Consider the following 144,179-nt stretch of genomic DNA (forward strand, 5'->3'; position numbering starts at 1 on the left):
CATCATAGTAAGAGTATGCCTTCTCATCACAGTAGAAGTGATGTTTCTGTTAACCAAGCTGTTAGGATGCCTTCTGTTAGGGATGGGTCTCCTTCTGTTCAATCTCATCATACTTCTGTTTCTAGTCATGTCCCTCCCTCCCACCCTAATGACAGAGTGTTAGAAAGGGAGCTCAATAGATTGAGAGTGGAACAAACCAGACTGAAGCTCAAGAAGCAACAGCTGGATTTGGATAGACAGTCCTTAGAAGTGGAGAGAGAAAGACAGAAATTGAGTTTAGAAACCCATGGTGGCAGCAGCAGTATTCCCAATAGTCATCCTGCAAGAGAGCATGATTCTAGGAATCTGCATAAGATAGTTCCCCCTTATAAGGAGGGGGATGACATTAACAAGTGGTTTGCTGCACTTCAGAGGGCCTGTGTTGTACAGGATGTCCCTCAAAGGCTGCTATCCTATGGCTATCATTTAGTGGAAAGGGTAGGGATAGGCTCCTTACTGTGAAAGAAAGTGATGCCAATAATTTTACAGTTCTTAAGAATGCACTCCTAGATGGTTATGGCTTAACCACTGAACAGTACAGGATGAAGTTCAGAGAGACCAAAAAGGAGTCTTCACAAGACTGGGTAGACTTTGTTGACCATTCAGTGAAGGCCTTGGAGGGGTGGTTACATGGCAGTAAAGTTACTGATTATGAAAGCCTGTATAACTTGATCCTGAGAGAGCATATTCTTAATAATTGTGTGTCTGATTTGTTGCACCAGTACTTGGTGGACTCTGATCTGACCTCTCCCCAAGAATTGGGAAAGAAGGCAGACAAATGGGTCAGAACAAGGGTGAACAGAAAAGTTCAGACAGGGGGTGACAAAGATGGCAACAAAAAGAAGGATGGTAAGTCTTCTGACAAGGGTGGGGACAAATCTAAAAATGAGTCTTCATCAGGCCCACAAAAACACTCTGGTGGGGGTGGTGGGCCCAAATCCTCTTTTAATCAGAACAAGGAAAAGAAACCATGGCGCTATTTATGTAAAATAAAAGGCCATTGGACAACAGATCCCAGTTGTCCAAAGAAAGGCACCAAGCCTCCTACCACTACAACCCCTGCCGCTACACCTAGTGTCCCTACTAATAGCAGTGGTGGTGGGAACCAACCTACTAATAGCCAATCCAAGGGAGTAGCTGGGCTCACTATTGGTAACTTAGTTGGGGTTGGCCTTGTTAGGGAGGCCACAGAGGCTGTGTTAGTCTCTGAGGGGGCTATTGATTTAGCCACCTTAGTTGCTTGTCCCCTTAATATGGATAAGTACAAGCAGCTACCCCTAATAAATGGTGTTGAGGTTCAGGCCTACAGGGACACTGGTGCCAGTGTTACTATGGTCATAGAGAAACTGGTCCACCCTGAACAACACCTACTTGGTCACCAGTACCAAGTAACCGATGCTCACAACAACACACTTAGCCACCCCATGGCTGTTGTAAATCTCAACTGGGGGGCGGTTACTGGTCCAAAGAAAGTTGTGGTAGCTTCAGATTTACCTGTAGACTGTCTATTAGGGAATGATTTGGAGACATCAGCTTGGTCAGATGTGGAGTTGGAGGCCCATGCAGCAATGCTGGGCATCCCAGGGCATATTTTTGCTTTGACAAGGGCTCAGGCCAAAAAGCAAAAAGGACAGGGAAGCTTGGATCCTGGAACAATGGACCAAGTGTTCCCTAAAGCTAGGGCTAGTAGAAGCAAACCACTTCCTACTATCCCTCCCTCTACAGTGGATTCAACTTCTGAGGAAGAAGAATTCCCTCCCTGTGCAGAACCTACACCAGAGGAGCTGGAAGCAGACACTGCTGAGCTTTTGGGTGAAGGGGGGCCTGCCAGGGAGGAGCTGAGTGTGGCACAGCAAACCTGTCCCACATTAGAGGGTCTAAGACAGCAAGCTGTCAAACAGGCTAATGGGGATGTCAGTGACTCTCACAGAGTTTACTGGGAGGACAACCTCTTGTACACTGTGTAGGAGGCTGGACTGGCTTGTAGTGAGTACCAAGGGGTACTTGCACCTTGCACCAGGCCCAGTTATCCCTTATTAGTGTATAGGGTGTCTAGCAGCTTAGGCTGATAGATAATGGTAGCTTAGCAGAGCAGCTTAGGCTGAACTAGGAGACGTGTGAAGCTACTACAGTACCACCTAGTGTCATATGCACAATATCATAAGAAAACACAATACACAGTTATACTAAAAATAAAGGTACTTTATTTTTATGACAATATGCCAAAGTATCTTAGAGTGTACCCTCAGTGAGAGGATAGGAAATATACACAAGATATATATACACAATAGCAAAAATATGCAGTATAGTCTTAGAAAACAGTGCAAACAATGTATAGTTACAATAGGATGCAATGGGGAAACATAGGGATAGGGGCAACACAAACCATATACTCCAAAAGTGGAATGCGAACCACGAATGGACCCCAAACCTATGTGACCTTGTAGAGGGTCGCTGGGACTATTAGAAAATAGTGAGAGTTAGAAAAATAACCCTCCCCAAGACCCTGAAAAGTGAGTGCAAAGTGCACTAAAGTTCCCCTAGGGACAAAGAAGTCGTGTTAGAGGAATAATGCAGGAAAGACACAAACCAGCAATGCAACAACTGTGGATTTCCAATCTAGGGTACCTGTGGAACAAGAGGACCAAGTCCAAAAGTCACAAGCAAGTCGGAGATGGGCAGATGCCCAGGAAATGTCAGCTGCGGGTGCAAAGAAGCTTCTACTGGACAGAAGAAGCTGAGGTTTCTGCAGGAACGAAAAAGGCTAGAGACTTCCCCTTTGGTGGACGGATCCCTCTCACCATGGAGAGTCGTGCATAAGTGTTTTCCCACCGAAAGAACGCCAACAAGCCTTGCTAGCTGCAAATCGTGCAGTTAGCATTTGTGGACGCTGCTGAGGCCCAGGAGGGACCAGGAGGTCGCAAACTGGACCAGCAGAGAGATGGGATGTCGAGCAAGACAAGGAGCCCTCTATAAAGCAGGTAGCACCCGGAGAAGTGCCAGAAACAGGCACTACAAGGATATGTGAAATGGTGCTCACCGAAGTTGCACAAAGGAGTCCCACGTCGCCGGAGACCAACTTAGAAAGTCATGCAATGCAGGTTAGAGTGCCGTGGACCCAGGCTTGGCTGTGCACAAAGGATTTCCGCCGGAAGTGCACAGGAGCCGGAGTAGCTGCAAAGTCGCGGTTCCCAGCAATGCAGCCCAGCGAGGTGAGGCAAGGACTTACCTCCACCAAACTTGGACTGAAGAGTCACTGGACTGTGAGGGTCACTTGGACAGAGTCGCTGGATTCGAGGGACCTCGCTTGTCATGCTGAGAGGAGACCCAAGGGACCGGTAATGCAGCTTTTTGGTGCCTGCGGTTGCAGGGGGAAGATTCCGTCGACCCACGGGAGATTTCTTCAGAGCTTCTGGTGCAGAGAGGAGGCAGGCTACCCCCACAGCATGCACAAGCAGGAAAACAGTCGAGAAGGCGGCAGGATCAGCGTTACAGAGTTGCAGTAGTCGTCTTTGCTACTATGTTGCAGGTTTGTAGGCTTCCAGCGCGGTCAGCAGTCGATTCCTTATCAGAAGGTGAAGAGAGAGATGCAGAGGAACTCGGATGAGCTATTGCATTCGTTATCTAAAGTTTCCCCAGAGACAGAGACCCTAAATAGCCAGAAAAGAGGGTTTGGCTACCTAGGAGAGAGGATAGGCTAGCAACACCTGAAGGAGCCTATCACAAGGAGTCTCTGACGTCACCTGGTGGCACTGGCCACTCAGAGCAGTCCAGTGTGCCAGCAGCACCTCTGTTTCCAAGATGGCAGAGGTCTGGAGCACACTGGAGGAGCTCTGGACACCTCCCAGGGGAGGTGCAGGTCAGGGGAGTGGTCACTCCCCTTTCCTTTGTCCAGTTTTGCGCCAGAGCAGGGCTAAGGGGTCCCCTGAACCGGTGTAGACTGGCTTATGCAGAATTGGGCACATCTGTGCCCAAGAAAGCATTTCCAGAGGCTGGGGGAGGCTACTCCTCCCCTGCCTTCACACCATTTTCCAAAGGGAGAGGGTGTCACACCCTCTCTCAGAGGAAGTTCTTTGTTCTGCCATCCTGGGCCAGGCCTGGCTGGACCCCAGGAGGGCAGATGCCTGTCTGAGGGGTTGGCAGCAGCTGCAGTGAAACCCCAGGAAGGGCAGTTTGGCAGTACCAGGGTCTGTGCTACAGACTACTGGGATCATGGGATTGTGCCAACTATGCCAGGATGGCATAGAGGGGGCAATTCCATGATCATAGACATGTTACATGGCCATATTCGGAGTTACCATTGTGAAGCTACATATAGGTAGTGACCTATATGTAGTGCACGCGTGTAATGGTGTCCCCGTACTCACAAAGTTCAGGGAATTGGCTCTGAACAATGTGGGGGCACCTTGGCTAGTGCCAGGGTGCCCTCACACTAAGTAACTTTGCACCTAACCTTTACCAGGTAAAGGTTAGACATATTGGTGACTTATAAGTTACTTAAGTGCAGTGTAAAATGGCTGTGAAATAACGTGGACGTTATTTCACTCAGGCTGCAGTGGCAGGCCTGTGTAAGAATTGTCAGAGCTCCCTATGGGTGGCAAAAGAAATGCTGCAGCCCATAGGGATCTCCTGGAACCCCAATACCCTGGGTACCTCAGTACCATATACTAGGGAATTATAAGGGTGTTCCAGTAAGCCAATGTAAATTGGTAAAAATGGTCACTAGCCTGTTAGTGACAATTTGGAAAGAAATGAGAGAGCATAACCACTGAGGTTCTGATTAGCAGAGCCTCAGTGAGACAGTTAGTCACTACACAGGTAACACATTCAGGCACACTTATGAGCACTGGGGCCCTGGGTTACCAGGGTCCCAGTGACACATACAACTAAAACAACATATATACAGTGAAAAATGGGGGTAACATGCCAGGCAAGATGGTACTTTCCTACACAACCCCCCCCCCAAACGAAGGACAATAAGACTAGCCATGACCTGATGAGTCTTCATTGTCTAAGTGGAAATATCTGGAGAGTCCATCTGCATTGGAGTGGCTACTCCCAGGTCTATGTTCCACTGTATAGTCCATTCCCTGTAGGGATATGGACCACCTCAACAATTTAGGATTTTCACCTTTCATTTGTTTTAGCCAAAGTAGAGGTTTGTGGTCTGTCTGAACAATGAAGTGAGTGCCAAACAGGTATGGCCTCAACTTCTTCAGTGCCCAGACCACAGCAAAGGCCTCCCTCTCAATGGCAGACCAACGCTTTTCTCTAGGGGTCAACCTCCTACTAATAAAAGCAACAGGTTGATCCTGGCCCTCAGAATTAAGTTGTGATAGGACTGCCCCTACTCCTAATTCAGATGCATCAGTTTGGACATAGAATTTTTTAGAGTAACAAGGGCTTTTCAGGACAGGTGCAGAGCACATGGCCTGCTTCAGCTCCTCAAAAGCTTTCTGACAGTTGGCTGTCCATAATACCTTTTTAGGCATTTTCTTGGATGTGAGGTCATTAAGAGGGGCTGCAATGGAGCCATAGTTCTTAATGAACCTCCTGTAATACCCAGTGAGGCCTAGGAAGGCTCTCACCTGAGTCTGAGTGGTAGGGGGAACCCAATCAATAATAGTTTGGATTTTCCCCTGAAGTGGTGCAATCTGTTCCCCACCAACAAGGTGTCCCAGATAAACCACCTTACCCTGCCCTATCTGGCACTTTGAAGCCTTGATAGTGAGGCCTGCCTTTTGCAGGGCCTCCAAAACTTTCCATAGGTGGACCAGGTGATCATCCCAGCTGGAGCTAAAGACAGCTATATCGTCCAAATATGCTGCACTGAAAGCTTCCAGCCCTTGCAGGACTGTGTTCACCAACCTCTGAAAAGTGGCAGGTGCATTTTTCAAACCAAAAGGCATTACAGTAAACTGGTAATGTCCTCCAATGGTAGAAAATGCAGTCTTAGGTTTAGCATCTTCTGATAATTTGATCTGCCAATACCCTGCAGTCAAATCAAAAGTGCTTAGATACTTGGCAGATGCCAGTGTATCTATGAGCTCATCTGCCCTGGGTATAGGGTGAGCATCAGTTTTGGTTACCAAGTTGAGACCTCTATAGTCTACACAAAACCGCATTTCCTTCTTTCCATCTTTGGAATGGGGTTTTGGTACCAGTACCACAGGAGAAGCCCATGGACTGTCAGAGTGCTCAACTACTCCTAGTTCTAACATTTTCTGGACCTCTTGCTTTATGCAGTCCCTGACATGGTCAGGCTGCCTATAGATCTTACTTTTGACAGGTAAACTGTCTCCAGTATCTATAGTGTGCTCACACCAAGAAGTGGTACCTGGCACAGTAGAGAAGAGTTCAGAGAATTGATCTAGGAGATTTATGCAATTGTCTTTCTGCTCAGCAGTAAGACAATCAGCCAAAACTACACCTTCCACAAGAGCATCTTGTTCTGTGGAAGAGAAGAGATCAGGTAGAGGATCACTGTCTTCTTCCTGTCCCTCATCAGTTGCCATGAGCAGGGTGAGATCAGCCCTGTCATAGTAGGGTTTCAGGCGGTTGACATGGAGCACCCTAAGGGGACTCCTGGCAGTGCCTAAGTCAACTAAATAGGTGACTTCTCCCTTCTTTTCAACAATTGTGTGGGGACCACTCCATTTATCTTGGAGTGCTCTTGGGGCCACAGGCTCCAAGACCCACACTTTCTGCCCTGGTTGGTACTGAACCAAAACAGCCTTATGATCATGCCATTGCTTCTGGAGCTCTTGGCTGGCCTGAAGGTTTTTACTGGCCTTTTTCATGTACTCAGCCATCCTTGATCTGAGGCCAAGTACATAATCCACAATATCCTGCGTAGGAGCTTTTAAAGGTTGTTCCCAACCCTCCTTTACAAGTGTGAGTGGACCCCTAACAGGGTGTCCAAAAAGAAGTTCAAAGGGGCTGAAGCCCACTCCTTTCTGGGGTACCTCCCTGTAGGCAAAAAGGAGGCATGGTAGAAGGATATCCCATCTCCTGCTGAGTTTTTCAGGGAGTCCCATAATCATGCCTTTGAGAGTTTTATTAAATCTCTCCACCAGTCCATTTGTTTGTGGATGATAGGGTGTTGTGAACTTGTACGTTACACCACACTCCTTCCACATGGCCTTTAAGTATGCAGACATGAAATTGCTTCCCCTGTCTGATACTACTTCCTTTGGGAAGCCCACCCTGGAAAATATTCCCAGGAGGGACTTTGCCACTGCAGGTGCTGTAGTGGTCCTTAAAGGAATAGCTTCAGGATATCTTGTGGCATGGTCCACTACCACCAAGATAAATCTATTGCCTGAAGCAGAAGGAGGGTCAAGGGGGCCAACTATGTCAACCCCTACCCTTTCAAAGGGAACCCCAACCACAGGCAGTGGAATAAGCGGTGCCTTTGGGGTGCCACCTGTCTTGCCACTGACTTGACAGGTTTCACAGGACTTACAAAATTCCTTTGTGTCCTCAGACATCCTAGGCCAATGAAACAATGGAACCAGTCTGTCCCAAGTTTTCATTTGACCCAGGTGCCCAGCTAGGGGAATGTTATGTGCCAGTGTTAGGAGGAACTTTCTGTACTCCTGAGGAATCACTAATCTCCTGGCGGCTCCAGGTTTAGGATCCCTATGCTCAGTGTACAAGAGGTTGTCCTCCCAGTAAACTCTGTGAGAGTCACTGACATCCCCATTAGCCTGTTTGACAGCTTGCTGTCTGAGACCCTCTAATGTGGGACAGGTTTGCTGTGCCACACTCAGCTCCTCTCTGGCAGGCCCCCCTTCACCCAAAAGCTCAGCAGTGTCTGCTTCCAGCTCCTCTGGTGTAGGTTCTGCACAGGGAGGGAATTCTTCTTCCTCAGAAGTTGAATCCACTGTGGTGGGAGGGATAGTAGGAAGTGGTTTGCTTCTACTAGCCCTAGCTTTAGGGAGCACTTGGTCCATTGTTCCAGGATCCAAGCTTCCCTGTCCTTTTTGCTTTTTGGCCTGAGCCCTTGTCAAAGCAAAAATATGCCCTGGGATGCCCAGCATTGCTGCATGGGCTTCCAACTCCACATCTGACCAAGCTGATGTCTCCAAATCATTCCCTAATAGACAGTCTACAGGTAAATCTGAAGCTACCACAACTTTCTTTGGACCAGTAACCCCCCCCCAGTTGAGATTAACAACAGCCATGGGGTGGCTAAGTGTGTTGTTGTGAGCATCGGTTACTTGGTACTGGTGACCAAGTAGGTGTTGTTCAGGGTGGACCAGTTTCTCTATGACCATAGTCACACTGGCACCAGTGTCCCTGTAGGCCTGAACCTCAACACCATTTATTAGGGGTAGCTGCTTGTACTTATCCATATTAAGGGGACAAGCAACTATGGTGGCTAAATCAATAGCCCCCTCAGAGACTAACACAGCCTCTGTGGCCTCCCTAACAAGGCCAACCCCAACTAAGTTACCAATAGTGAGCCCAGCTATTCCCTTGGATTGGCTATTAGTAGGTTTGCTCCCACCACCACTGCTATTAGTAGGGACACTAGGTGTAGCAGTAGGGGTTGTAGTGGTAGGAGGCTTGGTGCCTTTCTTTGGACAACTGGGATCTGTTGTCCAATGGCCTTTTATTTTACATAAATAGCACCATGGTTTCTTTTCCTTGTTCTGATTAAAAGAGGATTTGGGCCCACCACCCCCACCAGAGTGTTTTTGTGGGCCTGATGAAGACTCATTTTTAGATTTGTCCCCACCCTTGTCAGAAGACTTACCATCCTTCTTTTTGTTGCCATCTTTGTCACCCCCTGTATGAACTTTTCTGTTCACCCTTGTTCTGACCCATTTGTCTGCCTTATTTCCCAATTCTTGGGGAGAGGTCAGATCAGAGTCCACCAAGTACTGGTGCAACAAATCAAACACACAATTATTAAGAATATGCTCTCTCAGGATCAGGTTATACAGGCTGTCATAATCAGTAACTTTACTGCCATGTAACCACCCGTCCAAGGCCTTCACTGAATGGTCAATGAAATCAACCCAGTCTTGTGAAGACTCCTTTTTGGTCTCTCTGAACTTTATCCTGTACTGTTCAGTGGTTAAGCCATAACCATCCAGGAGTGCATTCTTAAGAACTTGGAAATTATTAGCATCATTTTCTTTCACAGTAAGGAGCCTATCCCTACCTTTTCCACTAAATGATAGCCATAGGATAGCAGCCCACTGCCTTTGAGGGACATCCTGTACAACACAGGCCCTCTCAAGTGCAGCAAACCACTTGTTAATGTCATCCCCCTCCTTATAAGGGGGAACTATCTTGTGCAGATTCCTGGAATCATGCTCTTTTACAGGATGACTATGGGGAATACTGCTGCTGCCACCATTGGTTTCTAAACCCAGTTTCTGTCTCTCCTTCTCTACTTCTAAAGTCTGTCTATCCAAATCCAGCTGTTGCTTCTTGAGCTTCAGTCTGGTTTGTTCCACTCTCAATCTATTGAGCTCCCTTTCTAACAATCTGTCATCAGGGTGGGTGGGAGGGACATGCTTTGAAACAGAAGTATGGTGAGAATGGACAGAAGGAGACCTGTCCCTTACAGAAGCAACCCTAACAGCTTGGCTAACAGAAACATCACTATCAGTATGGTGAGAATAAATGCTTTTGCTATGATGTGAGACAACACTATTTATATGGTGTGGCTCATCATCATTACCAACTATGCTAGACTGTCTAGTAATGGGCAGGCTAGGAAGTTTCTTTCCTGAATCTTTTCCTGGGGGAGTCCCTAGATCTGATTGAGAACCATTAGCTACTTTTTCTACAGATTGGGCACTTATGGCCTTATCCTGTACTCTAAGCATGTTAATTAACAGTTCTAAGGAAGGATTCTTCCCTACACTCAAACCTCTCTCTATGCAGAGATTCCTTGCTCCTTTCCAGCTAAGGTGATCATATGCAAGTTTGGACAGATCAACATTTTGGCCTGTGCCAGACATTTTTAGAGAGAGTTAAAGTGATAGTAAAAGATAAAAAGTTTGTCAGAGCTTTTAGAAAGACAGAGAAAAAAACTTTTAAAACTTTTTAGAACTTTTTAGAAAGTTAGAAGTACTTTTCAGCACTTAGAAAAGAGTGAAAAGAGGAAATGCAAAACTTTTTGGCTATGTGTATATACACTGACCTTGTTTTGTATATTTTTCTCTTATGAAAAGTACAATGACAAGAGTGGTAAGTAGTCTCAAAGCACTTATCCCACCGCTGCACAACCAATGTAGGAGGCTGGACTGGCTTGTAGTGAGTACCAAGGGGTACTTGCACCTTGCACCAGGCCCAGTTATCCCTTATTAGTGTATAGGGTGTCTAGCAGCTTAGGCTGATAGATAATGGTAGCTTAGCAGAGCAGCTTAGGCTGAACTAGGAGACGTGTGAAGCTACTACAGTACCACCTAGTGTCATATGCACAATATCATAAGAAAACACAATACAGAGTTATACTAAAAATAAAGGTACTTTATTTTTATGACAATATGCCAAAGTATCTTAGAGTGTACCCTCAGTGAGAGGATAGGAAATATACACAAGATATATATACACAATAGCAAAAATATTCAGTATAGTCTTAGAAAACAGTGCAAACAATGTATAGTTACAATAGGATGCAATGGGGAAACATAGGGATAGGGGCAACACAAACCATATACTCCAAAAGTGGAATGCGAACCACGAATGGACCCCAAACCTATGTGACCTTGTAGAGGGTCGCTGGGACTATTAGAAAATAGGGAGAGTTAGAAAAATAACCCTCCCCAAGACCCTGAAAAGTGAGTGCAAAGTGCACTAAAGTTCCCCTAAGGACAAAGAAGTCGTGTTAGAGGAATAATGCAGGAAAGACACAAACCAGCAATGCAACAACTGTGGGTTTCCAATCTAGGGTACCTGTGGAACAAGGAGACCAAGTCCAAAAGTCACAAGCAAGTCGGAGATGGGCAGATGCCCAGGAAATGCCAGCTGCGGGTGCAAAGAAGCTTCTACTGGACAGAAGAAGCTGAGGTTTCTGCAGGAACGAAAAGGGCTAGAGACTTCCCCTTTGGTGGACCGATCCCTCTCGCCGTGGAGAGTCGTGCAAAAGTATTTTCCCGCCGAAAGAATGCCAACAAGCCTTGCTAGCTGTAAATCGTGCGGTTAGAGTTTTTGGACGCTGCTGAGGCCCAGAAGGGACCAGGAGGTCGCAAATTTGACCAGCACAGAGAGGGGACGTCGAGCAAGACAAGGAGCCCTCCCTGAAGCAGATAGCAACTGGAGAAGTGCCAGAAACAGGCACTACAAGGATGCATGAAACGGTGCTCACCGAAGTTGCACAAAGGAGTCCCACGTCGCTGGAGACCAACTTAGAAAGTCGTGCAATGCAGGTTAGAGTGCCGTGGACCAAGGCTTGGCTGTGCACAAAGGATTTCCGCCGGAAGTGCACAGGGGCCGGAATAGCTGCAAAGTCGCGGTTCCCAGCAATGCAGCCCAGCGAGGTGAGGCAAGGACTTACCTCCACCAAACGTGGACTGAAGAGTCACTGGACTGTGGGGGTCACTTGGACAGAGTCGCTGGATTCGAGGGACCTCGCTCGTCGTGCTGAGAGGAGACCCAAGGGACCGGTAATGCAGCTTTTTGGTGCCTGCGGTTGCAGGGGGAAGATTCCGTCGACCCACGGGAGATTTCTTCGGAGCTTCTGGTGCAGAGAGGAGGCAGGCTACCCCCACAGCATGCACAAGCAGGAAAACAGTCGAGAAGGCGGCAAGATCAGCGTTACAGAGTTGCAGTAGTCGTCTTTGCTACTATGTTGCAGGTTTGCAGGCTTCCAGCGCGGTCAGGAGTCGATTCCTTATCAGAAGGTGAAGAGAGAGATGCAGAGGAACTCGGATGAGCTATTGCATTCGTTATCTAAAGTTTCCTCAGAGACAGAGACCCTAAATAGCCAGAAAAGAGGGTTTGGCTACCTAGTAGAGAGGATAGGCTAGCAACACCTGAAGGAGCCTATCACAAGGAGTCTCTGACGTCACCTGGTGGCACTGGCCACTCAGAGCAGTCTAGTGTGCCAGCAGCACCTCTGTTTCCAAGATGGCAGAGGTCTGGAGCACACTGGAGGAGCTCTGGATACCTCTCAGGGGAGGTGCAGGTCAGGGGAGTGGTCACTCCCCTTTCCTTTGTCCAGTTTCGCGCCAGAGCAGGGCTAAGGGGTCCCCTGAACCGGTGTAGACTGGCTTATGCAGAATTGGGCACATCTGTGCCCAACAAAGCATTTCCAGAGGCTGGGAGAGGCTACTCCTCCCCTGCATTCACTCCATTTTCCAACGGGAGAGGGTGTCACACCCTCTCTCAGAGGAAGTTCTTTGTTCTGCCATCCTGGGCCAGGCCTGGCTGGACCCCAGGAGGGCAGATGCCTGTCTGAGGGGTTGGCAGCAGCAGCAGCTGCAGTGAAACCCCAGGAAGGGCAGTTTGGCAGTACCAGGGTCTGTGCTACAGACTACTGGGATCATGGGATTGTGCCAACTATGCCAGGATGGCATAGAGGGGGCAATTCCATGATCATAGACATGTTACATGGCCATATTCGGAGTTACCATTGTGAAGCTCATATAGGTAGTGACCTATATGTAGTGCACGCGTGTAATGGTGTCCCCGCACTCACAAAGTTCAGGGAATTGGCTCTGAACAATGTGGGGGCACCTTGGCTAGTGCCAGGGTGCCCTCACACTAAGTAACTTTGCACCTAACCTTTACCAGGTAAAGGTTAGACATATAGGTGACTTATAAGTTACTTAAGTGCAGTGTAAAATGGCTGTGAAATAACGTGGACGTTATTTCACTCAGGCTGCAGTGGCAGGCCTGTGTAAGAATTTTCAGAGCTCCCTATGGGTGGCAAAAGAAATGCTGCAGCCCATAGGGATCTCCTGGAACCCCAATACCCTGGGTACCTCAGTACCATATACTAGGGAATTATAAGGGTGTTCCAGTAAGCCAATGTAAATTGGTAAAAATGGTCACTAGCCTGTTAGTGACAATTTGGAAAGAAATGAGAGAGCATAACCACTGAGGTTCTGATTAGCAGAACCTCAGTGAGACAGTTAGTCACTACACAGGTAACACATTCAGGCACACTTATGAGCACTGGGGCCCTGGGTTACCAGGGTCCCAGTGACACATACAACTAAAACAACATATATACAGTGAAAAATGGGGGTAACATGCCAGGCAAGATGGTACTTTCCTACACACTGAGCATAGGGATCCTAAACCTGGAGCTGCCAGGAGATTAGTGATTCCTCAGGAGTACAGAAAGTTCCTCCTAACCCTGGCACATGACATTCCCCTAGCTGGGCACCTGGGTCAAATGAAAACTTGGGACAGACTAGTTCCATTGTTTCATTGGCCTAGGATGTCTGAGGACACAAAGGAATTTTGTAAGTCCTGTGAAACCTGTCAAGCCAGTGGCAAGACAGGTGGCACCCCAAAGGCACCCCTTATTCCACTGCCTGTGGTTGGGGTCCCCTTTGAAAGGGTAGGGGTTGACATAGTTGGCCCCCTTGACCCTCCTACTGCTTCAGGCAATAGATTCATCTTAGTGGTAGTGGACCATGCCACAAGATATCCTGAAGCTATTCCTTTAAGGACCACTACAGCTCCTGCAGTGGCAAAGGCCCTCCTGGGAATATTTTCCAGAGTGGGCTTCCCAAAGGAAGTAGTATCAGACAGGGGAAGCAATTTCATGTCTGCATACTTAAAGGCCATGTGGAAGGAGTATGGTGTAACTTACAAGTTCACAACACCCTATCATCCACAAACAAATGGACTGGTGGAGAGATTTAATAAAACTCTCAAAGGCATGATTATGGGTCTCCCTGAAAAACTCAGCAGGAGATGGGATATCCTTCTACTATGCCTCCTTTTTGCCTACAGGGAGGTACCCCAGAAAGGAGTGGGCTTCAGCCCCTTTAAACTTCTTTTTGGACACCCTGTTAGGGGTCCACTCACACTTGTAAAGGAGGGTTGGGAACAACCTTTAAAAGCTCCTAAGCAGGATATTGTGGATTATGTACTTGGCCTCAGATCAAGGATGGCTGAGTACATGAAAAAGGCCAGTAAAAACCTTCAGGCCAGCCAAGAGCTCCAGAAGCAATGGCATGATCAGAAGGCTGTTTTGGTTCAGTACCAACCAGGGCAGAAAGTGTGGGTCTTGGAGCCTGTGGCCCCAAGAGCACTCCAAGATAAATGGAGTGGTCCCCACACAATTGTTGAAAAGAAGGGAGAAGTCACCTATTTAGTTGACTTAGGCACTGCCAGGAATCCCCTTAGGGTGCTCCATGTCAACCGCCTGAAACCCTACTATGACAGGGCTGATCTCACCCTGCTCATGGCAACTGATGAGGGACAGGAAGAAGACAGTGATCCTCTACCTGATCTCTTCTCTTCCACAGAACAAGATGCTCTTGTGGAAGGTGTAGTTTTGGCTGATTGTCTTACTGCTGAGCAGAAAGATAATTGCATAAATCTCCTAGATCAATTCTCTGAACTCTTCTCTACTGTGCCAGGTACCACATCTTGGTGTGAGCACACTATAGATACTGGAGACAGTTTACCTGTCAAAAGTAAGATCTATAGGCAGCCTGACCATGTCAGGGACTGCATAAAGCAAGAGGTCCAGAAAATGTTAGAACTAGGAGTAGTTGAGCACTCTGACAGTCCATGGGCTTCTCCTGTGGTACTGGTACCAAAACCCCATTCCAAAGATGGAAAGAAGGAAATGCGGTTTTGTGTAGACTATAGAGGTCTCAACTTGGTAACCAAAACTGATGCTCACCCTATACCCAGGGCAGATGAGCTCATAGATACACTGGCATCTGCCAAGTATCTAAGCACTTTTGATTTGACTGCAGGGTATTGGCAGATCAAATTGTCAGAAGATGCTAAACCTAAGACTGCATTTTCTACCATTGGAGGCCATTACCAGTTTACTGTAATGCCTTTTGGTTTGAAAAATGCACCTGCCACTTTCCAAAGGTTGGTGAACACAGTCCTGCAAGGGCTGGAAGCTTTCAGTGCAGCATATTTGGACGATATAGCTGTCTGTAGCTCCAGCTGGGATGATCACCTGGTCCACCTATGGAAAGTTTTGGAGGCCCTGCAAAAGGCAGGCCTCACTATCAAGGCTTCAAAGTGCCAGATAGGGCAGGGTAAGGTGGTTTATCTGGGACACCTTGTTGGTGGGGAACAGATTGCACCACTTCAGGGGAAAATCCAAACAATTATTGATTGGGTTCCGCCTACCACTCAGACTCAGGTGAGAGCCTTCCTAGGCCTCACTGGGTATTACAGGAGGTTCATTAAGAACTATGGCTCCATTGCAGCCCCTCTTAATGACCTCACGTCCAAGAAAATGCCTAAAAAGGTATTATGGACAGCAAACTGTCAGAAAGCTTTTGAGGAGCTGAAGCAGGCCATGTGCTCTGCACCTGTCCTGAAAAGCCCTTGTTACTCTAAAAAATTCTATGTCCAAACTGACGCATCTGAATTAGGAGTGGGGCAGTCCTATCACAACTTGATTCTGAGGGCCAGGATCAACCTGTTGCTTTAATTAGTAGGAGGTTGACCCCTAGAGAAAAGCGTTGGTCTGCCATTGAGAGGGAGGCCTTTGCTGTGGTCTGGGCTCTGAAGAAGTTGAGGCCATACCTGTTTGGCACTCACTTCATTGTTCAGACAGACCACAAACCTCTACTTTGGCTAAAACAAATGAAAGGTGAAAATCCTAAATTGTTGAGGTGGTCCATATCCCTACAGGGAATGGACTATACAGTGGAACATAGACCTGGGAGTAGCCACTCCAATGCAGATGGACTCTCCACATATTTCCACTTAGACAATGAAGACTCATCAGGTCATGGCTAGTCTTATTGTCCTTCGTTTGGGGGGGTTGTGTAGGAAAGTACCATCTTGCCTGGCATGTTACCCCCATTTTTCACTGTATATATGTTGTTTTAGTTGTATGTGTCACTGGGACCCTGGTAACCCAGGGCCCCAGTGCTCATAAGTGTGCCTGAATGTGTTACCTGTTTAGTGACTAACTGTCTCACTGAGGCTCTGCTAATCAGAACCTCAGTGGTTATGCTCTCTCATTTCTTTCAAATTGTCACTAACAGGCTAGTGACCAATTTGACCAATTTACATTGGCTTACTTAAACACCCTTATAATTCCCTAGTATATGGTACTGAGGTACCCAGGGTATTGGGGTTCCAGGAGATCCCTATGGGCTGCAGCATTTCTTTTGCCACCCATAGGGAGCTCTGACAATTCTTACACAGGCCTGCCACTGCAGTCTGAGTGAAATAACGTCCACGTTATTTCACTGCTATTTTACACTGCACTTAAGTAACTTATAAGTCACCTATATGTCTAACCTTTACCTGGTAAAGGTTAGGTGCAAAGTTACTTAGTGTGTGGGCACCCTGGCACTAGCCAAGGTGCCCCCACATTGTTCAGGGCCAATTCCCCGGACTTTGTGAGTGCGGGGACACCATTACACGCGTGCACTACATATAGGTCACTACCTATATGTAGCTTCACAATGGTAACTCCGAATATGGCCATGTAACATGTCTATGATCATGGAATTGCCCCCTCTATACCATCCTGGCATAGTTGGCACAATCCCATGATCCCAGTGGTCTGTAGCACAGACCCTGGTACTGCCAAACTGCCCTTCCTGGGGTTTCACTGCAGCTGCTGCTGCTGCCAACCCCTCAGACAGGCATCTGCCCTCCTGGGGTCCAGCCAGGCCTGGGCCAGGACGGCAGAACAAAGGACTTCCTCTGAGAGAGGGTGTTACACCCTCTCCCTTTGGAAAATGGTGTGAAGGCAGGGGAGGAGTAGCCTCCCCCAGCCTCTGGAAATGCTTTCTTGGGCACAGATGTGCCCAATTCTGCATAAGCCAGTCTACACCGGTTCAGGGGACCCCTTAGCCCTGCTCTGGCGCGAAACTGGACAAAGGAAAGGGGAGTGACCACTCCCCTGACCTGCACCTCCCCTGGGAGGTGTACAGAGCTCCTCCAGTGTGCTCCAGACCTCTGCCATCTTGGAAACAGAGGTGCTGCTGGCACACTGGACTGCTCTGAGTGGCCAGTGCCACCAGGTGACGTCAGAGACTCCTTCTGATAGGCTCCTTCAGGAGTTGTTAGCCTATCCTCTCTCCTAAGTAGCCAAACCCTCTTTTCTGGCTATTTAGGGTCTCTGTCTCTGGGGAAACTTTAGATAACGAATGCAAGAGCTCAGCCGAGTTCCTCTGCATCTCTCTCTTCACCTTCTGCCAAGGAATCGACTGCTGACCGCGCTGGAAGCCTGCAAAACTGCAACATAGTAGCAAAGACGACTACTGCAACTCTGTAACGCTGATCCTGCCGCCTTCTCGACTGTTTTCCTGGTGGTGCATGCTGTGGGGGTAGTCTGCCTCCTCTCTGCACTAGAAGCTCCGAAGAAATCTCCCGTGGGTCGACGGAATCTTCCCACTGCAACCGCAGGCACCAAAAAGCTGCATTACCGGTCCCTTGGGTCTCCTCTCAGCACGACGAGCGAGGTCCCTCGAATCCAGCAACTCTGTCCAAGTGACCCCCACAGTCCAGTGACTCTTCAGTCCAAGTTTGGTGGAGGTAAGTCCTTGCCTCACCTCGCTAGACTGCATTGCTGGGAACCGCGACTTTAGCAGCTACTCCGGCCCCTGTGCACTTCCGGCGGAAATCCTTTGTGCACAGCCAAGCCTGGGTCCACGGCACTCTAACCTGCATTGCACGACTTTCTAAGTTGGTCTCCGGTGACGTGGGACTCCTTTGTGTAACTTCGGGTGAGCACCATTTCACGCATTTTTGTAGTGCCTGTTTCTGGTACTTCTCTGGGAGCTACCTGCTGCTAAGAGGGCTCCTTTTCTTACATGACGTCCCCTCTACCTCCTGGTCCAATTTGCGACCTCCTGATTCCTCCTGGGCCACAGCAGCATCCAAAAACGCTAACCGCATGATTTGCAGCTAGCAAGGCTTGTTGGCGTTCTTTCGGCGGGAAAACACATCTGCACGACTCTCCACGGCGAGAGGGATCCGTCCACCAAAGGGGAAGTCTCTAGCCCTTTTTGTTCATGCAGAAACCTCTGCTTCTTCTGTCCAGTATAAGCTTCTTTGCACCCACAGCTGGCATTTCCTGGGCATATGCCCATCTCCGACTTGCTTGTGACTTTTGGACTTGGTCCCCTTGTTCCACAGGTACCCTAGATTGGAAATCCATCGTTGTTGCATTGTTGGTTTGTGTCTTTCCTGCATTATTCCTCTAACACGACTTCTTTGTCCTTAGGGGAACTTTAGTGCACTTTGCACTCACTTTTCAGGGTCTTGGGGAGGGTTATTTTTCTAACTCTCACTATTTTCTAATAGTCCCAGCGACCCTCTACAAGGTCACATAGGTTTGGGGTCCATTCGTGGTTCGCATTCCACTTTTGGAGTATATGGTTTGTGTTGCCCCTATCCCTATGTTTCCCCATTGCATCCTATTGTAACTATACATTGTTTGCACTGTTTTCTAAGACTATACTGCATATTTTTGCTATTGTGTATATATATCTTGTGTATATTTCCTATCCTCTCACTGAGGGTACACTCTAAGATACTTTGGCATATTGTCATAAAAATAAAGTACCTTTATTTTTAGTATAACTGTGTATTGTGTTTTCTTATGATATTGTGCATATGACACTAGGTGGTACTGTAGTAGCTTCACACGTCTCCTAGTTCAGCCTAAGCTGCTCTGCTAAGCTACCATTATCTATCAGCCTAAGCTGCTAGACACCCTATACACTAATAAGGGATAACTGGGCCTGGTGCATGGTGCAAGTACCCCTTGGTACTCACTACAAGCCAGTCCAGCCTCCTACACTGACCGCGCTAGAAGCCTGCAAAACTGCAACAAAGTAGCAAAGATGACTACTGCGACCTTGTAACGCTGATCCTGCCGCCTTCTCAACTGTTTTCCTGGTGGTGCATGCTGTGGGGGTAGTCTGCCTCCTCTCTGCACTAGAAGCTCAGAAGAAATCTCCCGTGGGTCGACGGAATCTTCCCCCTGCAACCGCAGGCACCAAAGAACTGCATCACCGGTCCTCTGGGTCTCCTCTCAGCACAACGAGCGAGGTCCCTTGAACTCAGCAACTCTGTCCAAGTGACTCCCACAGTCCAGTGAATCTTCAGTCCAAGTTTGGTGGAGGTAAGTCCTTGCCTTCCCACACTAGACTGCATTGCTGGGAACCACGTGTTTTGCAGCTACTCCGGCTCCTGTGCACTCTTCCAGGATTTCCTTCGTGCACATCCAAGCCTGGGTCCCCGGCACTCTAACCTGCAGTGCACGACCTCCTGAGTTGTCCTCCGGGGTTGTGGGACCCTCCTTTGTGACTTCGGGTGAGCTCCAGTTCACTCCACTTCATAGTGCCTGTTCCGGCACTTCTGCGGGTGCTGCTTGCTTCTGAGTGGGCTCTTTGTCTTGCTGGATGCCCCTTCTGTCTCCTCACGCAATTGGCGACATCCTGGTCCCTCCTGGGCCACAGCAGCATCCTAAAACCTTAACCGCGACCCTTGCAGGTAGCAAGGCTTGTTTGCGGTCTTTCTGCACGAAAACACTTCTGCACGACTCTTCACGACGTGGGACATCCATCCTCCAAAGGGGAAGTTTCTAGCCCTTGTCGTTCTTGCAGAATCCATAGCTTCTACCATCAGGTAGCAGCTTCTTTGCACCCACAGCTGGCATTTCCTGTGCATCTGCCCACTCCCGACTTGATCGTGACTTTTGGACTTGGTCCCCTTGTTCCACAGGTACTCTCGTCTGGAAATCCATCGTTGTTGCATTGCTGGTGTTGGTCTTTCCTGCAGAATTCCCCTATCACGACTTCTGTGCTCTTTGGGGAACTTAGGTGCAATTTGCACCCACTTTTCAGGGTCTTGAGGTGAGCTATTTTTCTAACCCTCACTGTTTTCTTACAGTCCCAGCGACCCTCTACAAGGTTACAAATGTTTGGGGTCCATTCGTGGTTCGCTTTCCACTTATAGAGTATATGGTTTGTGTTGCCCCTATCCCTATGTGCCCCCATTGCATTCTATTGTGACTATACATTGTTTGCACTGTTTTATATTGCTATTACTGCATATTTTGGTATTGTGTACATATATCTTGTGTATATTTGCTATCCTCATACTGAGGGTACTCACTGAAATTCTTTTGGCATATTGTCATAAAAATAAAGTACCTTTATTTTTAGTATATCTGTGTACTGTGTTTTCTTATAATATTGTGCAAGTGACACTAGTGGTACTGTAGGAGCTTCACTCGTCTCCTAGTTCAGCCTAAGCTGCTCTGCTAAGCTACCTTTTCTATCAGCCTAAGCTGCTAGACACCCCTCTACACTAATAAGGGATACCTGGGCCTGGTGCAAGGTGTAAGTACCCCTTGGTACTCACTACAAGCCAGTCCAGCCTCCTACATTGGTTGTGCAGCGGTGGGATAAGTACTTTACAACTACTTACCACTTTGTCATATTGTACTTTTCATAAGAGAAAAATATACAAAACAAGTTCAGTGTATGTACACCTAACCAAAAAGTTTTGCTTTTCTCCTCTCACTTCTTTACTAAGTGCTGAAAAGTACCTCTAAAACTTTCAAAAAGTTCTTAAAAAGTTGTAAAAGTTTTTTTTTTCTGTCCTTTAAGAAGTTCTGAAAACTTTTTTTCTCACTCTTTCTGTCCCTTAAACACTTTCTATAATGTCTGGCACAGGTCAAACTGTTGATCTGTCCAAACTTGCTTATGATCACCTTAGCTGGAAAGGAGCAAGGATTCTCTGCATTGAAAGAGGTTTAGGGGTAGGGAAGAATCCCTCCAGAGAACTATTGGTTAATATTCTCATTGAACAAGATAAGACCTTAGTTGGCACTTCTGTTGAGAAATTAGCTGATGGTTCCCAATCTGACCCTGGGGCACCCCTAGCAAAAGATTTAGAAGGGAACCTTCCCAACCTGCTGTGGGAAAGTAGCCTCTTTCTAGCCTTGTTACCCCCACTTTTGGCCTGTTTGTGAGTGTATGTCAGGGTGTTTTCACTGTCTCACTGGAATCCTGCTAGCCAGGGCCCAGTGTTCATAGTGAAAACCCTATGTTTTCAGTATGTTTGTTATGTGTCACTGGGACCCTGCTAGTCAGGACCCCAGTGCTCATAAGTTTGTGGCCTATATGTATGTGTTCCCTGTGTGGTGCCTAACTGTCTCACTGAGGCTCTGCTAATCAGAACCTCAGTGGTTATGCTCTCTCATTTCTTTCAAATTGTCACTAACAGGCTAGTGACCAATTTGACCAATTTACATTGGCTTACTTAAACACCCTTATAATTCCCTAGTATATGGTACTGAGGTACCCAGGGTATTGGGGTTCCAGGAGATCCCTATGGGCTGCAGCATTTCTTTTGCCACCCATAGGGAGCTCTGACAATTCTTACACAGGCCTGCCACTGCAGCCTGAGTGAAATAACGTCCACGTTATTTCACTGCTATTTTACACTGCACTTAAGTAACTTATAAGTCACCTATATGTCTAACCTTTACCTGGTAAAGGTTAGGTGCAAAGTTACTTAGTGTGTGGGCACCCTGGCACTAGCCAAGGTGCCCCCACATTGTTCAGGGCCAATTCCCCGGACTTTGTGAGTGCGGGGACACCATTACACGCGTGCACTACATATAGGTCACTACCTATATGTAGCTTCACAATGGTAACTCCGAATATGGCCATGTAACATGTCTATGATCATGGAATTGCCCCCTCTATACCATCCTGGCATAGTTGGCACAATCCCATGATCCCAGTGGTCTGTAGCACAGACCCTGGTACTGCCAAACTGCCCTTCCTGGGGTTTCACTGCAGCTGCTGCTGCTGCCAACCCCTCAGACAGGCATCTGCCCTCCTGGGGTCCAGCCAGGCCTGGCCCAGGACGGCAGAACAAAGGACTTCCTCTGAGAGAGGGTGTTACACCCTCTCCCTTTGGAAAATGGTGTGAAGGCAGGGGAGGAGTAGCCTCCCCCAGCCTCTGGAAATGCTTTCTTGGGCACAGATGTGCCCAATTCTGCATAAGCCAGTCTACACCGGTTCAGGGGACCCCTTAGCCCTGCTCTGGCGCGAAACTGGACAAAGGAAAGGGGAGTGACCACTCCCCTGACCTGCACCTCCCCTGGGAGGTGTCCAGAGCTCCTCCAGTGTGCTCCAGACCTCTGCCATCTTGGAAACAGAGGTGCTGCTGGCACACTGGACTGCTCTGAGTGGCCAGTGCCACCAGGTGACGTCAGAGACTCCTTCTGATAGGCTCCTTCAGGAGTTGTTAGCCTATCCTCTCTCCTAAGTAGCCAAACCCTCTTTTCTGGCTATTTAGGGTCTCTGTCTCTGGGGAAACTTTAGATAACGAATGCAAGAGCTCAGCCGAGTTCCTCTGCATCTCTCTCTTCACCTTCTGCCAAGGAATCGACTGCTGACCGCGCTGGAAGCCTGCAAAACTGCAACATAGTAGCAAAGACGACTACTGCAACTCTGTAACGCTGATCCTGCCGCCTTCTCGACTGTTTTCCTGGTGGTGCATGCTGTGGGGGTAGTCTGCCTCCTCTCTGCACTAGAAGCTCCGAAGAAATCTCCCGTGGGTCGACGGAATCTTCCCACTGCAACCGCAGGCACCAAAAAGCTGCATTACCGGTCCCTTGGGTCTCCTCTCAGCACGACGAGTGAGGTCCCTCGAATCCAGCAACTCTGTCCAAGTGACCCCCACAGTCCAGTGACTCTTCAGTCCAAGTTTGGTGGAGGTAAGTCCTTGCCTCACCTCGCTAGACTGCATTGCTGGGAACCGCAACTTTAGCAGCTACTCCGGCCCCTGTGCACTTCCGGCGGAAATCCTTTGTGCACAGCCAAGCCTGGGTCCACGGCACTCTAACCTGCATTGCACGACTTTCTAAGTTGGTCTCCGGTGACGTGGGACTCCTTTGTGTAACTTCGGGTGAGCACCGTTTCACGCATTTTTGTAGTGCCTGTTTCTGGTACTTTTCTGGGAGCTACCTGCTGCTAAGAGGGCTTCTTTTCTTACATGACGTCCCCTCTACCTCCTGGTCCAATTTGCGACCTCCTGATCCCTCCTGGGCCACAGCAGCATCCAAAAACGCTAACCGCACGATTTGCAGCTAGCAAGGCTTGTTGGCGTTCTTTCGGCGGGAAAACACATCTGCACGACTCTCCACGGCGAGAGGGATCCGTCCACCAAAGGGGAAGTCTCTAGCCCTTTTTGTTCATGCAGAAACCTCTGCTTCTTCTGTCCAGTATAAGCTTCTTTGCACCCACAGCTGGCATTTCCTGGGCATATGCCCATCTCCGACTTGCTTGTGACTTTTGGACTTGGTCCCCTTGTTCCACAGGTACCCTAGATTGGAAATCCATCGTTGTTGCATTGTTGGTTTGTGTCTTTCCTGCATTATTCCTCTAACACGACTTCTTTGTCCTTAGGGGAACTTTAGTGCACTTTGCACTCACTTTTCAGGGTCTTGGGGAGGGTTATTTTTCTAACTCTCACTATTTTCTAATAGTCCCAGCGACCCTCTACAAGGTCACATAGGTTTGGGGTCCATTCGTGGTTCGCATTCCACTTTTGGAGTATATGGTTTGTGTTGCCCCTATCCCTATGTGTCCCCATTGCATCCTATTGTAACTATACATTGTTTGCACTGTTTTCTAAGACTATACTGCATATTTTTTGCTATTGTGTATATATATCTTGTGTATATTTCCTATCCTCTCACTGAGGGTACACTCTAAGATACTTTGGCATATTGTCATAAAAATAAAGTACCTTTATTTTTAGTATAACTGTGTATTGTGTTTTCTTATGATATTGTGCATATGACACTAAGTGGTACTGTAGTATCTTCACACATCTCCTAGTTCAGCCTAAGCTGCTCTGCTAAGCTACCATTATCTATCAGCCTAAGCTGCTAGACACCCTATACACTAATAAGGGATAACTGGGCCTGGTGCAAGGTGCAAGTACCCCTTGGTACTCACTACAAGCCAGTCCAGCCTCCAACATTGGTTGTGCAGCGGTGGGATAAGTGCTTTGAGACTACTTACCACTCTTGTCATTGTACTTTTCATAAGAGAAAAATATACAAAACAAGTTCAGTGTATATACACATAGCCAAAAAGTTTTGCATTTCCTCTTTTCACTCTTTTCTAAGTGCTGAAAAGTACTTCTAACTTTCTAAAAAGTTCTAAAAAGTTTCAAAAGTTTTCTTTTCTGTCTTTCTAAAAGTTCTGAAAACTTTGTTTATCCTTTTTCTATCACTTTAACTCTTTCTAAAAATGTCTGGCACAGGCCAAAATGTTGATCTGTCCAAACTTGCATATGACCACCTTAGCTGGAAAGGAGCAAGGAGTCTCTGTGTAGAAAGAGGTTTGAGTGTAGGGAAGAATCCTTCCTTGGAACTATTACTTAACTTGCTTAGAGTACAGGATAAGGCTAGAAGTGCCCCATCTGTAGAAAAAGTAGCTAATGGTTCCCAATCTGGTCCAGGGTCTCCCCCAGGAAAAGATTCAGGAAAGAAACTCCCTAGCCTGCCCATTACTAGACAGTCTAGCATAGTTGGTAATGATGGAGAGCCACACCATACAAATAGTGTTGTCTTACATCATAGCAAAAGCATTTATTCTCACCACAGTGGTACTGATGTTTCTGTTAGCCAAGCTGTTAGGGTGCCCTCTGTAAGGGACAGGTCTTCTTCTGTCCATTCTCACCATACTTCTGTTTCAAGACATGTCCCTCCCACCCACCCTGATGACAGATTGTTAGAAAGGGAGCTCAATAGATTGAGAGTGGAACAAACCAGACTGAAGCTCAAGAAGCAACAGCTGGATTTGGATAGACAGACCTTAGAAGTAGAGAAGGAGAGACAGAAACTGGGTTTAGAAACCAATGGTGGCAGCAGCAGTATTCCCCATAGTAATCCTGCAAAAGAGCATGATTCCAGGAATCTGCATAAGATAGTTCCCCCTTATAAGGAGGGGGATGACATTAACAAGTGGTTTGCTGCACTTGAGAGGGCCTGTGTTGTACAGGATGTCCCTCAAAGGCAGTGGGCTGCTATCCTATGGCTATCATTTAGTGGAAAAGGTAGGGATAGGCTCCTTACTGTGAAAGAAAGTGATGCCAATAATTGTACAGTTCTTAAAAATGCACTCCTGGATGGTTATGGCTTAACCACTGAACAATACAGGATAAAGTTCAGAGAGACCAAAAAGGAGTCTTCACAAGACTGGGTTGATTTCATTGACCATTCAGTGAAGGCCTTGGAGGGGTGGTTACATGGTAGTAAAGTGACTGATTATGACAGCCTGTATAACTTGATCCTGAGAGAGCATATTCTTAATAATTGTGTGTCTGATTTGTTGCACCAGTACTTGGTGGACTCAGATCTGACCTCTCCCCAAGAATTGGGAAAGAAGGCAGACAAATGGGTCAGAACAAGGGTGAAGAGAAAAGTTCATACAGGGGGTGACAAAGAGAACAACAAGAAGAAAGATGGTGAAAAATCTCAAGATAAGCATGGGGATAAGGGTAAAACCAAAGATCCCACTTCAAATCTTAAACACTCTTCAGGGGGTGGGGATAAAACTAATTCTTCCTCTTCTTCTCAACCTACACAATTTAAAAAGCCTTGGTGCTTTTTGTGTAAAAACACAGGGCATAGGCCAGGGGATAAGTCCTGTCCAGGTAAACCCCCTGAGCCTACCACCACTAATACATCAAGCTCTAGTGCCCCTAGCAGTAGTGGTACTAGTGGTGGGACTGCTGGCAACAGTCAAGTTAAGGGTGTAGTTGGGTTCACTTATGGGTCCATATTAGAAACTGGGGTAGTCAGTCCCAAGACAGTTTCTGTCACACCTAGTGGCATTGGCCTTGCCACACTGGCTGCTTGTCCCCTTACAATGGATAAGTACAGGCAGACAGTTTCAATAAATGGTGTTGAGGCCTTGGCCTACAGGGACACAGGTGCCAGTATCACTTTGGTGACTGAAAACCTAGTGCATCCTGAACAACACATCATTAGACAACAGTATAAGATTATTGATGTCCATAACTCCACTAAGTTTCTTCCCTTAGCTATAATTCAGTTTAGTTGGGGTGGAGTTACTGGCCCTAAGCAGGTGGTGGTATCACCTAGCTTACCTGTAGATTGTCTCTTAGGTAATGACCTAGAGGCCTCAGGTTGGGCTGATGTAGAGTTTTATGCCCATGCAGCCATGCTGGGCATCCCTGAGGAATTGTTCCCTCTCATTTCTACTGAACTGAAAAAGCAAAGGAGAGAAGGCCTGAAAACTCAGGATCCCTCTCCATCAACAGGTAAAAAGGGTATCACAGTATCCCCTAACCACCCTGCCATTCAGGATACCATTCCTGTGGTGGGAGAAACCTCTCCTAGGGTGGCACCTGTTCCAAGGGAAGCATCAGCTGGCAAAGCTATACTCCCTGAGGTAGAAGTACTTCTCTGTGGGATAACTAACATTGGTGAGAAAAAGAGCACCATTTTAGTTAACATGGAGCATCCCTCCAACCCTCCCAGAGAAACTTTAGTGCAGAAACTCTGCACTGCCTCACAACACTTAGGACAGCATCCCTGCCCTAGTGTGGAGCTCATAGGACAGCATCCCTGCCCTGCTCCAACTCAAGAGAAACAGCATCCCTATTCTCTCTTCCAGCCATATGGACAAAGTTTTTGCCCAGCTATGGCTTTACTGAGACAGCATCCCTGTCTGGCATTTCCATCATTACAAATAGGTTCAGTGGATAATTCCCACTGCTCTAAACTAAAACTTACTGATAGAAACTCTGAAAATACATCTTCACATTGTGGCTTAGCTAAAAAACTTCAAACAGGGTGGTTTACATCCCCACAGGGAAGTAACGATATAGTGGATGATAAAGGGAGTAACCAGTCTATTGCAGAGCTACTCTCTACTTATCACCACTTAGACAATAAAGTCTCAACTGGCCAAGGTTAGCCTTATTGTCCTTCGTTTGTGGGGGGGGGGGGGTTGTGTGAGAAAGTAGCCTCTTTCTAGCCTTGTTACCCCCACTTTTGGCCTGTTTGTGAGTGTATGTCAGGGTGTTTTCACTATCTTACTGGGATCCTGCTAGCCAGGGCCCAGTGCTCATAGTGAAAACCCTATGTTTTCAGTATGTTTGTTATGTGTCACTGGGACCCTGCTAGTCAGGACCCCAGTGCTCATAAGTTTGTGGCCTATATGTATGTGTTCCCTGTGTGGTGCCTAACTGTCTCACTGAGGCTCTGCTAATCAGAACCTCAGTGGTTATGCTCTCTCATTTCTTTCAAATTGTCACTAACAGGCTAGTGACCAATTTCACCAATGTACATTGGCTTACTGGAACACCCTTATAATTCCCTAGTATATGGTACTGAGGTACCCAGGGTATTGGGGTTCCAGGAGATCCCTATGGGCTGCAGCATTTCTTTTGCCACCCATAGGGAGCTCTGACAATTCTTACACAGGCCTGCCACTGCAGCCTGAGTGAAATAACGTCCACGTTATTTCACAGCCATTTTACACTGCACTTAAGTAACTTATAAGTCACCTATATGTCTAACCTTTACCTGGTAAAGGTTAGGTGCAAAGTTACTTAGTGTGAGGGCACCCTGGCACTAGCCAAGGTGCCCCCACATTGTTCAGGGCCAATTCCCCGGACTTTGTGAGTGCGGGGACACCATTACACGCGTGCACTACATATAGGTCACTACCTATATGTAGCTTCACAATGGTAACTCCGAATATGGCCATGTAACATGTCTATGATCATGGAATTGCCCCCTCTATACCATCCTGGCATAGTTGGCACAATCCCATGATCCCCGTGGTCTGTAGCACAGACCCTGGTACTGCCAAACTGCCCTTCCTGGGGTTTCACTGCAGCTGCTGCTGCTGCCAACCCCTCAGACAGGCATCTGCCCTCCTGGGGTCCAGCCAGGCCTGGCCCAGGATGGCAGAACAAAGGACTTCCTCTGAGAGAGGGTGTTACACCCTCTCCCTTTGGAAAATGGTGTGAAGGCAGGGGAGGAGTAGCCTCCCCCAGCCTCTGGAAATGCTTTCTTGGGCACAGATGTGCCCAATTCTGCATAAGCCAGTCTACACCTGTTCAGGGGACCCCTTAGCCCTGCTCTGGCGCGAAACTGGACAAAGGAAAGGGGAGTGACCACTCCCCTGACCTGCACCTCCCCTGGGAGGTGTCCAGAGCTCCTCCAGTGTGCTCCAGACCTCTGCCATCTTGGAAACAGAGGTGCTGCTGGCACACTGGACTGCTCTGAGTGGCCAGTGCCACCAGGTGACGTCAGAGACTCCTTCTGATAGGCTCCTTCAGGTGTTGCTAGCCTATCCTCTCTCCTAAGTAGCCAAACCCTCTTTTCTGGCTATTTAGGGTCTCTGTCTCTGGGGAAACTTAAGATAACGAATGCAAGAGCTCAGCCGAGTTCCTCTGCATCTCTCTCTTCACCTTCTGCCAAGGAATCGACTGCTGACCGCGCTGGAAGCCTGCAAAACTGCAACATAGTAGCAAAGACGACTACTGCAACTCTGTAACGCTGATTCTGCCGCCTTCTCGACTCTTTTCCTGGTGGTGCATGCTGTGGGGGTAGTCTGCCTCCTCTCTGCACTAGAAGCTCCGAAGAAATCTCCCGTGGGTCGACGGAATCTTCCCCCTGCAACCACAGGCACCAAAAAGCTGCATTACCGGTCCCTTGGGTCTCCTCTCAGCACGACGAGCGAGGTCCCTCGAATCCAGCAACTCTGTCCAAGTGACCCCCACAGTCCAGTGAATCTTCAGTCCAAGTTTGGTGGAGGTAAGTCCTTGCCTCACCTCGCTAGACTGCATTGCTGGGAACCGCGACTTTTGCAGCTACTCCGGCCCCTGTGCACTTCCGGCGGAAATCCTTTGTGCACAGCCAAGCCTGGGTCCACGGCACTCTAACCTGCATTGCACGACTTTCTAAGTTGGTCTCCGGCAACGTGGAACTCCTTTGTGTAACTTTGGGTGAGCACCGTTTCACGCATCCTCGTAGGGCCTGTTTCTGGCATTTCTCTGGGTGCTACCTGCTGGTAAGAGGGCTCCTTGTCTTGTCCGATGTCCCCTCTACCTCCTGGTCCAATTTGCGACCTTCTAGTCCCTCCTGGGCCACAGCAGCATCCAAAAACGCTAACTGTACGATTTGCAGCTAGCAAGGCTTGTTGGCGGTCTTTCGGCAGGAAAATACTTCAGCACGACTCTCCACGGCAAGAGGGATCCGTCCACCAAAGGGGATGTCTCTAGCCCTTTTCGTTCCTGCAGAAACCTCTGCTTCTTCTGTCCAGTAGAAGCTTCTTTGCACCCACAGCTGGCATTTCCTGGGCATATACCCATCTCCGACTTGCTTGTGACTTTTGGACTTGGTCCCCTTGTTCCACAGGTACCCTAGATTGGAAATCCATCGTTGTTGCATTGTTGGTTTGTGTCTTTCCTGCATTATTCCTCTAACACGACTTCTTTGTCCTTAGGGGAACTTTAGTGCACTTTGCACTCACTTTTCAGGGTCTTGGGGAGGGTTATTTTTCTAACTCTCACTATTTTCTAATAGTCCCAGCGACCCTCTACAAGGTCACATAGGTGTGGGGTCCATTCGTGGTTCGCATTCCACTTTTGGAGTATATGGTTTGTGTTGCCCCTATCCCTATGTTTCCCCATTGCATCCTATTGTAACTATACATTGTTTGCACTGTTTTCTAAGACTATACTGCATATTTTTGCTATTGTATATATATCTTGTGTATATTTCCTATCCTCTCACTGAGGGTACACTCTAAGATACTTTGGCATATTGTCATAAAAATAAAGTACCTTTATTTTTAGTATAACTGTGTATTGTGTTTTCTTATGATATTGTGCATATGACACTAGGTGGTACTGTAGTAGCTTCACACGTCTCCTAGTTCAGCCTGAGCTGCTCTGCTAAGCTACCATTATCTATCAGCCTAAGCTGCTAGACACCCTATACACTAATAAGGGATAACTGGGCCTGGTGCAAGGTGCAAGTACCCCTTGGTACTCACTACAAGCCAGTCCAGCCTCCAACACCTGCCCATTAGCAGGCCACCTAGCATAGCTGGTACTGATGTGAATTCACATCACAGTAAGAGTATTTCTTCTCATCACAGTAGGAGTGTTACTTCTGTAGGCCAGAATTTTAGAGTGCCATCTATTAGGGCCAGGTCTCCCTCTGTTCATTCTCACCATACTTCTGTTTCAAGGCATGCCCCACCCACCCACCCTGATGACAGAGTGTTAGAAAGGGAGCTCAATAGATTGAGAGTGGAAGAATCCAGGCTGAAGCTCAAGAAGCAACAGCTGGATTTAGATAGGCAGTCCTTTGATTTAGAAAGAGAAAGACAGAAATTGGGGTTAGGACCCCATTGTGGCAGCAGCAGTATTCCAAATAGTCATCCTGCAAAAGAGCATGATTCTAGGAATCTGCACTAGATAGTTTCCCCTTACAAGGAGGGGGATGACATTAACAAGTGGTTTGCTGCACTTGAGAGAGCCTGTATTGTACAGGAGGTCCCTCAAAGGCAGTGGGCTGCTATCCTATGGCTATCTTTCAGTGGAAAGGGTAGGGATAGGCTCCTTACTGTTCAAGAAAGTGATGCCAATAATTTTACAGTTCTTAAGAATGCACTCCTAGATGGTTATGGCTTAACCACTGAACAGTACAGGATGAAGTTCAGAGAAACCAAAAAGGAATCTTCACAAGACTGGGTAGACTTTGTTGACCATTCAGTGAAGGCCTTAGAGGGGTGGTTACATGGCAGTAAAGTTTCTGACTATGAAAGCCTGTATAACTTAACCCTGAGAGAGCATATTCTTAATAATTGTGTGTCTGATTTGTTACACCAGTACCTGGTAGACTCTGATCTGACCTCTCCCCAAGAATTGGGAAAGAAGGCAGACAAATGGGTCAGAACAAGGGTGAACAGAAAAGTTCATACAGGGGGTGACAAGGATGGCAAGAAGAAGGATGGTAAGTCTTCTGACAAGGGTGTGGACAAATCTAAAAATGAGTCTTCATCAGGCCCACAAAAACACTCTGGTGGGGGTGGTGGGCCCAAATCCTCTTCAAATCAAAACAAAGAAAAGAAACCATGGTGCTATTTATGTAAAATAAAAGGCCATTGGACAACAGATCCCAGTTGTCCAAAGAAAAGCACCAAACCTCCTACCACTACAACCCCTGCTGCTACACCTAGTGCCCCTAGTAATAGCAGTGGTGGTGGGAGCAAACCTACTAATAGCCAATCCAAGGGAGTAGCTGGGCTCACTTTTGGTAATTTAGTTGGGGTTGGTCTTGTTAGGGAGACCACAGAGGCTGTGTTAGTCTCTGAGGGGGCCATTGATTTGGCCACCTTGGTTGCTTATCCACTTAACATGGATAAGTACAAGCAACTTCCCCTAATAAATGGTGTTGAGGTTCAGGCCTACAGGGACACAGGTGCCAGTGTTACAATGGTAATAGAGAAGCTGGTCCACCCTGAACAACACCTACTTGATCACCAGTACCAAGTAACCGATGCTCATAACAACACTCTTAGCCACCCCATGGCTGTTGTGAATCTCAACTGGGGGGGTTTACTGGTCCAAAGAAAGTTGTGGTTGCCTCAGATTTACCTGTAGACTGTCTACTATGGAACAATTTAGAGACATCAGCTTGGGCAGAAGTGGAGTTGGAGGCTCATGCAGCAATGCTGGGTATTCCAGGGCATATTTTTGCTTTGACAAGGGCTCAATCCAAAAAGCAAAAAGGACAGGGTGACTTGGATCCTGGAAGAATGGACCAAGTGCTCCCTAAAGCTAGGGTTAGTAAAGGTAAAACACTAGCTACTATCCCTCCCTCTACAGTGGATTTTACTTCTGAGGAAGAAGAATTTCCACCCTGTGCAGAACCTACACCAGAGGAGCTGGAAGCAGACACTGCTGAGCTTTTGGGTGAAGGGGGGCCTGCCAGGGAGGAGCTGAGTGTGGCACAGCATACCTGTCCCACACTAGAAGGTCTAAGGCAGCAAGCTGTCAAACAAGCAAATGGGGATGTCAGTGACTCTCACAGAGTTTACTGGGAAGATAACCTTTTGTATACTGAAGCAAGGGATCCAAAACCTGGAGCTGCCAAGAGATTGGTGATTCCTCAGGAATACAGAAAGTTCATCCTAACTCTAGCCCACGACATTCCCTTAGCTGGACATTTGGGGCAAATTAAAACTTGGGACAGACTTGTCCCCTTGTTTCATTGGCCTAGAATGTCAGAGGACACAAAGGAACTTTGTAAGTCCTGTGAAACCTGTCAAGCCAGTGGCAAGACAAGTGGCACTCCAAAGGCACCCCTTATTCCACTGCCTGTGGTTGGGGTTCCCTTTGAAAGGGTAGGGGTTGACATAGTAGGCCCCCTTGACCCTCCTACTGCTTCAGGCAATAGGTTTATTTTGGTGGTAGTGGACCATGCCACCAGATGTCCTGAAGCAATTCCTCTAAGGACCACTACAGCTCCTACAGTGGCAAAGGCCCTCCTGGGAATCTTTTCCAGGGTGTGCTTCCCAAAAGAGGTGGTATCAGACAGGGGAAGCAATTTCATGTGTGCTTACTTAAAGGCCATGTGGAAGGAATGTGGTGTTACATACAAGTTCACCACACCCTATCATCCACAAACAAATGGACTGGTTGAGAGGTTTAATAAAACTCTCAAAGGAATGATAATGGGACTCCCTGACAAACTTCGCAGGAGATGGGATGTCCTATTACCTTGCCTCCTTTTTGCTTACAGGGAGGTACCCCAAAAAGGAGTGGGCTTCCCCCCCTTTGAACTCCTATTTGGGCACCCTGTAAGAGGTCCCCTAACACTTGTGAAGCAGGGTTGGGAACAAACTTTAAAAGCTCCAAAGCAAGACAAAGTGGACTATGTACTTGGCCTAAAATCTAGGATGGCTGAGTACATAAAAAAGGCCAGTAAAAACCTGCAGGCCAGCCAAGAGCAGAAAGTGTGGGTCTTGGAGCCTGTGGCCCCAAGAGCACTCCAAGTCAAATGGAGTGGACCCCACATTATTGTTGAGAAAAAGGGAGAAGTCACCTACTTGGTTGACTTGGGCACTGCCAGGAGTCCCCTTAGGGTGCTCCATGTCAATCGCCTAAAACCCTACTATGACAGGGCTGATCTCACCCTGCTCATGGCAACAGATGAAGGACAGGAAGAAGAGAGTGACCCTCTCCCTGATCTCTTCTCTTCCACAGAACAAGATGCTCTAGTGGAAGGTGTAGTTCTGGCAGATTGTCTTACTGCTGAGCAGAAAGATCACTGCATAAATCTCCTGGGTCAGTTTTCTGAACTCTTTTCTACTGTGCCAGGCACCACTTCTTGGTGTGAGCACACTATAGATACTGGAGACAGCATGCCTGTCAAAAGGAAGATCTATAGGCAGCCTGACCATGTCAGAGACTGCATAAAACAAGAGGTTCAGAAAATGCTTGAACTGGGAGTGGTAATGTAGGAGGCTGGCCTGGTTTGTAGTGGTACCAAGGGGTACTTACACTCTGCACCAGGTCCAGTTATCCCTTATTAGTGTAGAAGAGGTGTCTAGCAGCTTAGGCTGATAGAAAAGGGTAGCTTAGCAGAGCAGCTTAGGCTGAACTAGGAGACATGTAAAGCTCCTACTATACCACTGGTGTCAATTGCACAATATCAGAAGAAAACACAATACACAGATATACTAAAAATAAAGGTACTTTATTTTTATGACAATATGCCAAAAGTATCTCAGTGAGTACCCTCAGTATGAGGATAGCGAATATACACAAGATATATGTACACAATATCAAACATATGCAGTAATAGCAATAGAAAGCAATGCAAGCAATGTACAGTCACAATAGATTGCAATGAGAGCACATAGGTATAGGGGCAACACAAACCATATACTCTAGAAGTGGAATGCGAACCACGAATGGACCCCAAACCTATGTGAGCTTGTAGAGGGTCGCTGGGAGTGTAAGAAAAGAGTGAGGGTTAGAAAAATAGCCCACCCCAAGACCCTGAAAAGTAGGTGTAAAGTGCACCTAAGTTCCCCTGAGAGCACAGAAGTTGTGATAGGGAATTCTGCAAGGAAGACCAACACCAGCAATGCAACAACGATGGATTTCCAGACAAGTGTACCTGTGAAACAAGGGGACCAAGTCCAAGAGTCACACTCAAGTCGGGAGTGGGGAGATACCCAGGAAATGCCAGCTGTGGGTGCAAAGAAGCTGCCACTGGATGGTAGAAGCTGTGGATTCTGCAAGAACTAAGAGGACTAGGAACTTCCCCTTTGGAGGATGGATGTCCCTCGTCGTGAAGAAGCTTGCAGAGGTGTTTCCGTGTAGAAGGATCGCAAACAAGCCTTGCTAGCTTCAAGGATTGCGATTAGGGTTTTTGGATGCTGCTGTGGCCCAGGAGGGACCAGGATGTCGCCAATTGCGTGAGGAGACAGAGGGGGCGGCCAGCAAGACAAAGAGCCCACTCAGAAGCAAGCAGCACCCGCAGAAGTGCCGGAACAGGCACTACGAAGAAGAGTGAACTGGAGCTCACCCAAAGTCACAAAAGAAGGTCCCTCGATGCCGGAGGACAACTCAGGACGTCGTGCACTGCAGGTTAGAGTGTCGGGGACCCAGGCTTGGCTATGCATAAAGGAAATCCTGAAAGAGTGCACAGGAGCCGGAGCAGCTTCAAATCACGTGGTACCCAGCAATGCAGTCGAGCGTGGGGAGGCAAGGACTTACCTCCACCAAACGGACTGAAGAGTCACTGGACTGTGGGAGTCACTTGGACAGAGTTGCTGAGTTCCAGGGACCACGCTCGTCGTGCTGAGAGGGGACCCAGAGAACCGGTGATGCAGTCTTTTGGTGCCTGCGGTTGCAGGGGGAAGATTCTGTCGACCCACGGGAGATTTCTTCAGAGCTTCTAGTGCAGAGAGGAGGCAGACTACCCCCATAGCATGAACCACCATGAAAACAGTCGAGAAGGCGGCCGGATCAGCGATACAAGGTTGCAGTAGTCATCTTTGCTACTTTGTTGCAGTTTTGCAGGCGTCCAGAGCAGTCAGCGGTCGATTCCTTGGCAGAAGGTGAAGAGAGAGATGCAGAGGAACTCCGATGAGCTCTTGCATTCGTTATCTAAAGAATTCCCCAAAGCAGAGACCCTAAATAGCCAGAAAAGGAGGTTTGGCTACTTAGGAAGGAGGATGGCTAGCAACACAGGTAAGAGCCTATCAGAAGGAGTCTCTGACGTCACCTGCTGGCCCTGGCCACTCAGAGCAGTCCAGTGTGCCAGCAGCACCTCTGTTTCCAAGATGGCAGAGGTCTGGAGCACACTGGAGCAGCTCTGGGCATCTCCCAGGGGAGGTGCAGGTCAGGGGAGTGGTCACTCCCCTTTCCTTTGTCCAGTTTCGCGCCAGAGCAGGGCTGGGGGATCCCTGAACTGGTGTAGACTGGCTTATGCTGAGATGGGCACCATCTGTGCCCATCAAAGCATTTCCAGAGGTTGGGGGAGGCTACTCCTCCCCAGCCCTGACACCTTTTTCCAAAGGGAGAGGGTGTAACACCCTCTCTCTGAGGAAGTCCTTTGTTCTGCCTTCCTGGGCCAAGCCTGGCTGGACCCCAGGAGGGCAGAAACCTGTCTGAGGGGTTGGCAGCAGCTGCAGTGAAACCCTGGGAAAGGTAGTTTGGCAGTACCTGGGTCTGTGCTAGAGACTCGGGGGATCATGGAATTGTCTCCCCAATGCCAGAATGGTATTGGGGTGACAATTCCATGATCTTAGACATGTTACATGGCCACGTTCGGAGTTACCATTGTGACGCTATACATAGGTAGTGACCTATGTATAGTGCACGCGTGTAATGGTGTCCCCGCACTCACAAAGTCCGGGGAATTTGCCCTGAACAATGTGGGGGCACCTTGGCTAGTGCCAGGGTGCCCACACACTAAGTAACTTAGCACCCAACCTTTACCAGCTAAAGGTTAGACATATAGGTGACTTATAAGTTACCTAAGTGCAGTGGTAAATGGCTGTGAAATAACGTGGACGTTATTTCACTCAGGCTGCAGTGGCAGGCCTGTGTAAGAATTGTCAGAGCTCCCTATGGGTGGCTAAAGAAATGCTGCAGCCCATAGGGATCTCCTGGAACACCCTTACAATTCCCTAGTTTATGGTACTGAGGTACCCAGGGTATTGGGGTTCCAGGAGATCCCTATGGGCTGCAGCATTTCTTGTGCCATCCATAGGGAGATCTGACAATTCTTACACAGGCCTGCCAGTGCAGCCTGAGTGAAATAACGTCCACGTTATTTCACAGCCATTTACCACTGCACTTAAGTAACTTATAAGCCACCTATATGTCTAACCTTTACCTGGTAAAGGTTAGGTGCAAAGTTACTTAGTGTGTGGGCACCCTGGCACTAGCCAAGGTGCCCCCACATCGTTCAGGGCAAATTCCCCGGACTTTGTGAGTGCGGGGACACCATTACACGCGTGCACTACACATAGGTCACTACCTATGTGTAGCTTCACAATGGTAACTCCGAATATGGCCATGTAACATGTCTAAGATCATGGAATTGCCCCCTCTATGCCATCCTGGCATTGTTGGCACAATCCCATGATCCCACGGGTCTGTAGCACAGACCCTGGTACTGCCAAACTGCCTTTTCAGGGGCTTCACTGCAGCTGCTGCTGCTGCCAACCCCTCCGACAGGTTTCTGCCCTCCTGGGGTCCAGCCAGGCCTGGCCCAGGAAGGCAGAACAAAGGACTTCCTCAGAGAGAGGGTGTTACACCCTCTCCCTTTGGAAAAAGGTGTCAGGGCTGGGGAGGAGTAGCCTCCCCCAGCCTCTGGAAATGCTTTGATGGGCACAGATGGTGTCAATTGCACAATATCAGAAGAAAACACAATACACAGATATACTAAAAATAAAGGTACTTTATTTTTATGACAATATGCCAAAAGTATATCAGTGAGTACCCTCAGTATGAGGATAGCGAATATACACAAGATATATGTACACAATATCAAACATATGCAGTAATAGCAATAGAAAGCAATGCAAGCAATGTACAGTCACAATAGATTGCAATGAGAGCACATAGGTATAGGGGCAACACAAACCATATACTCTAGAAGTGGAATGCGAACCACGAATGGACCCCAAACCTATGTGGCCTTGTAGAGGGTCGCTGGGACTGTAAGAAAACAGTGAGGGTTAGAAAAATAGCCCACCCCAAGACCCTGAAAAGTAGGTGTAAAGTGCACCTAAGTTCCCCTGAGAGCACAGAAGTCGTGATAGGGAATTCTGCAAGGAAGACCAACACCAGCAATGCAACAACGATGGATTTCCAGACAAGAGTACCTGTGAAACAAGGGTACCAAGTCCAAGAGTCACACTCAAGTCGGGAGTGGGGAGATACCCAGGAAATGCCAGCTGTGGGTGCAAAGAAGCTGCCACTGGATGGTAGAAGCTGTGGATTCTGCAAGAACTAAGAGGACTAGGAACTTCCCCTTTGGAGGATGGATGTCCCTCGTCGTGAAGAAGCTTGCAGAGGTGTTTCCGTGTAGAAGGATCGCAAACAAGCCTTGCTAGCTTCAAGGATTGTGATTAGGGTTTTTGGATGCTGCTGTGGCCCAGGAGGGACCAGGATGTCGCCAATTGCGTGAGGAGACAGAGGGGGCGGCCAGCAAGACAAAGAGCCCACTCAGAAGCAAGCAGCACCCGCAGAAGTGCCGGAACAGGCACTACGAAGAAGAGTGAACTGGAGCTCACCCAAAGTCACAAAAGAAGGTCCCTCGATGCCGGAGGACAACTCAGGACGTCGTGCACTGCAGGTTAGAGTGTCGGGGACCCAGGCTTGGCTATGCATAAAGGAAATCCTGAAAGAGTGCACAGGAGCCGGAGCAGCTTCAAATCACGTGGTACCCAGCAATGCAGTCGAGCGTGGGGAGGCAAAGACTTACCTCCACCAAACGGACTGAAGAGTCACTGGACTGTGGGAGTCACTTGGCAGAGTTGCTGAGTTCCAGGGACCACGCTCGTCGTGCTGAGAGGGGACCCAGAGAACCGGTGATGCAGTCTTTTGGTGCCTGCGGTTGCAGGGGGAAGATTCTGTCGACCCACGGGAGATTTCTTCAGAGCTTCTAGTGCAGAGAGGAGGCAGACTACCCCCATAGCATGAACCACCATGAAAACAGTCGAGAAGGCGGCCGGATCAGCGATACAAGGTTGCAGTAGTCGTCTTTGCTACTTTGTTGCAGTTTTGCAGGCGTCCAGAGCAGTCAGCGGTCGATTCCTTGGCAGAAGGTGAAGAGAGAGATGCAGAGGAACTCCGATGAGCTCTTGCATTCGTTATCTAAAGAATTCCCCAAAGCAGAGACCCTAAATAGCCAGAAAAGGAGGTTTGGCTACTTAGGAAGGAGGATGGCTAGCAACACAGGTAATAGCCTATCAGAAGGAGTCTCTGACGTCACCTGCTGGCCCTGGCCACTCAGAGCAGTCCAGTGTGCCAGCAGCACCTCTGTTTCCAAGATGGCAGAGGTCTGGAGCACACTGGAGCAGCTCTGGGCATCTCCCAGGGGAGGTGCAGGTCAGGGGAGTGGTCACTCCCCTTTCCTTTGTCCAGTTTCGCGCCAGAGCAGGGCTGGGGGATCCCTGAACTGGTGTAGACTGGCTTATGCAGAGATGGGCACCATCTGTGCCCATCAAAGCATTTCCAGAGGTTGGGGGAGGCTACTCCTCCCCAGCCCTGACACCTTTTTCCAAAGGGAGAGGGTGTAACACCCTCTCTCTGAGGAAGTCCTTTGTTCTGCCTTCCTGGGCCAAGCCTGGCTGGACCCCAGGAGGGCAGAAACCTGTCTGAGGGGTTGGCAGCAGCTGCAGTGAAACCCTGGGAAAGGTAGTTTGGCACTACCTGGGTCTGTGCTAGAGACTCGGGGGATCATGGAATTGTCTCCCCAATGCCAGAATGGTATTGGGGTGACAATTCCATGATCTTAGACATGTTACATGGCCACGTTCGGAGTTACCATTGTGACGCTATACATAGGTAGTGACCTATGTATAGTGCACGCGTGTAATGGTGTCCCCGCACTCACAAAGTCCGGGGAATTTGCCCTGAACAATGTGGGGGCACCTTGGCTAGTGCCAGGGTGCCCACACACTAAGTAACTTACCACCCAACCTTTACCAGCTAAAGGTTAGACATCTAGGTGACTTATAAGTTACCTAAGTGCAGTGGTAAATGGCTGTGAAATAACGTGGACGTTATTTCACTCAGGCTGCAGTGGCAGGCCCGTGTAAGAATTGTCAGAGCTCCCTATGGGTGGCAAAAGAAATGCTGCAGCCCATAGGGATCTCCTGGAACCCCAATACCCTGGGTACCTCAGTACCATAAACTAGGGAATTGTAAGGGTGTTCCAGTATTGCAGTGTAAATTGGTGAAATTGGTCACTAGCCTGTTAGTGACAATTTGGAAAGAAATGAGAGAGCATAACCACTGAGGTTCTGGTTAGCAGAGCCTCAGTGAAACAGTTAGTCATCACACAGGTAACACATACAGGGCACACTTATGTGCACTGGGGCACTGGCTGGCAGGGTCCCAGTGACACATACAACTAAAACAACATATATACAGTGAAATATGGGGGTAACATGCCAGGCAAGATGGCACTTTCCTACACAACCCCCCCCAAACGAAGGACAATAAGACTAGCCATGACCTTATGAGTAATCATTGTCTAAGTGGAAATATCTGTAGAGTCCATCTGCATTGGAGTGGGTACTCCCAGGTCTATGTACCACTGTATAGTCCATTCCCTGTAGGGATATGGACCACCTCAACAATTTAGGGTTTTCACCTTTCATTTGTTTTAGCCAAAGTAGAGGTTTGTGGTCTGTCTGAACAATGAAGTGAGTGCCAAACAGGTATGGCCTCAACTTCTTCAGTGCCCAGACCACAGCAAAGGCATCCCTCTCTATGGCAGACCAACGCTTTTCTCTAGGGATCAACCTCCTGCTGATAAAAGCAACAGGTTTATCCTGGCCCTCAGAATTAAGTTGTGATAGGACTGCCCCTACCCCTAATTCAGATGCATCAGTTTGGATAATGAATTTTTTGGAGTAACAGGGGCTTTTCAGGACAGGTGCAGAGCACATGGCCTGCTTCAGCTCCTCAAAAGCTTTCTGACAGTTAGCTGTCCACAATACCTTTTAGGCATTTTCTTTGAAGTGAGGTCATTAAGAGGGGCTGCTATGGAGCCATAGTTCTTTATGAACCTCCTGTAGTACCCAGTGAGGCCTTAGAAGGCTCTCACTTGAGTCTGAGTTGTAGGGGGAACCCAATCTATGATAGTTTGGATTTCCCCCTGAAGTGGTGCAATCTATTCCCCCCCTACCAGGTGTCCCAGAAAAACCACTTTCCCCTGCTCTATCTGGCACTTTGAGGCCTTGATAGTGAGGCCTGCCTTTTGCAGGGCCTCCAAAACTTTCCACAGGTGGACCAGGTGATTATCCCAGGTGGAGCTAAAGACAGCTATATCATCTAGATATGCTGCACTAAAAGCCTCCAACCCTTGCAGGACTGTATTCACCAACCTCTTAAAAGTGGCAGGTGCATTTTTCAAACCAAAGGGCATTACTGTGAATTGGTAGTGCCCTCCAATAGTCGAAAATGCAGTTTTTGCTTTAGCATCCTCTGATAACTTGATCTGCCAATACCCTGCAGTCGAATCAAAGGTGCTTAGATACTTGTCAGATGCCAGTGTATCTATTAGCTCATCTGCCCTGGGTATAGGGTGCGCATCAGTTTTAGTTACCTGGTTGAGACCTCTGTAGTGTACACAAAATCTTATTTCCCTTTTCCTATCTTTGGAATGAGGCTTTGGTATAAGTAACACAGGAGAGGCCCATGGACTTTCAGAGTGCTCAACCACTCCCAGTTCAAGCATTTTCTGAACCTCTTGTTTTATGCAGTCTCTGACATGGTCAGGCTGCCTATAGATCTTACTTTTGACAGGCAAGCTGTCTCCAGTATCTATAGTGTGCTCACACCAAGAAGTGGTGCCTGGCACAGTAGAAAAGAGTTCAGAAAACTGACCCAGGAGATTTATGCAGTGGTCTTTCTGCTCAGCAGTAAGACAATCTGCTAGAACTACACCTTCCACTAGAGCATCTTCTTCTGTGGAAGAGAAGAGATCAGGGAGAGGGTCACTCTCTTCTTCCTGTCCTTCATCTGTTGCCATGAGCAGGGTGAGATCAGCCCTGTCATAGTAGGGTTTCAGGTGATTGACATGTAGCACCCTAAGGGGACTCCTGGCAGTGCCCAAGTCAACCAAGTAGGTGACTTCTCCCTTTTTCTCAACAATAATGTGGGGACCACTCCATTTGTCTTGGTGTGCTCTTGGGGCCACAGGCTCCAAGACCCACACTTTCTGCCCTGGTTGGTACTGAATCAGAACAGCCTTCTGGCCATGCCATTTCTTTTGGAGCTCTTGGCTCGCCTGATGGTTTTTACTGGCCTTTTTCATGTACTCAACCATTCTGGATCTTAGGCCAAGTACATAGTCCACTATGTCTTGCTTAGGATCTTTTAAAGGTTGTTTCCAACCCTCCTTCACAAGTGTTAGAGGACCACTTACAGGGTGTCCAAATAGGAGTTCAAAGGGGCTGAAGCCCACTCCTTTTTGGGGTACCTCCCTGTAAGCAAAAAGGAGGCAAGGTAACAGGACATCCCATCTCCTCCGGAGTTTTTCAGGGAGTCCCATTATCATTCCTTTGAGAGTTTTATTAAATCTCTCAACCAGTCCATTTGTTTGTGGATGATAGGGTGTGGCGAACTTGTATGTCACACCACATTCCTTCCACATGGCCTTTAAGTAAGCAGACATAAAGTTTCTACCCCTGTCTGATACCACCTCTTTTGGGAAGCCCACCCTGGAAAAGATTCCCAAGAGGGCTTTGCCACTGCAGGAGCTGTAGTGGTCCTGAGAGGAATTGCGTCAGGATATCTGGTGGCATGGTCCACTACCACCAAGATAAACCTATTGCCTGAAGCAGTAGGAGGGTCAAGGGGGCCAACTATGTCAACCCCTACCCTTTCAAAGGGAACCCCAACCACAGGCAGTGGAATAAGGGGAGCCTTTGGGGTGCCACCTGTTTTGCCACTGGCTTGACAGGTGACACAGGACTTACAAAATTCCTTTGTGTCCTCTGACATTCTAGGCCAATGAAACAAGGGAAAAAGTCTGTCCCAAGTTTTCATTTGTCCCAAATATCCAGCCAAGGGAATGTCGTGGGCTAGAGTTAGGAGGAACTCTCTTTATTGCAAGGGAATAACCAATCTCCTGGCAGCTCCAGGTTTTGGGTCCCTTGCCTCTGTATACAAGAGGTTGTCCTCCCAGTAAACTCTGTGAGAGTCACTGACATCCCCATTTTGCTGTTTGACAGCTTGCTGTCTTACACCCTCTAGTGTGGGACAGGTCTGCTGTGCCACATTCAGCTCCTCCCTGGCAGGCCCCCCTCCACCCAAAAGCTCAGCAGTGTCTGCTTCCAGCTCCTCTGGTGTAGGTTCTGCACAGGGTGGAAATTCTTCTTCCTCAGAAGTTGAATCCACTGTAGAGGGGGGAATAGTAGGTAGTGATTTACCTTTACGAACCCTAGCTTTAGGGAGCACTTGTTCCATTGTTCCAGGATCCAAGTCACCCTGTCCTTTTTGCTTTTTGGCTTGAGCCCTTGTCAAAGCAAAAATATGCCCAGGAATGCCCAGCATTGCTGCATGAGCCTCCAACTCCACTTCTGCCCAAGCTGATGTCTCTAAATCGCTCCCTAGTAGACAGTCTACAGGTAAATCTGTGGCAACCACAACTTTCTTTGGACCAGTAACCCCCCCCCCCAGTTGAGATTCACAACAGCCATGGGGTGGCTAAGAGTGTTGTTATGAGCATCAGTCACTTGGTACTGGTGATCAAGTAGGTGTTGTTCAGGGTGTACCAGTTTCTCTATTACCATGGTAACACTGGCACCTGTGTCCCAATAGGCCTGAACCTCAACACCATTTATTAGGGGGAGTTGCTTGTACTTATCCATATTAAGGGGACACGCAACCAACACCTTCAGAGACTAACACAGCCTCTGTGGTCTCCCTAACAAGACCAACCCCAACTAAATTACCAAAAGTGAGCCCAGCTACTCCCTTGGATTGGCTATTAGTAGGTTTGCTCCCACCACCACTGCTATTACTAGGGGCACTAGGTGTAGCAGTAGGGGTTGTGGTAGTGGGAGGCTTGGTGCTTTTCTTTGGACAACTGGGATCAGTTGTCCAATGGCCTTTTACTTTACATAAATAGCACCATGGTTTCTTTACTTGATTAGAAGAGGATTCCCCCCACCAGAGTGTTTTTGTGGGCCTGATGAAGACTCATTTTTAGATTTGTCCCCACCCTTATCTGAAGACTTACCATCCTTATTCTTGCCATCCTTGTCACCCCCTGTATGACCTTTTCTGTTCACTCTTGTTCTGACCCATTTGTCTGCCTTCTTTCCCAATTCTTGGGGAGAGGTCAGATCTGAGTCCACTAGATACTGGTGCAACACATCAGGTACACAATTATTAAGAATATCCTCTCTCAGGATTAAGTTATACAGGCTTTCATAGTCAAAAACTTTACTGCCATGTAACCACCCCTCCAAGGCCTTCACTGAATGGCCAACAAAGTCTACCCAGTCTTGTGAAGACTCCTTTTTGGTTTCTCTGAACTTGATTCTGTACTGTTCAGTGGTTAAGCCATAACCATCTAGGAGTGCATTCTTAAGAACTGTAAAATTATTGGCATCACTTTCCTTCACAGTAAGGAGCATATCCCTACCCTTTCCAATGAAAGATAGCCATAGGATAGAAGCCCACTGCCTTTGAGGGACCCCCTGTACAACACAGGCCCTCTCAAGTGCAGCAAACCACTTGTTAATGTCATCCCCCTCCTTGTAAGGGGGAACTATCTTGTGCAGATTCCTAGAATCATGCTCTTTTACAGGATTACTATCTGTAATACTGCTGCTGCCACCATGGGGTCCAAACCCCAACCTCTGTCTTTCTTTTTCTAAGTCAAATGCTTCCCTGTCTAGATCCAGCTGTTGCTTTTTCAGCTTCAGTCTGGACTCTTCCACTCTCAATCTATTGAGTTCCCTTTCTAACACTCTGTCATCAGGGTGGGTGTGTTGGGCATGCTTAGACACAGAAGAATGGTGTGAATGGACAGAGGGAGACCTGTCCCTTACAAATGGCACTCTAACAACCTGGCCTAAAGGAGTAATCTCCCTACTGTGATGAGAACTCACATTAGTACCAGCCGTGCTAGGTGGCCTGCTAAGGGGCAGGTTGGGAAGGTTCCCATCTAACACTTTTGCTGGGGCTACCCCAGAGTCAGAGTGTGAACCATCAGCTAATCTGTCACCTGGTGTGCCAGCTATGGCCTTATCATGTTCAATGAGCCTATTAACCAACAATTCTCTAGAGGGATTCTTCCCTACCCCTAAACCTCTATCAATGCAGAGACTCCTTGCACCTTTCCAGCTATTGTGGTCATAAGCAGTGCTGGTCAGATCCAGAGTTTGACCTGTACCAGACATGATAGAAAAAGGTTTAAGGGACAGAAAAAGAAAGACAAAGTTTCAGGACTTTTTAAGGAACAGAAAAAAAACATTTTCAACTTTTAAGAAACTTTTTGAAAGTTAAGAGGTATTTTTCAGCACTTAGCAAAAGAGTAAGAGAAGAAAAGCAAAATTTTTTGGTTAGGTGTTCATACACTGAACTTGTTTTGTATATTTTTGTCTTATGAAAAGTAACATATGACAAAGTGATAAGTAGTTGCAAGTACTTATCCCACCGCTGCACAACCAATGTAGGAGGCTGGACTGGCTTGTAGTGGGTACCAGAGGTACTTACACCTTGTGCCAGGTCCAGTTATCCCTTATTAGTGTCAAAGAGGTGTTTCTAGCAGCTTAGGCTGATAGAAGGTAGCTATAGCAGAGCAGCTTAGGCAGAACTAGGAGACATGCAAAGCTCCTACTATACCACTGGTGTCATATGCACAATATCATAAGAAAACACAATACACAGATATACTAAAAAATAAAGGTACTTTATTTTTATGACAATATGCCAAAAGTATCTCAGTGAGTACCCTCAGTATGAGGATGGCAAATATACACAAGATATATGTACACAATACCAAAATATGCAGTAATAGCAATAGAAAACAGTGCAAACAATACCAAAAACATGCAGTAATAGCAAAAGGAAATAATGCAAGCAGTGTAAAGTTACAATAGATTGCAATAGGAGCACATAGGTATGGGGGCAACACAAACCATATACTCCAAAAGTGGAATTCGAACCACGAATGGACCCCAAACCTATGTGAGCTTTTAGAGGGTCACTGGGACTGTAAGGAAACAGTGAGGGTTAGAAAAATAGCCCACCCCAAGACCCTGTAAGGCAGGTGTAAAGTGCACCTACAACCCCCAGAGAGCACAGAAGATGTGATAGGGGGATTCTGCAAGGAAAACCAACACCAGCAAAGCAACAACAGTGGATTTCCGGACCTGAGTACCTGTAAGACAAGAGGACCAAGTCCAAGAGTCGCGACAGTGTCGAGAGTGGGCAGGAGCCCAGGAAATGCCAGCTGAGGGTGCAAGGAAGCTGCCACCGGATGGAAGAAGCTTTGTGTTTTGCAAGAACGAAGAGGACTAGGAACTTCCCCTTTGGAGGATGGATGTCCCACGTCGTGAAGAAGCTTGCAGATGTGTTCCCACGCAGAAAGACCGCAAACAAGCCTTGCTAGCTGCAAGGGTTGCGGTTAGGGTTTTTGGATGCTGCTGTGGCCCAGGAGGGACCAGAATGTCGCCAATTGCGTGAGGAGACAGAGGGGGTGCCCAGCAAGATAGGGAGCCGGCACAGAAGTGCTGGAACAGGCACTACGAAGAGAAGTGAACTGGAGCTCAGCCGAAGTCACAAAAGGAGATCCCACGACGCCGGAGGACAACTCAGGAGGTTGTGCACTGCAGGTTAGAGTGTCGGGGACCCAGGCTTCGCTGTGCACAAAGGAAATCCTGGAAGAGTGCACAGGAGCCGGAGCAGCTGCAAATCACGCGGTACCAGCAATGCAGTCTAGCGTGGGGAGGCAAGGACTTACCTCCACCAAACTTGGACTGAAGAGTCACTGGACGGTGGGAGTCACTTGGACAGAGTTGCTGAGTTCCAGGGACCACGCTCGTTGTGCTGAGAGGGGACCCAGTGGACCGGTGATGCAGTCTTTTGTTGCCTGCGGTTGCAGGGGGACGATTCCGTCGTCCCACTGGAGATTTCTTCGGAGCTTCTAGTGCAGAGAGGAGGCAGACTACTCCCACAGCATGCACCACCAGGAAAACAGTTGAGAAGGCGGCAGGATCGGCGATACAAGGTTGCAGTAGTCGTCTTTGCTACTTTGTTGCGGTTTTGCAGGCATCCTGAGCAGTCAGCGGTCGATCCTTTGGAGGAGGTGAAGAGGGAGATGCAGAGGAACTCTGGTGAGCTCTTGCTTTCGGTATCTGAAGAATTCCCCAAAGCAGAGACCCTAAATAGCCAGAAAAGGAGGTTTGGCTACCTAGGAAGGAGGATAGGCTAGTAAGAAAGGTAAGAGCCTATCAGAAGGAGTTTCTGACGTCACCTGATGGCACTGGCCACTCAGAGCAGTCCAGTGTGGCAGCTACACCTCTGTTTCCAAGATGGCAGAGGACAGGGGCACACTGGAGGAGCTATGGGCACCTCCCCTGGGAGGTGCAGGTCAGGGGAGTGGTCACTCCCGTTTCCTTTGCCCAGTTTCGCGCCAGAGCTGGGGTGGGGGATCCCTAAACCGGTGTAGACTGGCTTATGCAGAGATGGGCAGCATCTGTGCTTATCAAAGCGTTTCCAGAGGCTGGGGGAGGCTACTCCTCCCCAGCCATCACACCAATTTCCAAAGGGAGAGGGTGTCACACCCTCTCTCAGAGGAAAACCTTTGTTCTGCCTTCCTGGGCCAGAGCTGCCTGGACCCCAGGAGGGCAGAAACCTGTCTGAGTGGTTGGCAGCAGCAGCAGCTGCAGTGAAAGCCCGGGAAAGGTAGTTTGGCAGTACCCGGGTTCTGTGCGAGAGACCCGGGGCATCATGGAATTGTCTCCCCAACGCCAGAATGGCATTGGGGTGACAATTCCATGATCTTAGACATGTTACATGGCCATGTTCGGAGTTACCATTGTGACGCTATACATAGGTAGTGACCTATGTATAGTGCACGCGTGAAATGGGGTCCCCGCACTCACAAAGTCCGGGGAATTTGCCCTGAACAATGTGGGGGCACCTTGGCTAGTGCCAGGGTGCCCACACATTAAGTAACTTTGCACCCAACCTTTACCAGGTGAAGGTTAGATATATAGGTGACTTATAAGTTACTTAAGTGCAGTGGTAAATGACTGTGAAATAACGTAGAAGTTATTTCACTCAGGCTGCACTGGCAGGCCTGTGTAAGAATAGTCAGATCTCCATATGGGTGGCAAAAGAAATGCTGCAGCCCATATGGATCTACTGGAATGCCAATACCCTGGGTACCTCAGTACCATATACTAGGGAATTATAAGGGTGTTCCAGTATGCCAATGTGAATTGGTGAAATTGGTCACTAGCCTGTTAGTGACAATTTGGAAAGCAGAGAGAGCATAACCACTGAGGTTCTGGTTAGCAGAGCCTCAGTGAGAGAGTTAGGCATCACACAGCGAACACATACATATAGGCCAAAAACCTATGAGCACTGGGGTCCTGGCTAGCAGGGTCCCAGTGACACATAACAAACATACTGACTATATAGGGTTTTCACTATGAGCACTGGGCCCTAGCTAGCAGGATCCCAGTGAGACAGTGAAAACACCCTGACATATACTCACAAACAGGCCAAAAGTGGGGTAACAAGGCTAGAAAGAGGCTACTTTCTCACACTTATCCATATTAAGGGGACAAGCAACCAAGGTGGCCAAATCAATGGCACCTTCAGAGACTAAAACAGCCTCTGTGGTCTCCCTAACAAGACCAATCCCAACTACATTGCCAATAGTGAGCCCAGCTACACCCTTGGATTGGCTAGTAGGTTTTCCATCACCACTGCTATTACTAGGGGCACTAGAATTTGCAGCAGGGGTTGTGCTGGTGGGAGGTTTGGTGTTTTTCTTTGGACAACTGGCATAAGTTGCCCAAGGGCCTTTGACTTTACACAAATAACACTGAGGCTTTTTAGGTTGATTATTGGATGAGGATTTGGACCCACCACCCCCACCAGAGGATTTTTGTGGGCCTGATGAAGACTCAGTATGTTTACTTTTGTCCCCACCCTTGTCAGAAGACTTACCATCCTTCTTCTTGCCATCCTTGTCACCCCTTGTATGAACTTTTCAGTTCACCCTTGTTCTGACCCACTTGTCTGCCTTCTTTCCCAATTCTTGGGGAGAGGGCAGATCTGAGTCCACTAGGCATTGGCGCAACAAGTCATACATACAGTTATTCAGAATATGCTCTCTCAGAATAAGATTATACAGGCTTTCATAGTCAGATACCTTACTGCCATGTAACCACCCTTCCAAGGCCTTCACTGAACAGTCCACAAAATCTGTCCAGTCTTGAGAAGACTCTTTTCTTGTGTCTCTGAACTTAATCCTGTATTGTTCAGTGGTAAAGCCAAATCCATCCAAGAGTGCATCCTTCAATACTGTGTAGTTGTTAGCTTCGCTTTCTATAACAGTAAGGAGCCTATCCCTACTCTTTCCAGTGAAAGATAGCCACAAAATAGCAGCCCACTGCCTTTGAGGGACCAACTGTACCATACAGGCCCTCTGAAGTGCAGCAAACCACTTGTTGATGTCATCCCCCTCCTTGTAAGGGGGGAGTATCTTGTGCAGATTCCTGAAATCATGTTCTCTAGCAGGATTACTATCAGGAATACTGCTGCTGCCACCATGGGGTCCTAACCCCAATCTCATTCTTTCCTTCTCAATGTCTAGGGATTCCCTATCTAAGGCCAGCTGTTGCTGTTTAAGCTTCAGTCTGGTCTCTTCAACCCTCAGCTTTTTGAGTTCCCTTTCTAATAAGTTATCCTCAGGGTGGGTGGGTTGGGAATGCTTTGACCCAGATGACAAATTGGAAACTTCAGAGGGGGACCTGTCCCTAACTGTCTGGACCCTGGTAAACCTGGCCTCTAGGAATAAAGGATGCCCTACTGTGATGGGAACCTCTATCACTACCAGCATTACTAGGTGCCCTGCTAGGGGGCAGACCCTTATCAGAACCCTCCCCAGCTTCCTCAATGGGTTCCTCTGAATCAGACTGGGAAGCTTCTATTAACCTCTCATTTGATGGGCCATACTGGTTCTGGTCATCCACCATAAACATGTTAAACAGAAACTCTTTTGTAGGTTTCTTTCCTATAACTAAACCTCTATCTAAGCAGAGACTCCTTAAGCTCTTGTAGTTCAAAATGTCATGAGTAGCATTGACAGTTTTTAGAGTAGAATCTACTACAGACATGATAGTAAAAGGTTTAGAGATAGGGAGAAGAGAGAAAAAGTTTTAGAACTTTTGAAAGTACAGAGAAGAAAAACTTTTTCTAACTTTTAGAAAGCTTTTCAGAACTTTGAAAAAAGTTTTAGTATAGAAAACCAAACTGTAGGAGGCTGGACTGGCTTGTAGTGAGTACCAAGGGGTACTTGCACCTTGCACCAGGCCCAGTTATCCCTTATTAGTGTATAGAGTGTCTAGCAGCTTAGGCTGATAGATAATGGTAGCTTAGCAGAGCAGCTTAGGCTGAACTAGGAGTCGTGTGAAGCTACTACAGTACCACCTAGTGTCATATGCACAATATCATAAGAAAACACAATACACAGTTATACTAAAAATAAAGGTACTTTATTTTTATGACAATATGCCAAAGTATCTTAGAGTGTACCCTCAGTGAGAGGATAGGAAATATACACAAGATATATATACACAATAGCAAAAATATGCAGTATAGTCTTAGAAAACAGTGCAAACAATGTATAGTTACAATAGGATGCAATGGGGAAACATAGGGATAGGGGCAACACAAACCATATACTCCAAAAGTGGAATGCGAACCACGAATGGACCCCAAACCTATGTGACCTTGTAGAGGGTCGCTGGGACTATTAGAAAATAGTGAGAGTTAGCAAAATAACCCTCCCCAAGACCCTGAAAAGTGAGTGCAAAGTGCACTAAAGTTCCCCTAAGGACAAAATAGTCGTGTTAGAGGAATAATGCAGGAAAGACACAAACCAGCAATGCAACAACTGTGGATTTCCAATCTAGGGTACCTGTGGAACAAGGGGACCAAGTCCAAAAGTCACAAGCAAGTCGGAGATGGGCAGATGCCCAGGAAATGCCAGCTGCGGGTGCAAAGAAGCTTCGACTGGACAGAAGAAGCTGAGGTTTCTGCAGGAACGAAAAGGGCTAGAGACTTCCCCTTTGGTGGACGGATTCCTCTCGCCTTGTAGAGTCGTGCAAAAGTGATTTCCCGCCGGAAGGACGCCAACATGCCTTGCTAGGTGCAAATCGTGTATTTGACGTTTTTGGACACTGCTGGGGCCCAGGAGGGACCAGGAGGTCGCAAATTGGAACTGAAGAGAGAGGTGACGTCGAGCAAGACAAAGAGTCCTCACTAAAGCAGGTAGCTCCCAGAGAAGTGCCAGAAACAGGCACTACGAGGATGTGTGAAACGGTACTCACCGAAGTTGCACAAAGGAGTCCCACGTCGCCGGAGACCAACTTAGAAAGTCGTGCAATGCAGGTTAGAGTGCCGTGGAACCAGGCTTGGATGTGCACGAAGGATTTCCGCCAGAAGTGCACAGGGGCCGGAGTAGCTGCAAAGTTGCGGTTCCCAGCAATGCAGCCCAGCGAGGTGAGGCAAGGACTTACCTCCACCAAACTTGGGCTGAAGAGTCACTGGACTGTGGGGGTAACTTGGACAGAGTCGCTGGATTCGAGGGACCTCGCTCGTTGTGCTGAGAGGAGACCCAAGGGACCGGTGATACAGCTTTTTGGTGCCTGCGGTTGCAGGGGGAAGATTCCGTCGACCCACGGGAGATTTCTTCGGAGCTTCTGGTGCAGAGAGGAGGCAGGCTACCCCCACAGCATGCACAAGCAGGAAAACAGTCGAGAAGGCGGCAGGATCAGCGTTACAGAGTTGCAGTAGTCGTCTTTGCTACTATGTTGCAGGTTTGCAGGCTTCCAGCGCGGTCAGCGGTCGTTTCCTTATCAGAAAGTGAAGAGAGAGATGCAGAGGAACTCGGATGAGCTCTTGCATTCGTTATCTGAAGTTTCCCCAGAGACAGAGACCCTAAATAGCCAGAAAAGAGGGTTTGGCTACCTAGGAGAGAGGATAGGCTACTAACACCTGAAGGAGCCTATCAGCAGGAGTCTCTGACGTCACCTGGTGGCACTGGCCACTCAGAGCAGTCCAGTGTGCCAGCAGCACCTCTGTTTCCAAGATGGCAGAGGTCTGGAGCACACTGGAGGAGCTCTGGACACCTCCCAGGGGAGGTGCAGGTCAGGGGAGTGGTCACTCCCCTTTCCTTTGTCCAGTTTCGCGCCAGAGCAGGGGCTAAGGGGTCCCTGAACCGGTGTAGACTGGCTTATGCAGAATTGGGCACATCTGTGCCCAAGAAAGCATTTCCAGAGGCTGGGGGAGGCTACTCCTCCCCTGCCTTCACACCATTTTCCAAAGGGAGAGGGTGTCACACCCTCTCTCAGAGGAAGTTCTTTGTTCTGCCATCCTGGGCCAGGCCTGGCTGAACCCCAGGAGGGCAGATGCCTGTCTGAGGGGTTGGCAGCAGCAGCAGCTGCAGTGAAACCCCAGGAAGGGCAGTTTGGCAGTACCAGGGTCTGTGCTACAGACCACTGGGATCATGGGATTGTGCCAACTATGCCAGGATGGCATAGAGGGGGCAATTCCATGATCATAGACATGTTACATGGCCATATTCGGAGTTACCATGGTGAAGCTACATATAGGTAGTGACCAATATGTAGTGCACGCGTGTAATGGTGTCCCCGCACTCACAAAGTTCAGGGAATTGGCTCTGAACAATGTGGGGGCACCTTGGCTAGTGCCAGGGTGCCCTCACACTAAGTAACTTTGCACCTAACCTTTACCAGGTAAAGGTTAGACATATAGGTGACTTATAAGTTACTTAAGTGCAGTGTAAAATGGCTGTGAAATAACGCGGACGTTATTTCACTCAGGCTGCAGTGGCAGGCCTGTGTAAGAATTGTCTGAGCTCCCTATGGGTGGCAAAAGAAATGCTGCAGCCCATAGGGATCTCCTGGAACCCCAATACCCTGGGTACCTCAGTACCATATACTAGGGAATTATAAGGGTGTTCCAGTAAGCCAATGTAAATTGGTAAAAATGGTCACTAGCCTGTCAGTGACAATTTGGAAAGAAATGAGAGAGCATAACCACTGAGGTTCTGATTAGCAGAGCCTCAGTGAGACAGTTAGTCACTACACAGGTAACACATTCAGGCACACTTATGAGCACTGGGGCCCTGGGTTACCAGGGTCCCAGTGACACATACAACTAAAACAACATATATACAGTGAAAAATGGGGGTAACATGCCAGGCAAGATGGTACTTTCCTACACAACCCCCCCCCCAAATGAAGGACAATAAGACTAGCCATGACCTGATGAGTCTTCATTGTCTAAGTGGAAATATCTGGAGAGTCCATCTGCATTGGAGTGGCTACTCCCAGGTCTATGTTCCACTGTATAGTCTATTCCCTGTAGGGATATGGACCACCTCAACAATTTAGGATTTTCACCTTTCATTTGTTTTAGCCAAAGTAGAATGTTTGTGGTCTGTCTGAACAATGAAGTGAGTGCCAAACAGGTATGGCCTCAACTTCTTCAGAGCCCAGACCACAGCAAAGGCCTCCCTCTCAATGGCAGACCAACGCTTTTCTCTAGGGGTCAACCTTCTACTAATAAAAGCAACAGGTTGATCCTGGCCCTCAGAATTAAGTTGTGATAGGACTGCCCCTACTCCTAATTCAGATGCATCAGTTTGGACATAGAATTTTTTAGAGTAACAAGGGCTTTTCAGGACAGGTGCAGAGCACATGGCCTGCTTCAGCTCCTCAAAAGCTTTCTGACAGTTTGCTGTCCATAATACCTTTTTAGGCATTTTCTTGGATGTGAGGTCATTAAGAGGGGCTGCAATGGAGCCATAGTTCTTAATGAACCTCCTGTAGTACCCAGTGAGGCCTAGGAAGGCTCTCACCTGAGTCTGAGTGGTAGGGGGAAGCCAATCAATAATTGTTTGGATTTTCCCCTGAAGTGGTGCAATCTGTTCCCCACCAACAAGGTGTCCCAGATAAACCACCTTACCCTGCCCTATCTGGCACTTTGAAGCCTTGATAGTGAGGCCTGCCTTTTGCAGGGCCTCCAAAACTTTCCATAGGTGGACCAGGTGATCATCCCAGCTGGAGCTAAAGACAGCTATATCGTCCAAATATGCTGCACTGAAAGCTTCCAGCCCTTGCAGGACTGTGTTCACCAACCTCTGAAAAGTGGCAGGTGCATTTTTCAAACCAAAAGCCATTACAGTAAACTGGTAATGTCCTCCAATGGTAGAAAATGCAGTCTTAGATTTAGCATCTTCTGATAATTTGATCTGCCAATACCCTGCAGTCAAATCAAAAGTGCTTAGATACTTGGCAGATGCCAGTGTATCTATAAGCTCATCTGCCCTGGGTATAGGGTGAGCATCAGTTTTGGTTACCAAGTTGAGACCTCTATAGTCTACACAAAACCGCATTTCCTTCTTTCCATCTTTAGAATTGGGTTTTGGTACCAGTACCACAGGGGAAGCCCATGGACTGTCAGAGTGCTCAACCACTCCTAGTTCCAACATTTTCTGAACTTCTTGCTTTATGCAGTCCCTGACATGGTCAGGCTGCCTATAGATCTTACTTTTGACAGGTAAACTGTCTCCAGTATCTATAGTGTGCTCACACCAAGAAGTGGTGCCTGGCACAGTAGAGAAGAGTTCTGAAAATTGTCCTAGGAGATTTATGCAATGGTCTTTCTGCTCAGCAGTAAGACAACAGCCAAAACTACACCTTCCACAAGAGCATCTTGTTCTGTGGAAGAGAAGGGATCAGGTAGAGGATCACTGTCTTCTTCCTGTCCCTCATCAGTTGCCATGAGCAGGGTGAGATCAGCCCTGTCATAGTAGTGTTTCAGGCGGTTGACATGGAGCACCCTAAGGGGACTCCTGGCAGTGCCTAAGTCAACCAAGTAGGTGACTTCACCCTTCTTTTCAACAATTGTGTGGGGTCCACTCCATTTATCTTGGAGTGCTCTTGGGGCCACAGGCTCCAAGACCCACACTTTCTGCCCTGGTTGGTACTGAACCAAAACAGCCTTCTGATCATGCCATTGCTTCTGGAGCTCTTGGCTGGCCTGAAGGTTTTTACTGGCCTTTTTCATGTACTCAGCCATCCTTGATCTGAGGCCAAGTACATAATCCACAATATCCTGCTTAGGAGCTTTTAAAGGTTGTTCCCAACCCTCCTTTACAAGTGTGAGTGGACCCCTAACAGGGTGTCCAAAAAGAAGTTCAAAGGGGCTGAAGCCCACTCCTTTCTGGGGTACCTCCCTGTAGGCAAAAAGGAGGCATGGTAGAAGGATATCCCATCTCCTGCGGAGTTTTTCAGGGAGTCCCATAATCATGCCTTTGAGAGTTTTATTAAATCTCTCCACCAGTCCATTTGTTTGTGGATGATAGGGTGTTGTGAACTTGTACGTTACACCACACTCCTTCCACATGGCCTTTAAGTATGCAGACATGAAATTGCTTCCTCTGTCTGATACTACTTCCTTTGGGAAGCCCACCCTGGAAAATATTCCCAGGAGGGCCTTTGCCACTGCAGGAGCTGTAGTGGTCCTTAAAGGAATTGCTTCAGGATATCTTGTGGCATGGTCCACTACCACCAAGATAAACCTATTGCCTGAAGTAGTAGGAGGGTCAAGGGGGCCAACTATGTCAACCCCTACCCTTTCAAAGGGAACCCCAACCACAGGCAGTGGGATAAGGGGTGCCTTTGGAGTGCCACCTGTCTTGCCACTGGCTTGACAGGTTTCACAGGACTTACAAAATTCCTTTGTGTTCTCAGACATCCTAGGCCAATGAAACAATGGAACCAATCTGTCCCAAGTTTTCATTTGACCCAGGTGCCCAGCTAGGGGAATGTCATGTGCCAGTGTTAGGAGGAACTTTCTGTAGTCCTGAGGAATCACTAATCTCCTGGCAGCTCCAGGTTTAGGATCCCTATGCTCAGTGTACAAGAGGTTGTCCTCCCAGTAAACTCTGTGAGAGTCACTGACATCCCCATTAGCCTGTTTGACAGCTTGCTGTCTGAGACCCTCTAATGTGGGACAGGTTTGCTGTGCCACACTCAGCTCCTCTCTGGCAGGCCCCCCTTCACCCAAAAGCTCAGCAGTGTCTGCTTCCAGCTCCTCTGGTGTAGGTTCTGCACAGGGAGGGAATTCTTCTTCCTCAGAATTAGAATCCACTGTAGAGGGAGGGATAGTAGGAAGTGGTTTGCTTCTACTAGCCCTAGCTTTAGGGAGCACTTGGTCCATTGTTCCAGGATCCAAGCTTCCCTGTCCTTTTTGCTTTTTGGCCTGAGCCCTTGTCAAAGCAAAAATATGCCCTGGGATGCCCAGCATTGCTGCATGGGCCTCCAACTCCACATCTGACCAAGCTGATGTCTCCAAATCATTCCCTAATAGACAGTCTACAGGTAAATCTGAAGCTACCACAACTTTCTTTGGACCAGTTACCCCCCCCCAGTTGAGATTTACAACAGCCATGGGGTGGCTTTGTGTTATGTTGTGAGCATCGGTTACTTGGTACTGGTGTCCAAGTATGTGTTGTTCAGGGTGCACCAGTTTCTCAATCACCATTGTGACACTGGCACCTGTGTCCCTGTAGGCCTGGACCTCAACACCATTTATTAGGGTTAGTTGCTTGTACTTCTCCAAGTTATGGGGGCAAGCAACCAAAGTGGCTAAATCAATAGCCCCTTCAGAGACTAAAGTAGCCTCTGTGGTCTCCCTAATTAGACCAACCCCAACTAAATTACCAAAAGTGAGCCCAGCTACTCCCTTGGATTGGCTATTAGCAGGTTTGCTCCCACCACTACTGCTATTAGTAGGGACACTAGGTGTAGCAGTAGGGGTTGTAGTGGTAGGAGCTGTGGTGCCTTTCTTTGGACAACTGGGATCTGTTGTCCAATGGCCTTTTATTTTACATAAATAGCACCATGGTTTCTTTTCCTTGTTCTGATTAAAGGAGGATTTAGACCCACCACCCCCACCAGAGTGTTTTTGTGGGCCTGATGAAGACTCATTTTTAGATTTGTCCCCACCCTTGTCAGAAGACTTACCATCCTTCTTTTTGTTGCCATCTTTGTCACCCCCTGTATGAACTTTTCTGTTCACTCTTGTTCTGACCCATTTGTCTGCCTTCTTTCCCAATTCTTGGGGAGAGGTCAGATCAGAGTCCACCAAGTACTGGTGCAACAAATCAGACACACAATTATTAAGAATATGCTCTCTCAGGATCAAGTTATACAGGCTGTCATAATCAGTAACTTTACTGCCATGTAACCACCCCTCCAAGGCCTTCACTGAATGGTCAATGAAATCAAGCCAGTCTTGTGAAGACTCCTTTTTGGTCTCTCTGAACTTTATCCTGTACTGTTCAGTGGTTAAGCCATAACCATCCAGGAGTGCATTCTTAAGAACTTGGAAATTATTAGCATAATTTTCTTTCACAGTAAGGAGCCTATCCCTACCTTTTCCACTAAATGATAGCCATAGGATAGCAGCCCACTGCCTTTGAGGGACATCCTGTACAACACAGGCCCTCTCAAGTGCAGCAAACCACTTGTTAATGTCATCCCCCTCCTTATAAGGGGGAACTATCTTGTGCAGATTCCTGGAATCATGCTCTTTTGCAGGATGACTATGGGGAATACTGCTGCTGCCACCATGGGTATCTAAACCCAACTTCTGTCTTTCCTTCTCTAATTCAAAAGACTGTCTATCCAAATCCAGCTGTTGCTTTTTAAGCTTCAGTCTGGTTTGTTCCACCCTCAACTTATTGAGTTCCCTCTCTAACATTCTATCATCAGGGTTGGTGGGAGGGACATTTCTAGAAACAGAGCTATGATGGGAATGAACAGAAGGAGACTTGTCCCTTACAGAAGCCAACCTAACAGCTTGGTTTACAGAAACATTACTACCAGTATGGTGAGAATAAATGCTTTTGCTATGATGTGAGACAACACTATTTCTTTGGTGTGGCTCATCATCATTACCATCTATGCTAGATTGTCTAGTAATGGGCAGGCTAGGAAGTTTCTTTCCTGAATCTTTTCCTGGGGGAGTCCCTGAATCAGATTGGGAACTATTAGGTACTTTTTCAACAGATGGGGCACCTATGGCCTTATCCTGTTCTCTAAGCATGTTTAGTAACAGTTCCAAGGAAGGATTCTTCCCTACACTCAAACCTCTCTCTATACAGAGACTCCTTGCTCTTTTCCAGCTAAGGTTGTCATATGCAAGTTTGGACAGATCAACACTTTGGCCTGTGCCAGACATTTTTTTGAGAGAGTTAAAGTGATAGAGAAAGAGAAAAAAGTTTTCAGAACTTTTTGGAAAGACAGCAAAAAACTTTTTAAACTTTTAAGAACTTTTTGAAAGTTTAGGAGTACTTTTCAGCACTTAGAAAAGAGTGAAAAGAGGAAATGCAAAACTTTTTGGCTATGTGTATATACACTGACCTTGTTTTGTATATTTTTCTCTTATGAAAAGTACAATGACAAGAGTGGTAAGTAGTCTCAAGCACTTATCCCACCACTGCACAACCAATGTAGGAGGCTGGACTGGCTTGTAGTGAGTACCAAGGGGTACTTGCACCTTGCACCAGGCCCAGTTATCCCTTATTAGTGTATAGGGTGTCTAGCAGCTTAGGCTGATAGATAATGGTAGCTTAGCAGAGCAGCTTAGGCTGAACTAGGAGACGTGTGAAGCTACTACAGTACCACCTAGTGTCATATGCACAATATCATAAGAAAACACAATACACAGTTATACTAAAAATAAAGGTACTTTATTTTTATGACAATATGCCAAAGTATCTTAGAGTGTACCCTCAGTGAGAGGATAGGAAATATACACAAGATATATATACACAATAGCAAAAATATGCAGTATAGTCTTAGAAAACAGTGCAAACAATGTATAGTTACAATAGGATGCAATGGGGAAACATAGGGATAGGGGCAACACAAACCATATACTCCAAAAGTGGAATGCGAACCACGAATGGACCCCAAACCTATGTGACCTTGTAGAGGGTCGCTGGGACTATTAGAAAATAGTGAGAGTTAGCAAAATAACCCTCCCCAAGACCCTGAAAAGTGAGTGCAAAGTGCACTAAAGTTCCCCTAAGGACAAAAGAGTCGTGTTAGAGGAATAATGCAGGAAAGACACAAACCAGCAATGCAACAACTGTGGATTTCCAATCTAGGGTACCTGTGGAACAAGGGGACCAAGTCCAAAAGTCACAAGCAAGTCGGAGATGTTCAGATGCCCAGGAAATGCCAGCTGCGGGTGCAAAGAAGCTTCGACTGGACAGAAGAAGCTGAGGTTTCTGCAGGAACGAAAAGGGCTAGAGACTTCCCCTTTGGGGAACGGTTCCGGCTCGCCTTGGAGAGTCGTGCAGAAGTGTTTTCCCGCCGGATGGACGCCAACAAGCCTTGCTACACGCAAATCGTGCGTTTGGCGTTTTTGGATGCTGCTGGGGCCCAGGAGGGACCAGAAGGTCGCAAATTGGACCTGCAGAGAGAGGGGACGTCGATCAAGACAAACAGCCCTCATTGAAACAGGTAGCACCCGGAGAAGTGCCAGAAACAGGCACTACGAGGATGCGTGAAACGGTGCTCACCGAAGTTGCACAAAGGAGTCCCACGTCGCCGGAGACCAACTTAGAAAGTCGTGCAATGCAGGTTAGAGTGCCGTGGACCCAGGCTTGGCTGTGCACAAAGGATTTCCGCCGGAAGTGCACAGGGGCCGGAGTAGCTGCAAAAGTCGCGGTTCCCAGCAATGCAGCCCAGCGAGGTGAGGCAAGGACTTACCTCCACCAAACTTGGGCTGAAGAGTCACTGGACTGTGGGGGTCACTTGGACAGAGTCGCTGGATTCGAGGGACCTCGCTCGTCGTGCTGAGAGGAGACCCAAGGGACCGGTGATGCAGCTTTTTGGTGCCTGCGGTTGCAGGGGGAAGATTCCGTTGACCCACGGGAGATTTCTTCGGAGCTTCTGGTGCAGAGAGGAGGCAGGCTACCCCCACAGCATGCACAAGCAGGAAAACAGTCGAGAAGGCGGCAGGATCAGCGTTACAGAGTTGCAGTAGTCGTCTTTGCTACTATGTTGCAGGTTTGCAGGCTTCCAGCGCGGTCAGCGGTCGTTTCCTTATCAGAAGGTGAAGAGAGAGATGCAGAGGAACTCGGATGAGCTCTTGCATTCGTTATCTGAAGTTTCCCCAGAGACAGAGACCCTAAATAGCCAGAAAAGAGGGTTTGGCTACCTAGGAGAGAGGATAGGCTACTAACACCTGAAGGAGCCTATCAGCAGGAGTCTCTGACGTCACCTGGTGGCACTGGCCACTCAGAGCAGTCCAGTGTGCCAGCAGCACCTCTGTTTCCAAGATGGCAGAGGTCTGGAGCACACTGGAGGAGCTCTGGACACCTCCCAGGGGAGGTGCAGGTCAGGGGAGTGGTCACTCCCCTTTCCTTTGTCCAGTTTCGCGCCAGAGCAGGGGCTAAGGGGTCCCTGAACCGGTGTAGACTGGCTTATGCAGAATTGGGCACATCTGTGCCCAACAAAGCATTTCCAGAGGCTGGGGGAGGCTACTCCTCCCCTGCCTTCACACCATTTTCCAAAGGGAGAGGGTGTCACACCCTCTCTCAGAGGAAGTTCTTTGTTCTGCCATCCTGGGCCAGGCCTGGCTGGACCCCAGGAGGGCAGCTGCCTGTCTGAGGGGTTGGCAGCAGCAGCAGCTGCAGTGAAACCCCAGGAAGGGCAGTCTGGCAGTACCACGGTCTGTGCTACAGACCACTGGGATCATGGAATTGTACCAACAATGCCAGGATGGCATAGAGGGGGCAATTCCATGATCATAGACATGTTACATGGCCATATTCGGAGTTACCATGGTGAAGCTACATATAGGTAGTGACCTATATGTAGTGCACGCGTGTAATGGTGTCCCCGCACTCACAAAGTTCAGTGAATTGGCTCTGAACAATGTGGGGGCACCTTGGCTAGTGAGAGGGTGCCCTCACACTAAGTAACTTTGCACCTAACCTTTACCAGGTAAAGGTTAGACATATAGGTGACTTATAAGTTACTTAAGTGCAGTGTAAAATGGCTGTGAAATAACGTGGACGTTATTTCACTCAGGCTGCAGTGGCAGGCCTGTGTAAGAATTGTCAGAGCTCCCTATGGGTGGCAAAAGAAATGCTGCAGCCCATAGGGATCTCCTGGAACCCCAATACCCTGGGTACCTCAGTACCATATACTAGGGAATTATAAGGGTGTTCCAGTAAGCCAATGTAAATTGGTAAAAATGGTCACTAGCCTGTCAGTGACAATTTGGAAAGAAATGAGAGAGCATAACCACTGAGGTTCTGATTAGCAGAGCCTCAGTGAGACAGTTAGTCACTACACAGGTAACACATTCAGGCACACTTATGAGCACTGGGGCCCTGGGTTACCAGGGTCCCAGTGACACATACAACTAAAACAACATATATACAGTGAAAAATGGGGGTAACATGCCAGGCAAGATGGTACTTTCCTACACAACCCCCCCCCAAATGAAGGACAATAAGACTAGCCATGACCTGATGAGTCTTCATTGTCTAAGTGGAAATATCTGGAGAGTCCATCTGCATTGGAGTGGCTACTCCCAGGTCTATGTTCCACTGTATAGTCTATTCCCTGTAGGGATATGGACCACCTCAACAATTTAGGATTTTCACCTTTCATTTGTTTTAGCCAAAGTAGAATGTTTGTGGTCTGTCTGAACAATGAAGTGAGTGCCAAACAGGTATGGCCTCAACTTCTTCAGAGCCCAGACCACAGCAAAGGCCTCCCTCTCAATGGCAGACCAACGCTTTTCTCTAGGGGTCAACCTTCTACTAATAAAAGCAACAGGTTGATCCTGGCCCTCAGAATTAAGTTGTGATAGGACTGCCCCTACTCCTAATTCAGATGCATCAGTTTGGACATAGAATTTTTTAGAGTATCAAGGGCTTTTCAGGACAGGTGCAGAGCACATGGCCTGCTTCAGCTCCTCAAAAGCTTTCTGACAGTTTGCTGTCCATAATACCTTTTTAGGCATTTTCTTGGATGTGAGGTCATTAAGAGGGGCTGCAATGGAGCCATAGTTCTTAATGAACCTCCTGTAGTACCCAGTGAGGCCTAGGAAGGCTCTCACCTGAGTCTGAGTGGTAGGGGGAAGCCAATCAATAATTGTTTGGATTTTCCCCTGAAGTGGTGCAATCTGTTCCCCACCAACAAGGTGTCCCAGATAAACCACCTTACCCTGCCCTATCTGGCACTTTGAAGCCTTGATAGTGAGGCCTGCCTTTTGCAGGGCCTCCAAAACTTTCCATAGGTGGACCAGGTGATCATCCCAGCTGGAGCTAAAGACAGCTATATCGTCCAAATATGCTGCACTGAAAGCTTCCAGCCCTTGCAGGACTGTGTTCACCAACCTCTGAAAAGTGGCAGGTGCATTTTTCAAACCAAAAGCCATTACAGTAAACTGGTAATGTCCTCCAATGGTAGAAAATGCAGTCTTAGATTTAGCATCTTCTGATAATTTGATCTGCCAATACCCTGCAGTCAAATCAAAAGTGCTTAGATACTTGGCAGATGCCAGTGTATCTATAAGCTCATCTGCCCTGGGTATAGGGTGAGCATCAGTTTTGGTTACCAAGTTGAGACCTCTATAGTCTACACAAAACCGCATTTCCTTCTTTCCATCTTTAGAATTGGGTTTTGGTACCAGTACCACAGGGGAAGCCCATGGACTGTCAGAGTGCTCAACCACTCCTAGTTCCAACATTTTCTGAACTTCTTGCTTTATGCAGTCCCTGACATGGTCAGGCTGCCTATAGATCTTACTTTTGACAGGTAAACTGTCTCCAGTATCTATAGTGTGCTCACACCAAGAAGTGGTGCCTGGCACAGTAGAGAAGAGTTCTGAAAATTGTCCTAGGAGATTTATGCAATGGTCTTTCTGCTCAGCAGTAAGACAACAGCCAAAACTACACCTTCCACAAGAGCATCTTGTTCTGTGGAAGAGAAGGGATCAGGTAGAGGATCACTGTCTTCTTCCTGTCCCTCATCAGTTGCCATGAGCAGGGTGAGATCAGCCCTGTCATAGTAGTGTTTCAGGCGGTTGACATGGAGCACCCTAAGGGGACTCCTGGCAGTGCCTAAGTCAACCAAGTAGGTGACTTCACCCTTCTTTTCAACAATTGTGTGGGGTCCACTCCATTTATCTTGGAGTGCTCTTGGGGCCACAGGCTCCAAGACCCACACTTTCTGCCCTGGTTGGTACTGAACCAAAACAGCCTTCTGATCATGCCATTGCTTCTGGAGCTCTTGGCTGGCCTGAAGGTTTTTACTGGCCTTTTTCATGTACTCAGCCATCCTTGATCTGAGGCCAAGTACATAATCCACAATATCCTGCTTAGGAGCTTTTAAAGGTTGTTCCCAACCCTCCTTTACAAGTGTGAGTGGACCCCTAACAGGGTGTCCAAAAAGAAGTTCAAAGGGGCTGAAGCCCACTCCTTTCTGGGGTACCTCCCTGTAGGCAAAAAGGAGGCATGGTAGAAGGATATCCCATCTCCTGCGGAGTTTTTCAGGGAGTCCCATAATCATGCCTTTGAGAGTTTTATTAAATCTCTCCACCAGTCCATTTGTTTGTGGATGATAGGGTGTTGTGAACTTGTACGTTACACCACACTCCTTCCACATGGCCTTTAAGTATGCAGACATGAAATTGCTTCCTCTGTCTGATACTACTTCCTTTGGGAAGCCCACCCTGGAAAATATTCCCAGGAGGGCCTTTGCCACTGCAGGAGCTGTAGTGGTCCTTAAAGGAATTGCTTCAGGATATCTTGTGGCATGGTCCACTACCACCAAGATAAACCTATTGCCTGAAGTAGTAGGAGGGTCAAGGGGGCCAACTATGTCAACCCCTACCCTTTCAAAGGGAACCCCAACCACAGGCAGTGGGATAAGGGGTGCCTTTGGAGTGCCACCTGTCTTGCCACTGGCTTGACAGGTTTCACAGGACTTACAAAATTCCTTTGTGTTCTCAGACATCCTAGGCCAATGAAACAATGGAACCAATCTGTCCCAAGTTTTCATTTGACCCAGGTGCCCAGCTAGGGGAATGTCATGTGCCAGTGTTAGGAGGAACTTTCTGTAGTCCTGAGGAATCACTAATCTCCTGGCAGCTCCAGGTTTAGGATCCCTATGCTCAGTGTACAAGAGGTTGTCCTCCCAGTAAACTCTGTGAGAGTCACTGACATCCCCATTAGCCTGTTTGACAGCTTGCTGTCTGAGACCCTCTAATGTGGGACAGGTTTGCTGTGCCACACTCAGCTCCTCTCTGGCAGGCCCCCCTTCACCCAAAAGCTCAGCAGTGTCTGCTTCCAGCTCCTCTGGTGTAGGTTCTGCACAGGGAGGGAATTCTTCTTCCTCAGAATTAGAATCCACTGTAGAGGGAGGGATAGTAGGAAGTGGTTTGCTTCTACTAGCCCTAGCTTTAGGGAGCACTTGGTCCATTGTTCCAGGATCCAAGCTTCCCTGTCCTTTTTGCTTTTTGGCCTGAGCCCTTGTCAAAGCAAAAATATGCCCTGGGATGCCCAGCATTGCTGCATGGGCCTCCAACTCCACATCTGACCAAGCTGATGTCTCCAAATCATTCCCTAATAGACAGTCTACAGGTAAATCTGAAGCTACCACAACTTTCTTTGGACCAGTTACCCCCCCCCAGTTGAGATTTACAACAGCCATGGGGTGGCTTTGTGTTATGTTGTGAGCATCGGTTACTTGGTACTGGTGTCCAAGTATGTGTTGTTCAGGGTGCACCAGTTTCTCAATCACCATTGTGACACTGGCACCTGTGTCCCTGTAGGCCTGGACCTCAACACCATTTATTAGGGTTAGTTGCTTGTACTTCTCCAAGTTATGGGGGCAAGCAACCAAAGTGGCTAAATCAATAGCCCCTTCAGAGACTAAAGTAGCCTCTGTGGTCTCCCTAATTAGACCAACCCCAACTAAATTACCAAAAGTGAGCCCAGCTACTCCCTTGGATTGGCTATTAGCAGGTTTGCTCCCACCACTACTGCTATTAGTAGGGACACTAGGTGTAGCAGTAGGGGTTGTAGTGGTAGGAGCTGTGGTGCCTTTCTTTGGACAACTGGGATCTGTTGTCCAATGGCCTTTTATTTTACATAAATAGCACCATGGTTTCTTTTCCTTGTTCTGATTAAAGGAGGATTTAGACCCACCACCCCCACCAGAGTGTTTTTGTGGGCCTGATGAAGACTCATTTTTAGATTTGTCCCCACCCTTGTCAGAAGACTTACCATCCTTCTTTTTGTTGCCATCTTTGTCACCCCCTGTATGAACTTTTCTGTTCACTCTTGTTCTGACCCATTTGTCTGCCTTCTTTCCCAATTCTTGGGGAGAGGTCAGATCAGAGTCCACCAAGTACTGGTGCAACAAATCAGACACACAATTATTAAGAATATGCTCTCTCAGGATCAAGTTATACAGGCTGTCATAATCAGTAACTTTACTGCCATGTAACCACCCCTCCAAGGCCTTCACTGAATGGTCAATGAAATCAAGCCAGTCTTGTGAAGACTCCTTTTTGGTCTCTCTGAACTTTATCCTGTACTGTTCAGTGGTTAAGCGATAACCATCCAGGAGTGCATTCTTAAGAACTTGGAAATTATTAGCATAATTTTCTTTCACAGTAAGGAGCCTATCCCTACCTTTTCCACTAAATGATAGCCATAGGATAGCAGCCCACTGCCTTTGAGGGACATCCTGTACAACACAGGCCCTCTCAAGTGCAGCAAACCACTTGTTAATGTCATCCCCCTCCTTATAAGGGGGAACTATCTTGTGCAGATTCCTGGAATCATGCTCTTTTGCAGGATGACTATGGGGAATACTGCTGCTGCCACCATGGGTATCTAAACCCAACTTCTGTCTTTCCTTCTCTAATTCAAAAGACTGTCTATCCAAATCCAGCTGTTGCTTTTTAAGCTTCAGTCTGGTTTGTTCCACCCTCAACTTATTGAGTTCCCTCTCTAACATTCTATCATCAGGGTTGGTGGGAGGGACATTTCTAGAAACAGAGCTATGATGGGAATGAACAGAAGGAGACTTGTCCCTTACAGAAGCCAACCTAACAGCTTGGTTTACAGAAACATTACTACCAGTATGGTGAGAATAAATGCTTTTGCTATGATGTGAGACAACACTATTTCTTTGGTGTGGCTCATCATCATTACCATCTATGCTAGATTGTCTAGTAATGGGCAGGCTAGGAAGTTTCTTTCCTGAATCTTTTCCTGGGGGAGTCCCTGAATCAGATTGGGAACTATTAGGTACTTTTTCAACAGATGGGGCACCTATGGCCTTATCCTGTTCTCTAAGCATGTTTAGTAACAGTTCCAAGGAAGGATTCTTCCCTACACTCAAACCTCTCTCTATACAGAGACTCCTTGCTCTTTTCCAGCTAAGGTTGTCATATGCAAGTTTGGACAGATCAACACTTTGGCCTGTGCCAGACATTTTTTTGAGAGAGTTAAAGTGATAGAGAAAGAGAAAAAAGTTTTCAGAACTTTTTGGAAAGACAGCAAAAAACTTTTTAAACTTTTAAGAACTTTTTGAAAGTTTAGGAGTACTTTTCAGCACTTAGAAAAGAGTGAAAAGAGGAAATGCAAAACTTTTTGGCTATGTGTATATACACTGACCTTGTTTTGTATATTTTTCTCTTATGAAAAGTACAATGACAAGAGTGGTAAGTAGTCTCAAGCACTTATCCCACCACTGCACAACCAATGTAGGAGGCTGGACTGGCTTGTAGTGAGTACCAAGGGGTACTTGCACCTTGCACCAGGCCCAGTTATCCCTTATTAGTGTATAGGGTGTCTAGCAGCTTAGGCTGATAGATAATGGTAGCTTAGCAGAGCAGCTTAGGCTGAACTAGGAGACGTGTGAAGCTACTACAGTACCACCTAGTGTCATATGCACAATATCATAAGAAAACACAATACACAGTTATACTAAAAATAAAGGTACTTTATTTTTATGACAATATGCCAAAGTATCTTAGAGTGTACCCTCAGTGAGAGGATAGGAAATATACACAAGATATATATACACAATAGCAAAAATATGCAGTATAGTCTTAGAAAACAGTGCAAACAATGTATAGTTACAATAGGATGCAATGGGGAAACATAGGGATAGGGGCAACACAAACCATATACTCCAAAAGTGGAATGCGAACCACGAATGGACCCCAAACCTATGTGACCTTGTAGAGGGTCGCTGGGACTATTAGAAAATAGTGAGAGTTAGCAAAATAACCCTCCCCAAGACCCTGAAAAGTGAGTGCAAAGTGCACTAAAGTTCCCCTAAGGACAAAAGAGTCGTGTTAGAGGAATAATGCAGGAAAGACACAAACCAGCAATGCAACAACTGTGGATTTCCAATCTAGGGTACCTGTGGAACAAGGGGACCAAGTCCAAAAGTCACAAGCAAGTCGGAGATGTTCAGATGCCCAGGAAATGCCAGCTGCGGGTGCAAAGAAGCTTCGACTGGACAGAAGAAGCTGAGGTTTCTGCAGGAACGAAAAGGGCTAGAGACTTCCCCTTTGGGGAACGGTTCCGGCTCGCCTTGGAGAGTCGTGCAGAAGTGTTTTCCCGCCGGATGGACGCCAACAAGCCTTGCTACACGCAAATCGTGCGTTTGGCGTTTTTGGATGCTGCTGGGGCCCAGGAGGGACCAGAAGGTCGCAAATTGGACCTGCAGAGAGAGGGGACGTCGATCAAGACAAACAGCCCTCATTGAAACAGGTAGCACCCGGAGAAGTGCCAGAAACAGGCACTACGAGGATGCGTGAAACGGTGCTCACCGAAGTTGCACAAAGGAGTCCCACGTCGCCGGAGACCAACTTAGAAAGTCGTGCAATGCAGGTTAGAGTGCCGTGGACCCAGGCTTGGCTGTGCACAAAGGATTTCCGCCGGAAGTGCACAGGGGCCGGAGTAGCTGCAAAAGTCGCGGTTCCCAGCAATGCAGCCCAGCGAGGTGAGGCAAGGACTTACCTCCACCAAACTTGGGCTGAAGAGTCACTGGACTGTGGGGGTCACTTGGACAGAGTCGCTGGATTCGAGGGACCTCGCTCGTCGTGCTGAGAGGAGACCCAAGGGACCGGTGATGCAGCTTTTTGGTGCCTGCGGTTGCAGGGGGAAGATTCCGTTGACCCACGGGAGATTTCTTCGGAGCTTCTGGTGCAGAGAGGAGGCAGGCTACCCCCACAGCATGCACAAGCAGGAAAACAGTCGAGAAGGCGGCAGGATCAGCGTTACAGAGTTGCAGTAGTCGTCTTTGCTACTATGTTGCAGGTTTGCAGGCTTCCAGCGCGGTCAGCGGTCGTTTCCTTATCAGAAGGTGAAGAGAGAGATGCAGAGGAACTCGGATGAGCTCTTGCATTCGTTATCTGAAGTTTCCCCAGAGACAGAGACCCTAAATAGCCAGAAAAGAGGGTTTGGCTACCTAGGAGAGAGGATAGGCTACTAACACCTGAAGGAGCCTATCAGCAGGAGTCTCTGACGTCACCTGGTGGCACTGGCCACTCAGAGCAGTCCAGTGTGCCAGCAGCACCTCTGTTTCCAAGATGGCAGAGGTCTGGAGCACACTGGAGGAGCTCTGGACACCTCCCAGGGGAGGTGCAGGTCAGGGGAGTGGTCACTCCCCTTTCCTTTGTCCAGTTTCGCGCCAGAGCAGGGGCTAAGGGGTCCCTGAACCGGTGTAGACTGGCTTATGCAGAATTGGGCACATCTGTGCCCAACAAAGCATTTCCAGAGGCTGGGGGAGGCTACTCCTCCCCTGCCTTCACACCATTTTCCAAAGGGAGAGGGTGTCACACCCTCTCTCAGAGGAAGTTCTTTGTTCTGCCATCCTGGGCCAGGCCTGGCTGGACCCCAGGAGGGCAGCTGCCTGTCTGAGGGGTTGGCAGCAGCAGCAGCTGCAGTGAAACCCCAGGAAGGGCAGTCTGGCAGTACCACGGTCTGTGCTACAGACCACTGGGATCATGGAATTGTACCAACAATGCCAGGATGGCATAGAGGGGGCAATTCCATGATCATAGACATGTTACATGGCCATATTCGGAGTTACCATGGTGAAGCTACATATAGGTAGTGACCTATATGTAGTGCACGCGTGTAATGGTGTCCCCGCACTCACAAAGTTCAGTGAATTGGCTCTGAACAATGTGGGGGCACCTTGGCTAGTGAGAGGGTGCCCTCACACTAAGTAACTTTGCACCTAACCTTTACCAGGTAAAGGTTAGACATATAGGTGACTTATAAGTTACTTAAGTGCAGTGTAAAATGGCTGTGAAATAACGTGGACGTTATTTCACTCAGGCTGCAGTGGCAGGCCTGTGTAAGAATTGTCAGAGCTCCCTATGGGTGGCAAAAGAAATGCTGCAGCCCATAGGGATCTCCTGGAACCCCAATACCCTGGGTACCTCAGTACCATATACTAGGGAATTATAAGGGTGTTCCAGTAAGCCAATGTAAATTGGTAAAAATGGTCACTAGCCTGTCAGTGACAATTTGGAAAGAAATGAGAGAGCATAACCACTGAGGTTCTGATTAGCAGAGCCTCAGTGAGACAGTTAGTCACTACACAGGTAACACATTCAGGCACACTTATGAGCACTGGGGCCCTGGGTTACCAGGGTCCCAGTGACACATACAACTAAAACAACATATATACAGTGAAAAATGGGGGTAACATGCCAGGCAAGATGGTACTTTCCTACACAACCCCCCCCCAAACGAAGGACAATAAGACTAGCCATTACCTGATGAGTCTTCATTGTCTAAGTGGAAATATCTGGAGAGTCCATCTGCATTGGAGTGGCTACTCCCAGGTCTATGTTCCACTGTATAGTCCATTCCCTGTAGGGATATGGACCACCTCAACAATTTAGGATTTTCACCTTTCATTTGTTTTAGCCAAAGTAGAGGTTTGTTGTCTGTCTGAACAATGAAGTGAGTGCCAAACAGGTATGGCCTCAACTTCTTCAGAGCCCAGACCACAGCAAAGGCCTCCCTCTCAATGGCAGACCAACGCTTTTCTCTAGGGGTCAACCTCCTACTAATAAAAGCAACAGGTTGATCCTGGCCCTCAGAATTAAGTTGTGATAGGACTGCCCCTACTCCTAATTCAGATGCATCAGTCTGGACATAGAATTTTTTAGAGTAACAAGGGCTTTTCAGGACAGGTGCAGAGCACATGGCCTGCTTCAGCTCCTCAAAAGCTTTCTGACAGCTTGCTGTCCATAATACCTTTTTAGGCATTTTCTTGGATGTGAGGTCATTAAGAGGGGCTGCAATGGAGCCATAGTTCTTAATGAACCTCCTGTAATACCCAGTGAGGCCTAGGAAGGCTCTCACCTGAGTCTGAGTGGTAGGGGGAACCCAATCAATAATAGTTTGGATTTTCCCCTGAAGTGGTGCAATCTGTTCCCCACCAACAAGGTGTCCCAGATAAACCACCTTACCCTGCCCTATCTGGCACTTTGAAGCCTTGATAGTGAGGCCTGCCTTTTGCAGAGCCTCCAAAACTTTCCATAGGTGGACCAGGTGATCATCCCAGCTGGAGCTAAAGACAGCTATATCGTCCAAATATGCTGCACTGAAAGCTTCCAGCCCTTGCAGGACTGTGTTCACCAACCTCTGAAAAGTGGCAGGTGCATTTTTCAAACCAAAAGGCATTACAGTAAACTGGTAATGTCCTCCAATGGTAGAAAATGCAGTCTTAGGTTTAGCATCTTCTGACAATTTGATCTGCCAATACCCTGCAGTCAAATCAAAAGTGCTTAGATACTTGGCAGATGCCAGTGTATCTATGAGCTCATCTGCCCTGGGTATAGGGTGAGCATCAGTTTTGGTTACCAAGTTGAGACCTCTATAGTCTACACAAAACCTCATTTCCTTCTTTCCATCTTTAGAATTGGGTTTTGGTACCAGTACCACAGGAGAAGCCCATGGACTGTCAGAGTGCTCAACCAATCCTAGTTCCAACATTTTCTGAACTTCTTGCTTTATGTAGTCCCTGACATGGTCAGGCTGCCTATAGATCTTACTTTTGACAGGTAAACTGTCTCCAGTATCTATAGTGTGCTCACACCAAGAAGTGGTGCCTGGCACAGTAGAGAAGAGTTCTGAAAATTGTCCTAGGAGATTTATGCAATTGTCTTTCTGCTCAGCAGTAAGACAATCAGCCAAAACTACACCTTCCACCAGAGCATCTTGTTCTGTGGAAGAGAAGAGATCAGGTAGAGGATCACTGTCTTCTTCCTGTCCCTCATCAGTTGCCATGAGCAGGGTGAGATCAGCCCTGTCATAGTAGGGTTTCAGGCGGTTGACATGGAGCACCCTAAGGGGACTCCTGGCAGTGCCTAAGTCAACCAAGTAGGTGACTTCACCCTTCTTTTCAACAATTGTGTGGGGTCCACTCCATTTATCTTGGAGTGCTCTTGGGGCCACAGGCTCCAAGACCCACACTTTCTGCCCTGGTTGGTACTGAACCAAAACAGCCTTCTGATCATGCCATTGCTTCTGGAGCTCTTGGCTGGCCTGAAGGTTTTTACTGGCCTTTTTCATGTACTCAGCCATCCTTGATCTGAGGCCAAGTACATAATCCACAATATCCTGCTTAGGAGCTTTTTTAAAGGTTGTTCCCAACCCTCCTTTACAAGTGTGAGTGGACCCCTAACAGGGTGTCCAAAAAGAAGTTCAAAGGGGCTGAAGCCCACTCCTTTCTGGGGTACCTCCCTGTAGGCAAAAAGGAGGCATGGTAGAAGGATATCCCATCTCCTGCTGAGTTTTTCAGGGAGTCCCATAATCATGCCTTTGAGAGTTTTATTAAATCTCTCCACCAGTCCATTTGTTTGTGGATGATAGGGTGTTGTGAACTTGTAAGTTACACCACACTCCTTCCACATGGCCTTTAAGTATGCAGACATGAAATTGCTTCCTCTGTCTGATACTACTTCCTTTGGGAAGCCCACCCTGGAAAATATTCCCAGGAGGGCCTTTGCCACTGCAGGAGCTGTAGTGGTCCTTAAAGGAATAGCTTCAGGATATCTTGTGGCATGGTCCACTACCACTAAGATAAACCTATTGCCTGAAGCAGTAGGAGGGTCAAGGGGGCCAACTATGTCAACCCCTACCCTTTCAAAGGGAACCCCAACCACAGGCAGTGGGATAAGGGGTGCCTTTGGAGTGCCACCTGTCTTGCCACTGGCTTGACAGGTTTCACAGGACTTACAAAATTCCTTTGTGTCCTCAGACATCCTAGGCCAATGAAACAATGGTACCAATCTGTCCCAAGTTTTCATTTGACCCAGGTGCCCAGCTAAGGGAATGTCATGTGCCAGTGTTAGGAGGAACTTTCTGTACTCCTGAGGAATCACTAATCTCCTGGCAGCTCCAGGTTTAGGATCCCTATGCTCAGTGTACAAGAGGTTGTCCTCCCAGTAAACTCTGTGAGAGTCACTGACATCCCCATTAGCCTGTTTGACAGCTTGCTGTCTGAGACCCTCTAATGTGGGACAGGTTTGCTGTGCCACACTCAGCTCCTCCCTGGCAGGCCCCCCTTCACCCAAAAGCTGAGCAGTGTCTGCTTCCAGCTCCTCTGGTGTAGGTTCTGCACAGGGAGGGAATTCTTCTTCCTCAGAAGTAGAATCCACTGTAGAGGGAGGGATAGTAGGAAGTGGTTTGCTTCTACTAGCCCTAGCTTTAGGGAGCACTTGGTCCATTGTTCCAGGATCCAAGCTTCCCTGTCCTTTTTGCTTTTTGGCCTGAGCCCTTGTCAAAGCAAAAATATGCCCTGGAATGCCCAGCATTGCTGCATGGGCCTCCAACTCCACATTTGACCAAGCTGATGTCTCCAAATCATTCCCTAATAGACAGTCTACAGGTAAATCTGAAGCTACCACAACTTTCTTTGGACCAGTTACCCCCCCCAGTTGAGATTTACCACAGCCATGGGGTGGCTTTGTGTTATGTTGTGAGCATCGGTTACTTGGTACTGGTGTCCAAGTATGTGTTGTTCAGGGTGCACCAGTTTCTCAATCACCATTGTGACACTGGCACCTGTGTCCCTGTAGGCCTGGACCTCAACACCATTTATTAGGGTTAGTTGCTTGTACTTCTCCAAGTTATGGGGGCAAGCAACCAAAGTGGCTAAATCAATAGCCCCTTCAGAGACTAAAGTAGCCTCTGTGGTCTCCCTAATCAGACCAACCCCAACTAAATTACCAAAAGTGAGCCCAGCTACTCCCTTGGATTGGCTATTAGTAGGTTTGCTCCCACCACCACTGCTATTAGTAGGGACACTAGGTGTAGCAGTAGGGGTTGTAGTGGTAGGAGCTGTGGTGCCTTTCTTTGGACAACTGGGATCTGTTGTCCAATGGCCTTTTATTTTACATAAATAGCACCATGGTTTCTTTTCCTTGTTCTGATTAAAGGAGGATTTGGACCCACCACCCCCACCAGAGTGTTTTTGTGGGCCTGATGAAGACTCATTTTTAGATTTGTCCCCACCCTTGTCAGAAGACTTAACATCCTTCTTTTTGTTGCCATCTTTGTCACCCCCTGTATGAACTTTTCTGTTCACTCTTGTTCTGACCCATTTGTCTGCCTTCTTTCCCAATTCTTGGGGAGAGGTCAGATCAGAGTCCACCAAGTACTGGTGCAACAAATCAGACACACAATTATTAAGAATATGCTCTCTCAGGATTAAGTTATACAGGCTGTCATAATCAGTAACTTTACTACCATGTAACCACCCCTCCAAGGCCTTCACTGAATGGTCAATGAAATCAACCCAGTCTTGTGAAGACTCCTTTTTGGTCTCTCTGAACTTTATCCTGTACTGTTCAGTGGTTAAGCCATAACCATCCAGGAGTGCATTCTTAAGAACTTGGAAATTATTAGCATCATTTTCTTTTACAGTAAGGAGCCTATCCCTACCTTTTCCACTAAATGATAGCCATAGGATAGCAGCCCACTGCCTTTGAGGGACATCCTGTACCACACAGGCCCTCTCAAGTGCAGCAAACCACTTGTTAATGTCATCCCCCTCCTTATAAGGGGGAACTATCTTGTGCAGATTCCTGGAATCATGCTCTTTTGCAGGATGACTATGGGGAATACTGCTGCTGCCACCATGGGTATCTAAACCCAACTTCTGTCTTTCCTTCTCTAATTCAAAAGACTGTCTATCCAAATCCAGCTGTTGCTTTTTAAGCTTCAGTCTGGTTTGTTCTACCCTCAACTTATTGAGTTCCCTCTCTAACATTCTGTCATCAGGGTTGGTGGGAGGGACATTTCTAGAAACAGAGCTATGATGGGAATGAACAGAAGGAGACCTGTCCCTTACAGAAGCCAACTTAACAGCTTGGTTTACAGAAACATTACTACCAGAATGGTGTGAATAAATGCTTTTGCTATGATGTGAGACCACACTATTTATTTGGTGTGGTTCATCATCATTACCATCTATGCTAGATTGTCTAGTAATGGGCAGGCTAGAAAGTTTCTTTCATGAATCTTTTCCTGGGGGAGTCCCTGAATCAGATTGGGAACTATTAGGTACTTTTTCAACAGATGGGCCACCTCTGGCCTTATCCTGTTCTCTAAGCATGTTAATTAACAGTTCCAAGGCAGGATTCTTCCCTACACTCAAACCTCTCTCTATACAGAGACTCCTTGCTCTTTTCCAGCTAAGGTTGTCATATGCAAGTTTGGACAGATCAACACTTTGGCCTGTGCCAGACATTTTTTAGAGAGAGTTCAAGTGATAGAGAAAGAGACAAAAGTTTTCAGAACATTTTGGAAAGACAGAAAAAAAACTTTTTAAACTTTTAAGAACTTTTTTGAAAGTTTAGAAGTACTTTTCAGCACTTAGAAAAGAGTGAAAAGAGGAAATGCAAAACTTTTTGGCTATGTGTATATACACTGACCTTGTTTTGTATATTTTTCTCTTATGAAAAGTACAATGACAAGAGTGGTAAGTAGTCTCAAGCACTTATCCCACCACTGCACAACAATGTAGGAGGCTGGACTGGCTTGTAGTGAGTACCAAGGGGTACTTGCACCTTGCACCAGGCCCAGTTATCCCTTATTAGTGTATAGGGTGTCTAGCAGCTTAGGCTGATAGATAATGGTAGCTTAGCAGAGCGGCTTAGGCTGAACTAGGAGACGTGTGAAGCTACTACAGTACCACTTAGTGTCATATGCACAATATCATAAGAAAACACAATACACAGTTATACTAAAAATAAAGGTACTTTATTTTTATGACAATATGCCAAAGTATCTTAGAGTGTACCCTCAGTGAGAGGATAGGAAATATACACAAGATATATATACACAATAGCAAAAATATGCAGTATAGTCTTAGAAAACAGTGCAAACAATGTATAGTTACAATAGGATGCAATGGGGAAACATAGGGATAGGGGCAACACAAACCATATACTCCAAAAGTGGAATGCGAACCACGAATGGACTCCAAACCTATGTGACCTTGTAGAGGGTCGCTGGGACTATTAGAAAATAGTGAGAGTTAGCAAAATAACCCTCCCCAAGACCCTGAAAAGTGAGTGCAAAGTGCACTAAAGTTCCCCTAAGGACAAAAGAGTCGTGTTAGAGGAATAATGCAGGAAAGACACAAACCAGCAATGCAACAACTGTGGATTTCCAATCTAGGGTACCTGTGGAACAAGGGGACCAAGTCCAAAAGTCACAAGCAAGTCGGAGATGGGCAGATGCCCAGGAAAGGCCAGCTGCGGGTGCAAAGACGCTTCGACTGGACAGAAGAAGCTGAGGTTTCTGCAGGAACGAAAAGGGCTAGAGACTTCCCCTTTGGAGGACGGATCCCTCTCGCCTTGAAGAGTCGATCAGAAGTGTTTTCCCGCCGGAAGGATGCCAACAAGCCTTGCTACACGCAAATCGTGCGTTTTGCGTTTTTGGACGCTGCTGGGGCCCAGGAGGGACCAGGAGGTCGCAAATTGGACCTGCAGAGAGAGGGGACGTCGAGCAAGACAAATAGCTCTCACTGAAGCAGGTAGCACCTGGAGAAGTGCCAGAAACAGGCACTACGAGGATGCGTGAAACGGTGCTCGCCGAAGTTGCACAAAGGAGTCCCACGTCGCCGGAGACCAACTTAGAAAGTCGTGCAATGCAGGTTAGAGTGCCGTGGACCAAGGCTTGGCTGTGCACGAAGGATTTCCGCCGGAAGTGCACAGGGGCCGGAGTAGCTGCAAAGTCACGGTTCCCAGCAATGCAGCCCAGCGAGGTGAGGCAAGGACTTACCTCCACCAAACTTGGGCTGAAGAGTCACTGGACTGTGGGGGTCACTTGGACAGTGTCGCTGGATTCGAGGGACCTCGCTCGTCGTGCTGAGAGGAGACCCAAGGGACCGGTGATGCAGCTTTTTGGTGCCTGCGGTTGCAGGGGGAAGATTCCGTCGACCCACGGGAGATTTCTTCGGAGCTTCTGGTGCAGAGAGGAGGCAGGCTACCCCCACAGCATGCACAAGCAGGAAAACAGTCGAGAAGGCGGCAGGATCAGCGTTACAGAGTTGCAGTAGTCGTCTTTGCTACTATGTTGCAGGTTTGCAGGCTTCCAGCGCGGTCAGCGGTCGTTTCCTTATCAGAAGGTGAAGAGGGAGATGCAGAGGAACTCGGCTGAGCTCATGCATTCGTTATCTGAAGTTTCCCCAGAGACAGAGACCCTAAATAGCCAGAAAAGAGGGTTTGGCTACCTAGGAAAGAGGATAGGCTACTAACACCTGAAGGAGCCTATCAGCAGGAGTCTCTGACGTCACCTGGTGGCACTGGCCACTCAGAGCAGTCCAGTGTGCCAGCAGCACCTCTGTTTCCAAGATGGCAGAGGTCTGGAGCACTCTGGAGGAGCTCTGGACACCTCCCAGGGGAGGTGCAGGTCAGGGGAGTGGTCACTCCCCTTTCCTTTGTCCAGTTTTGCACCAGAGCAGGGGCTAAGGGGTCCCTGAACCGGTGTAGACTGGCTTATGCAGAATTGGGCACATCTGTGCCCAACAAAGCATTTCCAGAGGCTGGGGGAGGCTACTCCTCCCCTGCCTTCACACCATTTTCCAAAGGGAGAGGGTGTCACACCCTCTCTCAGAGGAAGTTCTTTGTTCTGCCATCCTGGGCCAGGCCTGGCTGGACCCCAGGAGGGCAGCTGCCTGTCTGAGGGGTTGGCAGCAGCAGCAGCTGCAGTGAAACCCCAGGAAGGGCAGTCTGGCAGTACCAGGGTCTGTGCTACAGACCACTGGGATCATGGCATTGTACCAACAATGCCAGGATGGCATAGAGGGGGCAATTCCATGATCATAGACATGTTACATGGCCATATTCGGAGTTACCATGGTGAAGCTACATATAGGTAGTGACCTATATGTAGTGCACGCGTGTAATGGTGTCCCCGCACTCACAAAGTTCAGTGAATTGGCTCTGAACAATGTGGGGGCACCTTGGCTAGTGCCAGGGTGCCCTCACACTAAGTAACTTTGCACCTAACCTTTACCAGGTAAAGGTTAGACATATAGGTGACTTATAAGTTACTTAAGTGCAGTGTAAAATGGCTGTGAAATAACGTGGACGTTATTTCACTCAGGCTGCAGTGGCAGGCCTGTGTAAGAATTGTCAGAGCTCCCTATGGGTGGCAAAAGAAATGTTGCAGCCCATAGGGATCTCCTGGAACCCCAATACCCTGGGTACCTCAGTACCATATACTAGGGAATTATAAGGGTGTTCCAGTAAGCCAATGTAAATTGGTAAAAATGGTCACTAGCCTGTCAGTGACAATTTGGAAAGAAATGAGAGAGCATAACCACTGAGGTTCTGATTAGCAGAGCCTCAGTGAGACAGTTAGTCACTACACAGGTAACACATTCAGGCACACTTATGAGCACTGGGGCCCTGGGTTACCAGGGTCCCAGTGACACATACAACTAAAACAACATATATACAGTGAAAAATGGGGGTAACATGCCAGGCAAGATGGTACTTTCCTACACAACCCCCCCCCAAACGAAGGACAATAAGACTAGCCATTACCTGATGAGTCTTCATTGTCTAAGTGGAAATATCTGGAGAGTCCATCTGCATTGGAGTGGCTACTCCCAGGTCTATGTTCCACTGTATAGTCCATTCCCTGTAGGGATATGGACCACCTCAACAATTTAGGATTTTCACCTTTCATTTGTTTTAGCCAAAGTAGAGGTTTGTGGTCTGTCTGAACAATGAAGTGAGTGCCAAACAGGTATGGCCTCAACTTCTTCAGAGCCCAGACCACAGCAAAGGCCTCCCTCTCAATGGCAGACCAACGCTTTTCTCTAGGGGTCAACCTCCTACTAATAAAAGCAACAGGTTGATCCTGGCCCTCAGAATTAAGTTGTGATAGGACTGCCCCTACTCCTAATTCAGATGCATCAGTCTGGACATAGAATTTTTTAGAGTAACAAGGGCTTTTCAGGACAGGTGCAGAGCACATGGCCTGCTTCAGCTCCTCAAAAGCTTTCTGACAGCTTGCTGTCCATAATACCTTTTTAGGCATTTTCTTGGATGTGAGGTCATTAAGAGGGGCTGCAATGGAGCCATAGTTCTTAATGAACCTCCTGTAATACCCAGTGAGGCCTAGGAAGGCTCTCACCTGAGTCTGAGTGGTAGGGGGAACCCAATCAATAATAGTTTGGATTTTCCCCTGAAGTGGTGCAATCTGTTCCCCACCAACAAGGTGTCCCAGATAAACCACCTTACCCTGCCCTATCTGGCACTTTGAAGCCTTGATAGTGAGGCCTGCCTTTTGCAGAGCCTCCAAAACTTTCCATAGGTGGACCAGGTGATCATCCCAGCTGGAGCTAAAGACAGCTATATCGTCCAAATATGCTGCACTGAAAGCTTACAGCCCTTGCAGGACTGTGTTCACCAACCTCTGAAAAGTGGCAGGTGCATTTTTCAAACCAAAAAGGCATTACAGTAAACTGGTAATGTCCTCCAATGGTAGAAAATGCAGTCTTAGGTTTAGCATCTTCTGACAATTTGATCTGCCAATACCCTGCAGTCAAATCAAAAGTGCTTAGATACTTGGCAGATGCCAGTGTATCTATGAGCTCATCTGCCCTGGGTATAGGGTGAGCATCAGTTTTGGTTACCAAGTTGAGACCTCTATAGTCTACACAAAACCTCATTTCCTTCTTTCCATCTTTAGAATTGGGTTTTGGTACCAGTACCACAGGAGAAGCCCATGGACTGTCAGAGTGCTCAACCACTCCTAGTTCCAACATTTTCTGAACTTCTTGCTTTATGCAGTCCCTGACATGGTCAGGCTGCCTATAGATCTTACTTTTGACAGGTAAACTGTCTCCAGTATCTATAGTGTGCTCACACCAAGAAGTGGTGCCTGGCACAGTAGAGAAGAGTTCTGAAAATTGTCCTAGGAGATTTATGCAATTGTCTTTCTGCTCAGCAGTAAGACAATCAGCCAAAACTACACCTTCCACCAGAGCATCTTGTTCTGTGGAAGAGAAGAGATCAGGTAGAGGATCACTGTCTTCTTCCTGTCCCTCATCAGTTGCCATGAGCAGGGTGAGATCAGCCCTGTCATAGTAGGGTTTCAGGCGGTTGACATGGAGCACCCTAAGGGGACTCCTGGCAGTGCCTAAGTCAACCAAGTAGGTGACTTCACCCTTCTTTTCAACAATTGTGTGGGGTCCACTCCATTTATCTTGGAGTGCTCTTGGGGCCACAGGCTCCAAGACCCACACTTTCTGCCCTGGTTGGTACTGAACCAAAACAGCCTTCTGATCATGCCATTGCTTCTGGAGCTCTTGGCTGGCCTGAAGGTTTTTACTGGCCTTTTTCATGTACTCAGCCATCCTTGATCTGAGGCCAAGTACATAATCCACAATATCCTGCTTAGGAGCTTTTTTAAAGGTTGTTCCCAACCCTCCTTTACAAGTGTGAGTGGACCCCTAACAGGGTGTCCAAAAAGAAGTTCAAAGGGGCTGAAGCCCACTCCTTTCTGGGGTACCTCCCTGTAGGCAAAAAGGAGGCATGGTAGAAGGATATCCCATCTCCTGCGGAGTTTTTCAGGGAGTCCCATAATCATGCCTTTGAGAGTTTTATTAAATCTCTCCACCAGTCCATTTGTTTGTGGATGATAGGGTGTTGTGAACTTGTAAGTTACACCACACTCCTTCCACATGGCCTTTAAGTATGCAGACATGAAATTGCTTCCTCTGTCTGATACTACTTCCTTTGGGAAGCCCACCCTGGAAAATATTCCCAGGAGGGCCTCTGCCACTGCAGGAGCTGTAGTGGTCCTTAAAGGAATAGCTTCAGGATATCTTGTGGCATGGTCCACTACCACTAAGATAAACCTATTGCCTGAAGCAGTAGGAGGGTCAAGGGGGCCAACTATGTCAACCCCTACCCTTTCAAAGGGAACCCCAACCACAGGCAGTGGGATAAGGGGTGCCTTTGGAGTGCCACCTGTCTTGCCACTGGCTTGACAGGTTTCACAGGACTTACAAAATTCCTTTGTGTCCTCAGACATCCTAGGCCAATGAAACAATGGTACCAATCTGTCCCAAGTTTTCATTTGACCCAGGTGCCCAGCTAAGGGAATGTCATGTGCCAGTGTTAGGAGGAACTTTCTGTACTCCTGAGGAATCACTAATCTCCTGGCAGCTCCAGGTTTAGGATCCCTATGCTCAGTGTACAAGAGGTTGTCCTCCCAGTAAACTCTGTGAGAGTCACTGACATCCCCATTAGGCTGTTTGACAGCTTGCTGTCTGAGACCCTCTAATGTGGGACAGGTTTGCTGTGCCACACTCAGCTCCTCCCTGGCAGGCCCCCCTTCACCCAAAAGCTCAGCAGTGTCTGCTTCCAGCTCCTCTGGTGTAGGTTCTGCACAGGGAGGGAATTCTTCTTCCTCAGAAGTAGAATCCACTGTAGAGGGAGGGATAGTAGGAAGTGGTTTGCTTCTACTAGCCCTAGCTTTAGGGAGCACTTGGTCCATTGTTCCAGGATCCAAGCTTCCCTGTCCTTTTTGCTTTTTGGCCTGAGCCCTTGTCAAAGCAAAAATATGCCCTGGAATGCCCAGCATTGCTGCATGGGCCTCCAACTCCACATCTGACCAAGCTGATGTCTCCAAATCATTCCCTAATAGACAGTCTACAGGTAAATCTGAAGCTACCACAACTTTCTTTGGACCAGTTACCCCCCCCCAGTTGAGATTTACAACAGCCATGGGGTGGCTTTGTGTTATGTTGTGAGCATCAGTTACTTGGTACTGGTGTCCAAGTATGTGTTGTTCAGGGTGCACCAGTTTCTCAATCACCATTGTGACACTGGCACCTGTGTCCCTGTAGGCCTGGACCTCAACACCATTTATTAGGGTTAGTTGCTTGTACTTCTCCAAGTTATGGGGGCAAGCAACCAAAGTGGCTAAATCAATAGCCCCTTCAGAGACTAAAGTAGCCTCTGTGGTCTCCCTAATCAGACCAACCCCAACTAAATTACCAAAAGTGAGCCCAGCTACTCTCTTGGATTGGCTATTAGTAGGTTTGCTCCCACCACCACTGCTATTAGTAGGGACACTAGGTGTAGCAGTAGGGGTTGTAGTGGTAGGAGCTGTGGTGCCTTTCTTTGGACAACTGGGATCTGTTGTCCAATGGCCTTTTATTTTACATAAATAGCACCATGGTTTCTTTTCCTTGTTCTGATTAAAGGAGGATTTGGACCCACCACCCCCACCAGAGTGTTTTTGTTTGCCTGATGAAGACTCATTTTTAGATTTGTCCCCACCCTTGTCAGAAGACTTACCATCCTTCTTTTTGTTGCCATCTTTGTCACCCCCTGTATGAACTTTTCTGTTCACTCTTGTTCTGACCCATTTGTCTGCCTTCTTTCCCAATTCTTGGGGAGAGGTCAGATCAGAGTCCACCAAGTACTGGTGCAACAAATCAGACACACAATTATTAAGAATATGCTCTCTCAGGATTAAGTTATACAGGCTGTCATAATCAGTAACTTTACTGCCATGTAACCACCCCTCCAAGGCCTTCACTGAATGGTCAATGAAATCAACCCAGTCTTGTGAAGACTCCTTTTTGGTCTCTCTGAACTTTATCCTGTACTGTTCAGTGGTTAAGCCATAACCATCCAGGAGTGCATTCTTAAGAACTTGGAAATTATTAGCATCATTTTCTTTTACAGTAAGGAGCCTATCCCTACCTTTTCCACTAAATGATAGCCATAGGATAGCAGCCCACTGCCTTTGAGGGACATCCTGTACCACACAGGCCCTCTCAAGTGCAGCAAACCACTTGTTAATGTCATCCCCCTCCTTATAAGGGGGAACTATCTTGTGCAGATTCCTGGAATCATGCTCTTTTGCAGGATGACTATGGGGAATACTGCTGCTGCCACCATGGGTATCTAAACCCAACTTCTGTCTTTCCTTCTCTAATTCAAAAGACTGTCTATCCAAATCCAGCTGTTGCTTTTTAAGCTTCAGTCTGGTTTGTTCCACCCTCAACTTATTGAGTTCCCTCTCTAACATTCTGTCATCAGGGTTGGTGGGAGGGACATTTCTAGAAACAGAGCTATGATGGGAATGAACAGAAGGAGACCTGTCCCTTACAGAAGCCAACTTAACAGCTTGGTTTACAGAAACATTACTACCAGAATGGTGTGAATAAATGCTTTTGCTATGATGTGAGACCACACTATTTATTTGGTGTGGTTCATCATCATTACCATCTATGCTAGATTGTCTAGTAATGGGCAGGCTAGAAAGTTTCTTTCCTGAATCTTTTCCTGGGGGAGTCCCTGAATCAGATTGGGAACTATTAGGTACTTTTTCAACAGATGGGCCACCTCTGGCCTTATCCTGTTCTCTAAGCATGTTAATTAACAGTTCCAAGGCAGGATTCTTCCCTACACTCAAACCTCTCTCTATACAGAGACTCCTTGCTCTTTTCCAGCTAAGGTTGTCATATGCAAGTTTGGACAGATCAACACTTTGGCCTGTGCCAGACATTTTTTAGAGAGAGTTAAAGTGATAGAGAAAGAGACAAAAGTTTTCAGAACTTTTTGGAAAGACAGAAAAAAAACTTTTTAAACTTTTAAGAACTTTTTTGAAAGTTTAGAAGTACTTTTCAGCACTTAGAAAAGAGTGAAAAGAGGAAATGCAAAACTTTTTGGCTATGTGTATATACACTGACCTTGTTTTGTATATTTTTCTCTTATGAAAAGTACAATGACAAGAGTGGTAAGTAGTCTCAAGCACTTATCCCACCACTGCACAACAATGTAGGAGGCTGGACTGGCTTGTAGTGAGTACCAAGGGGTACTTGCACCTTGCACCAGGCCCAGTTATCCCTTATTAGTGTACAGGGTGTCTAGCAGCTTAGGCTGATAGATAATGGTAGCTTAGCAGAGCGGCTTAGGCTGAACTAGGAGACGTGTGAAGCTACTACAGTACCACTTAGTGTCATATGCACAATATCATAAGAAAACACAATACACAGTTATACTAAAAATAAAGGTACTTTATTTTTATGACAATATGCCAAAGTATCTTAGAGTGTACCCTCAGTGAGAGGATAGGAAATATACACAAGATATATATACACAATAGCAAAAATATGCAGTATAGTCTTAGAAAACAGTGCAAACAATGTATAGTTACAATAGGATGCAATGGGGAAACATAGGGATAGGGGCAACACAAACCATATACTCCAAAAGTGGAATGCGAACCACGAATGGACCCCAAACCTATGTGACCTTGTAGAGGGTCGCTGGGACTATTAGAAAATAGTGAGAGTTAGCAAAATAACCCTCCCCAAGACCCTGAAAAGTGAGTGCAAAGTGCACTAAAGTTCCCCTAAGGACAAAAGAGTCGTGTTAGAGGAATAATGCAGGAAAGACACAAACCAGCAATGCAACAACTGTGGATTTCCAATCTAGGGTACCTGTGGAACAAGGGGACCAAGTCCAAAAGTCACAAGCAAGTCGGAGATGGGCAGATGCCCAGGAAAGGCCAGCTGTGGGTGCAAAGAAGCTTCAACTGGACAGAAGAAGCTGAGGTTTCTGCAGGAACGAAAAGGGCTAGAGACTTCTCCTTTGGTGGACGGATCCCACTCGCCTTGGAGAGTCGTGCAGAAGTGTTTTCCCGCCGGAAGGACGCCAACAAGCCTTGCTACACGCAAATCGTGCGTTTGGCGTTTTTGGACGCTGCTGGGGCCCAGGAGGGACCAGGAGGTCGCAAACTGGACGTGCAGAGAGAGGGGACGTCGAGCAAGACAAAAAGCCCTCACTGAAGCAGGTAGCACCTGGAGAAGTGCCAGAAACAGGCACTACGAGGATGCGTGAAACGGTGCTCGCCGAAGTTGCACAAAGGAGTCGCCGGAGACCAACTTAGAAAGTCGTGCAATGCAGGTTAAAGTGCCGTGGACCCAGGCTTGGCTGTGCACGAAGGATTTCCGCCGGAAGTGCACAGGGGCCGGAGTAGCTACAAAGTCGCAGTTCCCAGCAATGCAGCCCAGCGAGGTGAGGCAAGGACTTACCTCCACCAAACTTGGGCTGAAGAGTCACTGGACTGTGGGAGTCACTTGGACAGCGTCGCTGGATTCGAGGGACCTCGCTCGTCGTGCTGAGAGGAGACCCAAGGGACCGGTGATGCAGCTTTTTGGTGCCTGCGGTTGCAGGGGGAAGATTCCGTCGACCCACGGGAGATTTCTTCAGAGCTTCTGGTGCAGAGAGGAGGCAGGCTACCCCCACAGCATGCACAAGCAGGAAAACAGTCGAGAAGGCGGCAGGATCAGCGTTACAGAGTTGCAGTAGTCGTCTTTGCTACTATGTTGCAGGTTTGCAGGCTTCCAGCGCGGTCAGCGGTCGTTTCCTTATCAGAAGGTGAAGAGGGAGATGCAGAGGAACTCGGCTGAGCTCATGCATTCGTTATCTGAAGTTTCCCCAGAGACAGAGACCCTAAATAGCCAGAAAAGAGGGTTTGGCTACCTAGGAGAGAGGATAGGCTACTAACACCTGAAGGAGCCTATCAGCAGGAGTCTCTGACATCACCTGGTGGCACTGGCCACTCAGAGCAGTCCAGTGTGCCAGCAGCACCTCTGTTTCCAAGATGGCAGAGGTCAGGAGCACACTGGAGGAGCTCTGGACACCTCCCAGGGGAGGTGCAGGTCAGGGGAGTGGTCACTCCCCTTTCCTTTGTCCAGTTTCGCGTCAGAGCAGGGGCTAAGGGGTCCCTGAACCGGTGTAGACTGGCTTATGCAGAATTGGGCACATCTGTGCCCAACAAAGCATTTCCAGAGGCTGGGGGAGGCTACTCCTCCCCTGCCTTCACACCATTTTCCAAAGAGAGAGGGTGTCACACCCTCTCTCAGAGGAAGTTCTTTGTTCTGCCATCCTGGGCCAGGCCTGGCTGGACCCCAGGAGGGCAGCTGCCTGTCTGAGGGGTTGGCAGCAGCAGCAGCTGCAGTGAAACCCCAGGAAGGGCAGTCTGGCAGTACCAGGGTCTGTGCTACAGACCACTGGGATCATGGAATTGTACCAACAATGCCAGGATGGTATAGAGGGGGCAATTCCATGATCATAGACATGTTACATGGCCATATTCGGAGTTACCATGGTGAAGCTACATATAGGTAGTGACCTATATGTAGTGCACGCGTGTAATGGTGTCCCCGCACTCACAAAGTTCAGTGAATTGGCTCTGAACAATGTGGGGGCACCTTGGCTAGTGCCAGGGTGCCCTCACACTAAGTAACTTTGCACCTAACCTTTACCAGGTAAAGGTTAGACATATAGGTGACTTATAAGTTACTTAAGTGCAGTGTAAAATGGCTGTGAAATAACGTGGACGTTATTTCACTCAGGCTGCAGTGGCAGGCCTGTGTAAGAATTGTCAGAGCTCCCTATGGGTGGCAAAAGAAATGCTGCAGCCCATAGGGATCTCCTGGAACCCCAATACCCTGGGTACCTCAGTACCATATACTAGGGAATTATAAGGGTGTTCCAGTAAGCCAACGTAAATTGGTAAAAATGGTCACTAGCCTGTCAGTGACAATTTGGAAAGAAATGAGAGAGCATAACCACTGAGGTTCTGGTTAGCAGAGCCTCAGTGAGACAGTTAGTCACTACACAGGTAACACATTCAGGCACACTTATGAGCACTGGGGCCCTGGGTTACCAGGGTCCCAGTGACACATACAACTAAAACAACATATATACAGTGAAAAATTGGGGTAACATGCCAGGCAAGATGGTACTTTCCTACACAACCCCCCCCCAAACGAAGGACAATAAGACTAGCCATTACCTGATGTAGGAGGCTGGATTGGCTTGTAGTGAGTACCAAGGGGTACTTGCACCTTGCACCAGGCCCAGTTGTCCCTTATTAGTGTATAGGGTGTCTAGCAGCTTAGGCTGATAGATAATGGTAGCTTAGCAGAGCAGCTTAGGCTGAACTAGGAGACGTGTGAAGCTACTACAGTACCACTTAGTGTCATATGCACAATATCATAAGAAAACACAATACACAGTTATACTAAAAATAAAGGTACTTTATTTTTATGACAATATGCCAAAGTATCTTAGAGTGTACCCTCAGTGAGAGGATAGGAAATATACACAAGATATATATACACAATAGCAAAAATATGCAGTATAGTCTTAGAAAACAGTGCAAACAATGTATAGTTACAATAGGATGCAATGGGGAAACATAGGGATAGGGGCAACACAAACCATATACTCCAGAAGTGGAATGCGAACCACGAATGGACCCCAAACCTATGTGACCTTGTAGAGGGTCGCTGGGACTATTAGAAAATAGTGAGAGTTAGCAAAATAACCCTCCCCAAGACCCTGAAAAGTGAGTGCAAAGTGCACTAAAGTTCCCCTAAGGACAAAATAGTCGTGTTAGAGGGAAAATGCAAGGAAAACACAAATCAGCAATGCAACAACGATGGATTCCTGACTGAGGGTACCTGTGGAACAATGGGACCAAGTCCAAAAGTCACAAGCAGCTCGGAGATGGGCAGATGCCCAAGAAATGCCAGCGGTTGGTGCAAAGAAGCTCTTACTAGGCTGAAGAACTGTGAATACTGCAGGAACGACAAGGGCTAGAGACTTCCCCTTCGGAGGATGGATCCCCCACGCCTTGGAGAGTCGTGCAGAAGTGTTTTCCCGCCGGATGGACGCCAACAAGCCTTGCTACACGCAAATCGTGCGTTTGGCGTTTTTGGACGCTGCTGGGGCCCAGGAGGGACCAGAAGGTCGCAAATTGGACCTGCAGAGAGAGGGGACGTCGATCAAGACAAACAGCCCTCACTGAAACAGGTAGCCCCCGGAGAAGTGCCAGAAACAGGCACTACGAGGATGCGTGAAACGGTGCTCACCGAAGTTGCACAAAGGAGTCCCACGTCGCCGGGGACCAACTTAGAAAGTCGTGCAATGCAGGGTAGAGTGCCGTGGACCCAGGCTTGGCTGTGCACACAGGATTTCCGCCGGAAGTGCACAGGGGCCGGAGTAGCTTGCAAAGTCGCGGTTCCCAGCAATGCAGCCCAGCGAGGTGAGGCAAGGACTTACCTCCACCAAACTTGGGCTGAAGAGTCACTGGACTGTGGGGGTCACTTGGACGGTGTCGCTGGATTCGAGGGACCTCGCTCGTCGTGCTGAGAGGAGACCCAAGGGACCGGTAATGCAGCTTTTTGGTGCCTGCGGTTGCAGGGGGAAGATTCCGTCGACCCACAGGAGATTTCTTCGGAGCTTCTGGTGCAGAGAGGAGGCAGACTACCCCCACAGCGTGCACAAGCAGGAAAACAGTCGAGAAGGCGGCAGGATCAGCGTTACAGAGTTGCAGTAGTCGTCTTTGCTACTATGTTGCAGGTTTGCAGGCTTCCAGCACGGTCAGCGGTCGATTCCTTATCAGAAGGTGAAGAGGGAGATGCAGAGGAACTCGGCTGAGCTCATGCATTCGTTATCTGAAGTTTCCCCAGAGACAGAGACCCTAAATAGCCAGAAAAGAGGGTTTGGCTACCTAGGAGAGAGGAAAGGCTACTAACACCTGAAGGAGCCTATCACAAGGAGTCTCTGACGTCACCTGGTGGCACTGGCCACTCAGAGCAGTCCAGTGTGCCAGCAGCACCTCTGTTTCCAAGATGGCAGAGGTCTGGAGCACACTGGAGGAGCTCTGGACACCTCCCAGGGGAGGTGCAGGTCAGGGGAGTGGTCACTCCCCTTTCCTTTGTCCAGTTTCGCGCCAGAGCAGGGGCTAAGGGGTCCCTGAACCGGTGTAGACTGGCTTATGCAGAATTGGGCACATTTGTGCCCAACAAAGCATTTCCAGAGGCTGGGGGAGGCTACTCCTCCCCTGCCTTCACACCATTTTCCAAAGGGAGAGGGTGTCACACCCTCTCTCAGAGGAAGTTCTTTGTTCTGCCATCCTGGGCCAGGCCTGGCTGGACCCCAGGAGGGCAGCTGCCTGTCTGAGGGGTTGGCAGCAGCAGCAGCTGCAGTGAAACCCCAGGAAGGGCAGTCTGGCAGTACCAGGGTCTGTGCTACAGACCACTGGGATCATGGAATTGTACCAACAATGCCAGGATGGCATAGAGGGGGCAATTCCATGATCATAGACATGTTACATGGCCATATTCGGAGTTACCATGGTGAAGCTACATATAGGTAGTGACCTATATGTAGTGCACGCGTGTAATGGTGTCCCCGCACTCACAAAGTTCAGTGAATTGGCTCTGAACAATGTGGGGTCACCTTGGCTAGTGCCAGGGTGCCCTCACACTAAGTAACTTTGCACCTAACCTTTACCAGGTAAAGGTTAGACATATAGGTGACTTATAAGTTACTTAAGTGCAGTGTAAAATGGCTGTGAAATAACGTGGACGTTATTTCACTCAGGCTGCAGTGGCAGGCCTGTGTAAGAATTGTCAGAGCTCCCTATGGGTGGCAAAAGAAATGCTGCAGCCCATAGGGATCTCCTGGAACCCCAATACCCTGGGTACTTCAGTACCATATACTAGGGAATTATAAGGGTGTTCCAGTAAGCCAATGTAAATTGGTAAAATTGGTCACTAGCCTGTTAGTGACAATTTGAAAGTAATGAGAGAGCATAACCACTGAGGTTCTGGTTAGCAGAGCCTCAGTGAGACAGTTAGGCACCACACAGGGAACATATACATGCACACCTATGAGCACTGGGGCCCTGTGTGACAGGGTCCTAGTGACACATACATATAGGCCACAAACCTATGAGCACTGGGGTCCTGACTAGCAGGATCCCAGTGACACATAACAACCATACTGAAAACATGGTGTCTTCACTATGAGCACTGAGGCCTGGCTATCAGGATCCCAGTGAGACAGTGAAAACAGTGACAAACACCCTGACATACACTCACAAACAGGCCAAAAGTGGGGGTAACAAGGCTAGAAGGAGGCTACCTTCTCACACAACCCCCCCCCAAACGAAGGACAATAAGGCTAACCTTGGCCAGTTGAGACTTTATTGTCTAAGTGGTGATAAGTAGAGAGTAGCTCTGCAATAGACTGGTTACTCCCTTTATCATCCACTATATGGTTACTTCCCTGTGGGGATGTAAACCACCCTGTTTGAAGTTTTTTAGCTAAGCAACAATGTGAAGATGTATTTTCAGAGTTTCTATCAGTAAGTTTTAGTTTAGAGCAGTGGGAATTGTCCACTGAACCTATTTGTAGTGATGGAAATGCCAGACAGGGATGCTGTCTCAGAAAAGCCATAGCTGGGCAAAAACTTTGTCCATCTGGCTGGAAGAGAGAACAGGGATGCTGTTTCTCTTGAGTTGGAGCAGGGCAGGGATGCTGTCCTATGAGCTCCACACTAGGGCAGGGATGCTGTCCTAAGTGTTGTGAGGTAGTGCAGGGTTTCTGCACTAAAGTTTCTCTGGGAGGGTTGGAGGGATGCTCCATGTTAACTAAAATGGTGCTGTTTTTCTCACCAATGTTAGTTATCCCACAGAGAGGTACTTCCACCTCAGGGAGTCCAGCTTTGCCAGCTGATGATTCCCTTGGAACAGGTGCCACCCCAGGAGAGGTTTCTCCCACCACAGGAATAGTATCCTGAATGGTAGGGTGGTTATGGGATACTGTGATACCCTTTTTACCTGTTGATGGAGAGGGATCCTGAGTTTTCAGGCCTTCTCTCCTTTGCTTTTTCATTTCACTTGAAATGAGAGGGAACAATTCCTCAGGGATGCCCAGCATGGCTGCATGGGCATAAAACTCTACATCAGCCCAACCTGAGGCCTCTAGGTCATTACCTAAGAGACAGTCTACAGGTAAGCTAGGTGATACCACCACCTGCTTAGGGCCAGTAACTCCACCCCAACTAAACTGAATTACAGCTAAGGGAAGAAACTTAGTGGAGTTATGGACATCAATAATCTTATACTGTTGTCCAATGATGTGTTGTTCAGGAGGCACTAGGTTTTCAGTCACCAAAGTGAAACTGGCACCTGTGTCCCTGTAGGCCAAGGCCTCAACACCATTTATTGAAACTGTCTGCCTGTACTTATCCATTGTAAGGGGACAAGCAGCCAGTGTGGCAAGGCCAATGCCACTAGGTGTGACAGAAACTGTCTTGGGACTGATTACATCAGTTTCCACTATGGACCCATAAGTGAACCCAACTACACCCTTTGCTTGACTGTTGCCAGCAGTCCCACCACTAGTACCACTACTGCTAGGGGCACTAGAGCTTGATGTATTAGTGGTGGTAGGCTCAGGGGGTTTACCTGGACAGGACTTATCCCCTGGCCTATGGCCTCTGTTTTTACACACAAAGCACCAAGGCTTTTTAATGTGTGCAGGTTGGGAAGAAGAGGAAGAATTTGTTTTATCCCCACCCTCTGAAGAGTGTTTAAGATTTGAAGTGGGATCTTTGGTTTTACCCTTATCCCCATGCTTATCTTGAGATTTTTCACCATCTTTCTTCTTATTGCCATCTTTGTCACCCCCTGTATGAACTTTTCTGTTCACCCTTGTTCTGACCCATTTGTCTGCCTTCTTTCCCAATTCTTGGGGAGAGGTCAGATCAGAGTCTACCAGGTACTGGTGCAACAAATCAGACACACAATTATTAAGTATATGCTCTCTCAGGATTGTGTTATACAGGCTTTCATAATCAGTTACTTTACTGCCATGTAACCACCCCTCCAAGGCCTTCACTGCCTGGTCAATGAAATCAACCCAGTCTTGTGAAGACTCCTTTTTGGTATCTCTGAACTTTATCCTGTACTGTTCAGTGGTTAAGCCATAACCATCCAGGAGTGCATTCTTAAGAACTTGGAAATTATTAGCATCATTTTCTTTTACAGTAAGGAGCCTATCCCTACCTTTTCCAGTGAATGGTAGCCATAGGATAGCAGCCCACTGCTTTTGAGGGACATCCTGTACAGCACAGGCCCTCTCAAGTGCAGCAAACCACTTGTTAATGTCATCCCCCTCCTTATAAGGGGGAACTATCTTGTGCAGATTCCTGGAATCATGCTCTTTTGCAGGATGACTATGGGGAATACTGCTGCTGCCACCATGGGTATCTAAACCCATCTTCTGTCTTTCCCTCTCTATTTCTAAAGACTGTCTATCCAAATCCAGCTGTTGCTTCTTGAGCTTCAGTCTGGTTTGTTCCACTCTCAATCTATTGAGCTCCCTTTCTAACAATCTGTCAGCAGGGTGGGTGGGAGGGACATTTCTAGATACAGAGGTATGATGGGAATGAACAGAAGGAGACCTGTCCCTTACCAAGGGCACCCTAACAGCTTGGTTACCAGCATAATGTGAGAGCACATCATCAGTATGATGTGATTCAACCTCTGTACCAACTATGCTAGACTGTCTAGTAATGGGCAGGCTGAGAAGTTTCTTTCCTGAACCTTTTCCTGGGGGAGTCCCTGGATCAGATTGAGAACCATTAGCTACTTTTTCTACAGATTGGGCACTTATGGCCTTATCCTGTACTCTAAGCATATTAATTAACAGTTCTAAGGAAGGATTCTTCCCTACACTCAAACCTCTCTCTATGCAGAGACTCCTTGCTCCTTTCCAGCTAAGGTGATCATATGCAAGTTTGGACAGTTCAACTTTTTGGCCTGTGCCAGACATTTTTAGAGAGAGTTAAAGTGATAGACAAAGAGAAAAAAGTTTTCAGAACTTTTTGGAAAGACAGAAAAAAACTTTTTAAACTTTTAAGAACTTTTTGAAAGTTTAGAAGTACTTTTCAGCACTTAGAAAAGAGTGAAAAGAGGAAATGCAAAACTTTTTGGCTATGTGTATATACACTGACCTTGTTTTGTATATTTTTCTCTTATGAAAAGTACAATGACAAGAGTGGTAAGTAGTCTCAAAGCACTTATCCCACCGCTGCACAACCAATGTAGGAGGCTGGACTGGCTTGTAGTGAGTACCAAGGGGTACTTGCACCTTGCACCAGGCCCAGTTGTCCCTTATTAGTGTATAGGGTGTCTAGCAGCTTAGGCTGATAGATAATGGTAGCTTAGCAGAGCAGCTTAGGCTGAACTAGGAGACGTGTGAAGCTACTACAGTACCACTTAGTGTCATATGCACAATATCATAAGAAAACACAATACACAGTTATACTAAAAATAAAGGTACTTTATTTTTATGACAATATGCCAAAGTATCTTAGAGTGTACCCTCAGTGAGAGGATAGGAAATATACACAAGATATATATACACAATAGCAAAAATATGCAGTATAGTCTTAGAAAACTGCAAACAATGTATAGTTACAATAGGATGCAATGGGGAAACATAGGGATAGGGGCAACACAAACCATATACTCCAAAAGTGGAATGCGAACCACGAATGGACCCCAAACCTATGTGACCTTGTAGAGGGTCGCTGGGACTATTAGAAAATAGTGAGAGTTAGCAAAATAACCCTCCCCAAGACCCTGAAAAGTGAGTGCAAAGTGCACTAAAGTTCCCCTAAGGACAAAATAGTCGTGTTAGAGGGAAAATGCAAGGAAAACACAAATCAGCAATGCAACAACGATGGATTCCTGACTGAGGGTACCTGTGGAACAAGGGGACCAAGTCCAAAAGTCACAAGCAGCTCGGAGATGGGCAGATGCCCAAGAAATGCCAGCGGTTGGTGCAAAGAAGCTCTTACTAGGCTGAAGAACTGTGAATACTGCAGGAACGACAAGGGCTAGAGACTTCCCCTTTGGAGGATGGATCCATCACGCCTTGGAGAGTTGTGCAGAAGTGTTTTCCCGCCGGATGGACGCCAACAAGCCTTGCTACACGCAAATCGTGCGTTTGGCGTTTTTGGGCGCTGCTGGGGCCCAGGAGGGACCAGAAGGTCGCAAATTGGACCTGCAGAGAGAGGGGACGTCGATCAAGACAAAGAGCCCTCACTGAAACATGTAGCACCCGGAGAAGTGCCAGAAACAGGCACTACGAGGATGCGTGAAACGGTGCTCGCCGAAGTTGCACAAAGGAGTCCCACGTCGCCGGGGACCAACTTAGAAAGTCGTGCAATGCAGGGTAGAGTGCCGTGGACCCAGGCTTGGCTGTGCACACAGGATTTCCGCCGGAAGTGCACAGGGGCCGGAGTAGCTTGCAAAGTCGCGGTTCCCAGCAATGCAGCCCAGCGAGGTGAGGCAAGGACTTACCTCCACCAAACTTGGGCTGAAGAGTCACTGGACTGTGGGGGTCACTTGGACGGTGTCGCTGGATTCGAGGGACCTCGCTCGTCGTGCTGAGAGGAGACCCAAGGGACCGGTAATGCAGCTTTTTGGTGCCTGCGGTTGCAGGGGGAAGATTCCGTCGACCCACGGGAGATTTCTTCGGAGCTTCTGGTGCAGAGAGGAGGCAGACTACCCCCACAGCGTGCACAAGCAGGAAAACAGTCGAGAAGGCGGCAGGATCAGCGTTACAGAGTTGCAGTAGTCGTCTTTGCTACTATGTTGCAGGTTTGCAGGCTTCCAGCGCGGTCAGCGGTCGATTCCTTATCAGAAGGTGAAGAGGGAGATGCAGAGGAACTCGGCTGAGCTCATGCATTCGTTATCTGAAGTTTCCCCAGAGACAGAGACCCTAAATAGCCAGAAAAGAGGGTTTGGCTACCTAGGAGAGAGGAAAGGCTACTAACACCTGAAGGAGCCTATCACAAGGAGTCTCTGACGTCACCTGGTGGCACTGGCCACTCAGAGCAGTCCAGTGTGCCAGCAGCACCTCTGTTTCCAAGATGGCAGAGGTCTGGAGCACACTGGAGGAGCTCTGGACACCTCCCAGGGGAGGTGGAGGTCAGGGGAGTGGTCACTCCCCTTTCCTTTGTCCAGTTTCGCGCCAGAGCAGGGGCTAAGGGGTCCCTGAACCGGTGTAGACTGGCTTATGCAGAATTGGGCACATTTGTGCCCAACAAAGCATTTCCAGAGGCTGGGGGAGGCTACTCCTCCCCTGCCTTCACACCATTTTCCAAAGGGAGAGGGTGTCACACCCTCTCTCAGAGGAAGTTCTTTGTTCTGCCATCCTGGGCCAGGCCTGGCTGGACCCCAGGAGGGCAGCTGCCTGTCTGAGGGGTTGGCAGCAGCAGCAGCTGCAGTGAAACCCCAGGAAGGGCAGTCTGGCAGTACCAGGGTCTGTGCTACAGACCACTGGGATCATGGAATTGTACCAACAATGCCAGGATGGCATAGAGGGGGCAATTCCATGATCATAGACATGTTACATGGCCATATTCGGAGTTACCATGGTGAAGCTACATATAGGTAGTGACCTATATGTAGTGCACGCGTGTAATGGTGTCCCCGCACTCACAAAGTTCAGTGAATTGGCTCTGAACAATGTGGGGTCACCTTGGCTAGTGCCAGGGTGCCCTCACACTAAGGGGCATATTTATACTCCGTTTGCGCCGAAATTGCGTCGTTTTTTTTGACGCAATTTCGACGCAAAACTAACGCAAACTAACGCCATATTTATACTATGGCGTTAGAGGCGAATAGCGCCAAAGTTCCCGGAATGTGCGTCATTTTTTAGCGTGAACCCCTTCCTTGCGTTAATGATATGCAAGGGAGGCGTTCCCGTCTAAAAAATTTCTCCCAGGCCTTTACGTGGTATTTATACTCCCGGGCAAAAGAGACGCCCGGGAGTGGGCGTGGCTAAAAACGGCGCATTTGCGCCGCTTTTTAACGCCTGGGTCAGGCATGGCGTTAAGGGACAAGTGGGCTCAAAATGAGCCCAGAGTGCCCTCCCCTGCCCCCAGGGACCCCCCCTGCCACCCTTGCCCACCCCAGGAGGACACCCAAGGCTGGAGGGACCCACCCCAGGTAAGTTCAGGTAAGTATTTTTTTTTTTTATTTTAATAATTTTTTGTGGCATAGGGGGGCCTGATTTGTGCCCCCCTACATGCCACTATGCCCAATGACCATGCCCAGGGGACAGAAGTCCCCTGGGCATGGCCATTGGGCAAGGGGGCATGACTCCTATCTTTACAATGATAGGAGTCATGTTGATGGGGGATGGGCGTCGAAAAAAAATGGCGCAAGTCGGGTTAAGACGATTTTTTCGACGTAACCTGACTTGCCCCATTTTAAGACGCCCATGCGCCATTTTCCCCCTACGCCGGCGCTGTCTGGTCTACGTGGTTTTTTCCCACGCAAACCAGGCAGCGCCGGTCTGATTGCGCCGTCTAACGCCATTCCATAAATACGGCGCCCGCATGGCGCTTCAGAATGGCGTTAGACGGCGCAAAACTTTTTGACGCTAAACTGCGTTAGCGCAGTTTAGCGTCAAAAAGTATAAATATGGGCCTAAGTAACTTTGCACCTAACCTTTACCAGGTAAAGGTTAGACATATAGGTGACTTATAAGTTACTTAAGTGCAGTGTAAAATGGCTGTGAAATAACGTGGACGTTATTTCACTCAGGCTGCAGTGGCAGGCCTGTGTAAGAATTGTCAGAGCTCCCTATGGGTGGCAAAATAAATGCTGCAGCCCATAGGGATCTCCTGGAACCCCAATACCCTGGGTACTTCAGTACCATATACTAGGGAATTATAAGGGTGTTCCAGTAAGCCAATGTAAATTGGTAAAATTGGTCACTAGCCTGTTAGTGACAATTTGAAAGTAATGAGAGAGCATAACCACTGAGGTTCTGGTTAGCAGAGCCTCAGTGAGACAGTTAGGCACCACACAGGGAACATATACATGCACACCTATGAGCACTGGGGCCCTGTGTGACAGGGTCCTAGTGACACATACATATAGGCCACAAACCTATGAGCACTGGGGTCCTGACTAGCAGGATCCCAGTGACACATAACAACCATACTGAAAACATGGTGTCTTCACTATGAGCACTGAGGCCTGGCTATCAGGATCCCAGTGAGACAGTGAAAACAGTGACAAACACCCTGACATACACTCACAAACAGGCCAAAAGTGGGGGTAACAAGGCTAGAAGGAGGCTACCTTCTCACACAACCCCCCCCCAAACGAAGGACAATAAGGCTAACCTTGGCCAGTTGAGACTTTATTGTCTAAGTGGTGATAAGTAGAGAGTAGCTCTGCAATAGACTGGTTACTCCCTTTATCATCCACTATATGGTTACTTCCCTGTGGGGATGTAAACCACCCTGTTTGAAGTTTTTTAGCTAAGCAACAATGTGAAGATGTATTTTCAGAGTTTCTATCAGTAAGTTTTAGTTTAGAGCAGTGGGAATTGTCCACTGAACCTATTTGTAGTGATGGAAATGCCAGACAGGGATGCTGTCTCAGAAAAGCCATAGCTGGGCAAAAACTTTGTCCATCTGGCTGGAAGAGAGAACAGGGATGCTGTTTCTCTTGAGTTGGAGCAGGGCAGGGATGCTGTCCTATGAGCTCCACACTAGGGCAGGGATGCTGTCCTAAGTGTTGTGAGGTAGTGCAGGGTTTCTGCACTAAAGTTTCTCTGGGAGGGTTGGAGGGATGCTCCATGTTAACTAAAATGGTGCTGTTTTTCTCACCAATGTTAGTTATCCCACAGAGAGGTACTTCCACCTCAGGGAGTCCAGCTTTGCCAGCTGATGATTCCCTTGGAACAGGTGCCACCCCAGGAGAGGTTTCTCCCACCACAGGAATAGTATCCTGAATGGTAGGGTGGTTAGGGGATACTGTGATACCCTTTTTACCTGTTGATGGAGAGGGATCCTGAGTTTTCAGGCCTTCTCTCCTTTGCTTTTTCATTTCACTTGAAATGAGAGGGAACAATTCCTCAGGGATGCCCAGCATGGCTGCATGGGCATAAAACTCTACATCAGCCCAACCTGAGGCCTCTAGGTCATTACCTAAGAGACAGTCTACAGGTAAGCTAGGTGATACCACCACCTGCTTAGGGCCAGTAACTCCACCCCAACTAAACTGAATTACAGCTAAGGGAAGAAACTTAGTGGAGTTATGGACATCAATAATCTTATACTGTTGTCCAATGATGTGTTGTTCAGGAGGCACTAGGTTTTCAGTCACCAAAGTGAAACTGGCACCTGTGTCCCTGTAGGCCAAGGCCTCAACACCATTTATTGAAACTGTCTGCCTGTACTTATCCATTGTAAGGGGACAAGCAGCCAGTGTGGCAAGGCCAATGCCACTAGGTGTGACAGAAACTGTCTTGGGACTGATTACATCAGTTTCCACTATGGACCCATAAGTGAACCCAACTACACCCTTTGCTTGACTGTTGCCAGCAGTCCCACCACTAGTACCACTACTGCTAGGGGCACTAGAGCTTGATGTATTAGTGGTGGTAGGCTCAGGGGGTTTACCTGGACAGGACTTATCCCCTGGCCTATGGCCTCTGTTTTTACACACAAAGCACCAAGGCTTTTTAATGTGTGCAGGTTGGGAAGAAGAGGAAGAATTTGTTTTATCCCCACCCTCTGAAGAGTGTTTAAGATTTGAAGTGGGATCTTTGGTTTTACCCTTATCCCCATGCTTATCTTGAGATTTTTCACCATCTTTCTTCTTATTGCCATCTTTGTCACCCCCTGTATGAACTTTTCTGTTCACCCTTGTTCTGACCCATTTGTCTGCCTTCTTTCCCAATTCTTGGGGAGAGGTCAGATCAGAGTCTACCAGGTACTGGTGCAACAAATCAGACACACAATTATTAAGTATATGCTCTCTCAGGATTGTGTTATACAGGCTTTCATAATCAGTTACTTTACTGCCATGTAACCACCCCTCCAAGGCCTTCACTGCCTGGTCAATGAAATCAACCCAGTCTTGTGAAGACTCCTTTTTGGTATCTCTGAACTTTATCCTGTACTGTTCAGTGGTTAAGCCATAACCATCCAGGAGTGCATTCTTAAGAACTTGGAAATTATTAGCATCATTTTCTTTTACAGTAAGGAGCCTATCCCTACCTTTTCCAGTGAATGGTAGCCATAGGATAGCAGCCCACTGCTTTTGAGGGACATCCTGTACAGCACAGGCCCTCTCAAGTGCAGCAAACCACTTGTTAATGTCATCCCCCTCCTTATAAGGGGGAACTATCTTGTGCAGATTCCTGGAATCATGCTCTTTTGCAGGATGACTATGGGGAATACTGCTGCTGCCACCATGGGTATCTAAACCCATCTTCTGTCTTTCCCTCTCTATTTCTAAAGACTGTCTATCCAAATCCAGCTGTTGCTTCTTGAGCTTCAGTCTGGTTTGTTCCACTCTCAATCTATTGAGCTCCCTTTCTAACAATCTGTCATCAGGGTGGGTGGGAGGGACATTTCTAGATACAGAGGTATGATGGGAATGAACAGAAGGAGACCTGTCCCTTACCAAGGGCACCCTAACAGCTTGGTTACCAGCATAATGTGAGAGCACATCATCAGTATGATGTGATTCAACCTCTGTACCAACTATGCTAGACTGTCTAGTAATGGGCAGGCTGAGAAGTTTCTTTCCTGAACCTTTTCCTGGGGGAGTCCCTGGATCAGATTGAGAACCATTAGCTACTTTTTCTACAGATTGGGCACTTATGGCCTTATCCTGTACTCTAAGCATATTAATTAACAGTTCTAAGGAAGGATTCTTCCCTACACTCAAACCTCTCTCTATGCAGAGACTCCTTGCTCCTTTCCAGCTAAGGTGATCATATGCAAGTTTGGACAGTTCAACTTTTTGGCCTGTGCCAGACATTTTTAGAGAGAGTTAAAGTGATAGACAAAGAGAAAAAAGTTTTCAGAACTTTTTGGAAAGACAGAAAAAAACTTTTTAAACTTTTAAGAACTTTTTGAAAGTTTAGAAGTACTTTTCAGCACTTAGAAAAGAGTGAAAAGAGGAAATGCAAAACTTTTTGGCTATGTGTATATACACTGACCTTGTTTTGTATATTTTTCTCTTATGAAAAGTACAATGACAAGAGTGGTAAGTAGTCTCAAAGCACTTATCCCACCGCTGCACAACCAATGTAGGAGGCTGGACTGGCTTGTAGTGAGTACCAAGGGGTACTTGCACCTTGCACCAGGCCCAGTTGTCCCTTATTAGTGTATAGGGTGTCTAGCAGCTTAGGCTGATAGATAATGGTAGCTTAGCAGAGCAGCTTAGGCTGAACTAGGAGACGTGTGAAGCTACTACAGTACCACTTAGTGTCATATGCACAATATCATAAGAAAACACAATACACAGTTATACTAAAAATAAAGGTACTTTATTTTTATGACAATATGCCAAAGTATCTTAGAGTGTACCCTCAGTGAGAGGATAGGAAATATACACAAGATATATATACACAATAGCAAAAATATGCAGTATAGTCTTAGAAAACAGTGCAAACAATGTATAGTTACAATAGGATGCAATGGGGAAACATAGGGATAGGGGCAACACAAACCATATACTCCAGAAGTGGAATGCGAACCACGAATGGACCCCAAACCTATGTGACCTTGTAGAGGGTCGCTGGGACTATTAGAAAATAGTGAGAGTTAGCAAAATAACCCTCCCCAAGACCCTGAAAAGTGAGTGCAAAGTGCACTAAAGTTCCCCTAAGGACAAAATAGTCGTGTTAGAGGGAAAATGCAAGGAAAACACAAATCAGCAATGCAACAACGATGGATTCCTGACTGAGGGTACCTGTGGAACAAGGGGACCAAGTCCAAAAGTCACAAGCAGCTCGGAGATGGGCAGATGCCCAAGAAATGCCAGCGGTTGGTGCAAAGAAGCTCTTACTAGGCTGAAGAACTGTGAATACTGCAGGAACGACAAGGGCTAGAGACTTCCCCTTTGGAGGATGGATCCCCCACGCCTTGGAGAGTTGTGCAGAAGTGTTTTCCCGCCGGATGAACGCCAACAAGCCTTGCTACACGCAAATCGTGCGTTTGGCATTTTTGGATGCTGCTGGGGCCCAGGAGGGACCAGAAGGTCGCAAATTGGACCTGCAGAGAGAGGGGACGTCGATCAAGACAAGGAGCCCTCACTGAAACAGGTAGCACCCGGAGAAGTGCCAGAAACAGGCACTACAAGGATGCGTGAAACGGTGCTCACCGAAGTTGCACAAAGGAGTCCCACGTCGCCGGGGACCAACTTAGAAAGTCGTGCAATGCAGGGTAGAGTGCCGTGGACCCAGGCTTGGCTGTGCACACAGGATTTCCGCCGGAAGTGCACAGGGGCCGGAGTAGCTTGCAAAGTCGCGGTTCCCAGCAATGCAGCCCAGCGAGGTGAGGCAAGGACTTACCTCCACCAAACTTGGGCTGAAGAGTCACTGGACTGTGGGGGTCACTTGGACGGTGTCGCTGGATTCGAGGGACCTCGCTCGTCGTGCTGAGAGGAGACCCAAGGGACCAGTAATGCAGCTTTTTGGTGCCTGCGGTTGCAGGGGGAAGATTCCGTCGACCCACGGGAGATTTCTTCGGAGCTTCTGGTGCAGAGAGGAGGCAGACTACCCCCACAGCGTGCACAAGCAGGAAAACAGTCGAGAAGGCGGCAGGATCAGCGTTACAGAGTTGCAGTAGTCGTCTTTGCTACTATGTTGCAGGTTTGCAGGCTTCCAGCGCGGTCAGCGGTCGATTCCTTATCAGAAGGTGAAGAGGGAGATGCAGAGGAACTCGGCTGAGCTCATGCATTCGTTATCTGAAGTTTCCCCAGAGACAGAGACCCTAAATAGCCAGAAAAGAGGGTTTGGCTACCTAGGAGAGAGGAAAGGCTACTAACACCTGAAGGAGCCTATCACAAGGAGTCTCTGACGTCACCTGGTGGCACTGGCCACTCAGAGCAGTCCAGTGTGCCAGCAGCACCTCTGTTTCCAAGATGGCAGAGGTCTGGAGCACACTGGAGGAGCTCTGGACACCTCCCAGGGGAGGTGCAGGTCAGGGGAGTGGTCACTCCCCTTTCCTTTGTCCAGTTTCGCGCCAGAGCAGGGGCTAAGGGGTCCCTGAACCGGTGTAGACTGGCTTATGCAGAATTGGGCACATTTGTGCCCAACAAAGCATTTCCAGAGGCTGGGGGAGGCTACTCCTCCCCTGCCTTCACACCATTTTCCAAAGGGAGAGGGTGTCACACCCTCTCTCAGAGGAAGTTCTTTGTTCTGCCATCCTGGGCCAGGCCTGGCTGGACCCCAGGAGGGCAGCTGCCTGTCTGAGTGGTTGGCAGCAGCAGCAGCTGCAGTGAAACCCCAGGAAGGGCAGTCTGGCAGTACCAGGGTCTGTGCTACAGACCACTGGGATCATGGAATTGTACCAACAATGCCAGGATGGCATAGAGGGGGCAATTCCATGATCATAGACATGTTACATGGCCATATTCGGAGTTACCATGGTGAAGCTACATATAGGTAGTGACCTATATGTAGTGCACGCGTGTAATGGTGTCCCCGCACTCACAAAGTTCAGTGAATTGGCTCTGAACAATGTGGGGTCACCTTGGCTAGTGCCAGGGTGCCCTCACACTAAGTAACTTTGCACCTAACCTTTACCAGGTAAAGGTTAGACATATAGGTGACTTTTAAGTTACTTAAGTGCAGTGTAAAATGGCTGTGAAATAACGTGGACGTTATTTCACTCAGGCTGCAGTGGCAGGCCTGTGTAAGAATTGTCAGAGCTCCCTATGGGTGGCAAAAGAAATGCTGCAGCCCATAGGGATCTCCTGGAACCCCAATACCCTGGGTACTTCAGTACCATATACTAGGGAATTATAAGGGTGTTCCAGTAAGCCAATGTAAATTGGTAAAATTGGTCACTAGCCTGTTAGTGACAATTTGAAAGTAATGAGAGAGCATAACCACTGAGGTTCTGGTTAGCAGAGCCTCAGTGAGACAGTTAGGCACCACACAGGGAACATATACATGCACACCTATGAGCACTGGGGCCCTGTGTGACAGGGTCCTAGTGACACATACATATAGGCCACAAACCTATGAGCACTGGGGTCCTGACTAGCAGGATCCCAGTGACACATAACAACCATACTGAAAACATGGTGTCTTCACTATGAGCACTGAGGCCTGGCTATCAGGATCCCAGTGAGACAGTGAAAACAGTGACAAACACCCTGACATACACTCACAAACAGGCCAAAAGTGGGGGTAACAAGGCTAGAAGGAGGCTACCTTCTCACACAACCCCCCCCCAAACGAAGGACAATAAGGCTAACCTTGGCCAGTTGAGACTTTATTGTCTAAGTGGTGATAAGTAGAGAGTAGCTCTGCAATAGACTGGTTACTCCCTTTATCATCCACTATATGGTTACTTCCCTGTGGGGATGTAAACCACCCTGTTTGAAGTTTTTTAGCTAAGCAACAATGTGAAGATGTATTTTCAGAGTTTCTATCAGTAAGTTTTAGTTTAGAGCAGTGGGAATTGTCCACTGAACCTATTTGTAGTGATGGAAATGCCAGACAGGGATGCTGTCTCAGAAAAGCCATAGCTGGGCAAAAACTTTGTCCATCTGGCTGGAAGAGAGAACAGGGATGCTGTTTCTCTTGAGTTGGAGCAGGGCAGGGATGCTGTCCTATGAGCTCCACACTAGGGCAGGGATGTTGTCCTAAGTGTTGTGAGGTAGTGCAGGGTTTCTGCACTAAAGTTTCTCTGGGAGGGTTGGAGGGATGCTCCATGTTAACTAAAATGGTGCTGTTTTTCTCACCAATGTTAGTTATCCCACAGAGAGGTACTTCCACCTCAGGGAGTCCAGCTTTGCCAGCTGATGATTCCCTTGGAACAGGTGCCACCCCAGGAGAGGTTTCTCCCACCACAGGAATAGTATCCTGAATGGTAGGGTGGTTAGGGGATACTGTGATACCCTTTTTACCTGTTGATGGAGAGGGATCCTGAGTTTTCAGGCCTTCTCTCCTTTGCTTTTTCATTTCACTTGAAATGAGAGGGAACAATTCCTCAGGGATGCCCAGCATGGCTGCATGGGCATAAAACTCTACATCAGCCCAACCTGAGGCCTCTAGGTCATTACCTAAGAGACAGTCTACAGGTAAGCTAGGTGATACCACCACCTGCTTAGGGCCAGTAACTCCACCCCAACTAAACTGAATTACAGCTAAGGGAAGAAACTTAGTGGAGTTATGGACATCAATAATCTTATACTGTTGTCCAATGATGTGTTGTTCAGGAGGCACTAGGTTTTCAGTCACCAAAGTGAAACTGGCACCTGTGTCCCTGTAGGCCAAGGCCTCAACACCATTTATTGAAACTGTCTGCCTGTACTTATCCATTGTAAGGGGACAAGCAGCCAGTGTGGCAAGGCCAATGCCACTAGGTGTGACAGAAACTGTCTTGGGACTGATTACATCAGTTTCCACTATGGACCCATAAGTGAACCCAACTACACCCTTTGCTTGACTGTTGCCAGCAGTCCCACCACTAGTACCACTACTGCTAGGGGCACTAGAGCTTGATGTATTAGTGGTGGTAGGCTCAGGGGGTTTACCTGGACAGGACTTATCCCCTGGCCTATGGCCTCTGTTTTTACACACAAAGCACCAAGGCTTTTTAATGTGTGCAGGTTGGGAAGAAGAGGAAGAATTTGTTTTATCCCCACCCTCTGAAGAGTGTTTAAGATTTGAAGTGGGATCTTTGGTTTTACCCTTATCCCCATGCTTATCTTGAGATTTTTCACCATCTTTCTTCTTATTGCCATCTTTGTCACCCCCTGTATGAACTTTTCTGTTCACCCTTGTTCTGACCCATTTGTCTGCCTTCTTTCCCAATTCTTGGGGAGAGGTCAGATCAGAGTCTACTAGGTACTGGTGCAACAAATCAGACACACAATTATTAAGTATATGCTCTCTCAGGATTGTGTTATACAGGCTTTCATAATCAGTTACTTTACTGCCATGTAACCACCCCTCCAAGGCCTTCACTGCCTGGTCAATGAAATCAACCCAGTCTTGTGAAGACTCCTTTTTGGTATCTCTGAACTTTATCCTGTACTGTTCAGTGGTTAAGCCATAACCATCCAGGAGTGCATTCTTAAGAACTTGGAAATTATTAGCATCATTTTCTTTTACAGTAAGGAGCCTATCCCTACCTTTTCCAGTGAATGGTAGCCATAGGATAGCAGCCCACTGCTTTTGAGGGACATCCTGTACAGCACAGGCCCTCTCAAGTGCAGCAAACCACTTGTTAATGTCATCCCCCTCCTTATAAGGGGGAACTATCTTGTGCAGATTCCTGGAATCATGCTCTTTTGCAGGATGACTATGGGGAATACTGCTGCTGCCACCATGGGTATCTAAACCCATCTTCTGTCTTTCCCTCTCTATTTCTAAAGACTGTCTATCCAAATCCAGCTGTTGCTTCTTGAGCTTCAGTCTGGTTTGTTCCACTCTCAATCTATTGAGCTCCCTTTCTAACAATCTGTCATCAGGGTGGGTGGGAGGGACATTTCTAGATACAGAGGTATGATGGGAATGAACAGAAGGAGACCTGTCCCTTACCAAGGGCACCCTAACAGCTTGGTTACCAGCATAATGTGAGAGCACATCATCAGTATGATGTGATTCAACCTCTGTACCAACTATGCTAGACTGTCTAGTAATGGGCAGGCTGAGAAGTTTCTTTCCTGAACCTTTTCCTGGGGGAGTCCCTGGATCAGATTGAGAACCATTAGCTACTTTTTCTACAGATTGGGCACTTATGGCCTTATCCTGTACTCTAAGCATATTAATTAACAGTTCTAAGGAAGGATTCTTCCCTACACTCAAACCTCTCTCTATGCAGAGACTCCTTGCTCCTTTCCAGCTAAGGTGATCATATGCAAGTTTGGACAGTTCAACTTTTTGGCCTGTGCCAGACATTTTTAGAGAGAGTTAAAGTGATAGACAAAGAGAAAAAAGTTTTCAGAACTTTTTGGAAAGACAGAAAAAAACTTTTTAAACTTTTAAGAACTTTTTGAAAGTTTAGAAGTACTTTTCAGCACTTAGAAAAGAGTGAAAAGAGGAAATGCAAAACTTTTTGGCTATGTGTATATACACTGACCTTGTTTTGTATATTTTTCTCTTATGAAAAGTACAATGACAAGAGTGGTAAGTAGTCTCAAGCACTTATCCCACCACTGCACAACCAATGTAGGAGGCTGGACTGGCTTGTAGTGGGTACCAAGGGGTACTTGCACCTTGCACCAGGCCCAGTTATCCCTTATTAGTGTATAGGGTGTCTAGCAGCTTAGGCTGATAGATAATGGTAGCTTAGCAGAGCAGCTTAGGCTGAACTAGGAGACGTGTGAAGCTACTACAGTACCACTTAGTGTCATATGCACAATATCATAAGAAAACACAATACACAGTTATACTAAAAATAAAGGTACTTTATTTTTATGACAATATGCCAAAGTATCTTAGAGTGTACCCTCAGTGAGAGGATAGGAAATATACACAAGATATATATACACAATAGCAAAAATATGCAGTATAGTCTTAGAAAACAGTGCAAACAATGTATAGTTACAATAGGATGCAATGGGGAAACATAGGGATAGGGGCAACACAAACCATATACTCCAGAAGTGGAATGCGAACCACGAATGGACCCCAAACCTATGTGACCTTGTAGAGGGTCGCTGGGACTATTAGAAAATAGTGAGAGTTAGCAAAATAACCCTCCCCAAGACCCTGAAAAGTGAGTGCAAAGTGCACTAAAGTTCCCCTAAGGACAAAATAGTCGTGTTAGAGGGAAAATGCAAGGAAAACACAAATCAGCAATGCAACAACGATGGATTCCTGACTGAGGGTACCTGTGGAACAAGGGGACCAAGTCCAAAAGTCACAAGCAGCTCGGAGATGGGCAGATGCCCAAGAAATGCCAGCGGTTGGTGCAAAGAAGCTCTTACTAGGCTGAAGAACTGTGAATACTGCAGGAACGACAAGGGCTAGAGACTTCCCCTTTGGAGGATGGGTCCCCCACGCCTTGGAGAGTCGTGCAGAAGTGTTTTCCCGCCGGATGGACGCCAACAAGCCTTGCTACACGCAAATCGTGCGTTTGGCGTTTTTGGACGCTGCTGGGGCCCAGGAGGGACCAGAAGGTCGCAAATTGGATCTGCCGAGAGAGGGGACGTCGATCAAGACAAAGAGCCCTCACTGAAACAGGTAGCACCCGGAGAAGTGCCAGAAACAGGCACTACAAGGATGCGTGAAACGGTGCTCGCCGAAGTTGCACAAAGGAGTCCCACGTCGCCGGGGACCAACTTAGAAAGTCGTGCAATGCAGGGTAGAGTGCCGTGGACCCAGGCTTGGCTGTGCACACAGGATTTCCGCCGGAAGTGCACAGGGGCCGGAGTAGCTTGCAAAGTCGCGGTTCCCAGCAATGCAGCCCAGCGAGGTGAGGCAAGGACTTACCTCCACCAAACTTGGGCTGAAGAGTCACTGGACTGTGGGGGTCACTTGGACGGTGTCGCTGGATTCGAGGGACCTCGCTCGTCGTGCTGAGAGGAGACCCAAGGGACCGGTAATGCAGCTTTTTGGTGCCTGCGGTTGCAGGGGGAAGATTCCGTCGACCCACGGGAGATTTCTTCGGAGCTTCTGGTGCAGAGAGGAGGCAGACTACTCCCACAGCGTGCACAAGCAGGAAAACAGTCGAGAAGGCGGCAGGATCAGCGTTACAGAGTTGCAGTAGTCGCCTTTGCTACTATGTTGCAGGTTTGCAGGCTTCCAGCGCGGTCAGCGGTCGATTCCTTATCAGAAGGTGAAGAGGGAGATGCAGAGGAACTCGGCTGAGCTCATGCATTCGTTATCTGAAGTTTCCCCAGAGACAGAGACCCTAAATAGCGAGAAAAGAGGGTTTGGCTACCTAGGAGAGAGGAAAGGCTACTAACACCTGAAGGAGCCTATCACAAGGAGTCTCTGACATCACCTGGTGGCACTGGCCACTCAGAGCAGTCCAGTGTGCCAGCAGCACCTCTGTTTCCAAGATGGCAGAGGTCTGGAGCACACTGGAGGAGCTCTGGACACCTCCCAGGGGAGGTGCAGGTCAGGGGAGTGGTCACTCCCCTTTCCTTTGTCCAGTTTCGCGCCAGAGCAGGGGCTAAGGGGTCCCTGAACCGGTGTAGACTGGCTTATGCAGAATTGGGCACATTTGTGCCCAACAAAGCATTTCCAGAGGCTGGGGGAGGCTACTCCTCCCCTGCCTTCACACCATTTTCCAAAGGGAGAGGGTGTCACACCCTCTCTCAGAGGAAGTTCTTTGTTCTGCCATCCTGGGCCAGGCCTGGCTGGATCCCAGGAGGGCAGCTGCCTGTCTGAGGGGTTGGCAGCAGCAGCAGCTGCAGTGAAACCCCAGGAAGGGCAGTCTGGCAGTACCAGGGTCTGTGCTACAGACCACTGGGATCATGGAATTGTACCAACAATGCCAGGATGGCATAGAGGGGGCAATTCCATGATCATAGACATGTTACATGGCCATATTCGGAGTTACCATGGTGAAGCTACATATAGGTAGTGACCTATATGTAGTGCACGCGTGTAATGGTGTCCCCGCACTCACAAAGTTCAGTGAATTGGCTCTGAACAATGTGGGGTCACCTTGGCTAGTGCCAGGGTGCCCTCACACTAAGTAACTTTGCACCTAACCTTTACCAGGTAAAGGTTAGACATATAGGTGACTTATAAGTTACTTAAGTGCAGTGTAAAATGGCTGTGAAATAACGTGGACGTTATTTCACTCAGGCTGCAGTGGCAGGCCTGTGTAAGAATTGTCAGAGCTCCCTATGGGTGGCAAAAGAAATGCTGCAGCCCATAGGGATCTCCTGGAACCCCAATACCCTGGGTACTTCAGTACCATATACTAGGGAATTATAAGGGTGTTCCAGTAAGCCAATGTAAATTGGTAAAATTGGTCACTAGCCTGTTAGTGACAATTTGAAAGTAATGAGAGAGCATAACCACTGAGGTTCTGGTTAGCAGAGCCTCAGTGAGACAGTTAGGCACCACACAGGGAACATATACATGCACACCTATGAGCACTGGGGCCCTGTGTGACAGGGTCCTAGTGACACATACATATAGGCCACAAACCTATGAGCACTGGGGTCCTGACTAGCAGGATCCCAGTGACACATAACAACCATACTGAAAACATGGTGTCTTCACTATGAGCACTGAGGCCTGGCTATCAGGATCCCAGTGAGACAGTGAAAACAGTGACAAACACCCTGACATACACTCACAAACAGGCCAAAAGTGGGGGTAACAAGGCTAGAAGGAGGCTACCTTCTCACACCTGATGAGTCTTCATTGTCTAAGTGGAAATATCTGGAGAGTCCATCTGCATTGGAGTGGCTACTCCCAGGTCTATGTTCCACTGTATAGTCCATTCCCTGTAGGGATATGGACCACCTCAACAATTTAGGATTTTCACCTTTCATTTGTTTTAGCCAAAGTAGAGGTTTGTGGTCTGTCTGAACAATGAAGTGAGTGCCAAACAGGTATGGCCTCAACTTCTTCAGAGCCCAGACCACAGCAAAGGCTCCCTCTCAATGGCAGACCAACGCTTTTCTCTAGGGGTCAACCTCCTACTAATAAAAGCAACAGGTTGATCCTGGCCCTCAGAATTAAGTTGTGATAGGACTGCCCCTACTCCTAATTCAGATGCATCAGTCTGGACATAGAATGTTTTAGAGTAACAAGGGCTTTTCAGGACAGGTGCAGAGCACATGGCCTGCTTCAGCTCCTCAAAAGCTTTCTGACAGCTTGCTGTCCATAATACCTTTTTAGGCATTTTCTTGGATGTGAGGTCATTAAGAGGGGCTGCAATGGAGCCATAGTTCTTAATGAACCTCCTGTAATACCCAGTGAGGCCTAGGAAGGCTCTCACCTGAGTCTGAGTGGTAGGGGGAACCCAATCAATAATAGTTTGGATTTTCCCCTGAAGTGGTGCAATCTGTTCCCCACCAACAAGGTGTCCCAGATAAACCACCTTACCCTGCCCTATCTGGCACTTTGAAGCCTTGATAGTGAGGCCTGCCTTTTGCAGAGCCTCCAAAACTTTCCATAGGTGGACCAGGTGATCATCCCAGCTGGAGCTAAAGACAGCTATATCGTCCAAATATGCTGCACTGAAAGCTTCCAGCCCTTGCAGGACTGTGTTCACCAACCTCTGAAAAGTGGCAGGTGCATTTTTCAAACCAAAAGGCATTACAGTAAACTGGTAATGTCCTCCAATGGTAGAAAATGCAGTCTTAGGTTTAGCATCTTCTGACAATTTGATCTGCCAATACCCTGCAGTCAAATCAAAAGTGCTTAGATACTTGGCAGATGCCAGTGTATCTATGAGCTCATCTGCCCTGGGTATAGGGTGAGCATCAGTTTTGGTTACCAAGTTGAGACCTCTATAGTCTACACAAAACCTCATTTCCTTCTTTCCATCTTTAGAATTGGGTTTTGGTACCAGTACCACAGGAGAATCCCATGGACTGTCAGAGTGCTCAACCACTCCTAGTTCCAACATTTTCTGAACTTCTTGCTTTATGCAGTCCCTGACATGGTCAGGCTGCCGATAGATCTTATTTTTGACAGGTAAACTGTCTCCAGTATCTATAGTGTGCTCACACCAAGAAGTGGTGCCTGGCACAGTAGAGAAGAGTTCTGAAAATTGTCCTAGGAGATTTATGCAATTGTCTTTCTGCTCAGCAGTAAGACAATCAGCCAAAACTACACTTTCCACCAGAGCATCTTGTTCTGTGGAAGAGAAGAGATCAGGTAGAGGATCACTGTCTTCTTCCTGTCCCTCATCAGTTGCCATGAGCAGGGTGAGATCAGCCCTGTCATAGTAGGGTTTCAGGCGGTTGACATGGAGCACCCTAAGGGGACTTCTGGCAGTGCCTAAGTCAACCAAGTAGGTGACTTCACCCTTCTTTTCAACAATTGTGTGGGGTCCACTCCATTTATCTTGGAGTGCTCTTGGGGCCACAGGCTCCAAGACCCACACTTTCTGCCCTGGTTGGTACTGAACCAAAACAGCCTTCTGATCATGCCATTGCTTCTGGAGCTCTTGGCTGGCCTGAAGGTTTTTACTGGCCTTTTTCATGTACTCAGCCATCCTTGATCTGAGGCCAAGTACATAATCCACAATATCCTGCTTAGGAGCTTTTTTAAAGGTTGTTCCCAACCCTCCTTTACAAGTGTGAGTGGACCCCTAACAGGGTGTCCAAAAAGAAGTTCAAAGGGGCTGAAGCCCACTCCTTTCTGGGGTACCTCCCTGTAGGCAAAAAGGAGGCATGGTAGAAGGATATCCCATGTCCTGCGGAGTTTTTCAGGGAGTCCCATAATCATGCCTTTGAGAGTTTTATTAAATCTCTCCACCAGTCCATTTGTTTGTGGATGATAGGGTGTTGTGAACTTGTAAGTTACACCACACTCCTTCCACATGGCCTTTAAGTATGCAGACATGAAATTGCTTCCTCTGTCTGATACTACTTCCTTTGGGAAGCCCACCCTGGAAAATATTCCCAGGAGGGCCTTTGCCACTGCAGGAGCTGTAGTGGTCCTTAAAGGAATAGCTTCAGGATATCTTGTGGCATGGTCCACTACCACTAAGATAAACCTATTGCCTGAAGCAGTAGGAGGGTCAAGGGGGCCAACTATGTCAACCCCTACCCTTTCAAAGGGAACCCCAACCACAGGCAGTAGGATAAGGGGTGCCTTTGGAGTGCCACCTGTCTTGCCACTGGCTTGACAGGTTTCACAGGACTTACAAAATTCCTTTGTGTCCTCAGACATCCTAGGCCAATGAAACAATGGTACCAATCTGTCCCAAGTTTTCATTTGACCCAGGTGCCCAGCTAAGGGAATGTCATGTGCCAGTGTTAGGAGGAACTTTCTGTACTCCTGAGGAATCACTAATCTCCTGGCAGCTCCAGGTTTAGGATCCCTATGCTCAGTGTACAAGAGGTTGTCCTCCCAGTAAACTCTGTGAGAGTCACTGACATCCCCATTAGCCTGTTTGACAGCTTGCTGTCTGAGACCCTCTAATGTGGGACAGGTTTGCTGTGCCACACTCAGCTCCTCCCTGGCAGGCCCCCCTTCACCCAAAAGCTCAGCAGTGTCTGCTTCCAGCTCCTCTGGTGTAGGTTCTGCACAGGGAGGGAATTCTTCTTCCTCAGAAGTAGAATCCACTGTAGAGGGAGGGATAGTAGGAAGTGGTTTGCTTCTACTAGCCCTAGCTTTAGGGAGCACTTGGTCCATTGTTCCAGGATCCAAGCTTCCCTGTCCTTTTTGCTTTTTGGCCTGAGCCCTTGTCAAAGTAAAAATATGCCCTGGAATGCCCAGCATTGCTGCATGGGCCTCCAACTCCACATCTGACCAAGCTGATGTCTCCAAATCATTCCCTAATAGACAGTCTACAGGTAAATCTGAAGCTACCACAACTTTCTTTGGACCAGTTACCCCCCCCCCAGTTGAGATTTACAACAGCCATGGGGTGGCTTTGTGTTATGTTGTGAGCATCGGTTACTTGGTACTGGTGTCCAAGTATGTGTTGTTCAGGGTGCACCAGTTTCTCAATCACCATTGTGACACTGGCACCTGTGTCCCTGTAGGCCTGGACCTCAACACCATTTATTAGGGTTAGTTGCTTGTACTTCTCCAAGTTATGGGGGCAAGCAACCAAAGTGGCTAAATCAATAGCCCCTTCAGAGACTAAAGTAGCCTCTGTGGTCTCCCTAATCAGACCAACCCCAACTAAATTACCAAAAGTGAGCACAGCTACTCCCTTGGATTGGCTATTAGTAGGTTTGCTCCCACCACCACTGCTATTAGTAGGGACACTAGGTGTAGCAGTAGGGGTTGTAGTGGTAGGAGCTGTGGTGCCTTTCTTTGGACAACTGGGATCTGTTGTCCAATGGCCTTTTATTTTACATAAATAGCACCATGGTTTCTTTTCCTTGTTCTGATTAAAGGAGGATTTGGACCCACCACCCCCACCAGAGTGTTTTTGTGGGCCTGATGAAGACTCATTTTTAGATTTGTCCCCACCCTTGTCAGAAGACTTACCATCCTTCTTTTTGTTGCCATCTTTGTCACCCCCTGTATGAACTTTTCTGTTCACTCTTGTTCTGACCCATTTGTCTGCCTTCTTTCCCAATTCTTGGGGAGAGGTCAGATCAGAGTCCACCAAGTACTGGTGCAACAAATCAGACACACAATTATTAAGAATATGCTCTCTCAGGATTAAGTTATACAGGCTGTCATAATCAGTAACTTTACTGCCATGTAACCACCCCTCCAAGGCCTTCACTGAATGGTCAATGAAATCAACCCAGTCTTGTGAAGACTCCTTTTTGGTCTCTCTGAACTTTATCCTGTACTGTTCAGTGGTTAAGCCAGAACCATCCAGGAGTGCATTCTTAAGAACTTGGAAATTATTAGCATCATTTTCTTTTACAGTAAGGAGCCTATCCCTACCTTTTCCACTAAATGATAGCCATAGGATAGCAGCCCACTGCCTTTGAGGGACATCCTGTACCACACAGGCCCTCTCAAGTGCAGCAAACCACTTGTTAATGTCATCCCCCTCCTTATAAGGGGGAACTATCTTGTGCAGATTCCTGGAATCATGCTCTTTTGCAGGATGACTATGGGGAATACTGCTGCTGCCACCATGGGTATCTAAACCCAACTTCTGTCTTTCCTTCTCTAATTCAAAAGACTGTCTATCCAAATCCAGCTGTTGCTTTTTAAGCTTCAGTCTGGTTTGTTCCACCCTCAACTTATTGAGTTCCCTCTCTAACATTCTGTCATCAGGGTTGGTGGGAGGGACATTTCTAGAAACAGAGCTATGATGGGAATGAACAGAAGGAGACCTGTCCCTTACAGAAGCCAACTTAACAGCTTGGTTTACAGAAACATTACTACCAGAATGGTGTGAATAAATGCTTTTGCTATGATGTGAGACCACACTATTTATTTGGTGTGGTTCATCATCATTACCATCTATGCTAGATTGTCTAGTAATGGGCAGGCTAGAAAGTTTCTTTCCTGAATCTTTTCCTGGGGGAGTCCCTGAATCAGATTGGGAACTATTAGGTACTTTTTCAACAGATGGGCCACCTCTGGCCTTATCCTGTTCTCTAAGCATGTTAATTAACAGTTCCAAGGCAGGATTCTTCCCTACACTCAAACCTCTCTTTATACAGAGACTCCTTGCTCTTTTCCAGCTAAGGTTGTCATATGCAAGTTTGGACAGATCAACACTTTGGCCTGTGCCAGACATTTTTTAGAGAGAGTTCAAGTGATAGAGAAAGAGACAAAAGTTTTCAGAACTTTTTGGAAAGACAGAAAAAAAACTTTTTAAACTTTTAAGAACTTTTTTGAAAGTTTAGAAGTACTTTTCAGCACTTAGAAAAGAGTGAAAAGAGGAAATGCAAAACTTTTTGGCTATGTGTATATACACTGACCTTGTTTTGTATATTTTTCTCTTATGAAAAGTACAATGACAAGAGTGGTAAGTAGTCTCAAGCACTTATCCCACCACTGCACAACAATGTAGGAGGCTGGACTGGCTTGTAGTGAGTACCAAGGGGTACTTGCACCTTGCACCAGGCCCAGTTATCCCTTATTAGTGTATAGGGTGTCTAGCAGCTTAGGCTGATAGATAATGGTAGCTTAGCAGAGCGGCTTAGGCTGAACTAGGAGACGTGTGAAGCTACTACAGTACCACTTAGTGTCATATGCACAATATCATAAGAAAACACAATACACAGTTATACTAAAAATAAAGGTACTTTATTTTTATGACAATATGCCAAAGTATCTTAGAGTGTACCCTCAGTGAGAGGATAGGAAATATACACAAGATATATATACACAATAGCAAAAATATGCAGTATAGTCTTAGAAAACAGTGCAAACAATGTATAGTTACAATAGGATGCAATGGGGAAACATGGGGATAGGGGCAACACAAACCATATACTCCAAAAGTGGAATGTGAACCACGAATGGACCCCAAACCTATGTGACCTTGTAGAGGGTCGCTGGGACTATTAGAAAATAGTGAGAGTTAGCAAAATAACCCTCCCCAAGACCCTGAAAAGTGAGTGCAAAGTGCACTAAAGTTCCCCTAAGGACAAAAGAGTCGTGTTAGAGGAATAATGCAGGAAAGACACAAACCAGCAATGCAACAACTGTGGATTTCCAATCTAGGGTACCTGTGGAACAAGGGGACCAAGTCCAAAAGTCACAAGCAAGTCGGAGATGGGCAGATGCCCAGGAAAGGCCAGCTGCGGGTGCAAAGAAGCTTTGACTGGACAGAAGAAGCTGTGGTTTCTGCAGGAACAAAAAGGGCTAGAGACTTCCCCTTTGGTGGACGGATCCCTCTTGCCTTGTAGAGTCGTGCAGAAGTGTTTTCCCGCCTGAAGGACGCCAATAAGCCTTGCTACATGCAAATCGTGCGTTTGGCGTTTTTGGACGCTGCTGGGGCCCAGGAGGGACCAGAAGGTCGCAAATTGGACCTGCTGAGAGAGGGGACTTAGAGCAAGACAAAGAGCCCTCACTGAAGCAGGTAGCACCCGGAGAAGTGCCAGAAACAGGCACTACAAGGATGCGTGAAACAGTGCTCGCCGAAGTTGCACAAAGGAGTCCCACATCGCCGGAGACCAACTTAGAAAGTCATGCAATGCAGGTTAGAGTGCCGTGGACCCCGGCTTGGCTGTGCACGAAGGATTTCCGCCGGAAGTGCACAGGGGCCGGAGTAGCTGCAAAGTCGCGGTTCCCAGCAATGCAGCCCAGCGAGGTGAGGCAAGGACTTACCTCCACCAAACTTGGGCTGAAGAGTCACTGGACTGTGGGGGTCACTTGGACAGCAACGCTGGATTCGAGGGACCTCGCTCGTCGTGCTGAGAGGAGACCCAAGGGACCGGTGATGCAGCTCTTTGGTGCCTGCGGTTGCAGGGGGAAGATTCCGTCGACCCACGGGAGATTTCTTCGGAGCTTCTGGTGCAGAGAGGAGGCAGGCTACCCCCACAGCATGCACAAGCAGGAAAACAGTCGAGAAGGCGGCAGGATCAGCGTTACAGAGTTGCAGTAGTCGTCTTTGCTACTATGTTGCAGGTTTGCAGGCTTCCAGCGCGGTCAGCGGTCGTTTCCTTATCAGAAGGTGAAGAGGGAGATGCAGAGGAACTCGGCTGAGCTCATGCATTCGTTATCTGAAGTTTCCCCAGAGACAGAGACCCTAAATAGCCAGAAAAGAGGGTTTGGCTACCTAGGAGAGAGGATAGGCTACTAACACCTGAAGGAGCCTATCAGCAGGAGTCTCTGACGTCACCTGGTGGCACTGGCCACTCAGAGCAGTCCAGTGTGCCAGCAGCACCTCTGTTTCCAAGATGGCAGAGGTCTGGAGCACACTGGAGGAGCTCTGGACACCTCCCAGGGGAGGTGCAGGTCAGGGGAGTGGTCACTCCCCTTTCCTTTGTCCAGTTTCGCGCCAGAGCAGGGGCTAAGGGGTCCCTGAACCGGTGTAGACTGGCTTATGCAGAATTGGGCACATCTGTGCCCAACAAAGCATTTCCAGAGGCTGGGGGAGGCTACTCCTCCCCTGCCTTCACACCATTTTCCAAAGGGAGAGGGTGTCACACCCTCTCTCAGAGGAAGTTCTTTGTTCTGCCATCCTGGGCCAGGCCTGGCTGGACCCCAGGAGGGCAGCTGCCTGTCTGAGGGGTTGGCAGCAGCAGCAGCTGCAGTGAAACCCCAGGAAGGGCAGTCTGGCAGTACCACGGTCTGTGCTACAGACCACTGGGATCATGGAATTGTACCAACAATGCCAGGATGGCATAGAGGGGGCAATTCCATGATCATTGACATGTTACATGGCCATATTCGGAGTTACCATGGTGAAGCTACATATAGGTAGTGACCTATATGTAGTGCACGCGTGTAATGGTGTCCCCGCACTCACAAAGTTCAGTGAATTGGCTCTGAACAATGTGGGGGCACCTTGGCTAGTGCCAGGGTGCCCTCACACTAAGTAACTTTGCACCTAACCTTTACCAGGTAAAGGTTAGACATATAGGTGACTTATAAGTTACTTAAGTGCAGTGTAAAATGGCTGTGAAATAACGTGGACGTTATTTCACTCAGGCTGCAGTGGCAGGCCTGTGTAAGAATTGTCAGAGCTCCCTATGGGTGGCAAAAGAAATGCTGCAGCCCATAGGGATCTCCTGGAACCCCAATACCCTGGGTACCTCAGTACCATATACTAGGGAATTATAAGGGTGTTCCAGTAAGCCAATGTAAATTGGTAAAAATGGTCACTAGCCTGTCAGTGACAATTTGGAAAGAAATGAGAGAGCATAACCACTGAGGTTCTGATTAGCAGAGCCTCAGTGAGACAGTTAGTCACTACACAGGTAACACATTCAGGCACACTTATGAGCACTGGGGCCCTGGGTTACCAGGGTCCCAGTGACACATACAACTAAAACAACATATATACAGTGAAAAATGGGGGTAACATGCCAGGCAAGATGGTACTTTCCTACACAACCCCCCCCCCCCAAACGAATGACAATAAGACTAGCCATTACCTGATGAGTCTTCATTGTCTAAGTGGAAATATCTGGAGAGTCCATCTGCATTGGAGTGGCTACTCCCAGGTCTATGTTCCACTGTATAGTCCATTCCCTGTAGGGATATGGACCACCTCAACAATTTAGGATTTTCACCTTTCATTTGTTTTAGCCAAAGTAGAGGTTTGTGGTCTGTCTGAACAATGAAGTGAGTGCCAAACAGGTATGGCCTCAACTTCTTCAGAGCCCAGACCACAGCAAAGGCCTCCCTCTCAATGGCAGACCAACGCTTTTCTCTAGGGGTCAACCTCCTACTAATAAAAGCAACAGGTTGATCCTGGCCCTCAGAATTAAGTTGTGATAGGACTGCCCCTACTCCTAATTCAGATGCATCAGTCTGGACATAGAATTTTTTAGAGTAACAAGGGCTTTTCAGGACAGGTGCAGAGCACATGGCCTGCTTCAGCTCCTCAAAAGCTTTCTGACAGCTTGCTGTCCATAATACCTTTTTAGGCATTTTCTTGGATGTGAGGTCATTAAGAGGGGCTGCAATGGAGCCATAGTTCTTAATGAACCTCCTGTAATACCCAGTGAGGCCTAGGAAGGCTCTCACCTGAGTCTGAGTGGTAGGGGGAACCCAATCAATAATAGTTTGGATTTTCCCCTGAAGTGGTGCAATCTGTTCCCCACCAACAAGGTGTCCCAGATAAACCACCTTACCCTGCCCTATCTGGCACTTTGAAGCCTTGATAGTGAGGCCTGCCTTTTGCAGAGCCTCCAAAACTTTCCATAGGTGGACCAGGTGATCATCCCAGCTGGAGCTAAAGACAGCTATATCGTCCAAATATGCTGCACTGAAAGCTTCCAGCCCTTGCAGGACTGTGTTCACCAACCTCTGAAAAGTGGCAGGTGCATTTTTCAAACCAAAAGGCATTACAGTAAACTGGTAATGTCCTCCAATGGTAGAAAATGCAGTCTTAGGTTTAGCATCTTCTGACAATTTGATCTGCCAATACCCTGCAGTCAAATCAAAAGTGCTTAGATACTTGGCAGATGCCAGTGTATCTATGAGCTCATCTGCCCTGGGTATAGGGTGAGCATCAGTTTTGGTTACCAAGTTGAGACCTCTATAGTCTACACAAAACCTCATTTCCTTCTTTCCATCTTTAGAATTGGGTTTTGGTACCAGTACCACAGGAGAAGCCCATGGACTGTCAGAGTGCTCAACCACTCCTAGTTCCAACATTTTCTGAACTTCTTGCTTTATGCAGTCCCTGACATGGTCAGGCTGCCTATAGATCTTACTTTTGACAGGTAAACTGTCTCCAGTATCTATAGTGTGCTCACACCAAGAAGTGGTGCCTGGCACAGTAGAGAAGAGTTCTGAAAATTGTCCTAGGAGATTTATGCAATTGTCTTTCTGCTCAGCAGTAAGACAATCAGCCAAAACTACACTTTCCACCAGAGCATCTTGTTCTGTGGAAGAGAAGAGATCAGGTAGAGGATCACTGTCTTCTTCCTGTCCCTCATCAGTTGCCATGAGCAGGGTGAGATCAGCCCTGTCATAGTAGGGTTTCAGGCGGTTGACATGGAGCACCCTAAGGGGATTTCTGGCAGTGCCTAAGTCAACCAAGTAGGTGACTTCACCCTTCTTTTCAACAATTGTGTGGGGTCCACTCCATTTATCTTGGAGTGCTCTTGGGGCCACAGGCTCCAAGACCCACACTTTCTGCCCTGGTTGGTACTGAACCAAAACAGCCTTCTGATCATGCCATTGCTTCTGGAGCTCTTGGCTGGCCTGAAGGTTTTTACTGGCCTTTTTCATGTACTCAGCCATCCTTGATCTGAGGCCAAGTACATAATCCACAATATCCTGCTTAGGAGCTTTTTTAAAGGTTGTTCCCAACCCTCCTTTACAAGTGTGAGTGGACCCCTAACAGGGTGTCCAAAAAGAAGTTCAAAGGGGCTGAAGCCCACTCCTTTCTGGGGTACCTCCCTGTAGGCAAAAAGGAGGCATGGTAGAAGGATATCCCATGTCCTGCGGAGTTTTTCAGGGAGTCCCATAATCATGCCTTTGAGAGTTTTATTAAATCTCTCCACCAGTCCATTTGTTTGTGGATGATAGGGTGTTGTGAACTTGTAAGTTACACCACACTCCTTCCACATGGCCTTTAAGTATGCAGACATGAAATTGCTTCCTCTGTCTGATACTACTTCCTTTGGGAAGCCCACCCTGGAAAATATTCCCAGGAGGGCCTTTGCCACTGCAGGAGCTGTAGTGGTCCTTAAAGGAATAGCTTCAGGATATCTTGTGGCATGGTCCACTACCACTAAGATAAACCTATTGCCTGAAGCAGTAGGAGGGTCAAGGGGGCCAACTATGTCAACCCCTACCCTTTCAAAGGGAACCCCAACCACAGGCAGTGGGATAAGGGGTGCCTTTGGAGTGCCACCTGTCTTGCCACTGGCTTGACAGGTTTCACAGGACTTACAAAATTCCTTTGTGTCCTCAGACATCCTAGGCCAATGAAACAATGGTACCAATCTGTCCCAAGTTTTCATTTGACCCAGGTGCCCAGCTAAGGGAATGTCATGTGCCAGTGTTAGGAGGAACTTTCTGTACTCCTGAGGAATCACTAATCTCCTGGCAGCTCCAGGTTTAGGATCCCTATGCTCAGTGTACAAGAGGTTGTCCTCCCAGTAAACTCTGTGAGACTCACTGACATCCCCATTAGCCTGTTTGACAGCTTGCTGTCTGAGACCCTCTAATGTGGGACAGGTTTGCTGTGCCACACTCAGCTCCTCCCTGGCAGGCCCCCCTTCACCCAAAAGCTCAGCAGTGTCTGCTTCCAGCTCCTCTGGTGTAGGTTCTGCACAGGGAGGGAATTCTTCTTCCTCAGAAGTAGAATCCACTGTAGAGGGAGGGATAGTAGGAAGTGGTTTGCTTCTACTAGCCCTAGCTTTAGGGAGCACTTGGTCCATTGTTCCAGGATCCAAGCTTCCCTGTCCTTTTTGCTTTTTGGCCTGAGCCCTTGTCAAAGCAAAAATATGCCCTGGAATGCCCAGCATTGCTGCATGGGCCTCCAACTCCACATCTGACCAAGCTGATGTCTCCAAATCATTCCCTAATAGACAGTCTACAGGTAAATCTGAAGCTACCACAACTTTCTTTGGACCAGTTACCCCCCCCCAGTTGAGATTTACAACAGCCATGGGGTGGCTTTGTGTTATGTTGTGAGCATCGGTTACTTGGTACTGGTGTCCAAGTATGTGTTGTTCAGGGTGCACCAGTTTCTCAATCACCATTGTGACACTGGCACCTGTGTCCCTGTAGGCCTGGACCTCAACACCATTTATTAGGGTTAGTTGCTTGTACTTCTCCAAGTTATGGGGGCAAGCAACCAAAGTGGCTAAATCAATAGCCCCTTCAGAGACTAAAGTAGCCTCTGTGGTCTCCCTAATCAGACCAACCCCAACTAAATTACCAAAAGTGAGCCCAGCTACTCCCTTGGATTGGCTATTAGTAGGTTTGCTCCCACTACCACTGCTATTAGTAGGGACACTAGGTGTAGCAGTAGGGGTTGTAGTGGTAGGAGCTGTGGTGCCTTTCTTTGGACAACTGGGATCTGTTGTCCAATGGCCTTTTATTTTACATAAATAGCACCATGGTTTCTTTTCCTTGTTCTGATTAAAGGAGGATTTGGACCCACCACCCCCACCAGAGTGTTTTTGTGGGCCTGATGAAGACTCATTTTTAGATTTGTCCCCACCCTTGTCAGAAGACTTACCATCCTTCTTTTTGTTGCCATCTTTGTCACCCCCTGTATGAACTTTTCTGTTCACTCTTGTTCTGACCCATTTGTCTGCCTTCTTTCCCAATTCTTGGGGAGAGGTCAGATCAGAGTCCACCAAGTATTGGTGCAACAAATCAGACACACAATTATTAAGAATATGCTCTCTCAGGATTAAGTTATACAGGCTGTCATAATCAGTAACTTTACTGCCATGTAACCACCCCTCCAAGGCCTTCACTGAATGGTCAATGAAATCAACCCAGTCTTGTGAAGACTCCTTTTTGGTCTCTCTGAACTTTATCCTGTACTGTTCAGTGGTTAAGCCATAACCATCCAGGAGTGCATTCTTAAGAACTTGGAAATTATTAGCATCATTTTATTTTACAGTAAGGAGCCTATCCCTACCTTTTCCACTAAATGATAGCCATAGGATAGCAGCCCACTGCCTTTGAGGGACATCCTGTACCACACAGGCCCTCTCAAGTGCAGCAAACCACTTGTTAATGTCATCCCCCTCCTTATAAGGGGGAACTATCTTGTGCAGATTCCTGGAATCATGCTCTTTTGCAGGATGACTATGGGGAATACTGCTGCTGCCACCATGGGTATCTAAACCCAACTTCTGTCTTTCCTTCTCTAATTCAAAAGACTGTCTATCCAAATCCAGCTGTTGCTTTTTAAGCTTCAGTCTGGTTTGTTCCACCCTCAACTTATTGAGTTCCCTCTCTAACATTCTGTCATCAGGGTTGGTGGGAGGGACATTTCTAGAAACAGAGCTATGATGGGAATGAACAGAAGGAGACCTGTCCCTTACAGAAGCCAACTTAACAGCTTGGTTTACAGAAACATTACTACCAGAATGGTGTGAATAAATGCTTTTGCTATGATGTGAGACCACACTATTTATTTGGTGTGGTTCATCATCATTACCATCTATGCTAGATTGTCTAGTAATGGGCAGGCTAGAAAGTTTCTTTCCTGAATCTTTTCCTGGGGGAGTCCCTGAATCAGATTGGGAACTATTAGGTACTTGTAAAGAAATGGCTCCCTGTTGCAGTTACCCCCCACTTTTTGCCTGATACTGATGCTGACTTGACTGAGAAGAGTGCTGGGACCCTGCTAACCAGGCCCCAGCACCAGTGTTCCTTCACCTAAAATGTACCATTGTATCCACAATTGGCACACCCTGGCATTCAGATAAGTCCCTTGTAACTGGTACTTCTAGTACCAAGGGCCCTGATGCCAAGGAAGGTCTCTAAGGGCTGCAGCATGTCTTATGCCACCCTAGAGACCCCTCACTCAGCACAGACACACTGCTTACAAGCCTGTGTGTGCTAGTGAGAACAAAATGAGTAAGTCGACATGGCACTCCCCTCAGGGTGCCATGCCAGCCTCTCACTGCCTATGCAGTATAGGTAAGACACCCCTCTAGCAGGCCTTACAGCCCTAAGGCAGGGTGCACTATACCATAGGTGAGGGTACCAGTGCATGAGCATGGTACCCCTACAGTGTCTAAACAAAACCTTAGACATTGTAAGTGCAGGGTAGCCATAAGAGTATATGGTCTGGGAGTCTGTCAAACACGAACTCCACAGCACCTTAATGGCTACACTGAAAACTGGGAAGTTTGGTATCAAACTTCTCAGCACAATAAATGCACACTGATGCCAGTGTACATTTTATTGCAAAACACACCCCAGAGGGCACCTTAGAGGTGCCCCCTGAAACTTAACCGACTGTCTGTGTAGGCTGACTAGTTCCAGCAGCCTGCCACACCAGAGACATGTTGCTGGCCCCATGGGGAGAGTGCCTTTGTCACTCTGAGGCCAGTAACAAAGCCTGCACTGGGTGGAGATGCTAACACCTCCCCCAGGCAGGAGCTGTGACACCTGGCGGTGAGCCTCAAAGGCTCACCCCTTTGTCACAGCCCAGCAGGGCACTCCAGCTTAGTGGAGTTGCCCGCCCCCTCCGGCCACGGCCCCCACTTTTGGCGGCAAGGCTGGAGGGAACAAAGAAAGCTACAAGGAGGAGTCACTGGCCAGTCAGGACAGCCCCTAAGGTGTCCTGAGCTGAGGTGACCCTGACTTTTAGAAATCCTCCATCTTGCAGATGGAGGATTCCCCCAATAGGGTTAGGATTGTGACCCCCTCCCCTTGGGAGGAGGCACAAAGAGGGTGTACCCACCCTCAGGGCTAGTAGCCATTGGCTACTAACCCCCCAGACCTAAACACGCCCTTAAATTTAGTATTTAAGGGCTACCCTGAACCCTAGAAAATTAGATTCCTGCAACTACAAGAAGAAGGACTGCCCAGCTGAAAACCCCTGCAGCGGAAGACCAGAAGACGACAACTGCCTTGGCTCCAGAAACTCACCGGCCTGTCTCCTGCCTTCCAAAGATCCTGCTCCAGCGACGCCTTCCAAAGGGACCAGCGACCTCGACATCCTCTGAGGACTGCCCCTGCTTCGAAAAGACAAGAAACTCCCGAGGACAGCGGACCTGCTCCAAGAAAAGCTGCAACTTTGTTTCCAGCAGCTTTAAAGAACCCTGCAAGCTCCCCGCAAGAAGCGTGAGACTTGCAACACTGCACCCGGCGACCCCGACTCGGCTGGTGGAGATCCGACACCTCAGGAGGGACCCCAGGACTACTCTGATACTGTGAGTACCAAAACCTGTCCCCCCTGAGCCCCCACAGCGCCGCCTGCAGAGGGAATCCCGAGGCTTCCCCTGACCGCGACTCTTTGAATCCAAAGTCCCGACACCTGGGAGAGACCCTGCACCCGCAGCCCCCAGGACCTGAAGGACCGGACTTTCACTGGAGAAGTGACCCCCAGGAGTCCCTCTCCCTTGCCCAAGTGGAGGTTTCCCCGAGGAACCCCCCCCTTGCCTGCCTGCAGCGCTGAAGAGATCCCGAGATCTCTCATAGACTAACATTGCGAACCCGACGCTTGTTTCTACACTGCACCCGGCCGCCCCCGCGCCGCTGAGGGTGAAATTTCTGTGTGGGCTTGTGTCCCCCCCGGTGCCCTACAAAACCCCCCTGGTCTGCCCTCCGAAGACGCGGGTACTTACCTGCAAGCAGACCGGAACCGGGGCACCCCCTTCTCTCCATTCTAGCCTATGTGTTTTGGGCACCACTTTGAACTCTGCACCTGACCGGCCCTGAGCTGCTGGTGTGGTGACTTTGGGGTTGCTCGGAACCCCCAACGGTGGGCTACCTTGGACCAAGAACTAAGCCCTGTAAGTGTCTTACTTACCTGGTTAACCTAACAAATACTTACCTCCCCTAGGAACTGTGAAAATTGCACTGTGTCCACTTTTAAAACAGCTATTTGTGAATAACTTGAAAAGTATACATGCAATTTTGATGATTTGAAGTTCCTAAAGTACTTACCTGCAATACCTTTCGAATGAGATATTACATGTAGAATTTGAACCTGTGGTTCTTAAAATAAACTAAGAAAAGATATTTTTCTATACAAAAACCTATTGGCTGGATTTGTCTCTGAGTGTGTGTACCTCATTTATTGTCTATGTGTATGTACAACAAATGCTTAACACTACTCCTTGGATAAGCCTACTGCTCGACCACACTACCACAAAATAGAGCATTAGTATTATCTCTTTTTGCCACTATCTTACCTCTAAGGGGAACCCTTGGACTCTGTGCATGCTATTCCTTACTTTGAAATAGCACATACAGAGCCAACTTCCTACATTGGTGGATCAGCGGTGGGGTACAAGACTTTGCATTTGCTGGACTACTCAGCCAATACCTGATCACACGACAAATTCCAAAATTGTCATTAGAAATTCATTTTTGCAATTTAAAATTTTTCTAAATTCTTAAAAGTCCTGCTAGGGCCTTGTGTGTTAAGTCCCTGTTTAGCATTGTCTTTTAGAGTTTAAAAGTTTGTTAAAAGTTTGAATTAGATTCTAGAAACAGTTTTAGATTCTTAAAAAAGTATTCCAACTCTTAGCAGAATAATGTCTGATACAGAGATGCAGGTGGTGGAACTCGACACCACACCTTACCTCCATCTTAAGATGAGGGAGCTAAGGTCTCTCTGTAATATAAAGAAAATAACCATTGGCTCCAGACCTACCAAAATTCAGCTCCAGGAGCTGTTGGCAGAGTTTGAAAAAGCCAACCCCTCTGAGGATGACTTCACAGAGGAAGAAATTAGTGACTTGGAGGGCAATTCCCCCCTTCCAGTCCTAAATAGGGAGACCAGGGCCTCTCAAGCCCTGTCTCCAAAAATGATAGTCAGAAATGTTGCTTCCCTCACAGGAGGGTCCAGCATTTCTGAAATCACTGAGGATGCTCTCAGTGAAGATGACCCCCTGTTAGCCAGGATGGTCAAAAGATTGGCTTTGGAAAAGCAGCTCCTAGCCATAGAAAGGGAAAGAAAAGAGATGGGCCTAGGTCCCATCAATGGTGGCAGCAACTTAAATAGGGTCAGAGATTCTCCTGACATCCTAAAAATCCCCAAAGGGATTGTAACAAAATATGAAGATGGTGATGACATCACCAAATGGTTCACAGCTTTTGAGAGGGCTTGTGTAACCAGAAAAGTGAACAGATCTCACTGGGGTGCTCTCCTTTGGGAAATGTTCACTGGAAAGTGTAGGGATAGGCTCCTCACACTCTCTGGAAAAGATGCAGAATCTTATGACCTCATGAAGGGTACCCTGATTGAGGGCTTTGGATTCTCCACTGAGGAGTATAGAATTAGATTCAGGGGGGCTCAAAAATCCTCGAGCCAGACCTGGGTTGATTTTGTAGACTACTCAGTAAAAACACTGGATGGTTGGTTAACTGGAAATGAAGTGTGTGACTATGTTGGGCTTTATAATTTGTTTATGAAAGAACACATTTTAAGTAACTGCTTCAATGAAAAGTTGCATCAGTATCTGGTAGACCTAGGTCCAATTTCTCCCCAAGAATTGGGAAAGAAGGCAGACCACTGGGTCAAGACTAGGGTAACCAAAACTTCCACTGGGGGTGACCAAAAGAAAGGGGTTACAAAAACTCCCCAGGATAAAGTGGGTGACACTAGAAACAAAGAAAAAGAGTCCTCTGTAGGCCCCCAAACACCAGAACAGGTGGGTGGGCCCCAAGACACAACCCAAAACAAAGGTGGGTACCAGGGTAAGAACTGGGATGCCACTAAGGCATGGTGCCACAACTGTAAACAGTCTGGGCACCACACCAAGGACACTTCTTGTCCCAAAAACAAACCCCAGAACAAAATTCCTGGGGTAACCAGTGTAGCCATGGGAGATGACTCCTCAGATGAGGAGGTCTTCCTAGCCTTCAACTGGAAACAGGGCCCAACAGGTGAGTTGGAGATTCCAGAGGGAAGTAGACACTTCCACCACATACTGGTGAATGGAATCCCAACCACTGCCCTGAGAGACACTTGTGCCAGTCACACTATTGTGCATGACAGGCTGGTGCTCTCAAACCAGTACATCCCAGGTGAGACTGCCAGGGTAAGAGTTAGCCTAGACAGGGTCACTAAGAGGCCTGTGGCTTTAGTGCCCATAGAAGTGGGTGGCACTCTTAGCTGGAGAAGGGTAGTAGTCAGTACAGACCTCCCCCTTGATTGTCTCCTTGGAAATGACTACCCAGAGGTTAGTCAGAGCCCAAGAGAGGAACTGGTCCAGTGCCAGTCCTCTCCCAAGGATTCTGGAAGTCCTGCCTCTGCAGTAAATGCAAGCAGGCCCCAGAAGAAGAAGAAAAGAAAACAGAGTAGGAAGGGTGGACAACCTTTAGCCAAGGTTACAGCAAGCCAAGGAGATTCTGCTCCAGTAGGGGAGAACTCCAAAAATGGCCCTGATAAAGTCCAACCTGACCCACAAGAAGTCCTGGCTAGTCAGGCAACTGTTAAACCTGAGTGGGTGGCTCCTCAGCTAACAGAAGAAAGAGTGGAAGAAGGGTGTTTACTACAAGATGTGGTAACCCCCCACTCTAATACAGCAGACAGGCAACCTGAACCCAAAGAGGCCTGTAACTTAGCCCCTTCCCTTTTAGGTGAAGAGCTAAAGGTGTGGTTCTGGGCACTGACAGCTGTCAGTGGCCTCTGCTGGGTGTTAGCCTTTATGGCTGCACTATAGCATGGTGGTCTGACCCCATGCCAAATAGCAAGTTAGGCCCCCTGACCCTATTGGTCATGGTGGGGTTACTCCAGCTCTGGGTAACCTCTCTGGGTAAGCTAGGGGTAACCCTGGCCAAGATAAGGTTAGCAGAGGTGGATACCTCTAAGACCAAAATAGAAAGAATGGGTGGAGACATTGAAGAGGCAGACAAGAGGCAATTCAGACTAGGTCCTATCACTGTGGAAGTAGGTCAGTTCCCCAAAGGGAATGACCTGAACAGAAGGATGTAAGGCAGAGTAGGCCCTGCAACTAACCAGCCTATTTCTCCTACTCTTCCCCGCCTGACAGACTAGGAAGACTCTCCCAGCTTGGGCTGAGTCTCCTGGCCTGTGGGCTGGGGGGGGCTTGTGTAAAGAAATGGCTCCCTGTTGCAGTTACCCCCCACTTTTTGCCTGATACTGATGCTGACTTGACTGAGAAGAGTGCTGGGACCCTGCTAACCAGGCCCCAGCACCAGTGTTCCTTCACCTAAAATGTACCATTGTATCCACAATTGGCACACCCTGGCATTCAGATAAGTCCCTTGTAACTGGTACTTCTAGTACCAAGGGCCCTGATGCCAAGGAAGGTCTCTAAGGGCTGCAGCATGTCTTATGCCACCCTAGAGACCCCTCACTCAGCACAGACACACTGCTTACAAGCCTGTGTGTGCTAGTGAGAACAAAATGAGTAAGTCGACATGGCACTCCCCTCAGGGTGCCATGCCAGCCTCTCACTGCCTATGCAGTATAGGTAAGACACCCCTCTAGCAGGCCTTACAGCCCTAAGGCAGGGTGCACTATACCATAGGTGAGGGTACCAGTGCATGAGCATGGTACCCCTACAGTGTCTAAACAAAACCTTAGACATTGTAAGTGCAGGGTAGCCATAAGAGTATATGGTCTGGGAGTCTGTAAAACACGAACTCCACAGCACCTTAATGGCTACACTGAAAACTGGGAAGTTTGGTATCAAACTTCTCAGCACAATAAATGCACACTGATGCCAGTGTACATTTTATTGCAAAACACACCCCAGAGGGCACCTTAGAGGTGCCCCCTGAAACTTAACCGACTGTCTGTGTAGGCTGACTAGTTCCAGCAGCCTGCCACACCAGAGACATGTTGCTGGCCCCATGGGGAGAGTGCCTTTGTCACTCTGAGGCCAGTAACAAAGCCTGCACTGGGTGGAGATGCTAACACCTCCCCCAGGCAGGAGCTGTGACACCTGGCGGTGAGCCTCAAAGGCTCACCCCTTTGTCACAGCCCAGCAGGGCACTCCAGCTTAGTGGAGTTGCCCGCCCCCTCCGGCCACGGCCCCCACTTTTGGCGGCAAGGCTGGAGGGAACAAAGAAAGCTACAAGGAGGAGTCACTGGCCAGTCAGGACAGCCCCTAAGGTGTCCTGAGCTGAGGTGACTCTGACTTTTAGAAATCCTCCATCTTGCAGATGGAGGATTCCCCCAATAGGGTTAGGATTGTGACCCCCTCCCCTTGGGAGGAGGCACAAAGAGGGTGTACCCACCCTCAGGGCTAGTAGCCATTGGCTACTAACCCCCCAGACCTAAACACGCCCTTAAATTTAGTATTTAAGGGCTACCCTGAACCCTAGAAAATTAGATTCCTGCAACTACAAGAAGAAGGACTGCCCAGCTGAAAACCCCTGCAGCGGAAGACCAGAAGACGACAACTGCCTTGGCTCCAGAAACTCACCGGCCTGTCTCCTGCCTTCCAAAGATCCTGCTCCAGCGACGCCTTCCAAAGGGACCAGCGACCTCGACATCCTCTGAGGACTGCCCCTGCTTCGAAAAGACAAGAAACTCCCGAGGACAGCGGACCTGCTCCAAGAAAAGCTGCAACTTTGTTTCCAGCAGCTTTAAAGAACCCTGCAAGCTCCCCGCAAGAAGCGTGAGACTTGCAACACTGCACCCGGCGACCCCGACTCGGCTGGTGGAGATCCGACACCTCAGGAGGGACCCCAGGACTACTCTGATACTGTGAGTACCAAAACCTGTCCCCCCTGAGCCCCCACAGCGCCGCCTGCAGAGGGAATCCCGAGGCTTCCCCTGACCGCGACTCTTTGAATCCAAAGTCCCGACACCTGGGAGAGACCCTGCACCCGCAGCCCCCAGGACCTGAAGGACCGGACTTTCACTGGAGAAGTGACCCCCAGGAGTCCCTCTCCCTTGCCCAAGTGGAGGTTTCCCCGAGGAACCCCCCCCTTGCCTGCCTGCAGCGCTGAAGAGATCCCGAGATCTCTCATAGACTAACATTGCGAACCCGACGCTTGTTTCTACACTGCACCCGGCCGCCCCCGCGCCGCTGAGGGTGAAATTTCTGTGTGGGCTTGTGTCCCCCCCGGTGCCCTACAAAACCCCCCTGGTCTGCCCTCCGAAGACGCGGGTACTTACCTGCAAGCAGACCGGAACCGGGGCACCCCCTTCTCTCCATTCTAGCCTATGTGTTTTGGGCACCACTTTGAACTCTGCACCTGACCGGCCCTGAGCTGCTGGTGTGGTGACTTTGGGGTTGCTCGGAACCCCCAACGGTGGGCTACCTTGGACCAAGAACTAAGCCCTGTAAGTGTCTTACTTACCTGGTTAACCTAACAAATACTTACCTCCCATAGGAACTGTGAAAATTGCACTAAGTGTCCACTTTTAAAACAGCTATTTGTGAATAACTTGAAAAGTATACATGCAATTTTGATGATTTGAAGTTCCTAAAGTACTTACCTGCAATACCTTTCAAATGAGATATTACATGTAGAATTTGAACCTGTGGTTCTTAAAATAAACTAAGAAAAGATATTTTTCTATACAAAAACCTATTGGCTGGATTTGTCTCTGAGTGTGTGTACCTCATTTATTGTCTATGTGTATGTACAACAAATGCTTAACACTACTCCTTGGATAAGCCTACTGCTCGACCACACTACCACAAAATAGAGCATTAGTATTATCTCTTTTTGCCACTATCTTACCTCTAAGGGGAACCCTTGGACTCTGTGCATGCTATTCCTTACTTTGAAATAGCACATACAGAGCCAACTTCCTACAGTACTTTTTCAACAGATGGGCCACCTCTGGCCTTATCCTGTTCTCTAAGCATGTTAATTAACAGTTCCAAGGCAGGATTCTTCCCTACACTCAAACCTCTCTCTATACAGAGACTCCTTGCTCTTTTCCAGCTAAGGTTGTCATATGCAAGTTTGGACAGATCAACACTTTGGCCTGTGCCAGACATTTTTTAGAGAGAGTTCAAGTGATAGAGAAAGAGACAAAAGTTTTCAGAACTTTTTGGAAAGACAGAAAAAAAACTTTTTAAACTTTTAAGAACTTTTTTGAAAGTTTAGAAGTACTTTTCAAGCACTTAGAAAAGAGTGAAAAGAGGAAATGCAAAACTTTTTGGCTATGTGTATATACACTGACCTTGTTTTGTATATTTTTCTCTTATGAAAAGTACAATGACAAGAGTGGTAAGTAGTCTCAAGCACTTATCCCACCACTGCACAACAATGTAGGAGGCTGGACTGGCTTGTAGTGAGTACCAAGGGGTACTTGCACCTTGCACCAGGCCCAGTTATCCCTTATTAGTGTATAGGGTGTCTAGCAGCTTAGTCTGATAGATAATGGTAGCTTAGCAGAGCGGCTTAGGCTGAACTAGGAGACGTGTGAAGCTACTACAGTACCACTTAGTGTCATATGCACAATATCATAAGAAAACACAATACACAGTTATACTAAAAATAAAGGTACTTTATTTTTATGACAATATGCCAAAGTATCTTAGAGTGTACCCTCAGTGAGAGGATAGGAAATATACACAAGATATATATACACAATAGCAAAAATATGCAGTATAGTCTTAGAAAACAGTGCAAACAATGTATAGTTACAATAGGATGCAATGGGGAAACATAGGGATAGGGGCAACACAAACCATATACTCCAAAAGTGGAATGCGAACCACGAATGGACCCCAAACCTATGTGACCTTGTAGAGGGTCGCTGGGACTATTAGAAAATAGTGAGAGTTAGCAAAATAACCCTCCCCAAGACCCTGAAAAGTGAGTGCAAAGTGCACTAAAGTTCCCTTAAGGACAAAAGAGTCGTGTTAGAGGAATACTGCAGGAAAGACACAAACCAGCAATGCAACAACTGTGGATTTCCAATCTAGGGTACCTGTGGAACAAGGGGACCAAGTCCAAAAGTCACAAGCAAGTCGGAGATGGGCAGATGCCCAGGAAAGGCCAGCTGCGGGTGCAAAGAAGCTTCGACTGGACAGAAGAAGCTGAGGTTTCTGCAGGAACGAAAAGGGCTAGAGACTTCCCCTTTGGTGGACGGATCCCACTTGCCTTGGAGAGTCGTGCAAAAGTGTTTTCCCGCCGGAAGGACGCCAACAAGCTTTGCTACACGCAAATCGTGCATTTGGCGTTTTTGGACGCAGCTGGGGCCCAGGAGGGACCAGGAGGTCGCAAATTGGACCTGCAGAGAGAGGGGACGTAGAGCAAGACAAAGAGCCCTCACTGAAGCAGGTAACACCCGGAGAAGTGCCAGAAACAGGCACTATGAGGATGCGTGAAACGGTGCTCGCCGAAGTTGCACAAAGGAGTCCCACATCGCCGGAGACCAACTTAGAAAGTCGTGCAATGCAGGTTAGAGTGCCGTGGACCCAGGCTTGGCTGTGCACGAAGGATTTCCGCCGGAAGTGCACAGGGGCCGGAGTAGCTGCAAAGTCGCGGTTCCCAGCAATGCAGCCCAGCGAGGTGAGGCAAGGACTTACCTCCACCAAACTTGGGCTGAAGAGTCACTGGACTGTGGGGGTCACTTGGACAGCATCGCTGGATTCGAGGGACCTCGCTCGTCGTGCTGAGAGGAGACCCAAGGGACCGGTGATGCAGCTTTTTGGTGCCTGCGGTTGCAGGGGGAAGATTCCGTCGACCCACGGGAGATTTCTTCGGAGCTTCTGGTGCAGAGAGGAGGCAGGCTACCCCCACAGCATGCACAAGCAGGAAAACAGTCGAGAAGGCGGGAGGATCAGCGTTACAGAGTTGCAGTAGTCGTCTTTGCTACTATGTTGCAGGTTTGCAGGCTTCCAGCGCGGTCAGCGGTCGTTTCCTTATCAGAAGGTGAAGAGGGAGATGCAGAGGAACTCGGCTGAGCTCATGCATTCGTTATCTGAAGTTTCCCCAGAGACAGAGACCCTAAATAGCCAGAAAAGAGGGTTTGGCTACCTAGGAGAGAGGATAGGCTACTAACAACTGAAGGAGCCTATCAGCAGGAGTCTCTGACGTCACCTGGTGGCACTGGCCACTCAGAGCAGTCCAGTGTGCCAGCAGCACCTCTGTTTCCAAGATGGCAGAGGTCTGGAGCACACTGGAGGAGCTCTGGACACCTCCCAGGGGAGGTGCAGGTCAGGGGAGTGGTCACTCCCCTTTCCTTTGTCCAGTTTCGCGCCAGAGCAGGGGCTAAGGGGTCCCTGAACCGGTGTAGACTGGCTTATGCAGAATTGGGCACATCTGTGCCCAACAAAGCATTTCCAGAGGCTGGGGGAGGCTACTCCTCCCCTGCCTTCACACCATTTTCCAAAGGGAGAGGGTGTCACACCCTCTCTCAGAGGAAGTTCTTTGTTCTGCCATCCTGGGCCAGGCCTGGCTGGACCCCAGGAGGGCAGCTGCCTGTCTGAGGGGTTGGCAGCAGCAGCAGCTGCAGTGAAACCCCAGGAAGGGCAGTCTGGCAGTACCAGGGTCTGTGCTACAGACCACTGGGATCATGGAATTGTACCAACAATGCCAGGATGGCATAGAGGGGGCAATTCCATGATCATAGACATGTTACATGGCCATATTCGGAGTTACCATGGTGAAGCTACATATAGGTAGTGACCTATATGTAGTGCACGCGTGTAATGGTGTCCCCGCACTCACAAAGTTCAGTGAATTGGCTCTGAACAATGTGGGGGCACCTTGGCTAGTGCCAGGGTGCCCTCACACTAAGTAACTTTGCACCTAACCTTTACCAGGTAAAGGTTAGACATATAGGTGACTTATAAGTTACTTAAGTGCAGTGTAAAATGGCTGTGAAATAACGTGGACGTTATTTCACTCAGGCTGCAGTGGCAGGCCTGTGTAAGAATTGTCAGAGCTCCCTATGGGTGGCAAAAGAAATGCTGCAGCCCATAGGGATCTCCTGGAACCCCAATACCCTGGGTACCTCAGTACCATATACTAGGGAATTATAAGGGTGTTCCAGTAAGCCAATGTAAATTGGTAAAAATGGTCACTAGCCTGTCAGTGACAATTTGGAAAGAAATGAGAGAGCATAACCACTGAGGTTCTGATTAGCAGAGCCTCAGTGAGACAGTTAGTCACTACACAGGTAACACATTCAGGCACACTTATGAGCACTGGGGCCCTGGGTTACCAGGGTCCCAGTGACACATACAACTAAAACAACATATATACAGTGAAAAATGGGGGTAACATGCCAGGCAAGATGGTACTTTCCTACACAACCCCCCCCCCCAAACGAAGGACAATAAGACTAGCCATTACCTGATGAGTCTTCATTGTCTAAGTGGAAATATCTGGAGAGTCCATCTGCATTGGAGTGGCTACTCCCAGGTCTATGTTCCACTGTATAGTCCATTCCCTGTAGGGATATGGACCACCTCAACAATTTAGGATTTTCACCTTTCATTTGTTTTAGCCAAAGTAGAGGTTTGTGGTCTGTCTGAACAATGAAGTGAGTGCCAAACAGGTATGGCCTCAACTTCTTCAGAGCCCAGACCACAGCAAAGGCCTCCCTCTCAATGGCAGACCAACGCTTTTCTCTAGGGGTCAACCTCCTACTAATAAAAGCAACAGGTTGATCCTGGCCCTCAGAATTAAGTTGTGATAGGACTGCCCCTACTCCTAATTCAGATGCATCAGTCTGGACATAGAATTTTTTAGAGTAACAAGGGCTTTTCAGGACAGGTGCAGAGCACATGGCCTGCTTCAGCTCCTCAAAAGCTTTCTGACAGCTTGCTGTCCATAATACCTTTTTAGGCATTTTCTTGGATGTGAGGTCATTAAGAGGGGCTGCAATGGAGCCATAGTTCTTAATGAACCTCCTGTAATACCCAGTGAGGCCTAGGAAGGCTCTCACCTGAGTCTGAGTGGTAGGGGGAACCCAATCAATAATAGTTTGGATTTTCCCCTGAAGTGGTGCAATCTGTTCCCCACCAACAAGGTGTCCCAGATAAACCACCTTACCCTGCCCTATCTGGCACTTTGAAGCCTTGATAGTGAGGCCTGCCTTTTGCAGAGCCTCCAAAACTTTCCATAGGTGGACCAGGTGATCATCCCAGCTGGAGCTAAAGACAGCTATATCGTCCAAATATGCTGCACTGAAAGCTTCCAGCCCTTGCAGGACTGTGTTCACCAACCTCTGAAAAGTGGCAGGTGCATTTTTCAAACCAAAAGGCATTACAGTAAACTGGTAATGTCCTCCAATGGTAGAAAATGCAGTCTTAGGTTTAGCATCTTCTGACAATTTGATCTGCCAATACCCTGCAGTCAAATCAAAAGTGCTTAGATACTTGGCAGATGCCAGTGTATCTATGAGCTCATCTGCCCTGGGTATAGGGTGAGCATCAGTTTTGGTTACCAAGTTGAGACCTCTATAGTCTACACAAAACCTCATTTCCTTCTTTCCATCTTTAGAATTGGGTTTTGGTACCAGTACCACAGGAGAAGCCCATGGACTGTCAGAGTGCTCAACCACTCCTAGTTCCAACATTTTCTGAACTTCTTGCTTTATGCAGTCCCTGACATGGTCAGGCTGCCTATAGATCTTACTTTTGACAGGTAAACTGTCTCCAGTATCTATAGTGTGCTCACACCAAGAAGTGGTGCCTGGCACAGTAGAGAAGAGTTCTGAAAATTGTCCTAGGAGATTTATGCAATTGTCTTTCTGCTCAGCAGTAAGACAATCAGCCAAAACTACACTTTCCACCAGAGCATCTTGTTCTGTGGAAGAGAAGAGATCAGGTAGAGGATCACTGTCTTCTTCCTGTCCCTCATCAGTTGCCATGAGCAGGGTGAGATCAGCCCTGTCATAGTAGGGTTTCAGGCGGTTGACATGGAGCACCCTAAGGGGACTTCTGGCAGTGCCTAAGTCAACCAAGTAGGTGACTTCACCCTTCTTTTCAACAATTGTGTGGGGTCCACTCCATTTATCTTGGAGTGCTCTTGGGGCCACAGGCTCCAAGACCCACACTTTCTGCCCTGGTTGGTACTGAACCAAAACAGCCTTCTGATCATGCCATTGCTTCTGGAGCTCTTGGCTGGCCTGAAGGTTTTTACTGGCCTTTTTCATGTACTCAGCCATCCTTGATCTGAGGCCAAGTACATAATCCACAATATCCTGCTTAGGAGCTTTTTTAAAGGTTGTTCCCAACCCTCCTTTACAAGTGTGAGTGGACCCCTAACAGGGTGTCCAAAAAGAAGTTCAAAGGGGCTGAAGCCCACTCCTTTCTGGGGTACCTCCCTGTAGGCAAAAAGGAGGCATGGTAGAAGGATATCCCATGTCCTGCGGAGTTTTTCAGGGAGTCCCATAATCATGCCTTTGAGAGTTTTATTAAATCTCTCCACCAGTCCATTTGTTTGTGGATGATAGGGTGTTGTGAACTTGTAAGTTACACCACACTCCTTCCACATGGCCTTTAAGTATGCAGACATGAAATTGCTTCCTCTGTCTGATACTACTTCCTTTGGGAAGCCCACCCTGGAAAATATTCCCAGGAGGGCCTTTGCCACTGCAGGAGCTGTAGTGGTCCTTAAAGGAATAGCTTCAGGATATCTTGTGGCATGGTCCACTACCACTAAGATAAACCTATTGCCTGAAGCAGTAGGAGGGTCAAGGGGGCCAACTATGTCAACCCCTACCCTTTCAAAGGGAACCCCAACCACAGGCAGTGGGATAAGGGGTGCCTTTGGAGTGCCACCTGTCTTGCCACTGGCTTGACAGGTTTCACAGGACTTACAAAATTCCTTTGTGTCCTCAGACATCCTAGGCCAATGAAACAATGGTACCAATCTGTCCCAAGTTTTCATTTGACCCAGGTGCCCAGCTAAGGGAATGTCATGTGCCAGTGTTAGGAGGAACTTTCTGTACTCCTGAGGAATCACTAATCTCCTGGCAGCTCCAGGTTTAGGATCCCTATGCTCAGTGTACAAGAGGTTGTCCTCCCAGTAAACTCTGTGAGAGTCACTGACATCCCCATTAGCCTGTTTGACAGCTTGCTGTCTGAGACCCTCTAATGTGGGACAGGTTTGCTGTGCCACACTCAGCTCCTCCCTGGCAGGCCCCCCTTCACCCAAAAGCTCAGCAGTGTCTGCTTCCAGCTCCTCTGGTGTAGGTTCTGCACAGGGAGGGAATTCTTCTTCCTCAGAAGTAGAATCCACTGTAGAGGGAGGGATAGTAGGAAGTGGTTTGCTTCTACTAGCCCTAGCTTTAGGGAGCACTTGGTCCATTGTTCCAGGATCCAAGCTTCCCTGTCCTTTTTGCTTTTTGGCCTGAGCCCTTGTCAAAGCAAAAATATGCCCTGGAATGCCCAGCATTGCTGCATGGGCCTCCAACTCCACATCTGACCAAGCTGATGTCTCCAAATCATTCCCTAATAGACAGTCTACAGGTAAATCTGAAGCTACCACAACTTTCTTTGGACCAGTTACCCCCCCCGAGTTGAGATTTACAACAGCCATGGGGTGGCTTTGTGTTATGTTGTGAGCATCGGTTACTTGGTACTGGTGTCCAAGTATGTGTTGTTCAGGGTGCACCAGTTTCTCAATCACCATTGTGACACTGGCACCTGTGTCCCTGTAGGCCTGGACCTCAACACCATTTATTAGGGTTAGTTGCTTGTACTTCTCCAAGTTATGGGGGCAAGCAACCAAAGTGGCTAAATCAATAGCCCCTTCAGAGACTAAAGTAGCCTCTGTGGTCTCCCTAATCAGACCAACCCCAACTAAATTACCAAAAGTGAGCCCAGCTACTCCCTTGGATTGGCTATTAGTAGGTTTGCTCCCACCACCACTGCTATTAGTAGGGACACTAGGTGTAGCAGTAGGGGTTGTAGTGGTAGGAGCTGTGGTGCCTTTCTTTGGACAACTGGGATCTGTTGTCCAATGGCCTTTTATTTTACATAAATAGCACCATGGTTTCTTTTCCTTGTTCTGATTAAAGGAGGATTTGGACCCACCACCCCCACCAGAGTGTTTTTGTGGGCCTGATGAAGACTCATTTTTAGATTTGTCCCCACCCTTGTCAGAAGACTTACCATCCTTCTTTTTGTTGCCATCTTTGTCACCCCCTGTATGAACTTTTCTGTTCACTCTTGTTCTGACCCATTTGTCTGCCTTCTTTCCCAATTCTTGGGGAGAGGTCAGATCAGAGTCCACCAAGTACTGGTGCAACAAATCAGACACACAATTATTAAGAATATGCTCTCTCAGGATTAAGTTATACAGGCTGTCATAATCAGTAACTTTACTGCCATGTAACCACCCTTCCAAGGCCTTCACTGAATGGTCAATTAAATCAACCCAGTCTTGTGAAGACTCCTTTTTGGTCTCTCTGAACTTTATCCTGTACTGTTCAGTGGTTAAGCCATAACCATCCAGGAGTGCATTCTTAAGAACTTGGAAATTATTAGCATCATTTTATTTTACAGTAAGGAGCCTATCCCTACCTTTTCCACTAAATGATAGCCATAGGATAGCAGCCCACTGCCTTTGAGGGACATCCTGTACCACACAGGCCCTCTCAAGTGCAGCAAACCACTTGTTAATGTCATCCCCCTCCTTATAAGGGGGAACTATCTTGTGCAGATTCCTGGAATCATGCTCTTTTGCAGGATGACTATGGGGAATACTGCTGCTGCCACCATGGGTATCTAAACCCAACTTCTGTCTTTCCTTCTCTAATTCAAAAGACTGTCTATCCAAATCCAGCTGTTGCTTTTTAAGCTTCAGTCTGGTTTGTTCCACCCTCAACTTATTGAGTTCCCTCTCTAACATTCTGTCATCAGGGTTGGTGGGAGGGACATTTCTAGAAACAGAGCTATGATGGGAATGAACAGAAGGAGACCTGTCCCATACAGAAGCCAACTTAACAGCTTGGTTTACAGAAACATTACTACCAGAATGGTGTGAATAAATGCTTTTGCTATGATGTGAGACCACACTATTTATTTGGTGTGGTTCATCATCATTACCATCTATGCTAGATTGTCTAGTAATGGGCAGGCTAGAAAGTTTCTTTCCTGAATCTTTTCCTGGGGGAGTCCCTGAATCAGATTGGGAACTATTAGGTACTTTTTCAACAGATGGGCCACCTCTGGCCTTATCCTGTTCTCTAAGCATGTTAATTAACAGTTCCAAGGCAGGATTCTTCCCTACACTCAAACCTCTCTCTATACAGAGACTCCTTGCTCTTTTCCAGCTAAGGTTGTCATATGCAAGTTTGGACAGATCAACACTTTGGCCTGTGCCAGACATTTTTTAGAGAGAGTTAAAGTGATAGAGAAAGAGACAAAAGTTCTCAGAACTTTTTGGAAAGACAGAAAAAAAACTTTTTAAACTTTTAAGAACTTTTTTGAAAGTTTAGAAGTACTTTTCAGCACTTAGAAAAGAGTGAAAAGAGGAAATGCAAAACTTTTTGGCTATGTGTATATACACTGACCTTGTTTTGTATATTTTTCTCTTATGAAAAGTACAATGACAAGAGTGGTAAGTAGTCTCAAGCACTTATCCCACCACTGCACAACAATGTAGGAGGCTGGACTGGCTTGTAGTGAGTACCAAGGGGTACTTGCACCTTGCACCAGGCCCAGTTATCCCTTATTAGTGTATAGGGTGTCTAGCAGCTTAGGCTGATAGATAATGGTAGCTTAGCAGAGCGGCTTAGGCTGAACTAGGAGACGTGTGAAGCTACTACAGTACCACTTAGTGTCATATGCACAATATCATAAGAAAACACAATACACAGTTATACTAAAAATAAAGGTACTTTATTTTTATGACAATATGCCAAAGTATCTTAGAGTGTACCCTCAGTGAGAGGATAGGAAATATACACAAGATATATATACACAATAGCAAAAATATGCAGTATAGTCTTAGAAAACAGTGCAAACAATGTATAGTTACAATAGGATGCAATGGGGAAACATAGGGATAGGGGCAACACAAACCATATACTCCAAAAGTGGAATGCGAACCACGAATGGACCCCAAACCTATGTGACCTTGTAGAGGGTCGCTGGGACTATTAGAAAATAGTGAGAGTTAGCAAAATAACCCTCCCCAAGACCCTGAAAAGTGAGTGCAAAGTGCACTAAAGTTCCCCTAAGGACAAAAGAGTTGTGTTAGAGGAATAATGCAGGAAAGACACAAACCAGCAATGCAACAACTGTGGATTTCCAATCTAGGGTACCTGTGGAACAAGGGGACCAAGTCCAAAAGTCACAAGCAAGTCGGAGATGGGCAGATGCCCAGGAAAGGCCAGCTGCGGGTGCAAAGAAGCTTCGACTGGACAGAAGAAGCTGAGGTTTCTGCAGGAACGAAAAGGGCTAGAGACTTCCCCTTTGGTGGACGGATCCCACTTGCCTTGGAGAGTCGTGCAAAAGTGTTTTCCCGCCGGAAGGACGCCAACAAGCCTTGCTACATGCAAATTGTGCGTTTTGCGTTTTTGGACGCTGCTGGGGCCCAGGAGGGACCAGGAGGTCGCAAATTGAACCTGCTGAGAGAAGGGACGTCGAGCAAGACAAAGAGCCCTCACTGAAGCAGGTAGCACCCGGAGAAGTGCCAGAAACAGGCACTACGAGGATGCGTGAAACAGTGCTCGCCGAAGTTGCACAAAGGAGTCCCACGTCGCCGGAGACCAACTTAGAAAGTCGTGCAATGCAGGTTAGAGTGCCGTGGACCCAGGCTTGGCTGTGCACGAAGGATTTCCGCCGGAAGTGCACAGGGGCCGGAGTAGCTGCAAAGTCGCGGTTCCCAGCAATGCAGCCCAGCGAGGTGAGGCAAGGACTTACCTCCACCAAACTTGGGCTGAAGAGTCACTGGACTGTGGGGGTCACTTGGACAGTATCGCTGGATTCGAGGGACCTCGCTCGTCGTGCTGAGAGGAGACCCAAGGGACCGGTGATGCAGCTTTTTGGTGCCTGCGGTTGCAGGGGGAAGATTCCGTCGACCCACAGGAGATTTCTTCGGAGCTTCTGGTGCAGAGAGGAGGCAGGCTACCCCCACAGCATGCACAAGCAGGAAAACAGTCGAGAAGGCGGCAGGATCGGCGTTACAGAGTTGCAGTAGTCGTCTTTGCTACTATGTTGCAGGTTTGCAGGCTTCCAGCGCGGTCAGCGGTCGTTTCCTTATCAGAAGGTGAAGAGGGAGATGCAGAGGAACTCGGCTGAGCTCATGCATTCGTTATCTGAAGTTTCCCCAGAGACAGAGAACCTAAATAGCCAGAAAAGAGGGTTTGGCTACCTAGGAGAGAGGATAGGCTACTAACACCTGAAGGAGCCTATCAGCAGGAGTCTCTGACGTCACCTGGTGGCACTGGCCACTCAGAGCAGTCCAGTGTGCCAGCAGCACCTCTGTTTCCAAGATGGCAGAGGTCTGGAGCACACTGGAGGAGCTCTGGACACCTCCCAGGGGAGGTGCAGGTCAGGGGAGTGGTCACTCCCCTTTCCTTTGTCCAGTTTCGCGCCAGAGCAGGGGCTAAGGGGTCCCTGAACCGGTGTAGACTGGCTTATGCAGAATTGGGCACATCTGTGCCCAACAAAGCATTTCCAGAGGCTGGGGGAGGCTACTCCTCCCCTGCCTTCACACCATTTTCCAAAGGGAGAGGGTGTCACACCCTCTCTCAGAGGAAGTTCTTTGTTCTGCCATCCTGGGCCAGGCCTGGCTGGACCCCAGGAGGGCAGCTGCCTGTCTGAGGGGTTGGCAGCAGCAGCAGCTGCAGTGAAACCCCAGGAAGGGCAGTCTGGCAGTACCACGGTCTGTGCTACAGACCACTGGGATCATGGAATTGTACCAACAATGCCAGGATGGCATAGAGGGGGCAATTCCATGATCATAGACATGTTACATGGCCATATTCGGAGTTACCATGGTGAAGCTACATATAGGTAGTGACCTATATGTAGTGCACGCGTGTAATGGTGTCCCCGCACTCACAAAGTTCAGTGAATTGGCTCTGAACAATGTGGGGGCACCTTGGCTAGTGCCAGGGTGCCCTCACACTAAGTAACTTTGCACCTAACCTTTACCAGGTAAAGGTTAGACATATAGGTGACTTATAAGTTACTTAAGTGCAGTGTAAAATGGCTGTGAAATAACGTGGACGTTATTTCACTCAGGCTGCAGTGGCAGGCCTGTGTAAGAATTGTCAGAGCTCCCTATGGGTGGCAAAAGAAATGCTGCAGCCCATAGGGATCTCCTGGAACCCCAATACCCTGGGTACCTCAGTACCATATACTAGGGAATTATAAGGGTGTTCCAGTAAGCCAATGTAAATTGGTAAAAATGGTCACTAGCCTGTCAGTGACAATTTGGAAAGAAATGAGAGAGCATAACCACTGAGGTTCTGATTAGCAGAGCCTCAGTGAGACAGTTAGTCACTACACAGGTAACACATTCAGGCACACTTATGAGCACTGGGGCCCTGGGTTACCAGGGTCCCAGTGACACATACAACTAAAACAACATATATACAGTGAAAAATGTGGGTAACATGCCAGGCAAGATGGTACTTTCCTACACAACCCCCCCCCCAAACGAAGGACAATAAGACTAGCCATTACCTGATGAGTCTTCATTGTCTAAGTGGAAATATCTGGAGAGTCCATCTGCATTGGAGTGGCTACTCCCAGGTCTATGTTCCACTGTATAGTCCATTCCCTGTAGGGATATGGACCACCTCAACAATTTAGGATTTTCACCTTTCATTTGTTTTAGCCAAAGTAGAGGTTTGTGGTCTGTCTGAACAATGAAGTGAGTGCCAAACAGGTATGGCCTCAACTTCTTCAGAGCCCAGACCACAGCAAAGGCCTCCCTCTCAATGGCAGACCAACGCTTTTCTCTAGGGGTCAACCTCCTACTAATAAAAGCAACAGGTTGATCCTGGCCCTCAGAATTAAGTTGTGATAGGACTGCCCCTACTCCTAATTCAGATGCATCAGTCTGGACATAGAATTTTTTAGAGTAACAAGGGCTTTTCAGGACAGGTGCAGAGCACATGGCCTGCTTCAGCTCCTCAAAAGCTTTCTGACAGCTTGCTGTCCATAATACCTTTTTAGGCATTTTCTTGGATGTGAGGTCATTAAGAGGGGCTGCAATGGAGCCATAGTTCTTAATGAACCTCCTGTAATACCCAGTGAGGCCTAGGAAGGCTCTCACCTGAGTCTGAGTGGTAGGGGGAACCCAATCAATAATAGTTTGGATTTTCCCCTGAAGTGGTGCAATCTGTTCCCCACCAACAAGGTGTCCCAGATAAACCACCTTACCCTGCCCTATCTGGCACTTTGAAGCCTTGATAGTGAGGCCTGCCTTTTGCAGAGCCTCCAAAACTTTCCATAGGTGGACCAGGTGATCATCCCAGCTGGAGCTAAAGACAGCTATATCGTCCAAATATGCTGCACTGAAAGCTTCCAGCCCTTGCAGGACTGTGTTCACCAACCTCTGAAAAGTGGCAGGTGCATTTTTCAAACCAAAAGGCATTACAGTAAACTGGTAATGTCCTCCAATGGTAGAAAATGCAGTCTTAGGTTTAGCATCTTCTGACAATTTGATCTGCCAATACCCTGCAGTCAAATCAAAAGTGCTTAGATACTTGGCAGATGCCAGTGTATCTATGAGCTCATCTGCCCTGGGTATAGGGTGAGCATCAGTTTTGGTTACCAAGTTGAGACCTCTATAGTCTACACAAAACCTCATTTCCTTCTTTCCATCTTTAGAATTGGGTTTTGGTACCAGTACCACAGGAGAAGCCCATGGACTGTCAGAGTGCTCAACCACTCCTAGTTCCAACATTTTCTGAACTTCTTGCTTTATGCAGTCCCTGACATGGTCAGGCTGCCTATAGATCTTACTTTTGACAGGTAAACTGTCTCCAGTATCTATAGTGTGCTCACACCAAGAAGTGGTGCCTGGCACAGTAGAGAAGAGTTCTGAAAATTGTCCTAGGAGATTTATGCAATTGTCTTTCTGCTCAGCAGTAAGACAATCAGCCAAAACTACACCTTCCACCAGAGCATCTTGTTCTGTGGAAGAGAAGAGATCAGGTAGAGGATCACTTTCTTCTTCCTGTCCCTCATCAGTTGCCATGAGCAGGGTGAGATCAGCCCTGTCATAGTAGGGTTTCAGGCGGTTGACATGGAGCACCCTAAGGGGACTCCTGGCAGTGCCTAAGTCAACCAAGTAGGTGACTTCACCCTTCTTTTCAACAATTGTGTGGGGTCCACTCCATTTATCTTGGAGTGCTCTTGGGGCCACAGGCTCCAAGACCCACACTTTCTGCCCTGGTTGGTACTGAACCAAAACAGCCTTCTGATCATGCCATTGCTTCTGGAGCTCTTGGCTGGCCTGAAGGTTTTTACTGGCCTTTTTCATGTACTCAGCCATCCTTGATCTGAGGCCAAGTACATAATCCACAATATCCTGCTTAGGAGCTTTTTTAAAGGTTGTTCCCAACCCTCCTTTACAAGTGTGAGTGGACCCCTAACAGGGTGTCCAAAAAGAAGTTCAAAGGGGCTGAAGCCCACTCCTTTCTGGGGTACCTCCCTGTAGGCAAAAAGGAGGCATGGTAGAAGGATATCCCATCTCCTGCGGAGTTTTTCAGGGAGTCCCATAATCATGCCTTTGAGAGTTTTATTAAATCTCTCCACCAGTCCATTTGTTTGTGGATGATAGGGTGTTGTGAACTTGTAAGTTACACCACACTCCTTCCACATGGCCTTTAAGTATGCAGACATGAAATTGCTTCCTCTGTCTGATACTACTTCCTTTGGGAAGCCCACCCTGGAAAATATTCCCAGGAGGGCCTTTGCCACTGCAGGAGCTGTAGTGGTCCTTAAAGGAATAGCTTCAGGATATCTTGTGGCATGGTCCACTACCACTAAGATAAACCTATTGCCTGAAGCAGTAGGAGGGTCAAGGGGGCCAACTATGTCAACCCCTACCCTTTCAAAGGGAACCCCAACCACAGGCAGTGGGATAAGGGGTGCCTTTGGAGTGCCACCTGTCTTGCCACTGGCTTGACAGGTTTCACAGGACTTACAAAATTCCTTTGTGTCCTCAGACATCCTAGGCCAATGAAACAATGGTACCAATCTGTCCCAAGTTTTCATTTGACCCAG

This window comes from Pleurodeles waltl, chromosome 1_2, assembly GCF_031143425.1.
Source record: "Pleurodeles waltl isolate 20211129_DDA chromosome 1_2, aPleWal1.hap1.20221129, whole genome shotgun sequence".
Classification (NCBI taxonomy): domain Eukaryota; kingdom Metazoa; phylum Chordata; class Amphibia; order Caudata; family Salamandridae; genus Pleurodeles; species Pleurodeles waltl.